Source organism: Brugia malayi (assembly GCF_000002995.4).
Source record: "Brugia malayi strain FR3 genome assembly, contig: Bm_v4_ChrX_scaffold_001, whole genome shotgun sequence".
In the NCBI taxonomy this organism is placed as follows: domain Eukaryota; kingdom Metazoa; phylum Nematoda; class Chromadorea; order Rhabditida; family Onchocercidae; genus Brugia; species Brugia malayi.
Genome location: NW_025062479.1, coordinates 13,248,518 through 13,392,696, shown reverse-complemented (window position 1 = coordinate 13,392,696; position 144,179 = coordinate 13,248,518). Strand labels below are relative to the sequence as shown.

Below are 144,179 nucleotides of genomic sequence, written 5' to 3'. Positions count from 1 at the left end.
ACTGATAGTGTTTCTGTACTATTTACATTATCTGATAATTGTTTTCAAGATTTGAGACAACTGTCGCGGATTTTAATATCGCGAAGCACTAAATAAGTGTTAATAATGTTTAGCATAGCAATACATTGATTTTTTTTACAATTCATCGTAATGGTTTAACTGACTTTTGATTTTTTTTATCAATTTACATACTGTAAGCATCTATCATGTAATGTTTATTGCAACTCATTATAGTAGCCACCCATCATAATGTCTAGACACAATGTCTCGCATTGTACTTTCCTTTGTGATATCCATTGTAACTTACTTTAAAGTAACTCATTATCATGTCTAGACAATTTATCCAAATACAAAAATTTCTAATTATAAACCACTCCCACATGTTAATATGTAAGAGATAATTGCTATATAAGGGTCACCCTTGTTAAAAGATTGGAGTGTGTATGTAATTTGTTATCAAGAACCAGACGAGTTCACTTTCAATTGTTCTCTATCAACGTATTGTCCTATTCTGCTCATAAAGGAATTGTTGTATTTCTTTGTTACCGCACGTATTCACACCTACATACAACAAATCTGCCTGCGATCAAAACTTCTCCCAAAATTAATAATTAAACTATCAAATCTTCCACGACAACAGCCTTTATTATAAATATAATGCAGTTTGTTTAATTATTTAATTGTCAACTAATAAATGAATCATTGCTGCACGGTAACTTTTTTTATGTCTCGCACACTTAACAAAGTTAACAAAATTTAACAAAGAAGAAATAAGTCTGATTTATCTTATCTTTAAATGGTACTATGAATGAAAGTATGCTATAACTTTTCGGATTCAAAAATCAGATGACTGAAATAATAGAAAACGCATCTTTTAAGACCGAAATAATAGCTAAGCTTTGTATTATTTTATTTACCTGACTTTGTATGTGTATTTTTAATTAACCTTTTTTCGTGAACAATTTTGTGAAGTTCAAACTATTAAAAACACTTTATTAAAATGGTACATATTTGAAATAAACAATTATTTATTACACTTCCTATATTTTAACATAAATTATCTTTTATTATTAATGTGATACACTTTTAACGCATTTTTAATTTATAGTTTCATTGCAATGATTGAAAAATTTGCTGCATATTTAAATATTAATTTTTATTATAAATATATTATAATGCGGTTTATTTATTTGATTGTCAACTGCGCCTACCATCATTAACAGGTGTTATTTTCAGCGCTAATGAAATCCCTTTCTTTAAATAAATGAATTAGCGTTGCACTCATTCTGCGCACTTGTCAAAGTTACAAAATTTAGGAAAATAGTACTGTAAGTGGAGGCATACTGTAGCTTTTCGGATTGAAATAATCAAATGAATAAAAGTAAACTGTGTGACCCAGTGCTAACATTTTGTCGGTATATTGGGCGGTGGCATTAGTTACAAATAAACCGTTCCAAAGCTGAAATATTATTTTACAATTCAATTTTACTAACATTCTCAATTTTTCAGAATTTTAGCGATAAAATTGATGAATTACTATTGTTAGTTCTGAAATGAAAAGAACATATTACAGCTTACTAAGTAATTTGCTTTAAAAATAAAATTCACTCTTAAAAATTTCCTGTAAAAGAAAACGAACATAAATATAAGAAAAATTAATTATTTTACTTAATTTAACTGGCTAAATGATTAGTTTTATCATTAAGTATTTAGTACGAACTATTATCTTAATGGAAGTCAGATAAAAAAAAAAAAAACTTTAAAAAGTTGAAAAAAGACTTTGTGCATATTTTCGGAAAAAAGAGAAAAAAATTAGTGAAAATTCTCCAAATATTTTTTATGTAATATTTCTTGTGGATAACCAAAATTTCCTTAATTACGGAAAAAGTTTTAAACCAAAAAACATAATGTACTGTAAAATTATGCTACCATTACCAAAATGCTATTGGATCAGGCAGCTTCTTTCCCGAGAGGGTTAAGCAAATACGCCACTGATATGATTTGAAAAAAAAAAACGATAAATCTCGGGAAATTTCATATCAACAAGTGGACATTGCCCATAATAAGCAGATTGTTAATAATGCAAGGAGGGGAAGATCATACATTAATCAATTATTATTAATTTGCGAGGAAGATCAGAATAAAGGGAAAGAGCGAAAAGTGTTGAAAGAAAAACGCTCATTCACCTTTTTTCACCTTCTTTCCTACTTTTTTTGGCTTTTTTCTTTTGTAAAAAAATTTATAGAATGGAATAATACTTTGGGATTTAATCATTTTAGTACAAATACATTTGTCCTCCTTTTCAAAAATGATAATTTATTAACAAATTAATACAAAAATGACCATTAGTGATATCATGCTTATCAGATTGATTTTTTATCTCAAAAATGATATTTTTTTAACAATTATAAGTGTGTACTGAAATGATATGCAAAAGAGGAAGCGATAAACTGGCAATATTTCGCCATTTTGAGTTAATATCAACTCTAAATAAGATTTTTGTATCAAAATGCATTCATCAGGAATGACTTTGATCTTTTGGCTAGGCTCACCTTGATAAATTAACACTAAGTTTCATGAAAATTTGATCTCGAAATGCCGATAAAATTAGAAAATATGACTTATTACTACTTTGAATTATTTACCCAAAAAATGACCTTTGATTAAACGAAATATCCATCCATCCGTGTTGATCTCACATTTAGTAAGCAGCACCATCTCATAATTTAAATTATAAAACATAAATGTTAAAGTGCTAATAAAGTTTCGAATAAAATATTATTAACAGTCAAATTTCTTATAGTGCAATATTCGTTGGCATGCCGTACCACCATGGCGTATGGTATGTATGAGATTAATTGGTGATAAACTGGGTACTACTGCTGTTGATAAAAGGTCAAATGCACTCAGTTTCTCACCAGTTGCATTGCTATTGTATTCTTGGCTGAAATTTTGCTCCGTAATATATTTATATGACATCCGGAAAAAGTTGCAAATAATATAGACGATATTGAATTCTGCTTAAAACTGACATCAAAAAATGGAGATGTAAGTTCAAATAAACAATTTCACTGTATTTCAAGTCAATTTTGATTTGAAGAAAATTTAAGGTATTAGCGATAATTAAATAAAACAAACACAAATCTTCGATAATGCTTCTCAACAATCATTGCAATGCACATTCGTTTCACTTGAAAATATGATTGTTGCCGATGTGTTAATGATAATATTTTGATTATTTCATCCAAATTATCCAAATTCTGCACATTACAAGTATTGAGCTGCTTATGTATGAAATAATCATTTCATTTACAACACAAATAAGCCCAAAGAAATTAGCAAAGATTCTTGATGCCTTATTATAATTTACATTGGAAAGTTGAAATACTAGTACACGTCCAATATCATCGTCAAATTGTGTTATTTTCAGTTGAAATTGTCTGGCACATTTTAGCATTTGTTGTATTAACTGTGGATCCACTATTTCGGATGATTCAAATGCACCAAAGATCATGTAAGATAAAGTCTTGAAAAATATCAATGAATTATTTAACAATGAAATTAAAAGGCTAACTCAGTGGCTTAAACAAAATGATATGATTACGGTAATTTTAGCATTTGCATATACAAAATATCATAAACAATTATAATAAACCACTTAATTGCACTAATTATTTACTTTGTTCTAATTAATTAGCAATTTATCCCGTATTTTTTTTTAATTGGGAGTAAAAGCATGAAATTTTTTTCTGTTTTGAAATTTCTTTAATCAAATTATTTTTTTGCTATATTTAATGGCCGTAAAATGAGAAACCTGTAAAACGGCTTTACGATTATAATTCAGAGAGATTTGATTCAATGTAATATTATCAGAGCTTAATAAATCACGAAAATATGGCGAAGATATGTACAACAAACTTTTATATGACAGAATATCGCCATCCAACGTTTTGAATGTGAAATCACTAATATGAAATCATTAGAAATTACGAAAAGTGCCCCTTATTTTTATTTGAAAATTAAAATGATTAGTTATTATTTCTAAAATGAAGTTGAGAAAAGTTGAAGTTTTCGAAAACAGTTGTTACATCAATCAAATGAATATTCAATTTTAGATTACTGAAGCTTAATTTGATGTTGTTCATGTTTTTAAAATACTAAAGCAAACATTTTAGTAACAGAATTCTGAATTTCGGGTTCTTCCATAATTCTACATTTCATTTCCAAAGCATCATTTATTATTAAAATTTGAATATTTCCATGACTTTACGTGATATCACTGATAAACTTATCTATTATCAGTTTACTTAAAACAATTTTATTTGAAATTATTATGCTTTTCTCTTACTCCTAACTTACGGTACAATGTGCTAATCATTTTCTTTTCTTTTTCAAATTAAGGAAGGTCTATTATTTCAATTACGAAATAATTATAATTAATTTATCTTTGTCCACTGATTGCAGAAGAAAAGCAAATTAAAAGTTATTACCCATAACTGCAAAATAATTTACAATAATTCCTGGAAGTTTTCGCTTATATATGAAATAAGTTTACGCAATATTTTCAATTTATCGGTGAACAAATTTTAATTTCATTCATATTGCAGTTTATCGATTTAATTTCTTACTTTACTGCTTTTTATTCATACGACCATTCATTTATTGAAAAAAAAGTTCTAAATCCATTTGTTATTAAACTTACGGCTCAATGTTTTGATGAATATCTTTAAGCTTTTTGCGAAAATCGCCGTCTCTGAGGAACGATTGTATTGGTAAAGCTTTATTCATTTGTATTTGAAAATCGCTAGCCGCAAAATTCATTTCAACCGTAAGCATTGCCCGGCCACCTTGCCATCGTGAATGAATACCGAAGGCTGGAACTATATCTACCGAATACTGGTTGGAAATATATTTTTTCCAAAAGAATTTAAATTTTGTAGTTTTAAAAAAAGTGTAAATTGATTCTCAACTTCAAATAACCTTCTGTCAGTGAAGCGAGTAATGGATTTCCCTCAAAAAGACGATAATTTCTGTTGGAAGAAAATGTTGAATGATGTGCATCCGGTAGTGATGTAATTTGTGGTGCTGTAACCTCTCTTAATTTCAATGTTAAATTTAAATCGTAAATCGTAAGTTAATTCAAAATTCATCTTTTTACTTGTTGGAATTTTCCGTCATTTTAAAGTTTCTTTTGATTTTTTTTCGAAATAATGAAATTAACTTACAGCATTCTTCACCTCTCATCAATTGTAACTTAAATACTATTGCGAATGGAGTCGGTTGAGTAAATACTTTGCAGTGATCAAGAAATAAGCGCCAGACTGTTTTCCTTTCAGGCCAGTGTGGTGACCCTATGAAGTTAATTGTCCTGAAAATGAAGAATGTACGATGAATTTAATTTCTACATTAACGTTAATTTCATTAATTAATATTTCCAATACGACTGAATGTACAGTGTGAATTAAAAATTGAAGCAGAATATTTTTCTGTGTGATCAAGTATTTGCATCAACTGTAATATTATTTTATTGATATTTGTAATATTTTAAAATTTATTTGAAACGAATTCAAATGAATGATAAAGTAATGCTAAACACAACCAACCATTCATAAGCAAATGCTTCATATGTCGTGTAAAAATGTGCTTGTTGAAAAAATGAGGCACCTGAAAAAGTATTCTTCATCAGATCTTCAAATAACCATATTTTTGTCAAAAAACAGTGTAACATATTTTTACCGAAGGAAATTTTTTTTAAACTCTGCAGTTATAGCTCAGAAAAGCAACCTGTAAATGTTGCATTGGTAATGATAAATCTTACCAGAATGTAGAAATGGCAAATGAAACTAAGTAATTTATTCTGCAGTGACAAACAGATTAAATAATTTGAAATAATTAAACAAATTAATTAACTAAAATGATTAATTAGCTAAAATAAACCAGCAGGTCGAACAATTGGTATAATCCAACGAAAAATATAGGTAATGTTTGAGAGTACATGCTGAGATATCGTTTTCCAACCATTATTCGGGACATCATTTAGAATCTCATGCAAAGATTTTATGCATCCGCTCATCTTCAAATCAAATAAACAAATAACCGAAATTATTTACATTCCGGAATTAAAGATCATCGATGCAATCGCAAATTCCTATTCCATGCAAGTTCTTCGACGGAAAAAATGCAAAATTCTTGCTCACAGACAGTTTGACTGATCTGTTTAAATGTTTCTAGCAATACTTTTCTGATTGAATGTTAATAGAAAAAACGAAGTATTGGAGAATTTCAACATTTAAATTCAACTGATATTTTTCAATGCTTATTCGATATGCTCTCTTATCATTTGCAGTGTTTAACTGATATTATGCAATACGAACGTTTGATTTTAACACTTAAATCTTGTTAATATCTGCCTTGAAAAACTCTATAAGCACTTTTTATCTATGCTTCAAATTAAAAGCTATCTGGCGAAATATCACTTTTTTTCGTGGTACTTTAGATGACCAACAAAGATACTATAACAATTACATAGCATAGTTATTTCAAAATGAACAGAAAAAGCAATACCATTAAATACAAAAATCATCGAAGCAGGTGTGATTAATTCATACTATTTAACAAACAATTCCAAATTAACATCATTTAATAGTAAGACTAAGTAAAATTCAGAAATTTGACTATCTGTTGAAAATAACCGGCAAAAATAATAAGTTTAGAAACTAAAAAAAAAAGTTGGGAGTCTTGAAATTTTAGGAATTATATAGGAGCAATAACATCTATCTTTTTTACACACAAGTAAGATTATAATGCTTAAGCATATAATATATTTCCTCCTTCCCAAGGAAAAGAAATAAAGTCATCGATGAAGCAAATCTGTGTGTGCTTCTAAAACGCACAAATTTCACACTGCATATTAGCCCACAACTAGTACGAAACATCCAACTGCTTAATTTCATTCTTTTTTTTTTCTTTTTTGGTAGCTAAGACAATATAGGTCTAATAATATTAACCAATCATAGTGATCTTCGAAAAATACTATTCCTTAAATTCTCTATTCTCACTCGAAATTTAAGCTCTGAAAATTTCATCTTCATTGCACCGTTTATAAAGTAACAAATTATTTTGATTAAAAAGCAGTGAAATCTGATTTCAATAACACAACATAAATTGAGGCTTCAATTCAAACTAAACCATATACGTCCCTAACTGATTTCAAAATTATCAGTTTCTATATCATTCAAAAGAATCCCTAATTTCTGCTCGGCTGTTGTGTAACTGATGTTGGCATTTTATGTAACTGATGTTGACTTTGATTTATTTTCCTTCGCAACTTTTTGTTATTTATGAATAAGGGCTTTACAAGTTTTGAATAACGAAATAAAAAGAAAGCTCACTTATTAAACACAAGTTGATAAAATTATATTTTTGCACAAGTTAAAAAAAGTCCGAAATAACGCACATTGCCGGTATTACAATGTTGAAATGAAATTTTTTCATTACTGAATAATCGAAGTAAAATAATAAATCCATTAATCAATGTCATCAAATAGTTGAATATCTAGGCTATTTCATCCGTTTTCTAACCGAACGAACAAAAAATCGATAAGATAATAAGTAAGAAATGAAGAAACGTCAAAATTATACCTTGAAGGACAGTAAGAATTCAAAGAAAAAAGATCTAGCAAGGACGGTGATGTGATTCATTGGCACGTTTCGTCTCTCTGATGTAATTCATCAGTAAAGTTCTTTCTTGAAGTATTTATTTCAAATCTAATACAATCCAATTCTCCATTTATGTCTTTCGAATTCAAAAAAAAGTGACAAGCGAAAGTAACGCTAACATATCGAACACATAAATATTCTGCATTCATACTAAATGATACTAACTATTCAATTTAATTAAATTAGAGTAATTGTCGATTTACTGTAGAGTAAAACATACAGGGAGTTTTTTTTGTTTTAGGAAGAAAACTGTATTACTGTTCCATAATTTTTTCAACCTGTTGAAATTTTTGACAACCCTAATTTTGATTTTTTCGAGGAATTTAGAAATTTCGATCTATAAATTTTTGTTTGGATTTAGAAATTTAAATGTGTAAATTTTTGTTGAATTCCGATGTATCTTTTTTTTTTTTTTTTTTTTTCTCTTGTATTTTGCGCTATTAATAATTATTAATAGTTTTTTTGCTGTAAAATATTTATCCATAAAGTAGTAATTATTTATAAGAACCACTAAGACATTGTCTTTTATGCAGTGATTATTTTTTTGTACGAATACCGTTTTTCATTGGAATTTCTTTTATTATTATTTTATTACTAGTATTTTGTTAAGAATTGTGTTGTTTATTAATTTTTCGACTTTACTGTCATCTGCGTTTCCTTTTGTCAGTGTCCTTTAATCTTCCTTAATTCTTAAGATTCCTCAATCCTATTTTATAATTATTGATTGCTTCCACTAATTGTATCAAGAATTTTTACAACTTTTTTTTTTGGCTTTTTTTTTAATTTTTTTTTTTTTTTTATTGTCAATATTTTTGTTAGCATTTATTGTTAACTGTTATTATTATTTATGATCAATATTATTGTTATTATTTTTAATTAATACTGTTATTTTTTATTCGTGATAAATATTACTTTTTTTATTTTCGATTATTATTTTTTTGACCACTATTATTTACTATTATTATTGTGTTTTGTCAATATTGTTCTTATTATTAATTGTCAATCATTGTTATCACTTCTGATCAATATTATTGTTATTTTTGATCAATCATATCGTTATTTTTATTTTTGATCAACATCTTTCCTTTTTTGATCAGCGTTGTTATTGTTTTTGGTCTTTATTTTTGATCAATATTATTATATTATTACTGATCAGCATTTTGTTATTTTTAATAATATTATAGTTTTCTCTTTTTGATAATATTGTTATTATTTTGATTAATCCTATTATTGACCAGCATTATTATTTTATAGTTTTGTTGTTATTCTTTTGGCGTCATTATTTTAATGAAATGACAATTTCTCTTGTTGTTTGTACAATTTATTATTTAACAGTAATTGTAATTAATTAATTTAATAGAAATTTAAAATCAGTTATTACTGTTGTTCTAGTCTCTATGTTTCGTTTTTTTGCAGATTTTATTTTAACGTTTTATGAATTAAAAACATTAATTTTCAACTTTATTGCCAGCTATGTTTAGCACTGTTTTATTTATCTCATAAATTGTTCCATTTTCTAGTGGATCATCTTTTAACAAACTTATAATTTTTTTTATTGGTTAAAATTTTATCTTATTGGAATAGGAAGGAATATTTTACATAATCAGTTTGTTTATTTTCTTTTCTTTCTAGTTACAGTAAATATGTAATATCATTTTTAATTTTTATGTGAATGCCTTAAATAGTTTAATTTCTCTTCCAAAATATGATTTATTTTCCATAAATATTTTTTGCAAGTTATATTAACCATCTTTTTATGAAAGAACATAGTCTACCTTTGTTAAGTAATCATATAAGTAATCATGTACCAGTAATCACTCTATACAGGTTATCATTTAAGTAATCGTTGATCTATTTTTGTGAATTTCTCCTCCCTTTATATGATGCTGTAAATTAATTTTGAAAGCATTGTTAATTGCGATATTTTTTTTTTTTTTTTTTTGTTATTTTCACTTTTTTTTACCTTTCAGCCTATTATTCTGCACGATCACCCGATAATTTAAGTTATTTGCCGCTTTTTTTAATTTACAGCATTTTTTTTTATGTTACTTATACAAATTGAACGCTTTTTCACGCTTGTTCCGCATTTGTGTTTCTTAAATTCATTTTAATTTTTACCTATTTATTTGTTTTTATTTAACGTTTGCTTATCATATTTTAATTAATTTTTGTATCCAAAATCTTTTACTCTTCTATCATTTCCTTGTTACTTTTTAATTATTCTTTTTTAAATCTTTTGATTTGCTCTTGCATGCTATTTCTCAACTAATTATTTATTTCTACTTGTTTTTCTGCTTAAATTTTGTCTGCTATTTCTTCATACGTTAAGTACTTATTTCCATCCGCATTATTTAGCATGCAATCCTTCATTAAATTATTTTCGTTTTTTTATTGTGTTTTTACCAATTAAAGGCCTGCATGCTATTTTTAATTATTTAATTTAGTGCTCTTACTTACCTAAGTTTTCATTAATTTTAATTAATTAACTGTTATTTCTATATGTTTTTATTCAGATGACTTTTGCAACTGACTTCAATCAACTTTGCATGCTATATTTCAATTAATAAGTTATTTATGTACGCTTCTATTGGTTAACTTTATTAACTAATTTCAATTTCTTTTCTATCCACTTAATTTCTGCATGCCGCATTTAATTATTTAACTTTTGTTTGTTTTTTTTTTTTATATATGGATGTAATTTTTAATTAATTGTTTCGTAATTTTTCTTTCTTTAATTAATTAATTTTCATTCTTGCATTTTTTATTTACCTGGACCTTGTATGCATGTTTTCTTTATTTAACTTTTGCATGCCATTTTTGACTAATAAATTAATATTCCGTATTTTTTAATCAGTTAAATTTCATCTTTGCTTTTTTTTTATTGACCGGAACCTTGCACGCTATTTTTCAACATGCTTTTGTTTATTTCTACATTTTTTTATTTGCCTGACTTTGCAAGCCACCTTTTTAACTAATGAATTTTTATTGTCGCATTTTTTATTCACCTGAACTTTTTTTAAATTAATTTCTATCTTTGCATGCTACTTTTTTAAATTAATTTTTATTTCTGCTTCATTTGTTTACTTAACTCCTTCACATTATTTGTTAGTTAATTGTTTATTTCTGCATGTTTTTGTTTACTTATTTTTGCATGCAATTTTTAATAAGCCTTATTTCTGCATTTTTTATTTACCTGCCATTTGCACGCTATTTTCCAATTAATTTTTATTCTTGTTTGCTTTGTTTACCTGATTTCTTCACGTTGTTTATTGGTTAATTATTTATTTTTGCTTACTTTTTTTTACTTAAATTTTGCATGCAATTTTTAACTAACAATTTTTATTTCCGAATTTTTTATTTATCTGAATTTTGCATACTAATTTTTAATTAATTAATTCCTTTTCTAATTTGTCTTGTTTTCTTAAGCATACGCATGCTATTTTCTAAATAATTATTTTAATTTATTTTTATTTACTTAACCTTCGTATCCTGTTTCAAATTAATTTTCTGTTTCTTATTTTTATTCACCTAACCCTAAATATATTACTTTTTGTTCACACTTGCTCTTAACTCAAACTCTGCATGCTATTTTTTAATTAATTTCACTGCATTAATCTTTGTTTCCTTATCTTTTTATTTACTTTACCTATGCATATTATTTTCTAATTAATTATTTTTACTATTATTTACTTAACTTTTTTGCGTGGCACTTTCCAACTGATCATTCATTTGTTTTTTATTTACTGACTTTGCATGCCAATTTGATTATTTTTATTTCTTATTTCTTTTCATCCATTTAATCTTCTCATGCTATTTTTTAATTCGTTTTATTTCTGTTTTTTAACTTGATCTTTGCATGCTTTTCTTTAAATTAATAAATTACTTCCGTGTGCTTCTCTTTAGTTGAAATTATTTTAGCCTGCCATTTTAATTAATTAATTTTTAATTTCTTTTTTTCTTTACTTGACCTTTGTATGCTACTTTCTAATCAATTTAATTTTTATATCCTTAGTTAATTTAATTTATATTTCCTTGATCTTTGCAAATGATTTCTCAGTTGATAAGTTTTTATTTTTATTTGTTTTTTTTTTCTTATATAGTTCTTGCATGATTTTTTTTTGCTGCTAGTCAAAATTTATTTTCCACAAAACAGTAATCGATTGATTTTATTTAATGATTTTGAATTCTCTTTTTTTTACACGACAATAATTTCTACTTAATAATACATTAATTACTAAATGTTTGATTTTTTTCATGTAACACTTTTTTGCTATTTTAGCTAATAAATTTCACGAAAATATGTACATCAAATACTAATGAAGCAATTAATAATAATTTAATCATTTTATGTTTGTTTTATTTTTTATTCCTAATCATCTTATGTTTAAAAACAATAATTTAATTTAGTCAATAATATTTTTTTACCCTAGAAGTAACGTTTACACAAAAAAATAAAGTAAAATGAAAATCAAGAAAATGCTGCTTGCGAGATTTAAAATATTTCTAATGGATATTTTCTTTAAAATTGAAGAATTTGAAAAAAAATCTTTTCGATGAGTCATACAAAATATAAATTTACATCAAATAATATAATTATTTATCAATATTAGAGAATGCTTAAGGGAATAAGCGAGAGAAAAATAAAGGAAAAAAAGAATATCTTTTTTTTAAAGCAATTTTTGAATTAAATTTTAAATTAAAAAAATCTTTAAGTAGAATAGCCTTCTCTCGCTCCCTCTCTCTCTCTCTTTCTTTTGTTATTATCTGAAATATTAGAAGTGTCACACTATCCATGCAGTTTATTATAACTATGATGCAGCAAAACAAACGATCAGTTGGTCATCATCCATAAAGTCTCTTCTGGAAAATGATTCTTTATTTACATTTACCAAACGGTCATTGCCAATATTATTATTTTTTTTTTTTTTTTACTTTAACTATTCCGCCGGTCATTTTATAAAAAGCTTCCGGCTTATTTAGCATCTTTTCTCCTTTGTAATCATTTCCTTTATCCCTTATAATGATTGCTATCAAATCTCTTAATGGCTCTTTTTTTTTCTTTCTTTCACCTTCTCTTTCCCATTCCGCTAATTGAAATTAGCAGTGTAATAAAGAGATTTAACAGAAATAAATTGAAACTAATATCACTCATATAGAAAAATACATACTTTGAATTTTAAATATTGTATGTTAAATATTAGTTTATATTAGGAATAGAATTCAAGTTAAATTTTTTTAAGAAAATAAAACAATAAGGAAGTTGAGAGTTTTATTTTGAAGAAAGAACTGAGCGAGAAGACGTATTTGTCTAAAATGGTTCAAATAATTTGAATTACTGATTTAAATAAAAATGAAAAAGTTACTGAATTGATTTAATTAGCTGGAATCATAATTGTGCTTCTTCAGTTTTTAACTTTTTTTTTTTTTGATATGATTAAAATAGATAATTCTATACAATTTGTTCAAATAATAAAGCAGAAAACATATTAAATACTAAGAAAAAAATTCACACTAAAAAATATTTTCATTTCATAACATTTAAAAATGTTTCTTGTTTCTATTAGAAACGGAATCAAATGTTTCCTTATTTGAAATTTGAAGTTCAGAAATTTAGTATTTTTACTTGAAATTTGGAGGTCTTTTAAAATTAAATTACATGAAATATATATTGAAATTCAAAAGTTAATAAATTTGGAATTTTGCATCGAAAATTTCTCCAGCGCTATACGATATTTAATTTCAACAAATTATTAGTTTAATCTATTTGCAACTATTATAGAAATAAATCAATTTTTTTTTTCTTTTAAATGATTACTATTGATGAGAAATCTAAAGTATTTTTTAGCTAACCGTTAAATTTTACGTTGATTTTAATAAAATTCAATTTTTCCATTAAAAAATTTTATGCCGAATTTTCTTCTGGAAAAAATAGTAAATAATTTCCAAGTTTTTTGATAGCAACAAAAAAAAAAAAAATACATTACAAAATTCAAATATTTGAAAAAAAAAATTTCTATCGCTCTATTAGATAAGCGGTATAAATCCGTAAATATTCCTATTTTTACTAACTTTTGAGCAATTTTAAACAAACAATTTTTTAAACCGTTTAGATAATAATTTCTTGTCCATAATTATTGTAAAAGTTCATATTAGATCATATATCACACCGATACCTTTTTTTTGCTATATCTATTAATTAAGTGAAAATTTCCGATATGAAATTTTACGAATTTTAACAAAGCTAACGAATAATATGAATTTGTTAAATTCTTTTTCTCATATCTCTGCAAAGTTTTCCCACCTGCTTTATGGGAAAATTTCTTGTTCCCTTTTTTCCATGAGCAAAAATAACGATGAGCAAAAACAAAGATAACAGTAAAAAGAGGGAAAATGAAAAGAATGGATCATATATGAATGAAAAGAAATAAAGAAATTCCAGTAATTAAATCCTATGTGAAAAGGAATCCGTATAATTTATTTAATCATTTTCATTTATTATAAAATTTATTTGACATAAGCTGCGAGTCATGTTAATGGAATATTCAATAATAATAGTTAATCATTAAATTAAAAACTAAGAATTCAAACTTTTATTATTTTAGAAATATTTTTTGCTATAACATGTCTTTTTATTCATTATTAATCATATGAAATATATAATTAATTTCATAATTTATAATTCGAAAGAAAAGAGAAAAAAATATACAAATAAACATGAATGATTATTTTTATACAATGTTAAAAAAGAAAAAACAATAAATTCCACTTAATTAGCATTAACTGAAATTTATTCATAAATTATTGCATATTATAGGTATTACTTTCGATTACAATTATTAATCAGTTATCATTTTTCAAATAAATAACAAAACGAACCATAATATGTCACAGAAATATCGTAATATCATTAATTCTGTATTTATATTATTCATTTGATACCATCTTAGTTTGTTACTATCTTTCATTATGATTAACTTAAATAGCTTAATTTTTTGTTTAACATAACTACTTTTCAGCGATTAACCATCGATTTTTTCATTTTAATTGTATCATTTTTTTTTGCAATTTCATTTCCAATTGCACTTTTTACTAATTCTATCATTTTTATTTTTTTCAATTTACTTTTGTATTAATGAGTACATTAGTAATTTCAAACTTATTAATTATACCATAACTTTTGTTGCCAATATTATATGTTACCAGTTGTGTAATTTAAATTTGTTTTAAATGAGTAATTTAATTTGAGAGAAAAGTTAAATTTATAGACACAGTAAAAATTCTTTTATTTTGTTAAGATAAAGAAAATAAAATGAAATTTATTAGAGCTAAAGAGAAAACAAATGTGACATATCATTAATTTTTCAAAAATTTTGACATGATTTTATCAAATTTAGTAATTTAATGCAATACGATTTTTCATTGATTGTTGAATAACTAATAATAAATAACATTTGTAGAAGTAAAAAGATTATCATTTTTTAAAGTATTAGCTTAATCTATTGCATTTTATAAGATCAATTAATAATCCTTTTTTTCTATTTATATTTCTTTTTTAAATTATTCGTTAGGTTTAACCGTAATATTAAGTGTTTCATTATTATTATTATTAGATGATACTAATATATTATTATTAGTAGTAGAATGATACGTTATATTGTCAAGTTCATTTTTATTACACGTTGTTTCCATGTTTTCTTCACTTTCTTCCGTTAATACCTCCAAAAATCCATTGGAACAATTTGTACGAGCTGTGACAATACATTGATTCAAATGATTTTGAAGCATTTCACAAACCTGGAAAAAAAAAAAAGAACAGTTCTTTTTTTAAATTAAATAGCAATATTTTCTCTTTTTTGTGTGTTTATATTAGAATCAAATTTTGGAACTAAATTTAACAAAATCATACATATCTCTTAGATGATTTATAATTTTATAATATAATTGCAAAGTAATAATTTGAATTATCAAATTTTGACAATTTGTTGATAATATTTAAAGTTAATAATGTTACAAGAAATTAAACTACTCCAATAAATTTAATAATTTCAAAACTTTATTATCCTTTCGTATAGAAATTTCAGTTCTTCAAAGATACACATACATATTTTGCCTATTCAAAAAAAAAAAAAAGAAAACTAAAAAAATTCTCTTATAAAGACTTAAGTTTTCAAAAAAACAAAGAAAATGATTTCTTATCTCTTCAATCTTTTTTCCTGTTCCTTTAATAAATTCTCAAACATTAAATAAAATGAGCTTACAAAGATTATTTCAAAAAAAAGGAAAATTAATTTTCAAAAAATCAAGAAGTAAAAGCAAGAAATGAAAGTATCTCTTAATGCTTCACTGAAAAAAAAAGAAACACTTCCATTATCTTTTCAAACTAATTTATTGATTGTTGTGGTCTTTAGATTTTATAAGTACAAATTCTGGATCTACCTAAATCTTTTTACATTTGTTAAAAAATTAAATTAACTTGAATTATGTTAAGCCATAACAGATTTAAGTGAATTCTGAAATTAAAAAAAAAGCATTATCTTCTAAATGTTCCAAAGATTAAAATTTAGTAATTTAATAGTGAAATTTGATTCATTATATTATATCTTCTTTAATTACCATGTGAGAAATTTAAAAGCTACTAAAATATTCTTCAAATTTGAAATGTTTGTGATTAAATGATTTTATCATTTCATTGTAGGGGGAATTTAAAAATTAAATGAAATATTGGTTGAATTTGAAATATGTCTAATTAAATGATTACATTATTTCGTTTTTAATTAATTAACAGATGCGTCACCATGTGCAGTATTTTTCTCATTCCAAATTTGTATCAAAATTGAATTATCAAGTCTATAAACTTTAAACTTTAATTTGAGATAAATTTTCAGCAAAATTATTAACAAATAGAAAACAATAAGAAGTTCAATTCTAAATCTTTTACTACGAATAAAAACAAAAGGAAAAAAATTTGATAAATAATGTAAAAAATAAAGTTATCGTAACTAATATCATGTAATCAATTAATTAATTTAAACATATTTAAATCAATTAATTTAAATATATCTCACTTTTAAATGTTCTCCTTCTTTCTTATCATTAAATAATTTATTGGAAAGAAATTACATTTAGTTTAATTAACACATTTATAATTTAACATTGATTGTTTGCTCATTTCTTATTATTTTTTTTTTTCATCAAGAAGTCTGCATAGTTTCCTTTCCTTTTATGTTAGGAACAAATGTAAAAAAGATCGGATCAGGTATTTTTTATTTTTTTTTTCAAATTAGATGAAAAAAAGACACGAACAGACGATAAATTTTGAAGTAATACAATTTGGAGAATAGTAGTTTATCATTCCTAAATTCATCAATTTATTCTTGAAAAAATGAAAAAATATGAATGGTAGAAAATTGTTTTTTATAATTTTTTTCTTGAAAGGTATGAAATAAAATTTCATGCATAACTAAAGTTTAAAATTTCTCATGAAATCTTTTTAATTTGTATTTTTTTTTTTTTTTGGGAGGGGGAAAAGAAAGCACGAAGTAATTTTTGCTGATTCAGCACTTCATTTATTAATTTTCCTTTTTAGACTTTTTTTTTTTTTTTGTTCTTGTTTACAATTTCGATAGTTGTTTATTAATTACAATATTAAAGAATGAAAGAGGGAGAAGTGAGAAAGACGCAAAGCGCGACGAAAAAAGGGGAAAAAATGATATTTGAAATGAATTTACAAAATTGAAAAGAATTATCGATGAAATGTGATTGATAAAAAAAGCAACTATCGTAATTTTAATTGAAGTGCATTCAGATGGAATGGCACTCTAAAATAATTTTCCAATAAAAATTATTACAATTTATTAAGTGAATTTGATGATTTTAATTGGAAAAGAATTGCCTAATGGAAAAACAGAAAATATTTGCTGATATAAATTTAATGTCAAATTAGAATTTTGAAAATTTAAATGTTATTTTAATGCTAGCAAAAAGTAAGCTCATTTTGCCAAAGTAGAATAATATAAAATGAAAATTTTTATCATATCACATTTTAGATCATTAAATGATTTAGATGGTAAATAATATTTGGACTAGTGAAATTTTTTTAAAATAAATAGGACTGGTAAATTTTTAAAATTTTAATTTAACAATTGAAAAAGGAGAGAACCGGCTTGTTGATTTTAATTAAATTTGTTTAAAGTCCTTTTAAACATATAAGAGTTTTAAAGGTATAGAAAAGGAGACTAAAAGTTTCTTGTTGCATATCTTTTTGACCGTTTAAGAAAATAATTTTTTTTTTTTTTTAAATTAATACTTTTCGTTGAATTTTTTTTGTCATCTGACATTTTGATGATTAAAGAAATTTTTGTATATTTTATGCATGCAAAAGAAAGATAAATTATGTTTTTCCAAATTGTTTATGTTTTTTCTTTTTTTTTCTCTATTAAATTTCATCGAAAATTAAAAAAAGTTTTCTTAGAAGACTTTTAAAAAAATTCTTTTTTTTGCTTCTTCTACAACTTATGCATTTCAAGTTTTTGATAATAAATTGTCAGAGAAAAAAGAAAGGATGAATAAGATTAAGAAAATAAGAGAAATGTTATTAATGAAATGAAATCAATCGTAGAAGAACGATTGGAATTAAATATTTATTAGTTTATGTGAAAATTTTAATTCTGTGAATTTAAATTGATTTAATATGTTACTTTTTTCAGCATTTATAAGTTTAAATTAAGCTAAAATTTTAAGAAAAAAAATTGTGCATATTTTTTTTAACTCTATGCATTGTTGCAAGCATAGATTTTGCAAATGCAATTTACGAATCTTTTTCGTGACAAATTATTTTAAAAGGAAAAAAACGTTTCTTCTAATCCGATAATAAAATAAAATAAATGTTAGCTTAAAAAAAAGTCATTTCGAAGGCTTTATTTATCTATTAAATTTCAAATTAAGTCTTGTAAACGACGAAAGAGCAAAATTACTCCGATTATATGGCTGAAGACTTTGAGCACCACTGAATGATATTAATTGCAACATTATTTGAATTTTTCGTTTTTTTTAATTGACCAAAAGGGAAGGAAAAAAAATTCTTCAAAAATACTATGTGATGTTTTCTAGTGAACAAAATCTGGTAAAATGGCTATGAAAAGCTATTTAAAATTATATTGATTTGCTTAGTTTGCTTTATGTATAAATCAGTAGTTGAAGGATAAATTTGAAAATTAGTTTATCAAAAAAAGATATATACAAAAATATCACTTATATATTCTTGCCACCAACAATTTTTATAATTTACATCCAAATTTTCAAAAAATTAAAACAGAATAAAATAAGTTTTGTTTTTTTTTTATTTAAAAATAAAATTCATTTCTGGTAAATAAACTTTTTTTTTGCAAAAAAAATGAAATTAACAAACATTCCACTTCATTAAGGCTTATGAAGAAAAATTTGTGATAGTATAATAAAATTCATTCATTTTAACTTTTTCGTAAGCAGTCATTAGCAATGATTATAACATTTAAATTTTTATGAGGCGACTCTTCTTCTACTTCTTTTCCTTTGCCTTTTTTCTTTCTTTTTTCGTTTTTCAAGCTATCAGTTAAAAAAAAAATTTCGAAAAATTTGAAATTTTTGTCAAATTAAATTTTATATGAAAAAGATTGATTTCTTTTTTTATATCCCTCGTAAAAGAAGGACACAAATTTTGGATGAAAGAAGGAAAAGGATAGCAATGAAATGAATGAGTGAATGCATTTAGCACAGTTTGCTTGTAGTTTTATTTTATAAGGTACGATAGAAAGGTGAAGAAAAGAAAGGTCAGATGGTATCCGATTAAAAAGCCCAATAAATCATTCATCAAAATGCTACAAGGACGAAAAGAAAAGAAAAAAAAAGATTAGTCGTTAGCGTATTTATAACATCAATCGATTGTTAAAATCTATCAACTGATCGATTAATTGATGATTTCTATTAAATAAATAATGATATGTGTATATTTTTTGGTATTAATATCATATATCAAAAATGATTAGTTTGATATTAATTACAAAATAGTAATAATTAATCTAACGTAACATTAATTTATAGTTAATGAAATAATTATTTAACTATGATTAATTACTGGTTAACTATGATAATTATAGTATCAGTGAAGAAAAATGAGAAAAAGAAACAAAGAGTTGTTTTATCGGTAAAAATTAGAAATCGAAAGAAAAAAAAAAACAAGAAAAAGCGAAATACATTATAATTAATTAATTTGAAGACATTATAAGATAAAAACTATTTTATTCACTGTTTTTTTCTCGAATTGAGAATTTAATGAATGCAATATATTCAAAATGATCTAATTAATAATATTTTTGTTTATTAATTTTCAAATTTCGATTTCATCTTTTAATATGCTTTAGAGTATTTGCTAGAGAAATCGATTTTGAGAGCAAATGAAATCATTATAGAATGGCATAAAATCGTTTTGGAATAAGGTGGAGTTATTTTTTTTTCTTCGTTTAACTATCCGTAAGTAATGAAATTATATTGATTTTATTTAAATGAAAAATGGTAAAATTTGAAAAGAAAATAATTATTCATTTGTTTTCTTTTTTTTTTGTTAATTAAAGCTTAGTTAATTATTTATAAGCTGTACTAACCAAAATTAATTTTAATTAAATTTTTATGAAACTTTCATTTTTCATTCTATCATTTTTGCAATATTAACTGCTAAACAACTGTTTATCTTATTGATTAAAAATTTTGCTATTTAAAAAAAAAGTTGTAACAATTTTTTGTTTGAAATTTATTTACACTAATATTTGTCATCCTCTAACAATTTAAAATTTTAATATTATAATCTGTCATAACTTCTAGCAATAATAAATGATCGGTCAGATGAAACATGTGGTTGATATTCTGAATGCAAACTTGATAAGTCAAATCGAAATTGATAGATTAGCTCTTATGCCATTAGAAAAGTGCTCCTGGACTTCATTTCGTAATCAAAACAACATTATTGATATATATATATATATATATATATATCAATAATGTTGTACTAATTCAAAGATTAGTAGTAAATGATAACTATGGATTATAAAGTGGACAATATATGACATTAATATTTGTAAAAAATTACAAAATTGAAAGAAAAAGCGTTTTCTTAATGGCACTAAAATGTTATTCATATATTGCAAAATTATTCATAGGAATATGATTAAAATTTAAAAAATCTTATGCTTAAAAATTCAAAAATCATACAAAACTAAATGATATGCAAATTTTGTCGGATTTATTGGGGAATAAAAAAATAGCTAAACTAATTTCATTTCACATGATGGAGTTTAGAATGAAAAGATTTAAGAGAAATTTGAATTACTATTCGATGTATCATGTCAGATAGAAATTTTCATTTTTTGTTTAATTAGTTAATTGATATTATAAGTAAATGAAATACAATGAAAATTTTGAAAAGCAAAAATGGAGAGGTAAATGGGAATTTTTATTGATTTTCAATAAGTCAAATAAAAAGTAAGGTGTGAATTAAACATCAATAAAATTTTCATATCTTAAATGGAATTAAAACGAAATAATCTTCTTAGCCTAAATGAGCTTAGCATTTGGCTTATATGCATAAATTGCCTGTTAAATGTAATTTAGTTGAAAATGACAGATAATAAGAATGATATATTGCAAAATTATCAATGAATCATATCTGGTACTAATTATTTAGTCAATTAGTTAGTTATGTGTGTATTTTCAAACAAAATCTATTTTATAACTAAATCATTCATTTATAGATTTGTTAAATTTTTAATGAAAAAAAAAAAAAAAAATATTAAACTAGAAAAAGAGAACAAGTCGCATTTTTATCAATTCATTTATTCTCAAACAAATGAATAGAAATGGGCAATACAGTCAATTTTGTAATTAATTTAAACTTATTAATAATTTAATTTTTATTTCTTTTTTTTTCTATTTCCATCAGTTTTTTTTACTTAATTAAATGCTTTATTTTTGATCATATGCAAGAAATTTTTAAAGATTTTTTAAAATAATTAATTTAAAAAAGGAGGGAGAGAGGGATGGAAAAACGAAAAGAAAAAAACCTTAAGAGAATCATGAAGCATTGCATCGTATACTGTCGCATCAAAAAGACAATTATCAAGCGAACGTGCAACAAAATTACTGGTATCAATGATGGCATGTTTTGGAATTGAACGTGCAACACGTGGTTGTGTATCAGCTAACGTTTCCAGTGCTTCCATAAGATATTCCGGATCGGAATGATTCATTGCACCAACTGAATATGCCTTTTTTGGCATTGATAATACCGGAAATACAGGACTTTTTTCAAGTATACTTCGACTTTCACTTCGTGATCGAACATTTGATAAAATATCCGATTGTGATGACAATAAATCATCAATTTTTATATGATGATCTTCATGAAAATTTTTAGAATATCGTTTATGATCTGTAAATGTAAAATCGGTTTTTGTTGGTTCATATTGCGGTTGTTGTTGTTGCTTTTGTTGTTGTTGAAATGATAATTTCGGTAGCTGAAATTCACTGATCAAACTTGTGCTTGCTGATTCAAATGAAGGTACCATTGACATTTCCGAATTTTCCAAATTATTATGACCATTGGTATGTTTGACATTTGTATTGTTATTAGTTTTTCCGTTTGCTAAAAATCGTACGGTTGAAGTGACCTTCTTATTATCATCCAGTGATTCCATAACACTTCTATTTATTCGTTTTTTTCTCGAGAATAATGACAAAAATATGGAAGAATTTTTCGTAGAAGGAATGTCATCCGGTGACATAATTTTTTTTCATCAAAAAAATTGAGGGATGTTTCGATGTTAAACAGCGATATCTCGTCCCGTATAATTAATATAATACTGGTACGAAATAAAAATTCAGAAATCTGAAAATAAAAATTCAGAGAAAATGTATGAACATGATTAAATAATAGTAAAATTGATCATTTCACTGAAATTCACCAGGAATAGATAATAATTTCTCATATGGAAAAGATAATGGAGCAATCCGGAAAATAATGAAATACTCAAACATATTCATTTCATATGTTAAATTAAATACAACTTAGTGGAAACAAGAAATGAACAGTAATTGGTAACAAAAAAAGAATATAATGAAAAAATATTTAATGAAGAATTTTTCAAAAATTAAGCAAATGAATATTATTTATTGCCAATATTTTTAGCAGTCAAAAAGAATCGTTGCAAAATTAATGAAAATTTTTCTTCCAAAATTTGTTAATAGTTCGTAAATTCATTTCAAATAAATACATTTTAAATAAAGGAATTTTTCCCAAGTTGAAATCAATTAAAATTATTGGAATGTAATTCAAAACTGTAAGTTCACATATCACAGCTGGAACTAACGCGAAATATTCAAATAGGAAATATCTATCTAAGAAAGGTTCACAAATATGAACCATTAAAATATTTCATTGGAAATATAATAAGCAAATAAATATCAAAACAAAAAATATCAAAGTTAAAAAAAAGGAATCAAAATGCACGATCAAATAATATTTGAACTAAAATCAAAAGAAAAGAATTGAAATAAATTATTTTAGTCTTATTAGGTGCTATGGACTAGTTGAGAAAAGCCAAATGATCCGTCTAAATTTCATTTATGATATGGCAGGTATAACGTAAGCCATTTCCTTCTATCAATGATATTAAGAGCATATAATCGTAATAAAAAAGACGAAAGAGAGAATTCATATTGTGAATAAATTCGGCATCAATCAGGCTTGAGCGGATTAATCGGATATTTGATTGAAATATCAATAATAATTGGGTGTTTGTGTAATAGTATTGAAAGGGTTATAAATAATAGACTTTCCAAAAAAAAAAAAAAAATTGTAAACTTAAATATTGGAAATGAATTGGGATTGGAAGTGCAAAAATTGGCATTGAATTTTTTGAAATTGAAGTTGAATTAAAACTATAAAATATCAATTGATTTCATTACTACTTAGCTTAAATTTGAATGTTAGATATGTCATAATGCCACTTATTTCAGTTCATTTTTTCCTCAGATTTAAATATTCGCTTCGCTGCAACTGTTGCATTTAAGAAATAAAATGGCATCTAAGAATTCTACTCTGGACAGATCTTATCGACAGATTTGATGAGGAGGCCGAAAATGAGGCGAAGGAGGACGAAGGAACCATTTACAATCATCATTACCATTATTATTATTTCTTCAATCATCATCACCATCACTGCTACCACCATTATTATTATTTATTACTTATTATTATTACTAATTATTATTTATTAAATATTATTACCATCATTACCGCTAACAACACCGTTGCTGTCATAATTTTATCACAGTCAGACACTATTATCATCACTAGGATTGTCATTAAAATTGTCATTATCATCGTTATCATTATCCATCATCATCATTATTAATATCACTATCATCATCGCCACTTATTTATCTATCGCATTGCAGTTAAGGGAAATGGAAATTGAGGAAAAGGGATAAGTGCCAAAAGCTAACTGCAGTATTCCCTCCCTATTCTGAAAATTTGAAGTATACGTACGTGTGTGTGTATGTATGTATGTGTGTATGTATGTATGTGTGTATGTATGTATGTGTGTATGTATGTATGTGTGTATGTATGTATGTATGTGTGTATGTCTGCATGTGTATGTGTATGTGAGAGAAATGTATGTGTGGACATATGTATTTAGGGTGTGAATGTAATTAATCATTGGTAAGTAAAGATGGGTAAAAGAGAGGGACAGCGAAATCAACTTTACCCTATCAGATTACTTTTCTGTGAACTTTGCTCTGTCATACCTTTTGTCTATGTTTGTCCATCATTTCTGATCGTTTTTTCTTTTTCTTTGTAGCAAAAAAATAAAATAAAATAAAATAAAATTTCAAAAGATTTATATTTTTCTATTAAAATAAAAAAGATTAGGGAAATATTTATCAAAATTATTATCATCTAAATAAAAAAAAAAAAAAAAAAAAAGAAAGAGAAGAGAAATAAATGAAATATTGTTTGTTGTATGCAAATATTTGTATTTGAAATGAACGATGGTCAAATTTTACGAACAATCAAAAAGACAAGCATGAAAAGGGGATTAGCCTGGGAGAGATTATTTCATTTCATAATTTTTTGGAACATTTGAGATTAATCAATTCGAATATATCACAATGTTGTAAAATATGTTCTTTTTTTTTTTTTGTATTTCCTTCCCAAATAAATGAATGATGAATGTATGAAATATGTGAATGATAAGGATCTGAAAATTTCACAAAAAAGAAAAAAACTATCTTGGAAAAAGAAGAAAGAAAGGAAGAAAATAATTTCTTCTTTTCTCTTTCTCATCTTTTTTTTCTTCTGTTCTTTATCAAATTTTGTCGTTTCATAATTTTTTGTAAAAAATCTATTTCGGTTTTAATTTGCAATAATTATTGTACTTCTCAGCTAAATAATTTCTCTCATTCATTCATCATTTCAATTTAATATAATAACTACCGTAAAAATTATAGATATTCAGTATTTCGACTACAAATATTTTAATTCGAGTGCTTTTATCTCATACTATAATAAATATAAATGCAGTAGAAATTAAAGAGAATGGTTTCATTTAGGTTAGGATAATTTGCTAATAAAGTAAATAACAGATTAGGATAGTTTATCAGTGAAGTAAGTAAAGTCAGATTATAATGAATCATCAGTAAAGTAATAAGACAAAGTAAGTATAATTATTGGCTGATTTTTTCTTTTTATCCTAATTTTATAATAAATAATGATCCTTTAATAATAATAACTTATTCTATTCTACAACATAAAATGATTCTTCGATAAAGTAAGCAATAAAATGTAAATCAACAGAAATAAGTGAAATTACTTAGTTAAAATGTTTACTAATACATGAGTAAATCATAAGATGAACAAATATAGTGACAAAATTAGGAATTATTTACAAATTGTCATCAAATTAGAAAATTCATAGCTGATGAAATGTTTGTCCTTTTGTCGCTGTTATTCGATTTCACTAATCTTTTCGATTAGTACTTCGTTACCTTATTTTCTCTTCTATCACTTTTTCTTCAATGAAACATATTAAATTTAACATTGATTTTATATCATATTTATATTGAAAATTTTTTATAAAACATTTTGAAAAAAAAAACATTTTGATAAATGACAGTGATAAGCATTCGCTTATGATTTATAAAAAAAATACAAAAATAAAAAATGAGGAAATTTTCAAAAGTACAAATTAACTTAAGGATACCAATGTATCAATAAATTCATAGAAAAAAAAAACAAGATGAGAAAAAAGAAGAAAGAAAAAAAATTGAATTAATTTTGAAACTAAAAGAAAAAGTTTCAAAGGAGAAACATTAGAAGAAAACGAAAACAAAAAAAAAAAGAAAAAAAGGAAGATGAAGAAGAATAATAAAGAAAAAAAATGAATTCGTAGCAATATGAACCGGTTTTTCATGGCACGGAAAAGGCATGTTTATTCTGGAATTGGGAAGAAATCAGGAAAATATGGAAATGTTGAAACGATGTTTGGAATTGATAAAAGAAATGAATCAATTAGTTCTGAATATTTTCTTGATCGTAAAAGAAAGGTGGAAATTCTTAATTGTATCATTATGCATCATATATATATAATGATCTTAAAGATATAAATATTTCTATGCAGATTAAATTATAAATACGAATTAATTTTCGTTATTAAGAATTAGTATGGTTTTTCTTTTAAAGAAAAAAAAAAAACAATCATGTCAAGTGTCTGTTAATTTCTATTTTTTTTATTTGAAAATATTTTTAATCTATGTTTTTCATTAACTTAAATTAGATGTATTATTATGAATAACAAAAAAAGGAAAAAAGAAAAGGAAGAAAAGAAAAAATATTCCATTTATTTTAACAAATTTATTGATATATAGATTAATTTAAATAACTTTAAAAAAACTATGTTTTCATTCTTTTCTTTTAAATTAGTATCATTTTTTAAACATTATTTTATTCATCATTCATTACTATTTTTTATTTTTATATTGTTTAAAAAGATTTTTTATCAACTCAAATTTTTTAATAAAATTTAAAAATCAGTTTAATTATTAGAAATATATATTTGGCGATGACTGAAAATTTCATATACATCTTTCAGAATGTATGAAAAATCGGAAATTATAAAGAAAGAAGAGGGAAAGGTACACCGGTTGAATTGAACTATGAAATGATCTAAACCGTAAAGGACAGAGCAATGAGCATTTCTTCTTTCTCTCTCCCCTTCTCTCTCTCTTTCCATCATTATCCCTTCTTTTTCTCCATCTCTCTCCTTCGTTGTCTCCCTCCCTTTCCCCCTCTATGCCTGACAAACATTTTACACTTCAATAAATAATTTCATGAATTAAATGAATATTCCTAGCAATTGAAACGAATTTTCCAAGTGAATATCCTTTATAAATTCTGTTAAATGTTGAAAATAAATCCATTAAATTAAGAAATTTTGAAAGTATTTGTATCAAATAATATTTTGAAGAAATAAATATGCTAAAAATTTCTAATTTGTAAGTTTTTAGAAAGTTCAAATAATTCTTCTGTAAGATTTGTAATATTGTAAAATTTCATATATTATTCCTGAAAAGCAATGAAATATTTAAAAAATTGAAACGAAAATGATGAAATAAATATTTTAAATAATAAGTAATTTCTGCAAATATATTAAAAAGAAATGCATTAAAAAATTTTCAAAAATGGCAAACATAATAACTGACAAAACTGATGAAAATTGATTAATAATTACTGAATGAGAAATAAGGCGAAATAAACACTGATAAAGTAATGAATGATGTTTGAAAAAAGAATGAAAAAATATGAAAACCGATAAAATTAGTGATAACTAAATAGTGATCAAACGAGAAACCAATGAAACATGAAACCTGATACAGCTGATAATCGATAAATGATGATCAAATGAGAATTAGAAAAGCATTGATAATTGATAGAGTTAGTTTCATTCAATGAATAAATAACGAGTAGAATATGAGTTAAATATTTGTAAAAAGTGACAGAGAAAAAAGAAGAAACAATGAAATGAAATACGAGCCAAAAGATATGATAAATAAAATTAATAACTGATAAATATACAAGATTTTATACATTTTTTTTTATACAAGATTTTATACATTTTTTCTCTTTTAAATTTTTTATGATTTTTCAAATTTTTTTATGAATTAAAATGAAACAACTAACAGTTGTTGAAGGGAATAAAAAGATCGAAGAAAAAAGGAAAAATAGTGATTCAATTTAAGATTTGTTTTTTTTAAAGTCTTTTTTCAAAATTTTCCTAAATAAGTAAACTAAGATTTTATACATTTTTTCTCTTTTAAATTTTTTATGATTTTTCAAATTTTTTTATGAATTAAAATGAAACAACTAACAGTTGTTGAAGGGAATAAAAAGATCGAAGAAAAAAGGAAAAAAACGACAACTGTTTACAAATTAATTTTATTAAATTTAATGCTATTAACATTTTTTCTTCTAGAAAATTTGATAGTACTTTTTTTATTTGAGTCATAATTAATTTATATTTTATCAAATTTACAAATTTAGTCTTGGTTTAATTGTACTTTTATTTAAATCATACTTAATTTATACTGTAGCTTATCAAATTAATTTACACAAATAGACTTAGTTCAAAAAAAAGGATGAAATTTCGCTAAATTAAAAATATTAAATTTTTAAAACTTCTAATATAAATGGTGGATAATTTAAATTTAGTCAACAAAAAAAAATATATATATTCTCCTCGTTTTTTTTTTTTTTTCCTTAAATTTTTTTTTTTATTGTTTTCAATAGTGAACAAAAGAAAAGAGGAAAAAGACAAATTGTTTGAAAATGAATAAATAAGTAAATTGATTGTTTTCTTTCTAAACAATTTTTAAAAAGAATTGAACAACTGTCACATTCTCTTATTTTATTTCTTTTTCTGTAAAGTTACATCTGTCCCAATAATTTTTGATTCATTGAAAAATGAGCATTTTTGCATATTCAAAAAATTTTTTATTTCATTTTCTGATAATGAATAAAAGAACTAGAAGAAAAAAAAAATTTTTTTTCCAATTTTTTTTTTTCATTTAAATACAAACAATATAAAGCATTTAAAATTTTGAAAAGAAATAAATGTTGGGAAAAGGCATTTTGCTGAAGGTATCTCTTATCAGATCAATAATATATTTATGTATGTATGAATAGGCCTTAAATTTTTTTTCTTTTTTAAATATTTGTAAAGGAAGTGAGAGAAGGAGAGAGAGAGAAAAAAAAAAGAAAACAAAGAAGGGATAAAATGAAAAGAGAGAAAAAGTAAAAACATTTTAATGTAACAAATATTGAAATAATAGTGCATATATGTGTTTCTGTTTGAATTAAATAATATTTAAGGGATTAAAAAAAAATTGATTAATTAATATAAATGAATGGAATAAAAGAATAAAAAAAAAGTTGAAAGAAATTTGCTTAGCAATGACTGTAAATTATAAGCATTGAATAATTTTTATAAATTATGAATTAATTTGTTATTGTAAGTTTAAAGTTATTAAAATTAATTTTTTTTTTCTAAAGAAGGAAATATTAATAATATTTGTAAATATGTACATCATAAAAAGACACGAATAAATTTTGTTGATAAAAAAACTTCCTTTAAAAAATTTTTTTCAAACAACCGACAAATTTTTTAATAAATTTTTTAAATTTAATACAGGATTTATTTTTTAAATTTAATACAAGTTATACTCTGCAACCAATCCAATTTTGATTGATGTATTGATGAAATTTTTCTTTATTTTTATTTTAAAAGAATTGCAAAAATTAAAGTTTCTACTTCAATTAATTAATTATTTTTCTTATGGCTAACTTTTTTCGTCTTTGCTATTAATATTATTATCACATCAAATATTGTTATCATATCTAATACTGTTATCATATTTAAAATGATAACCATTTGTTTATAGTTTAATCAGATTAACAATTCTTCGAATTATTTTATTGTTGTTTTAAGGAAGTCTTTTCAATTAAAATTGTGTCAGCAAATCGATGATTTTTTAAGAAAATTTTGACTCGATCAAAATGGATCAATCATGCTAAACAAATAGTAATAAACAAAGAGCGCTTTATTTATTCCTACTTTTTTTATACTAAAAACATAAAAATTATTTTCGTTAGTACTTAATATTTTTCAGACTTAATTTATTCAAAATTATCAACAAATGAAAATAGAATATCTTTTATAATGTAATCATTAAAACATTTGTACTTGGCTTTTGATAAAATTTAATTGTTTCAAAATTCAAATGTAAAATTTAAGAAAAAAAGAAAAGAAAAAAAACACATCAGAAAATCATTAATTATAGAACAATTAATTATTTGACTTTTAATTGAAATTGTTAAACCTTTTAATGATGATGTAATAACGCATTACAACAAGTTTAGAAAAAGAAAGAACATTGAAAGTATGGTTGCAAAAAGATGCAATTTTTTATGCAATTTAAAATTTTAAAGAGAAAGAAAAACTATCACAAAATGAAATTCTTAAAAGTGAATTTTTGATGACTTTTGAAAAAAGAGTTATCTGAAAAGTTCATTCAGTTTTTCTATAAATTCCAAAAATATGAAGGAATAAAAAAAGTAATTTCAATGATAAGTGAATCTAAACTACGCATTTTTAAATCATATATTATTGATCGATTTCGTAAGCTTTCAATTTGATTTGAATAATTTCGGTGAATAATTCTGGACTAAATGATTTGTTCCGGTTATAAAATCATTGCTATAAAACATTCTTACATTGAAATTTTTAATCGAAATATTTAAATTGTGCAATTGAGAGCTTTAAATTACACACATTAGTAATGGAAATATGTAATATTGCAAGTTTACATTTATGTTTTTTTGACAAAAAAAAAAAAGATATTTTATAATTCCAGCTAAATTTTTTTTAATTTAAATGGTATTTAAAGCTTTAAAACATCAATTATATATACTTTTTTTCCGCTTTCAAAATGAAAAATTTTTTGGAAAATGTGAAATTTAAAATTTTGAATGATGTTGAAATAAATGAAAAAATATGTCACAGATGTGTCAGTCGACTGTCTTTTTTCTTTTCCTTGCTTATATGAAAGAATGACTCATAATGAAAATAGCAGTGAAAAAGATAAAAAAAAATTAAAGGGAGGAAAACTTTTTTGTTTTCTGTTTTCTTTTTTCTTTTTTGTTTATAACAATATTCTAAACATTGAAGGCATAAAAGCGTAAATATGAGCGAAAAAAGAGAAATTGAGAAAAAAATTAATTTGAAACATTTAAAAAGAAGAAAAGGAAATAAAAGGAAATGGGAGAGAAAGAGAGAGGAAGAGAGGGAAGAATAAAAAAGAAAATTAATATGTGAAATATTTCAAATTATTCATTGTTATAGAAAATTTTCATTCGTTTTCCTTTTTTTTGTTTTTTAAATTTTATTTCAATTGAAAAAAAATAAGAAAGAATGTTAGAATTTAGATGATTTTTCCTTATTTTTATTAATAAAATTGATATGAATAAAAAATAAATTGATGAATTAGTAAATATTAAAAATTATATTTAAAAAATAAAAAATAGCGATTGGCGATTTTTCGATTTAAACCTAATTAATTAATTTAATTGTTAATGAAAGACCAAATTTACAAAGCTATCCACTTTGTTCTTTTATTCAATTTTGTTGAATTAGATAATTTTCAAATGGTTGGTGGATTCAAACGATATGAAAAGATCTTTCTTTTTCTATTTTCATATCTGAATATGATTTTATCAATAGAGTATCATCCAAATAATTTTAATTTAATAATTAGGCTAGGCGAAAAATCGCCAGTCACTTCCTTTTTTTAATCCAATCACAATTATTATTATTTACAATCTTATAAATTCATCTAATTTTGATAAAAAACAAAAAGTTACAAAATTTTGTACGAATTTCCTTCCAAATAGATTTCGAATGTATTTTCACATCAAGCGTATTTCACTAATTATACGTTCTAAGTGTTATTTGAGAAATTATTTCCATCTAATAAGTATTTATTGTGATTATTATAAAACTATTTACAGTTTTATTGATTTTTCTTTATATTTATAATCTTATAAAATTTCTATCAAACTTTCATTTTTGCAAAACTGATTTAATTTGATTTAATTATTTAATTTATCATCATCTGTAATTTTATTCAATTCCTTAAAATTGAGCTTTACAATTGATTAGATTATAGCCTTTTTTACAGCTAATGTGACATGATGATTTATTTTATTAAAAACAAACGAAATAGGAATTGTTAGGAAGGAAACTTAAAAAAACATTTTTTTAGATAATAAACAATTCTTTTTTAAGTGAAAAGTAAAAATTTGGAAAAGTAAATTTGATTTTTTTAGACAACAAAAAAAAAACAATAAAACAAAGAAAGAAAATATCATTTGTTAGAATTTTTAGAGTTTTATCTGTAAGTAATAATCAGATTATTTGTGAAATGAAAATGAATCGTCGGGTATTATTCACGATAAAAGTATGCGAAAAACACGTTTATCTTAAATTGGTACGATACTTAGAATGGAAATTTTAGACAGGAAAAAAAAGAAAACAAAAAATATAAAAGTTGCAAAAAAACTAGTAAAAATAAATCCAGATAAACAAAAAGTTAGTGTTTATTAAAACAAATTAAAACATTACTCACCCAATTTCAATTAATTAATCAAATATTTAATTATTCATAGGAAAAAAGTTTCAACCAAATGATAACATTTATTTTGGATGAAGGTTAAGTTTATATGATTTATAAAAAAATAATATGTTAATTTAATAATAATTGTTAAAAAATAATTTAACTTGTTTGATTGATTTTTTTGCTGTAAAATAAATCTCTCAAATGTACTGAAATTAACAGAAAATGTGATTATATTACTAATAAAATAAGAAAAAATGAGGAAGAAATGATTCGATGGATTAAACCATTTGGACATATTTCTAATAAAATATTTTTTTTGTTGATTTATCGTTCTAATTCAACAGAAAGGGATAATTTCTGGCAGATGACAAATATATTATTATTGTTGTCACCATCATTATCAATGATATCAATTCTAATTAATAACAGATGATCCATTTGGTTTTTTTTTATTTTTCGATCACCCATTTTGTTCAAAAACAACCATTCATTTCTTTTTTTTTTGAGAAAAAAAATGTTTTGAATCTTTAAATTTTATAATAAATTTATTTGTTTGAAATTTTTGAAAGAAAAAAAAAAAACTCGGTTTCATGAAGTTGATAAAAAGTGATAAAAATGATAGTGGTGAGAAAGTAAGACAACAAAATGATAAGAATAAAAAAATGGCAAATATATTATTGCTTTTATCAGTGATGTTATTAACTGATATCACTTTTGGGCATTATTTTTGAGTCGTTTTGTCATATTCTTTTTTCCTTTTTTTTTCTCTTTTTTGCTTCTTTCTAATAACATTTAAAAATAAATGACAAATAATAGTGATAATAATAATTTATATTAGTTAATAGTCCTATTAATTAATAGAAACTGTTCGACAATCTATTTATTTATCAAAAAATCATTGAGGTTAAAAACTTTTAAAAATTCCAAAATTTCAAATGATAATAATGACAAAAATAAATTGTTTCGAAAATTTCGAATAAATTCAAATTTCAAAAGAAAGAAAAGAAAAAGAACAAGTAAATGAATGAATATGCAAATACAGATTATAGATAATAGTTTCAAATGAAGAATGAATGGACAAACAAATGTCGCATATTCCTGTTTAATGTCACCCATTTTTACTTCTATTTTTTCCATCTGTCTCATCAGTGGTTGACAAAAGAAGGAAATCGTTTAAAGATTTTGATTTGAAATGATAGCAATAAAATAAATGAGCCTTCAACAATCAAATGATATATTATTCTTCTCATTTCTTTTCTTTACTTATTTTATTTTAATCTTCGATTAATTCCTTACAATAAAATAAAGAACAAGAATTTTTCTTTTTTCTTTCTATTTATAAAACATAAATGGAAAATTAAAATAATTTCTTTATTTATTTAAATTACAACGATCGTAATTGATAAGTTTTATATTCAGTTTATTTGAACATGTCTTATTATTTGAATAATTTTATTTGTATGATTAAATTTCCGTTATTGGAGTTTTTTTTTCTCTGTGTTATTTATTATTTGTTTTGATTGTTTATTTATTTATTCATATTTTTTAAACATTTGCTTAGTGGGGCATATTGAGCATATTTAAGATCATTGTTTAAATTCCTTAAATAATGTTCAATTTTTTAAAAAAATTTAATCTCAATTTAATTAAATCTTAATAAAGATGAAAAGCAGGATGATATATGCGTAGTGAAATTCTTTTTTCTTCCATTTCTGAATTATATTTAATTTGACTGTATCGCTGATTAAATTACTGCTCAAAATACATTAAACAATACTTCAACATAAATTATTTATAATTTATTTATTTATTCATATTATTTACAGCAAATTTTTATAACAATAATAATAATAATAAAAATAATAAACATATTCACTATAAAATTACTATAACTATTACAGTTAGATTGATTACAACACAGGCTATTCTGCTTGCCGGATTTAATTACATTTGAGAATGTAAGAAGCTATACGTATTAAACGTTCCTTGGTGGATATCCATGAACCAAATATATTTTCTAATTTTTTTATTAAAATATCAACTGGCTCGTTATCGTTTATTTCGGACACATCTGATGTTATGGTCTTATCGGATACACTAATCCGTTTGCTATATGTTACCATTAAATCCAACAATGCACCATTTGTCCACCCATAACCTTCCTAACAAAAAAAAATTTTTTTTTGATTGTTTAAAATTTATTTTGAAATGAAAAAAAATGTCTTTTTAAAATTCATCATTTCATTTTTGTCGTTTAAAAACTGCTACCAAACAATGAAATAGCGCAATAATAGAATGCTTTTTTTTTTTTCCTTTTTTTTGCTAATATTAAAAGTAATAAAATAAATTTAATTATTTTTAGAAAAATTTAATCCTATTTTATGATACTTAATTGACACAACGATAAATATAAATTAAATGGAAGATTAAAAAATAATACTAATAGAGTCGAGTGGAGAAAACAATTATTTGTTTCGTTTGTTTTATACAAATTTTTTTAATTTTTTACTTGTGTTTATGTGAGTTTATTAAATGCATTTAAGAAATATTAAAAGAAACTCATTTCCGTTTTTTATTTCTCGTCTAGGATTTTTCCATTTATTGTATACAGCAATTTAATTAAGCAAATTTATTTTTTCCAACTTATTATTTTTAAAATATTTATATCTTATCATATTTTCATTTCAAATCTTTCAAAAAATGTGAAAACAACAATGGTTTTTTTAATATGCGTGGAAAGATATGATTTAATTATAATTAAGGAATGAAAAATTGTTTACCTCATTATCATCGTCATTTGCTGATCGTACATGATCGTTGGCTACATCATATCGCTGCCATAATTTACGATCAGTTTGATAAACTTCATAATTTCGATTGATCCATCTACTTGCTAATTCAAATGCTTTTTGCTGCATACTAAAATTTATCATTCAAATTTCTATAACAATTAATTTGATCTTTTATATTATCATTAATATTTATTTCTAATTATTGAATTATTTCCAATTCAATTGTTTATTGATAATTTAACTTCCAAGTAGTTATCAGTAGCATTTAATTATGATTATTAAGTTTTTGATAAAATAAAAATGCATCAATTTTTTTTTTACAAATAAATGTTATCTCAATGCTTTTTTCCCCTTTCTTCCATTATTTTTAATTTCACGACCAGAATTATTAAAGTATAAAGTAAAATATTAATTTATTAAGTCTTATTTCGATTTTGAGTAACAGCCGTTTCCATTTTACATCAAACCTTTAGTTGTATTAATATTAAACTATTCTACTGTTTGAATTAATTTTTTTTTTTTTGGTTTAACTAATTTTTTTTCTTCAGAATAAATTTTCATTTTAGAATTTATGTCTTATAAAAGGTGAACAATTCATAATACTAATTTACATTGGATGATTTGATTTCCGTAAACCATCGATAACCATATGATTGATTGGAGCAAAACCATTAGGATAATCCCATTGTTGTTTTGAACTACGAATTAAACAATAATAATCAAAATGATAAATTACCAGCAGCTATCGCATTTCTTACTATCACTAATTAATCGTTCAATTAAATGCTCATCTTACTTATTATATAATTACTTGCCAAATTATTTTATAATCAACATCTTTTTAATGAATCAAATTACATAAATAATAATAAATTATACTTATTTAATCGTTATTTATTGCAAAGATTGAGTGACTTAAATATTAATTATTTGGTACTGAAATTATTGGACAGGTAATAGATATAAATCTACTCTAATTATATATAATTAAAATAGGTAAATAATAATAACCTTGCCGGTATACCACCAGGAAATTGTAATAATCCTTTACGTTGTAAAGTCCCTAATACTTCAACCAACATTGGACTATTTAAACTACTATAACATTCGGTAAATAATGGAACGGCTATAGATGGATAGGTATCATCAACACGTTCACCGGTATTTAAATTAAAATCAAACCATGAACCTTCACGATCATCAAAAAATACCGCTTCAAATGTATCAACAAATTTTGCTCTTTCAATGTTTATTTCTGCCCGACGATTTGTATCACCTAAATATAGGAATTGGTAAAATAAAAATATTTGAAATTTTTAAAATGAAAGATTTAAATAAAAAAAAATGAATTAATTTCAATTTAGAATTTTTTCCTCCATTTCATTAATTTTTCATATATGAAACTGTGCAAAAAGAAATTATGAAGAATATTTTGATTTTTCTTACTAAATACATTCATAATGAATCATTATAATTAATTGTAAATGTATTATTAATGAATTAACTAAGACTATTCGATTCTCTTATCCTATTGCTCTCTAATGTAAACAAATGAGAAAAAAAGATAATTACAAATTTTTTTTGCAAAATTTTTCTTGCATATTTAAAGTTAAAACAAAAAATGTTATAATAGAAATAATTTCTTTTTTTAATTTCAAGCAATATAAATATATAAGTAAATTTAACAAAAATCCGATGAAATTTCAAATTATCTAATTATTATTTACCAATTTCTCCGTGTAAATGTGCCAAAATTTCCATATTCCAACACATTAATGCATTTAAATCAACCGGTACATTATTTGATGTTTCAATTGTATCCATCGTTTTACTATTGCTAAGCCATCGACTGCTAAAATCCCAACCGGATTCGGCAGCACTGTTAATATCATTCCATATTTGCCGACGTCTAATTTCTGGAACATTATCAGCCGCAAAAAAGTCGCTACGATATGCTTCTGGACTACAAAAATGACAGAATTTTACTGTTGTAAATTGTAAAATTACCTAGAATTAAAAAAGGAAAAAAGAAGTACCGAGAAAATAAAAATTACTATATCGATCTGTTATGATTTTGAATTTTCATGATCACTAACCGTGGTGTATTGACAGGAGAAATATATTGAAATATTGTATAATTTTTACCATTTTTTGAAATTGTTTTTGTCCTATATTTTTTTCCAAAATGCATATTCCTAAAATTCTATGTAGCTAATTTTTTAATTTTCATGTGCTTATATTTAATTCTAAATATGTACACACAATCATCATTTCGTCATATAATTATTTTTGATATTTAAATAAAAGTCTAAAATTTCATCAATAATCATTCATTTAATAAATTATCAAATAATTTCTTACCATCTTATTTACTATATTTATTGTTATTACACTTTCTTTTAGTTCGTTTTTTTTTTTTTTTTTTTTTTTTTTTTTTTACAATCTTAATTAATTAAAATCTTAATTAATTAAAATTTACAGATAACAATTATCACATATGATTGCATAACGACTTATAGAAATTAGCTACATATTTTGTTAAATCTATTTATAACAATAATTGATCATATTATTATTAACTTAAATTATCTAATTCTATTTTATTTAATTAATTATTTTAACAACATTCTTAATTCATTAAAAAATTTAAGCAATATATTACTATAATCAAATGCAATATTATTATTAAGTGATAATTTAAATATTCCTTGAAATTTACCGCTTCCATAGTACTCATAACACTCAGTAAAAATTCATCATCTGCTGTAACAGTATGATACTCATAAACCATCGGAATAAAAAATGGTGGTTGAGTGCGTTGTAACATATAAGTACGACCGCCATTTGGTATATATCCATATTTTTCAATTAAATATTTAAAATTTTGTAACATATGTTTTGCCGTATCATGCATACCTTACAAAAAAAAAAAAGTAAATATTGCAAAACTATAATATTTACTGTTTAATAATTACAGAAATCATAGCCTGAAATAATATTTTTTAAATTAAATACAAAATGATGTAAAATTATTATTCTTTATTATAATTAACTTATATTATACAATGAGACGTTACAGTATAAGAAAAGATTAAATTTTTTGAATGACATATTGTTGGAATATATTATTCAAATCCTTTTATCTTTTTTAATTCATAACAAATAAACTAATTTTAATAATGGAAATTGATTATAGAGTAAGATGGGAAAAATAAGAAAAATGTAAGAAGTTAAATTTACCAAATTTAATTAATGATCCAAAAAATATCCGCTTTTATGACTCAATAAGTATCCCAGGCTGATCTTCAATTCACCAAAAAATATTTAATCAAAATTTAATGAAATCATACCTGAAGCAAGCAAACCTTTTATGATCCAATAAGTATCCCAGTAATGAAATTCACGATAACGACCACCTGCTATCATAAATTCATGTGGTAAATATAATATCGAATAACGTTTTGGATTATTCTTTACCTAAATTATTTAATTTTAAAATGAATGCTTATTAGATAAAACTTCTGATAATAAACAATGATGCGAAATAGAAGTAATCAACTTATATTCATCGCTTCTCTTCTCTTTCAAGCAATAACTTCTTAAGTAGTTATTTTAAGTAGTTATTTTTTTTTTTATTTAATTTAAAATAATCCAGAACATTTATCACAGCGCATTAAACAATGAATCTTGTCAAAACTTTAAAACTTTTTTTATCAAACATTACCATTCGCCATTTAATATGTTACTGAAAGTTAAAATTTCAGCTTGAAGTGTTATATTATTCATTAAAGATAACCTCAGGCTTAACGATATGACATAATTTTTTCCATAATGCATGAATTTCCAAAGCAAATTGACGTAATTCTCTATCTTCGATTGCTATCAAATATTCCGGTTCATCATTCCAATCTTCCATCGTATCTTCCGGACATCTGTAAATTCAATTACAGCAAAGAAGTTTTTGAGTGAAAAGAAAAAACTAAAAAAGAATTTAAAAAAAAAAAAGAAAAAAAAAACTGAAAGCTAAAAAATGAAGTAAAAGATTGACTAGAAAATGAAATCTTTAAAAATGATTATGTATCGTTAGGAAGAAAAATTTCCCAGATACATACATATCTATATAAAGCAATTAACATTGATAAATACTAAAATTTGTTAATTTAATTTTAAATCTAATCAATACAATCATTTTTTTTACAGTTACTAAAGCTTTGAGGAGAAATTAACATCAAAAAAAAAAAAAAAGAAGAAAAACAGACTCCTGAATATCACTTCCTTCGGTATCAAAATATTCATCCACAAATGATATCAGTGCTTCTCGATCATTGATGGTAATTTGATTAGGAAATTTTTGATTAAATGCACTAATTATTTCATCTGGTTCTTTTTTAATTGGTTTATCCACAAATGTTTTTGAATCTTTGAAAATATTACTTAATAATACAGTATGTAACAATTCACCCTGACAATAAATCATATAATTTGGTGCATTTTTTTCATCACATGGATAAATTGGTGAAGCAACAACAGTGCTTGTAATAATATCACGGCTGGGTAGAAAATTTCGACGTCTCAAATCGGTGCTTTCAATATTAGCAATCTTTGATGCCATTTCTTTAGCTTTTTTCTTGCTTTTTACTCCTTTTACCATTATTTTGCTAATAATTTGCTTATCAAAATTATTCATCAATATAAATGGACTCAATGATTGAAATTCATTGAAATTATAATCGATCATAAATGCAACTATAATCAATAACCATGATATCTCGCTCATCTTCAGCTAAATCTATAATTATTAGAATTTTAATTATTTGTTATATTAGCATTAAAAAAAAAAATTCCAATTTACAAGCAATATTAAATGGAGTAAATTAATACTATTAAATCAATACTATTAATATAGCTTTTTATTTGTTATTTTCTTAATTTATTTCTTAATTCATGCATTTTTTTTCAATTTCATTAAATGCTAGTATGTTTTTTTTTTTTTTTTTTTTTTTTTTTTTAATTGAAAAATTATGACTTATTTGTTAAGTGTAAATATAAAAGTAAATATATTTGTAATTATCTAATTTATTCAAATAACTATTTATGCTTTATTAGTGACAAAATATGAGAGAGAAAAACTTTTTAACACATGCAAAAAGAGAAAAACGTATCTAATAAACAAATATCTAATTATCTTTTCTTTCTCAAATCAAATAGTTTAAATTTTTCAAAGAATAATTTAGGACAAAAGAGAATAGTAAAAGCAACTGGATACAATCAATGTTAAATTAAAGACTGATTTAAATCTTTAATATGCATCCATTTAAATTTTTATATTAATATGCAAATTTCATCACATTCTTTGCTTGTTTCTTCGTTCTAAAAATCGGAAAGTAGAAGGTGTTTTTTTCGTATTAATTTTTTTAATCGTTTTAATTAAATTCAATCAAAAAGATGATATTAAAAAAACATTGTAGATGATTAATATCGATATCATCGTAATATATTGATTATGCGAAATATTAACACACCATTTTCCGATCAATTTTCTTTTTTTCCTTTTTTTTTTTGTACATTCTAAGAATCAAAATAACTTTTGTATTTTTATTCATTAGTTCACAATTCATTTTGTAGAAATAATTTGAAAAAATGATAAATGTGAAAATTTTCGATATTACTGATTGAAATATTATTATAAATTTATAAGTAAATTTGCAAATTATCCTGTTTTTTTAAAACTAATTTCTTTTTCAGGAAACCGAATGGTGCATCTATTTTGCTTATCCCAATTAAATTAATTTTTTTTTCTATAATAAGGATTCCATAATAAAATTAATTTCTTTTATTTTTTTTTTTAGAACCATATATTTTTAGTTAGAAGATAATTGATTATTGTAAATACATATAAAGTAGACATATATAATTCATTATTGTCAAGAATTCTCAAAAATGCAAATTTTGTAGATGTTTTTTTCTTGAAATTATATATAATGAAGTATTGATAATGAAAAAATCACTTATTGCACAATCTTTTAAATTGTTATACGGTTGAATTAAGTAATAGGTTTGTTCATTTCAATATAATATTCAATGAAATCTTATAGCAATCACTTCTGATAATGTGTGATTAGATGAATCGATAATTATGATCACGAATTCTGCGAAAATTACTCAATTTAAATTGCAACCAGAAGCAAAAAAGTAGTGAAAGCTTATGAACAAAAAAAAAAAAAAAGTGCAAACTATAATTCTTTTGTTTTTCAACGACAATAAAGTTAATTTACTGTTACAATTTGCTTAAATACAAAACGAAATAGAGAAAGGGAGGAAAGAGTGTTTAAATTTATTTACATTAAAATTTATTTTTTATTCAAAATATAAAATGCTAAAATTTCTTTTCTGATATGACTAAATTGCTACAGTAATAGATGAATTAATCATATTTGTTGCTTTACAACTTATTTTAGCGTAGCGTTATCAAATTTATTTAACTTCAGCATCGTTCATGTTTATTGTATGAAAAAAAGAGAAAACGAAGTAATTAGAATTTTTTTTTAAAGTATGAAACTTTAGTTTATAATTGAAACTAAAGCATGATGATATAAAAAAAATATTATTATTATTATTATTATTATTATTATTATTATTATTATTATTATATTATTATTATTATTATTATTATTATTATTATTATTATTATTATTATTATTATATTATTATTATTATTATATTATTATTATTATTATTATTATTATTTTATTATTATTATTATTATTTATTATTATTATTATTATTATTATTATTATTATTATTTATTATTATTATTATTATTATTATTATTATTATTATTTTTTATTATTATTATTATTATTATTATTATTATTATTATTATTATTATTATTATTATTATTATTATTATTATTATTATTATTATTATTATTATTATTATTATTATTATTATTTATTATTATTATTATTATATTATTATTATTTTTTTTTTTTTTTTTTTTTTTTTTTTTTATTTATTATTATTATTATTATTATTATTATTATTTATTATTATTATTATTATTATTATTATTATTATTATTATTATTATTATTATTATTATTATTATTATTATTATTATTATTATTATTATTATTATTATTATTATTATTATTATTATTATTATTATTATTATTATTATTATTATTATTATTATTATTATTATTATTATTATTATTATATTATTATTATTATTATTATTATTATTATTATTATTATTTTATTATTATTATTATTATTATTATTATTATTATTATTATTATTATTATTATTATTATTATTATTATTATTATTATTATTATTATTATATTATTATTATTATTATTATTATTATTATTATTATTATTATTATTATTATTATTATTATTATTATTATTATTATTATTATTATTATTATTATTATTATTATTATTATTATTATTATTATTATTATTATTATTATTATTATTATATTATTATTATTATTATTATTATTATTATTATTATTATTATTATTATTATTATTATTATTATTATTATTATTATTATTATTATTATTATTATTATTATTATTATTATTATTATTATTATTATTATTATTATTATTATTATTATTATTATTATTATTATTATTATTATTATTATTATTATTATTATTATATTATTATTATTATTATTATTATTATTATTATTATTATTATTATTATTATTATTATTATTATTATTTTATTATTATTATTATTATTATTATTATTATTATTATTATTATTATTATTATTATTATTATTATTATTATTATTATTATTATTATTATTATTATTATTATTATTATATTATTATTATTATTATTATTATATTATTATTATTATTATTATTATTATTATTATTATTATTATTATTATTATTATTATTATTATTATTATTATTTTATTATTATTATTATTATTATTATTATTATTATTATTATTATTATTATTATTATTATTATTATTATTATTATTATTATTATTATTATTATTATTATTATTATTATTATTATTATTATTATTATTATTATTATATTATTATTATTATTATTATTATTATTATTATTATTATTATTATTATTTTATTATTATTATTATTATTATTATTATTATTATTATTATTATTATTATTATTATTATTATTATTATTATTATTATTATTATTATTATTATTATTATTATTATTATTATTATTATTATTATTATTATTATTATTATTATTATTATTATTATTATTATTATTATTATTATTATTATTATTATTATTATTATTATTATTATTTATTATTATTATTATTATTATTATTATTATTATTATTATTATTATTATTATTATTATTATTATTATTATTATTATTATTATTATTATTATTATTATTATTATTATTATTATTATTATTATTATTATTATTATTATTATTATTATTATTTTATTATTATTATTATTATTATTATTATTATTATTATTATTATTATTATTATTATTATTATTTATTATTATTATTATTATTATTATTATTATTATTATTATTATTTATTATTATTATTATTATTATTATTATTATTATTATTATTATTATTATTATTATTATTATTATATTATTATTATTATTATTATTATTATTATTATTATTTTATTATTATTATTATTATTATTATTATTATTATTATTATTATATTATTATATTATTATTATTATTATTATTTTATTATTATTATTATTATTATTATTATTATTATTATTATTATTATTATTATTATTATTAGGTAGTAAGTTATATTATTATTAGGTAATCTCACTCGGCGCGATGAGTTAAATCGAGAACGATCAAATTTTGTGGATACATTTGAAGCAGTCTTTTTTGATACACGTGAAGGTGCATGGTTTGACTTAAACCTAAAAACCGGTGAGCATTACGATGAAGCATATCCATCGTTAGCTGTACCACTTTTTACCGAATGCTATCATATGCTAAACAGTGCTATGGTGGCTGATGTCTTAGAAACATTACAACGAAAAGGATTATTACAATTTCCCGGTGGCACACCAGCAAGGTTACAATAATTATAATTTAAAATAAAGAACAAGAAAAAAAGAATTAACGCTACTGTTTCATTTATTAAATGTTAAATTCATACTTAATTTTGAAAATTTTTTCAATTGAGTTTAAAATAAAGGTCAAATTCAAATTAATTAGTTAATGATTGGAAGTAGGATGTAATAATTAAGTAAAATTTTAGATTTTAGCAATAAGAAAAATTTTTTTTCTCTTTTTTTGCTCTTCTTTTCTCATTTCTATCTCTTTTTATTAGATTAGATTAAATTTCTATTACCAACTCCTTTTCGAGCAGATTTTTTTTTTCTAGTATCAGACATAATTCTTCATTCGTCTTGTTGTTATTTATAATTTTAATCCACTATAGCTTAATGAAAAGTACCAATCAACAATGGGATTATCCAAATGGTTGGGCACCAATAAATCATATGATCATTGAAGGATTACGTAAATCAAATAATCCAACGTTTGTCACTTTCTTTTCATGGTATAAAAAAAAATTTCATAAAAGAAAAAGGAAAAAGAAGAGTTAATCATTAACAATTATCAATATCATACGACAGTATAAATTTGTATAAATTTATGTCTTAACTATAAAATAACAATATTATAATTGAAACATGACCCATATATAAAAGTTTAAAAATTGTCGTTATCATGAGATAAATCCTTTCCACGACAGCAATATAATATTTAATTAGTTTAAATGAATTAGATGTTGTCAACGATATTATTAAAATAATAAATAAGATTAGGTGTTTTCGAGCTATTAACATGAGGAATTATTATGTATAGTAATGAAGATAAAATTTTATTTTTTTTTTTTTTTTTTTTTTTAACTGGCTTTTTGATACAATCAAGATTAAAGTTAAATTATGATAGTTACTGAATGATATTATAGAATGCAACAGCGCGCATTTGAAATTGCCAATAAATGGATTAATCGAAATTATGCTCTATATCAAAAAGATCATAAAATGTGGGAAAAATACGATGTCGCAAAAGAATATGTACGAGCTGCTAAAGGTGGCGAATATGAAAATCAGGTATGATGATTTTGTTATTAGTATTTCAACTTTGTTATTCTGTTATTAGTATTTCAGTATGGCTTTGGATGGACTAATGGTGTCGTACTTGATTTACTTGTAACATTCAATAAGAGAGCTATAGTTAAGCCAACAGGTGGTGTAACAGATGTTCATGGAACTGGACGAGCTAATATATCTGGTACTAACCGAACTCTTCTTACTCGATATCTAGGAACAAGCAAACCGTTCGATTTTTTATGGTGGTTTACAAAACGAATCCTTATCCGAACATTGATCAACTTCTTGAAATGCAAAAGTTCCGGTAGCAGCGGGTAGTTAAGAGTTTATGAACAAATTTTTTTTTCTTAAAATATTCACAAATATTACATGTGTTACAAATTGAATCATCTGATTGCAAAATGTCAAGTTAGAAGCAAAATAAATGGGTGAAAATCTTTTAAATTAATTTTAGCAACAAGTTATTAATTTATAAACAAGAAATTTGAAATTCCAAAAATCTAATTCAAAGCTGTATGATAAAAAGGAGAATGGGAGTTAGGGAAAAGTTAGGATGATGCAATTAATTAATAATCAATAAGATATCAGAGATTGAAGATATGTAGCAGATTTTATCAAAATTATATATTGCAGGAAAACCACATGGACAGTTTAAGTAATCCTTGAAAAGTATAAATATTACAAAAGTTATCCAAATGTATGATAGAAAGGTCACTAAAACTATTACATTAGAGTGCCAAAAGTACTGAACAAAATACATAACTTTATAAATCATACAAAAGTGTAGCAAATAAAAGCAACTATATATACAGTGTTTCCAGTTTTTAAGGCTTACTAGTAGATGTCCAACAATTCGTTTCGGATTCATTCAATTCTGTTACACTTCTACTTCTTGGTTAAGTGAAAACAAACTTATAACTGCTCAAAAAATAATTTTAGATTTCTGTTCGTTTTCATTATTTTCAGACAAATGAAACGAATGAAAATTAAATTAATATATGTTATGCAAGACATATAGATTATTACATTTGTAAATCTATTGAAAGACATAAAATTAGGCATGGCAAGAAGTGAGATTTCAAAATCTGTACAATAGCATTCAAACCAAATTTTATTTTATAGCTGAAAATGAATTTCTTCAAATTTGAACTTCTAACTTCAGATTATTTCAAATCAAATTCGAGAATTACATGTTTAAAACAATATATGTAATTTGTACACACCTTTTTTTTTCCATACCACTCGAAATAGAAAAAAGTGATAGCAGAAACAAAAAGAAAAAAAGAAAAAAGTATAGAGAAAAAAAGTTATATGATAAAGCATAATAAAAGATACATTCTTTTTTACAAAGATATTACAATAATCTAATAAAGATGTTAGGATTATTATAGAAGTAATCAGTATTTAATCAACCTGGCCTTAGTAGAACCAATGTAACGAGACCTAAAATATAGGCGAAAACTAATTTAAGATGAACGGAAATATGTAACCAATCCGGTATCATTGTTGATACATCCAGTCCTTCAGTTGGAAGCATCAATGCAACTGCGCATACGATAACCGCACCAACACATATCATTACCAAAGGTGAAGTTACATCGAAATGTGCTCGCAAAATTGGCGAAGACTGCAAAAAGAAAGAAAAATAGAATTAGAAAAAAAGTGAAGTAAAAAGAGAATAAGGAAATGCAAAAAATGAAATAACAACGGGAAAAAAAATCACGTGGCCAATTTTCTTTCTTTTTTTTCTTTTCTAACATATCATATCTAATCTTATTAAAATAACCAATTATTCTGCAAATCCAATCTAAATACTACTCACCACTTGGAAAAAATTATTTGAAAAAAAAAGTGTAAACTATTTCACTTAATTTAATCATGAAATAGTTTCTTGATAAGGATAAAATTTTCAAAGTCATCTATATTAAAAGAAGAAAAATAGTATAAAATTCAAATGTTTTTCTTTAATTTAATTTCCAATGTTTTCAGTGCAATCTTAAGGCTAACAAACAAGCAAGACGTTCAGTGAAATCAACATTTTCTCTAAGTTACATTATGTACAAATGGATACCATATAAACATTGTTATGCATCAATTCAAGAAAAAAAAAAGATTCTCTAAGAACAATATTGAAATAATGAATACCTGAGCTGAATTTGTGCTACCACGAACAGACGGATGATTAGTACTGCTTGTTGGTAACAATTGATAACATCGTGACTGACTAAATTTTGGCGTAGTTTCCACAATGTGAACAGGAACATCAATCGATCCAGAAATCTTTAAATAAACTTAAAGAATAAATTTTGAATCAATTTGACATCATATAATAAAAACAAGAAATGATGTTAAGTCAGCATATACTGAAAATAAGAAGTGATATTAATGAGGCCTATTAATTCATCCGAAAATTCATCTGATTACCTTCATCGTAAATATTAAATGAGATCCATAAATATTAAATTACGCCATAAAATATTGTAGGATATAAAATTTTTTTTAAATGATTAAAGGAAATAACATTTCATGAATAATTCTAACATAAAACCAGAATTAGCATACTAAGATGTGCTGGAGTGTATGTTGATAGAAATGGAAGTAAAATTAAAATAAATGCAATGCATTAGTGGTGTAAACAATTGATTGTATCACAAATCAAATTACCTTTTGATTATGCAACGAACAAATTTCGATACGAAATGTTTCTAGACCAGGACTTGTTTGAAATTGTAAAGCAACATGCCGAATAATACTTGAAAAAGGAAAAATATAGTTCATTGCAAGAATTTGATACTTTTCATAAATCTAATTCTGTCCATAGTATCTGTTATATAATTTGTTATATAATTACAGCTATATAATTTAAGATTTCTGAAAACTAATTTATCAAATTGATAAAATTAGATATTACCAAAAAAGTTATCAAATGAAAAAACAAAACAAGGAGGATTTTGGAAATATACAAGAAATTTTAAATATAATACTTACATATCAGTAGAACATGATGCTCTCAATATGCCACATGGTTCGATCACCGAAAAATTGTGTGAATTTGTACATTTCACTGAAATAAATAATACAGTTCATTTTTTTTTTTTTTTTTTTTTGCTTAATATAATGACAAATTATATTTAGAAGCATATATTCAGAAGTTTGATTTCTTTTGTAAATGGAATTACAATACTGATTCTAATCATTCACAATGGTTACAACATGAAAACATTAAATAAAAATTTCACTCAACAATCTTTAGTATTTTGAATTATTAGAATTTTTTCTCAATTACTTGAAAGCAAATCGTTCGATAATTTACTTTACTCATGGATATAATCGTCTTTCTTTTAACATAGCCTAAATTGATAGACAGTAAGAATGGTAAAGGAAATGATGGAACTTTCAATTAAAAATTCTATGAAACTATGCTTTTGCAGAAGTTCAGCAGACATACTTTTTTAAAAAAGCTTAAACAATTTTTTTCTTCAAATCAGTTAAGAAAACAAAAGAAAGAAATAAAATAATAACCTTTAAATTTGATCGCAAAATGATATGGATTATAGAGTGTTATTATTTGTTTATGTGTTTGTGGTTCAGATGCAATAATTTCCAACTGATTGGGAAAAACAAACGCAAAAATGCTACCCTTCTCATCAGCCATTTTTTTTTTCCTTTTTTATTCTTTTTTTATAAACTGGATAATAAATGGCTAACAAATAGCTTATTAATCCACGATGAAACCCGTTATTGTTAAAATCATCTCTTCAAATAGTTGAATCACCGAGTAAAATTTTCCTTCTGAAAATTATTATTATATTTGTAAATAAACAAATAAATAAATGGCTTATGAGAGAGAGAGAGAAAGCAAAGGAGAAAGTAAAATGGATGATGATGTCAATGGGAGTAATTTCAATAAGTAATCAATAACATTACGTAAATACGGCAAATAAAATGCGTCAAATTAAGATATTACATTTGGATATATTAAGCAAGGTTACTTGGATTCATTATGAATAAAGGTTAAGTATATGTGAAATAATTCTTCATTTGTCCATTGCACTGAATCACTGTCATTCGTCATCGGGGTCATTTCGATCATAACTAAGGATATACTCTGCAAGTAATATATCCGTTTACCATACACTTTTCTCTTTCTTCTGTTTTTTGTTTTTCTTGTGACCATTGTTGTATAGTGAAATAAAGAAATAGTAGGAAATGTTAAAGTGCACAACCTTACCTCTCTTAATTAGTCCTTTCCTCTCTTCTCTTTCTCTGATTCATTAAAACCCATCATCCAAACTGATCGATTTTAATGCTTTTCTTTTACCTCCTTTCTTTTCCACACACTTTTTCCTTCCCTTCCTTATTCACTCTCTCTACCTTCCCCTCGTAATATCGTAAAATCTCTCTAAACAACTGCAGTAAAATCAATACCCGAAATTTACCATTAATTATGGAAACTACCGATGCATAGATATAACACATACACAGATACTGAACTGTCGTTACTGATTGCTATTATCCATTGTCCGGAAGAATTGTGGAACAAACTTCCTATTAATTATGATTCGAATTGCTTAATTTAATCATACACTAACAAAATAATCCAATAACAAAATAAAAATTAAATACGACGTAAATACGTCAAATGTTATACGAAATCTACTCAGATTCCTTTCATCAAAATTACTATAATAAACTAACTTGTGGTTTCAGAGGAGTACGACAATCGGATCAAAAAGATTAAAATATTTCTTTATATGTTTAGGAAATATAATTATAACGTGTTTAGAAAGAAAAAAATAATAGTAATAACTGTATGCTTCCATTACCCGTCGGAGTTTTTTCTTTTTTTTTTTGATAAATTAGCTTATTTATTCTATGTTTCATTCAATTTCATCAAAACTTTTAAATGAAGTCAAATCAAATTTATTTACAAGGAACTATCTCGAGGAATACGTATAATGTAAACAATAAAGGCGTCATTAGCAATCATTGCTCGTACGTTAAAAATTTATTTTATTCATAAACGAAATGAATAATTCAAGAAAACAAAAACAAAAAACAAACAAAACTGAAGATCAATGACTGAACAATTATTTGCCTCCTCCGCAATAAAAAAAAGTGAAAAAAATATTAATACATTCATATGACCAAATAATAAACTGATACTTAACAAATGACTAACCAATATTTAAACAACCAACTGATAATTCATCAATAATTTCAAGTAAAACTTCAAAATCCTTCATACTTCAAATAATAATAATAATAATAATAATAATAATAAACAACCATAATATTGTGTAGCAAACATGAATAATATATAATGATCTGGAGCACATTTTTATTTTTAATTTTTGACTTTTTATTTCAGTAAAAAAATTATACCCAACCACGTTGTGTGTTACACATAAATATGTAACATAAGTATGAATGATGATAAGTGATAATATAAATATTGCAAACATTCATGTATTCATACTAAATCATCATTTAACTAATCATTTAATTCATTACAAATATCAAATAAATTTTTGAGAAATTAAAAAAAAAATCTTCATTATTTAGTATGAATATTTAGTAACACCTGAATATTTAGTAATACCTCCCAATCATTTTTATAATAGGGAATATGACAAACATGCAAGGCTGCCATTTAGAAAAAACATTTTTTAAATATGAACTCACCAAACAGAACTTAGACAGACGTGCATTTAATTAGTAAATAATTATATCTACGTATTACTACGAAAAATTAATCATTAATATTCAAATCTCTCTTTTCATTTCATTCTAACCAATAAATTCAAATTGAACTGTATTGCTTAATAGATAAACAAATATTTCTTACGTTGTCTTACCGCAACAACAACAAAAACAACAACAACGCAACAGGTGTGGCAAGTGAGATGATCCAGAGATGGGACGGAAGAAAAAAGGAAAACTTCTTAATTTTTGATAGGCATATGGGCAAAAGCATTCAAAATGTCAGTAAATATAAAAATATGATGGAAGCCAACACTGATGAAAATTTACATATTGTTCTTATAATAATTTTGATAACGCTTTTTGTAGATTTGAAAGATTTTCATCAGATGTTTTATCTTTATAACTGTCAAATTTAAAATGATATAAAGAAATTGTGATTTTCGTGATTAACCAAAATGAAATACCTCACCATCATAAGTAAAAACAAAATGGCATAAAGCGTGAATTAGATGAACAACTATTTGAACTTCAATTTTTAACAATAACATGGGGATTACAAAAATGTGTGTTAAATCATAAATGAGTATGCGGAACTCGCAAAATTATTTGCTATAAATCATCATTAAATTTGCAACAAAGTAATTGATTTAGCTTTTGTATGATGATTATTAAAACCAATGAATAATATCAATTTTGTTGCAATATCAGCAAAAACTTTCATTCCAAATTTTTATAATTAAATCATCGTATACATATATGAAAGTCTTCCTATATCTTTAGTACCTAACACAATTTATTATAATTTTTGAATTATTAATTCTATATCAAAAGAAAAACATCAGGAAAATACGTAGAGAATATTTCTGATTCTATCGCAGAGAATGTATTATATAATGAAATTAAATGACACTAAAACAAATGAACTGAACAGAAAATGAATGTGCCGCTTTTTTTTTTTTTTTTACAACGATTAATTTTCATCTACAAAATTAATTTCGAGAAAGAAAAAGTAACTTTGTAATAACAATAAAAATAAATCCCCATGAAATCATTAACGATTTGAGAAATATTATCATAAACATATCCTATCACATACTATTTTGCCATATAGGCACAATAATTAAAAAAGATGATGAGGTAGGATAAGATAGCTTCCGTGAATTGATAACAAACAACGCACACATTATGAATCAGGAAAGGACTATGTATGATTCATGAGATAAAAATGTTGAGAAACGGAACAAAATATAAGATGGAAAAAAAACAATGCAAATGGAAAGACATAAATATTTTAAAAAAAGAAGAAAAGAAAAAACGCTCCAAAACCTGTATGAGATGCACTTTTTTTTTTTTTTTTTTGTGACATAATACGATAGGAGGATGTCGAATAAAAGGCTATAACAGAAAAAAAAAAAAGAATATAATACAACTCGAAGCGCATAAAAAATTGTGTTAACCCGTAATTATTGACGCTAAAGAGAAATATAATCCTTGAAATTAAAACCTTTTGCCGCATGTCAGAACATACACATAGTGAATGGCTCAACAAAGTGATTGTATATATTACTTCGTTGAAAATGCCAAATTTCACCAGTCATATCTATAATTATCGCAATAAAACAAAAATAAAAGATAAAGAAAATGAAAAAAAGAAAAAAAAAAACGAAGGCAGTAAATAAACTGTTGCACAAATATTTATATAATGTAAAGTGAAGATAAGACATAGTTGAAATATTGCAGAAATGGACATGAAAATATCCGTATGCGTAATAATTATAGCATACGATAACATATTAAAAAAAGAAACATAGCGGCAAAGTTAGATTTTCAGTGAAATTCTCATTAGCATAAAACAATTCGGATCAAATTAACATCGTCTTTTTCCATCACATATGTTCTCGATTTCAATGTAACATACGCCCTTCTGGAAGCTTAAAAGGTAAACATAACATTACATCATTATCCATATTGCAGCAAAACAATCAAGTACGGAATAAAACGAGTTATGATAACAAAAATGGGAGAGAAAGAAAAAAATGCAAAATTGCGATATATATTAAATTGTGAAAATAATTAGATTATAGTGAAAATTGTATTGGATTCAGAACGTTAGTTCACTTTGTTCATAGCGAAAAAAAAAAAAAAAAAAAAAAAAGAATCCGCCTCATCCACAAATATATAACGAAACAAAAGAAAGGATCACCCAAAATTGCTTCGTTAAGTCCTAACCCTTTGATGTTACGGTAGAAATTTTAATTTGGCTTTATAACAAAGATCAGTCGAGATTGTTGTTTATTCCCTGTAAAAAAAATTCTAACATCAAAAAAATTTTTTATTCTTACTTAATAGTTTAATATTCATCTTTCATGCAAAACACTTGTTTTTTCATCTGTTTCCTTTTTTCCAACTTATATTTCCGGAAATCAATGAAAAAAAAAAAAAAAATCCTAAAAACCATTTTTGTGAAAGAACCACAACAATTATATGTTTTAAAACACGATAAAATAACTGAATAACCCATACATACAAACACACATACACATTACATACATCACACACACATACACTCACACACACATATACTGAGAAATACAATATAGTAACACAATAGTGCTGCACAGTAACATTATGTTATATCATCCATGTTTGTGTTATGAATAAAAAGACATAAGGTCTTAACTATGCAAGAAAAAAAGAAAAACAAAAAACGGTCCAAAAGAAAAAAAAAAATGAAACCAAGATTTGGTAACTACGGTGTCATTTTTTTTTTTATTAATTTCGTAACATTTTATAGATGAAAAACAAAAAGGACGCAGATAAATGAAAAACGAACCTTAAAGAAAAAAAAAAAAAAAAAAAGTGCTACAGTAAAGGAGGCAATATAATGATATTCAGCATTTTGTTCTTGTTGAATTACCACAATTAATTGTTCCACCAATCCTGAAGACCAAAAAAGTCGACATAAATAATTATTCTACTCATTACGAAAAAAAAAAAAAAAATCAAATAACAAACAGACATATAGAGAATCAACCTTGCTTCCTGATAAAGGTAAATAAAAATAGGTACACAAACAAATAATTGTGAATTTAAGAAAAATATATATTCAGTCCTATTAATTCGACAACAACAGTTTACATTCTATTAGTCTTACGAAGACATAGAATCCTATACCTTTTCATTAGTTCATTACTTCCCTTGATAAGTGGAACCACCATTTGCTATTATGGTTAGTTAAAAAAAACTACCCCAACTCAGACTCTATTTTCTTAAACGTAAAAGTAAATTAAATTAGCATTTTCCGTTGAAAAAACAATCAACATATTTATTTGTTTGAATTCACTACTAATCTTTGTTTTTTTTTTTTTTCTAATTCATTATCTTCATTAAACTTGCCATTTATAAACGTAAAGAAAAGGAAATATGTGAAATACAAATGTAACAAACTTGTTGTGGAGGAGCACGAGCAGTACGTTGCGGTTGATTCCATTGATTATTGCTTGGTGAATAATTAATACCATTTTGACGATGTGAACCACCACCTCCACTACCTCCGGTATATTGAACACGATGATCACGACCTCCAAAACGGCTAAAAATACAGTGATGCAAATGTGGAACAAATGTGCTAAAACTTTGTTCTTTTCTGTTTCTCTGAAAAACATATGCAAAATTTTCCTTACGCACAAAATGTGAGGAAAATCGAGAGAGAAAAAAAAAAGATAATATTAGATCTTGCTAAGCGTTCCAGAAAACAGATAGAAAACACAAAAGCAACAACAACAGGCCATAACATTATCATCACCAATAAATGTTAGATAAATTCCAACTGTATGCTTACCTGCCACCTTTTGCACGACCCGGTCGTGTTCCATAGCGCTGTGCATCAGCTGATATTTTTTCAAGCCATTCCGGAAGTTCCTGATTTGCTTCAACAACCAATTCTGCCAAATCGCGAGCGATATTTCTATTCTTATCATTAAAAAATGATGTGGCAAGTCCTGGAAATGACAATTCCGAAAATGAATATTTTTGTTTAATACAATAAAAATTAGCATAAATTGAATTTGTAACTACAAAATGATTAATTTTACATCAACTTACCAACATTACCGACACGTCCAGTACGACCAATGCGATGCACATATTCATCAATATCAGATGGTAAATCATAATTTATGACATGTTTGACGTTTGGTATGTCCAAACCACGAGCAGCAACCTAAATTAAATTCAGCAAAATCTTGAAGACAACATCAAACTCATTCCAATCGCAAAAAAGAAAAATTGTATTATTTATCATAAAAATGTGAATTTCGAGATCTTTCGATTCCTCTTATTCTAAAGCATCGTTTTAATACCTTTCGAATTCATGTACGAATCTTCATCAAATAAAAACGCTACTATATGTGGTCATTATCACTAAATATCACTGAATATCTCAACTATTACAATCATTCAATGCAGCGTGTCATCTTATGACACAATTATGACTAATACTGGACTCATGTTTGCCTTTATTTTATTGAGCAGCAATCCTTCAAGAAATAAATAAAACAAACAGCTGTAGCAACGAGTATCGTAGCAACGCCGGAACGGAAAGTTTCAAGATGCTTCTCACGATCAAATTGTTTCAGATCACCATGAATTGCAACGACATTATAGCCATCCTTTTGCAAATAATATGCCAAATCACTCGCTCCACGTTTGGTTTCCACGAAAACTAGCGTTAATGCAGATGGCTCTAGAAAAAAGAAGTTATCATAAAATTAAATCAAAAAAAAAAGATGATACCAAATTGTACTCTTGGTTCCCTTTACTTGTTGATAAAAGAAAAAACCAAAAATACCGAATATTCAGCAATGTAGTGATTGAACATTTTACTTTAGGAAGGTGAGTTAAATGTTGACTCATCTAATTGATTACAAGATTTAATCTGATGAATTATCATCATTGACACAAAGATCATTTAAAGAAAAACTAAAATATTACGCACAAATAGTGAATCACTATCAATAGATATTTAACAAAAATAGGCTGAATTGACACCTATGAAGATGGAACATGTGATCTTAAGATCTAAAACGGAGGAAAAATGCAAACAAACGCATTCGGTGTAGGTCATGCATTAAGTAGATCCATTAAAAAGTTTTTTTTTCTCCTAAAGACATGTAAAAATCATACCTCCAGCATCAAGTAGATCCATTAAAAAGCTTTTTTTCTCATGCTCTTCCACCCAAACAATTTTTTGCATTATATTCTCCGATGTTGAACCAACACGACCAACAGCCAAAAACACATAATTTGGCATTAAAAAATCTTGTGCAAGGACTTGAATTTCTTTCGGAAATGTTGCCGAAAACATTGCCGTTACTCGCTGGCCTTTCGGAGGCATTTTTGATAAATCAACAATCTGAAAACACTCAAAACTATTTGTTAAATATTGCGGGAAAAGAAGAAAATATATTAAAGCGATAGGTAAGACAAATAAATGATAAAAATTGCCGATTAATAACGATTCTTTTTCATCCTTCTTATTAATTACTTACCTTACATTTGTTTCCATGAAGGATAAAAGAACCAAAGGAAACAAGGTAAGACTACACTGGAGCTCGAAATATCTCGCTCGCTGTACAAGGATTAAATGTTATCGTTTCAAGATTCCTTTTTTTTTTTTTGTTTTAAATATATATTATTATCATCAATACTAAGAATTTAACCAGGTTACAAACCACAAAATATCAAGAAGTGAAAATTCGATGTCTGACTGCCCTTTTGATTTTCAACCACAAAAAATATTCGATACAGTTCGTAAGGTAGAACAATCAGATAGTTTTAGCTGTAATCATAGTAACTTGCAAAAAAAAAAAAAAAAAAACATAACATACCTGCCGTATCTGTGGTTCAAAGCCCATATCAAGCATTCGATCTGCTTCGTCTAACACTAAGAAACGGCAACCATCAAGACCAATGAGTCCTTGTTCCATTACGTCAATCAGACGACCAGGTGTCGCAATGAGAATATGCACTCCTAACTGCAATATTGCATAAACATAAAATAACAAACAATCAAAATATATTAATTATAGCGGAAGTGCAAAAGACATAAATGAACAAATAATCCTTTTAAAAGCTCGATTAAAAAAGAAATTGATAAAATGCTTAATAAATGTAAACGAAATGTCGTGAAAATTTTGTATGTAAAGTATCTGACATGCGTATTATTTTCACATATCCATGCCTTATGCATTACATCGATTATTTAGCCTGCTATCAGCAACGATTCAGAAAATGATTCCAATCATCAATCAGTACAGGCAAAATTCATCTTCTCTATTCCTCATTTAACTACTTTTCTCCTTCTGATTTCATACAGAACGACCTGATCTGATCTATCTATAACAAACAGTGCAAGTTATTTATGAAGGTTCAAACTGCACATTAATACACGGTTTAAGAAACTAAACTACATACACGTAATTTATTGATTTGTTCACGGTAATTTTCACGACCGCCATACAGGAGAGCCGAAGTAATTGGAGTACGATAAGCAAATTTACGCGATTCGTTGTAAATCTGAAGCGAAAGTTCACGTGTTGGTGATAAGATCAATGCAGCTGGATATTGACGCCGACGTCCGTTTTGCTGGGTGGTTGACTAAAATGATTCAAAATGTGTGGGAAATTGAATCGAATAAGTAATAAACTTACTCTGATTTCCATTTACGTAGTGGTCATAAAACTAATGAGATATTTTATAATCTTTGTTGGAATGAATTAAGCAAAAATAAGAAACCTTATAAAGAGCTTCCGGACCAGCTTGTAAGACATTATTGATCAGTGGCACCAAAAAAGCAGCTGTTTTGCCAGAACCAGTTTGAGCGCATGACATTAGATCACGATTGTTCATCAGTGTTGGAATAGAATATTTCTGAACAGGTGTGGGACGGCCATAACCAGAAAGTCGAATGTTCCCTTCGATCCATGGATGAAGCTTCAGATCAGCAAACAGCGCTATTGGTGGAGGACAATCTTGACCGGTTGCTTCAACAGGAATTTCTTCGTATTTATCAAAATTAATACCAGAATTCATTCCAGCAAACAGTTCCGATTCCAAAAGTTCATCACGTGGTAATTGCTCAGTCCATTGAACCGGACGCTCCGGTAGTGGATCTCGCAATCCCGCCCAGCGAGGGTTACTGCAACAAAAATTCAAAATCCATATAAACAATGAAATCAAATACTGAGTTTTAATTTTGATATTTTTTGAATTACTGCAAATTATTTCTTCCGCTACTCAAGTTCATGAGTGGAAAGTGGAACAAGTGAGCAGTTACTGGCAGAAGTATTACAATATTCAATGTGAATAATAACGTAATATTTGACTGTGATATATTATGAATGATAATTGTGCACTAGCTTAATTTACAATTAGCTTAACTTATTTTACTTAACTTACAATTCATATAAATCATATGAAAATCGAAACAAATTATTATTCCACTTACTCAGGTAGTGTATCGTCCTGGCGCCGAAAGCCACTCTGATGTTGTGATCCCCACTGTTGTTCATCATGAACAGCTCTGAAAAATAATCCAATGAAAAATGACTGAAAAAACAATGATAACCATTTCCCTTCAGTATAAATGTGTTCTTGTCATGAATATTTTTTTTCTGATGTGTAACATTACAAATTTTTGGGAATGTAAGACACACAAATGTAATGATAACTGCGCGATTGATATGATAAGGGAAGTCGGTAGTCTCTTACCGTTCAAAAACGTATGTCGATCGTCTGATACTGTTTGATGTTTAATTACTAATATACATAGCTGACTCATTTAAATAATATTCTCATCATCCTCTTAAATATTATCTGCAAACGAAAAGTTCATCATACATGGATTTTTGCAGTAAAATCCAATTTCTCCTGTATAGATTGTTGATAGAGTCGTTTTTAGGATTTTTGCTAGTTTTGCTAAATGGTGAATGTAAAACACTGGTGGAGGATTTTCTCCAACTCCTTGTAGATGAGCTGCTCAAAGAATTGTTATATAGCAATTGATATTTTTAGGTGCTATACAGATGCTGCGATATATCACGCCGCTTATAATAATTACCACTTAATGTTACGTCGAAACGATAACTCTCCATTAAAATTAGCGATGAATAGCGATTACAGTATATAAATAATGCATAACATTTTGTTATATTTTCACACATATTACAAGTATGTGTTAAAGTGACAAAAAAATTCCATAAAATGAAGCCTAAATTAGGAAGAGGTAACCAAAATAGATACAATCAGATAAAAATACGAAAAAAGAAACCAAAAACCAAAAAAAAAAAGGTAATAATCAATATTGCTGTCAAAAATACGTTCAGAATCGATAAATTATTGTCTGACATATAAAACTGTAAAAAATCGACCCTAAAAAGGAAAAAGTTATCCAAAAATCTAAATATATAAGAAATGCTACCAGTAAACATGACATTAAAACCAGGTTTCCGACATAAAATTCGAGTCTAGCTTTTTGATTGTGCTTAAAATGTGCTTATATTCCATCCTAATGTCACAATATGTCAAAATGCTTACGATCAGATTCACTTGACACTGTTAAAGTCTATGATCAATAACTTGTAATATAATGAACCGAAAATATCTCGTAAGCCCTCTTCACAAAGTAGGTTTCGATGATTAATGATATTTGACACAATAGTAATCCAAGCAAATGCACAATCCAAAAAATACAGAAGTGAGAACAATAATTTAAAAATCGGAAGAGAGAAATATTTTTAAATGGACACAAAACTAAGTCATAAATTTTATATTTATTGATCGACAAAAAAGAAGGGACTGTTCGCTAACTAAAATTCTAGCACAACTGAGAGTGATGATGCTACATACCATTTACATACTATATCGCATAAGCAATCTTTGTATATGTTTACTCTACCAATACGTATTACATATATACATATATATATATATATATATATATATATATATATATTACTCAAAATAGGATAGCCTCTTGACCTTTGACTTTTGATCTCAACGATCTGCATTCAGAATCTTTAGTTGTTTTTAGTTGGAAGAATGTCATCAGCGCTGATGGACATCATTGGATACATCCTCAGTAGAATTTTAATCTAATTTTTAGACAATGATAACACAGTGGTAAATCAATCGTTAACGTTTCCCTTCTTATATAAAATATCGCCACTCTTCAATTCACGCGTTGCATGACTTAACTTTCAGATAGTTGCACAAGCGGTAGAAAACATTACGCCAGCAGAAAAATATAGTACGGAATAACTAACTCCAAACTAATTTCGGTTAGTACGTTATTTTCACAAAAACTTTTTACGATATCTTAAGATTATTTGAATGATTACTCTTGTACAACGACACGATTCTAACCTTCGGTCATAAGAATAACGTCCGGAATAGTTTGGACGTCCACGCGTACTTCCATGACTATCGCCATAGTTACCTCGCCCACGCACATGTCCATCACTCCGATTGAAACCACTTACAGGTTGTCCAAAACCAGCTCGCCCACGTCCTGGTCTACCACCCACGCATGGTTGATAATCATAACCATGCACAGATGCATTATTACTCCATTGTACCGTGTAATCATTTTGCTGGAACAATTTAAACTTTGAATAAACAGCATGTAAATATATGATTAGGTTAATTTTTAACAGGGTACCATATTATTTATCATTTCCAGATAAAAATGACAAAATATCTGGATTTTAAACTTTTACATTCCTTCAAATTCGAAAAAGCATGTAGCATGGAAAGGATAAAATGAACAAATAAAATACACCACCGGTTGCATGCCAGCATAACTTTGACTTTTTCGCATTGACGCACTGCGGTCACCAAATGTACCACCGCTTCCACGTCCACTACGTACATATTGCTGCGGCCCACGTGACCAATTCTCATATACCGGTGCACCTTCCGGAATTGTTTCTGGTGATGTTGCAGCAGCATGGCGCATATGTGGAGGTACATAACGGCTTTCTGTAAATAAACAATGATTTGCACTAAAACTCTAGACAAAATAGCCGATATGAATGAATGAGAAAATTTTGCAATTCTTAAAATCAAGAAAAAGAAGCTTACAAACTAATGATATATTGTAATAAATTAAAATTAAATGTATAAAAAACCGAAGAAGACAAGAAAAAAATATAACGATATAGCTGGAAAAATTCATCTCATTTTTCATTTCGTTTTCAGTTCCGTGTAACATTATCATTTCCAAGGAAAATTTTACAAAATAAAACAGCACATCATGTTATTTTTTGCATTATCTATTTTTCAAATGATTAAAAATCCTTTCTTTCGTTTTCGACTTTTTTCATGTAATTTTGCATCACAACAACATTACATTTGAAAAAAATTTCGTTATTTGATTTTATATTTTATTCTTATTTATTTATTCGTACCATCTCCTGTCACTTATTTAATTCTTTTTTAGTTGTACTTTGAAGAGTGTTATTATTTCTAGTGTTTTGATAGCATTCATTCATCAATCACCTAATATCATTTATTGAATTACTGATACTAGTTACTGAATAAGAATATTACCCCATTAGTAAGCTAACGAAATGTTCTGCTAAGTATAAAAATTTCCTTTTTTCTTTTCAAATCACAGTATTATTTTGTCTTCACTAAGACTTATACATTCTTCAAATTGACTGTTCACATGCTCTGCAACAAAGTAATGCTTTTTTTTTCTCTTTTTGATAATAATATCACTTATTGAAAAATATACCATGTTGGGGTAGGGCGTCATTTGATCGTGGGGTTGGTGCAGTAGCGTTAGGCGGGAGGGGGAGTTGCGCCCCTGGCGCTTCCCCCCCAGTCCAACCTTCGGAGCCTGGAGCGCCTTTTACATACTGATAGCCATTATCGAAATTCTGGCTACCATATCCGAAATTTCCACTATTCATAATAGTTATACCTGTAATAATATTCAATAAAAAAAGTATTATATCAATGATTACTTCCATTATATAGTACGAATTAGCATTTCTCGTTTTACAAATACAATTCATCATTCATCATAAAAATCTAATCATCAATCATCATCCTCAATGATGACAACAAATTAATTTAAAATACAAATTATTATTTCATTTCCAAGCATCAACTGGCATTGCAATATTTTTTCTATTATTATGATTATAACATCCCCTATAATAACTATCTTATGATATTGATTATTTCATTTACATATGCCATTATTATTATTTAAATAATTAAATATTAAAAAAAATTTTTAGCCAGTAATGGATTTTAATTTTTTAACAGTTATGTCAATGCAGTAAGATTGACATGGAAGCACGTATCTAACCTTTTTTCATGAAACATATAGTATTGGCACTTCCCGCCGCTTTTTTTCACTTATATAGCAAAAAAAAAGAATGATAGCGACAAGTTCTTACTAGCATATAGAAGAAACCAAAAAAAAAAAAAGAACCAATTACACTGAAAAACAAAACTCACTGTAACAAACTTCAAATACATTACCCTTAGTTATGATAGATAAAAATCTGAAATTTTGATATTTTAAGTAAGAAATAAATATATATACCACATCTAAATATATATGAAATCATTTTATTATTCTAAACGTAGTATACAATGCATAACTGTTATGATACACGTCACTTGGGCCAATTACTTATTTACAAATGATTATCATTTATAAAAAGAACTATAATTTTAGTTATCACTTCTCCTTTTCTCGTCCAAAAAAAATAAATTAAAAAAAAAGTGCAACTAAATTGAGATAATCATTTACTTCAATTATTAAAAAAAAGAACTTAAAAATTATCTTAATTAAATTCTAAGTTTTCATTAACATTTTTGTAATTTGAAATTAACATGACAGTAATTTAATCCATCACTTACGTATATGCTTCATTCTAGTATGTTTATCATTTATCCGAATCGAACATATCTTTAATGGTGTTCTACTCGGATCACTTACATTCGTATATCAATGAATCATAGAGAAATGACTGACAAATAAACCGAGAATACACAAATATAAAAAAATATAGATAATTATTATCTAATCAAAATCAATCCTATTTCATTCATATCATTATCATTTCACCGTGCTCTTATAATAATCTGTGATAATTTAGTTATATACTAACTACATTTTCTCGATCATTTATTCATTGCTAACATATAATAATAAACAAATGTTTGCTGATAACAAAATTCATTATCATTTCACTATTCGTTTATCACTGTTCATTCTCTTATATTTATTATTTATACAAAATGCTACAAATTTTAATAATTCCAAAAGAAAAGAGAAAAAAAAAGTTCTCATATTGTTTCATATTTTTTATTGTTCTCTATATCATTTTCACTAACTTATCTATTCGTTTTCTTCACATCATCATTATCACTCACCCATATACTATTATCATTAAAAAATATGACATAAATTTCTATCATATCAATTTAATTCCATTATTTCAATACAGCAATTAGATAAAAAATTTTTTGGGAATGGAAAATGAAATGACCTAAAGATGTGTTATAATTTCAAAGAAATGAAATCAATAAAATGCTCTTCTAATGATGAAATATCGAGAAACGAATCAATCAGTTAGTTGAAACGGGGTGAGTAATAATCTCCATCTCTGCTCCTACACTTGCGCTTGCGTTTGCGCTTTTATTCATATGTCTCTCTGCGCATTCATCTATTTATGTATGTGTGTGTGTGCGCGTGCGTGCGTGCGTGCGTGTGTATATGTATGTATGTGTATGTTTGCATATGTATGTGTGTCCGTCTGCGTGTATATATACGCGCGTGTCTACCGAATATCATACCAAGCACACACATATCATCATCATTCGTCCATTTTGCGTTAAATACTAAAAGTCTTTTTGCAATAATATATATCTGTTTGTGTGTCTGTATTCCATGTCTCTGTCTATGTCTAATGTCTGTGAGAGTTAGTATGTTGTTACCATAGATAAGAGATGATAATGATAAGGAAAAAAGGGGTAAAGGAGTAAAAGAAAGTATTGAGAAGAAAAGGAGAAAGTAGGTAAATTATGATTTAAAGAAATGAATTAGTAATGCTAAGGGATTATTAGAGAATAATAGTAGTGATAAGGTAGTAGTATGTTGTGTATGTTGTTGATTACTGATATCCTGCATTTATAATCTCTATATCGCTATTCCTTATTAATGATATGATTGAAATAGATATAAGATTATTAGATGATTACTGGTATGCTTATATTTATAATGCTAATTAATTAACAGAATCACATGCACTGTAACTTACATGATATTACGCCTTTATGTAGGAGAATAGAGCAAGAGAAGTTATAAGGGTCATCATTATATTTGTGGTTCAGTGATTGGTCCCTCAATTAGTAGTAGTAGTAGAGTGATTGTTACTGTTGTTTTATTACTGTTATTGTTATTTGTTTTTTTTTTTGTTGTAGAGAAAGAGATGAATCGAAAGGTTTGAAGCCAGTAATCTTTTCTCTATAGTCAAGTAGGTTTGTTGATAAAGTAGTAAACTGGGCCGACCCAACTTCAGAGCATTCATTCATTTTTCTTTTCCTCCTAATTGTCGGGAAAGGAATACGTCAGCACAGACAGACGTACATACACACACAGTGATATTGTCATCGTCTCGTCTGGTCGGAATTCGACGAGACACATTAATTGTCAACTGCTTATTTTATGAGAGGAAGGGGTGGAGAAGGAAAGAGAAGAAAGGAAGGAAAGGTTAAGGGGAGGTTATTCTTGTGAAAGCAGAGAAATAATGAGAAATATTTATTCGGGATAAATCAAAAAAAGAATTCAGGATCAAGAAATAAAATTTAACATAGCAAAATTTAAAAATGAAGAGAGAGGAGGAAATAGATTCAATGTAAAGAGATTGGTAAGTTGAAATAATATATATATATATATGTATATATATATATGCATTTAGGGCTTTGTGCTGAAAGCAGTATTTTTATGTTTGAAGGGATATAAATGAGAGAAGCATTTCTCCTGTAACACCAGTTTTATTTTCTATCAACAACAATCTTTTCATATTTATTTTCCGAATTCATTACTTTCTTCCTCCTGTATGTGTAAGTGTGTGTGTTTTCCCGTAAATAAAAATTATTGTGATTTGTAGATTTGAAGAGACATTATAGGACATGATGTGTTTATATATACTTTTCATTCCTGTATGAAACTTTTTTTTATAATTGTAGAAAGGGGATAGCTTTTATTTTTTGGCTTTTTCATTTTTCTTTCCCTTTTCCTTTTTTTAAACATATATTGATTTGTTCTATTCGTTTGCTAAATTTATTTTTCATTTCTAACTTACTTTTGAAATAAATAATTAGGATGAGATTAATTTATTTCACTATGTTATTTATTACACTTATGTATGTTACTTCGTGTATATATAATGGATCCGGTTAGTTATGAATAAATCTGTCCGGTTATCCGATTTCTATAGCTAGGAGAGGTACATGAAAATAAAGGAATCGCAGTCCTTCTTTTGTGCATTAAAATGAGAGATAAGAGAAGTGTATAGCAGAGTTAGAGAGAAGGATGATAGTAATGATGTTTTATTTTTACTCATTTTACATATCATACTTTTTAGTATCAGTTATTTGATAACCTAATTTAGATGTATGTACATAGACAACATATATGTGCAAACATGTAGACATACATGCAATAAGACAGTTGGGTATTATGTACAGAGACGCATATATGCCTGCCAGGAAGAAAAAATTGATGATAAGTGTTATTATAGGAAGAAAAAGGGTCTGTAAAATTTATGAAGCCAACTTAATAAAAATGTTTTGTAATCTTATCCAATCTAAACTTGTCCTAACGCTGTCAAGGCCTTGACCTGAAAGATTAGAGGAGTGTATTTTTCTAAGGGACAAATAGAAGCTGACAATAGATGAAAGATATTTCACGATGAGGAGACGTAAGAGAAGGCAAAAAGGGCGTAAATGAAAGAGAAGGTTGAATGACGATTAAATGATACACTGATGTCCTTTACTCTTCACCTGGCATAGTGCTCTTCCGTTACACATGTTTCATTTCATATATACAGGTTTTAGCTATATAAAAAGCTTAAGTATGCTAATTACTAATGTTTATACATATATATATTATAATGAATTTTTTTTTTATTTCATTGTAATATCATCGATTCATCATCGATTTATTCGTATCAGTATTGTGGTGTATTCAACGGTAACAATAAGAGCAACAATCACAACAACAGCAACAACAAGAGCAGAAATAGTAAAAAGAGAGAAGAGAAGAAGGAGAAACAGAAGTGAATTGGAAAATTGAAAATATCAATTTGATTTTGTCTGCGTATATACGTAAAAGCTTCACGTCAAGTGTACAGATAGTTCTTCAGCACGGGGCTCTCTCAGGTATGCTTCTGTTTATTTGTGATGTTTTGCACTCTTTGTTTTCGCTTGTGTTATTGCTAAATGTTATATTATTGATCTGAAATACCAAATTAAAATTTGATTGGTGACATGAAAGTGATGTAAAATTGGGATTTTATGATTAACAAGAGAGACATATGTGATTTTACTCGTATGATGAGGAATAGTTCGTGCATATGTTGGATTTAAATTTTAGCCTTATGATTCAAGTTTGAATGTGATATGAAGGAAGACCTGCGTGGATAAAGACATGGGATAGGCCTCCAAATTTTGGGTCTAAAGACACATTGATGAAGGAGGGGTTGCATGTTTATAAGTAGAACAAAATAAGCTTGTTTGTAGGTTTGGCTTATATTGCTGGGCAGAGAAAGGCGTGTGGATAAATGGGAACATGGGAATGGATCTATGATTTCAGATCCTGAAAATATTGAGTAAAAGAAGGATGAGTAGCCTATAGTTTTGAGCCTGAAAATATTGAATAGAAGAAAGGAGGGAGTAATGTTTTATCTCGCAGGCATTTCTGTATCCACCGCTCTTTAGCAATTTTACCTTCCAGTTTTTTTCTTTTTTGTACTGCTTTTTTTTTCTCTTTTTTTATGGATGAATGAAGAACGAGAAAGATAATCCAGAGGAAAAAATATCCTCCTTATTAGCATTTTATTGTTGGTTGATATGGGAATGATGTAAATTTTATGCAGCATTCACAGGTTTTTTGTTGTTATCGTTGTCATTTTTTGTTTCTGTTATTGTTCTTGTTACTACTACTATTTTTGTTTTACTGAAAATGATGGTGATAATTTTCTCGTTTCTATTCCTTGTGGTAGATCTTTTGAGAGGAAGAGAAACGAATGATAGTTAGATGGATCGTATGGTCTGTTGGATGAAAAATTATCGGTTTTTTTTTTTAAATCTCTTCTTCAATTCCTGAAGTGCACATATATAAATGTGTGTTTGCTTGGCAGAATTTTCTTCTGCAAGACTTAGTTTATTCTATCCATGCATTCAACTCCTCTGGTGATAGCATTGACTATGCTAGTGTTGCTAATGATACTATTTTATGCCATATAAAACCATATAAGTATATAAAACCATATAATTTATAAGTTTATAAAACCATATAATTTTATACCATATAAGCTGAGGATTTTATGCACCATTCACAGGTTCGAGGTGATTATTCTAAGCATTTGTAATTCTCGAAGATCAATTACGTTCTTGCACTGGTTCAGGACGAATTGTCTGAATTAGTTATACATTGGAATTGTGTGGTTGGGAAGAAGTAAGTTTCAGTGAATTACCAGGGTTTGTCATTTTTCTCTTTTTTTTTTTTTTGGAATTTTCATCATTTATTCTGCTATTTTCTTCGGATTGCTATTGAAGTTGGTATCATCTGTGTTCCTCCATTCATGCACTTACATATTGTATTTTATCTAATATATGATCACTAGAAATACGGATTTGGATGTTTCTCTTTGGAACTATTTTTGTATCTTCACTTATTATTCGAGATCATTGCTACAGTCGTACCATAACTCACTCATCTGTGACGTACTGTTGTTTGTTGTCAAAATAAGAATGAATTAGAGAGGGGAATCTTGCTACTTATTTGAGTGAGTTCATTCTCGTTGCTTTTTAGGTGATTATGGTAACAGAGATACTGTTATATTGATACTTTTAAAAATACTGCCATCTTAAGTTCAGTGGTGGATTTCATTAGCACATATTAAATTCCAATGTGATTTTATACTTATCATTTAATGAATCTCTGATTGCTCTGTGTAATCTGATTACGATAATAATTGTCTCCTCATTCTAATGCAGAATTTTCCTACATATGATTAAAGTTAGTATAATTGCAATCATTATTTTGAAGTATTTCCATTTCACATCATTTATATTTAGCGTTATTTCTTATCGTAGTTAAATAATACGTAAAAATGATATGCAATGATGAAGTATTTGTTTTTCTCCCGGTACATTTACGAGTTTTAACGATTTTCGCAGTAAAAAAAAATGTGAAAATTATTTCTAAAGCTTATTACTTCACTTTTGCAATCAATACAGTTATAATATATGTACAGCGTTGTTTGCTGTCATTTATCATTGTCTTTTCTTTTTTTCATCTCAGTAATCGATCTTTAGTCTTCATGATTGTGATAAATAGTAGTGATGGATTTTGAACCGTTCATATAATGCCATTATCGAGACGAATTGTGTATTTTGTTTGAAAGACAATCTTCTCTCGTAGGTCATCGAGTCGAGTTTGGATGGAAACGATTGTAGGAATGTATCACCATCACAAGATGTATTTACAGAGAGTATCTTATCAGAATAGAAGTCGGAAAGGAAATTATACATATTCAGATTTTTTCATACCATTCCGATTAGTGTTTGTGCATTTTCTCATCTATGCTGAATAATATTGAAATATGGATTTTTTTACAATTTGAATATTTAATAACCGAGATTTACTATTGCGGATGATATGATTGTGTTGATATCACTGTTCTAAATGATACTTAAGAGTGATGTTTTGAGTTTTTTGTTTTCGAAATTAAAATTAAAAGTGAAAAGATGTATTATTACCTCTCGGTGTGTTTTATTAAGTTCACTAAGTTTTAAAGGATTTCAAATCTTACATCCCCATAATTGTTATTTTTGCAGTTTTGGTAGAGTAGTGGATGAAATAAGAATATCTTATGGATGTAGTGCCTATGTGGTTTCTGAGGAAGGAAGGTGGACTGTAGAATGAAAAGGCACATGGGAAGAACAGTTTTAAAAAAAAGTAAACTGTTGCCAATCGTCGATTGTCAGTCATTATATCGATTAGCCAACATATTATTTCAACCTTTTAAATTTTCAGCTCTTCCATGTCGAATATAGGATCGACATCTGGACAACACGGTGACAACGCTGCGCTGCCTCAATTTAGTCGGAAACGTAGTTCACCAAATTCAGGTTTGTTTTATCCTTACATGATGAAATTTGTTAGGAAGTGAAACTAAAAAAATTGGTCATTACAGTGATTAGTCATTACATGTATTTCCTTATTAGTGTCAGAGGTTTAACATTGTCTCCAGTAATCATTTCAGTAATTCAGTCAGACATTGTAGTTCATTAAGAAGATGCAGCTACTCATTAGCTTCATGAATCGTGATGTTAAATACAATTGTTGGACAGCATTCATATTAATCTCTTCACTATGCTCCATTTGATTATGTTTCATTGTTAATCTCATGAATCACCTCGTCCACACAACAGTTTCCCTTTGGCTTACTTGAAGAATTTTAGGAATGTACTCTTCGTACCGTACTTCACCATTTTCTTAATTACTAATACCATTGCTGGATTTTAGTGAGATTTGAAGATTAAAGACTAAAATTTTCAAATAATATTTTTTCTTAGGATAAGATTAAGAAGTCATAACAATTATTTGGTTGTCCTTTTTGTGAGAATTATTAAATGGTACAGAATTTAATCATTCCAAATGTTATCAAAATATTGAATTATGCGCGTCTCTTCTATTCTTATTAACTACTAGTTATTGGTCATTCATTCCAGGTTCATTGAAATCAGAAACTTCGTCAGCAACTTCAGTTGCAGCTGTGGGTTCTTCTTCATCCAAACTGCGTCGGATTACCCATTCATCAGTGGAACAGGTATTTTAATTTAAAAAAGAAAAAACCATCTTCACTGTTTTGCAAACAAAATCAGACTTATTGTAGTCCTTCTGTGCGAGGTAAATTGCTGATTCCGAAACCTAAGTATAATTCCAGTCTCCCATTTACATTGAAGAATGCAATTAAAACGTTACAAGTAAAAAATTTAAGTAAAGATTTGAGTGTTGTAGAATCCAGAAGGCAACGACTTGTCTCGACAGCAAACTTCTCATTTATTGGGTGCACTTGAAACGGGATCAGTGAGTGGAGGGAGTGGACGTTCAGGTCCTAGTCGTTCCGGACACGATAGTGTTAGAAGTGAACTGAAGTATTTGACAGATTTCTTTCCTGATCAAAATCCGAGTGATCGCCGTTTAACTCGTTCTCAACGCCAGTATTCAATTCCAGTATCAACTGTTAGTGTTTTTTTTTTTTTTTTTTTTTTTTTGATTTCTTCTAGATTTCAATCATTTGTTGCTTCATATTCCAAAAAAATTAGTTCATTAATTACAGAAACGTTGGTTTCTCGGAATGAGAAAATTTATTGTTATCGTTTCTTCTGCTGAAGTTGCTCAGCGCTCTGTTTAGAGCATCATTTATGTTTAAATTAGGGTACGATATTATGATTTTGTACTCTTTAAATTCTCATTTTTTTCTCTATTTTGGTCTTACTGCAGAGTCAGACAGCAGATAGCATTGACAATTCTGCACATACAAACAGTGGTTCAGTGGTGGTTGAGCAGTCAAGGTACTATAATTTCTTGCTGTTTTATTCTTAGTATTACTTCATTACATTCTCTTACTCCTTCTCTCTTTCATCAAGCCATCCTCTATGTTCTTTTATTGCTGAGAAATTTCATCTACAAAAATTGTCTTTCGGGTTTAAAAAACAACTTATGTGACCTTTCTCTTATTTTTGTCACTTTATACCCACCACAGCAACTTCGAGAGACCGACAGAAATGTTTTTTTTTTTTTTTTTTTTTATGGGGTTTTTTTTGCATAGTGGTAATATGTGCGCTAAATTCTAGAGAGAACTATGCTATTCCAGAAGCGTAAAAGATAGGCCACGAGCTCGTAAAAGTCGTACCACTGTGGCGGGTCGAGTAAATATCGGGGCGGAGAGCTCACGTACGGCAAATAACAGTGAGCAGCAACCGAGCACTTCGTCATCAGCACGCACTCGTGCGCATAATTCAGCAACGGGTCTCTGCCATAGTATCGCGTACGTCAGTTAAACATTTGGCTAGTAGGAAAGTTATGTTTTTTAGTTATGTCATTTATGCATTGCTGCATTCACTAGGTCACGTGCATTTGTCAATATATATGGTGTGATTGTGAGCAAAGCGGAAAGATGTACAGCTGTTTTGCTAATTCTTATTTTAGTTATTGGTGATATTGTGAAATTGATGTAATGAGATTTAAATGTCGTCGTGGCATAAATATCATAAAATTTAGATAATAAATCGTTCCTTCTCGAATTTAAAATCATATCATTATTTGATTCCAATGAAACAGTTTTGCTAGATTACAGGAGTTGTGAAAGCACATCGAATCGTGTTTCACCAACTTTCATACATCAGAACGAACCAAATGTTTGCCGTTCGGCTGCGCAGCTTGGTGTAGTTGTGCAGGTTTGAATATATTTTATTTATGTTTCAATCTAGAAAAAAAAAATTTTTTTTTTCTTATTTTTCCTTCGGAATGATTTGAATGAATGGAATTGATCTTATGCATGTATGACTCATATTGATATTTGCATACTAATACCATTATTTATGCTTTGCAATATTGATCCAGAATACAACAGATGATGCAACTCCAAGTATTGTAACTGCTAGTAACAACAATTCAGCACTGACTACACCAGTAAACAGCAATGCTGTAATAACAACTACAACTGCAGAACTCTCAAGAACTGTTAACGGTGGTGTATCTGCTGAAAGTCATTCTTCACAGTTTAAGAATTTGCAACGGTAACTTTGCATAGTGATTTCTTGAGTAATTGCAACAGTGGAATATGAGCATATTACGTTAAGTGTGGCATTTTAAGGGAATATTTATTTATACTTTTTTTTTTCCTTTTTAAATAACATTTTGTAAGGCACTGTTTTAAAGTTATGCTTATAACGGTTAGAAGCGAATTTGCTAGTAATTAGGTTTCTGCAACATTTTATCCCTTAATCACTGAAATAGTAGTCACTTAAGTGGTCACTGATTTCCATGCATTTAGCATTTCAGTACAGGTGTAACATCTTCGTGTTAGTACATGTAATATGCCAGTGCATATGCCTGACAGTTTGTTGTTAATGGCGTAAAAAATATTAATTCCAAATAATGGTTTTGATTTATTCAAGTTGTGTTTTGGATTTTTGAAAAAGCTGTAAATTCCATATTGCAATTTTTTTTTTTTTTTTTTTTTGAAACATTATTTTATTTAGGTCGCAAGCTGTTCATACAGCATCTTCATTTCTGGGCGCACTTGTACCTCGCGTTCAGCATTTACTTGGTTCAGCACACGCTCACCCTAGTAAGTATTCTTGTCATAACATTCTATTTTCAGAATCCGTATTCTTTTAAGTGCCATCCACCACGCTGCGCCCTTTTTCTGTTTTTGTGCTTATCGCATAAAATACCTTAGTTGGGAGGATAGAGAAAAATAATGATAGCTGTAACATGTCAAAATGTATTAACCAGGCTCAACAGTGGCTATTTAAAGCTTTTTTCCCTTGATTGTTCTCTATTGTCGTCTTGAAAGATTAGGTTTGGTTAAAAGGATCAAAAGAAACCTGTATTAGTATCTGATGAATTAAAAAATGGAAGAATTTTATAGTAATTATATATTCTGTGTTGTGTGCAACCATTAATTCGGGGATTTTTTCTTTTTTAATTGATGGATATTCTGGATAAAGGACATTACGCGGTGTATAATTATTTCAATTAATAAATTTAAGTTGTGCAAAATTGATCAATTTATACGTGCGTAAACGTTCACTTTATTGCTCTAACGACTAAATAGTGTTCGTAAAAGGCATATAGTTAATTTGCGTTGCTATATTTGTCTCACATGGGATCAGTTTGATTGAACGTACGTGATCATCCAATATCTCATTTGTGTATTTTCTTCATACTTTTATCATATAGGAGAAATCAACTTTTTTTTTTTTTTGTTTTTGTTCTGGCAGCAAAAGTTGTAATGATGAACTACTATAAGAACAGTATTGTATATGCATTTATACTTTGTTTGTTTTCAATTTGGTCTCATAGGTAATACATACGAACTGTTTAGATGCGGAGAGTTCACAAGATGCCATTTTACATACATTTTCAGGTCAGGTTCATTCTTTTTTTTAAGTGTTTACATGGTATGATAATCAGTATTGTAATTTGAAATAGGAAGTTTTCAAAGTTTTGGGAAAAGATTAGACTAAAAGGAGATTGCAATGTGAACAGGGAAGATTGATAAGAGAGGAAAATGGAATGATTTCATTGACCAAATTGAAAAAATTTGATAATGTAAGAATTGAATCAAAAAGAATAATTTGATGACATTTGAAGCGTGTACTGTTTAGAACAGCGGATTCAATATTTGATAGATTCTGTAGTATCTTCGCTGCAAACAATGGATCTAACTATTGGTAAGATAACTTTTGTAGAAACAAGCTATACATTATAGAAATTTTCTCTTGAGATGGTAAGTTGCATAATAAGAAAACTGCAATACTTTCACACTTGAAAAGTTTGATGCAGTTTCATTTCTTATTAATCGCAGGTTGTTTAGATGTAGCGATTCGAAAACAGTTGAGTGATTTCTTACGTTCGAGAAATTTATTGCTCGAAAATGCACATGATTTTTCTGGATTTGTCATTACGGGTAGAGTAAATTTGCGAAAGTTTAATACACTGTTTCTTTATAAAGAAATTTGGTTTGTATAATAAGCATCTGACTATCAAAATGTCAAAGATTTAGAACATATATCCTGTGTTATTATATATGGATTTGGTAATGAGTTGGTTGTATTTTGCTTTAAATTCGTTTACTCCAATCATAACCATTCAACATTTCCATTTCTTTTTTCTTGTTCATGATCGTATCATACTTTAAATTTTTGGGCTTTGTAAGTTTAATTTACCCGAACTTGAAAATACCGATGGTGTTGGATGGAGATTTCGTAAAATTATAATTACAGAAGCTACTCATTAGTTATAAGTATTCAATTTCAGTTTATTGTAGTGTAACGTTCGAGCATTTAGATTTGGATATTCTCATCCAGAATATGCGGACCAAAGGTCTGAGGCAAGATTTTATTCAACCAGTTAGTGCGGGTAAGATAGCTTTCGAAATAGCCTTTAATATTTTACTTTATGAGTCAAATATTGTTCTGTTAGTCTTAACTAATTTAAATTCTAGAACGCTTGACTGGGTTATAAGTTATAAATAACGTTTTCTTTTGATGGAATATTCGAATTAATATTTTAACTATGTGGACCCTGGTTTTTCCATGTTTTGATCAATTTTGAAATGGGTAAAGTTCCGAAGATCCATTTCGAAAATAGTGATGGAAGACAGCACATACGGTTGTTTACCTAAGGGCACTTCCGTCTATGAATTTTATAAGAATAGACTATATAGCATTTTGGTTTTAGATATTCAGGAATTTGTTTCTTCTTTTGTATGTATTCGAATTAACTTTAAATATTTATTCAAATGGATTTAAAATTGCTTAGGATTCAGGGTTACTTGTTCGTAGGATTCATCATAACAATACGAAAGTACTGTACAACATCAGATATATATATATATATATATATATAAAGTGAATTTTTCACGTACAATCCATAATAGCTATAATAACTGTTGAGTTTTATAGATTCTTAAAATACTCAACTTATTCGTATTCTGTGCTTAAACTTACATTCAAGTATGATGTATTGTGCATTTCATGGTATTTAGAAATTTCTGAGATTTACAGAATTTCGAAAAGATTTCAAGCATTGGAAAGTTCAGAAATGTTTCACTTTTTCTTTTTTTTTTTTTTTTTTTGACAATTGAATGAAGTAAAATGAAATTCGTATTTGTTTAATGATTGTTTCTGATGATCATTCATATTACAATTTATTACACATTGAATTATTTCTGTTTGGGATTGCATTTATTGAATTAAGATTAAAGGAGGAAAAAAAAGGAAAGTTGATGAAATTTCAAAGAGCGACAACATTTTTCATAAACTTGCTGCGTAATATGGCAAAATTCATATATATTGATTGAGCACACAAACGGCAAGATATGATGCTGTTAATGCTGTTACTGCTACTGCTATTACTATTGCTACTATTACTAATTGCTACTGCAACTGCTGCTGAGAATTGCTACTTGTACTGCAGAAGCAAGTACTACTGCTACTATTTACTACTGTTTATTGCTAATTAATGTTTGATAGTAATGGTAGCACTGATAGTATTAATGATACATAAAATGTTTCATGTGAATAATTAAAGAAATGAATTACAGCATAATGAGCTATTGAGAGGGAATATTTCGACAATTAAATATCTTTCTATCGAAATGTTTCAAAAATTTTAAAATAAGTTAGAAGAGTCAGTTATAATATTTCATTCATCTCATGGAATCATTTTTATTTCATCTCGAAATAAGATTAGATAGTGATAAAATTTACAGGACATGAATGAATGGATTTAGAATTGGTTCTGTGTTATTGAGCTTAGTAGAAGATTAGCAGTGAGCTTTTTCTCCTTTTCAACTACTATAAAGATTTTGGTCGATGTATCTATACGTACCTTTTTTTAAAGTTGTACTACTCGCTGCTAGGCTGTATGCATAGTTTTCGCTCGTCCATCATTATACTGGAATCGTCTTTTGATACGAAAAAAGTTTTAATCAGTTTAGTTGAAATTTAATTTGGTTTAACTGTCGTAATTGGTAATTTTGGCATATTGCATTTGTTCATATGGTGATAATATGAAACATAAATGAGACAGCCGAGATTTTTCAAAAATATATTTGAATGGATTATTAGGCTATATATGTTGAGGTATTTACATCAATTTGTTGTCTTTGAAATATGCATTTACTGCATCAGAAATATTCTTGAAAAATATTTTTTTTAGCATTATAGGTTTTTTTATGCTACATATATCTTAAAAAGAAATAGGTTTTAAGTTAAAATTTGAGTGATTGATGATTTATTGTTAATTAAACAAAATGTTTATTAGAAACTATAATGCAACTATGGGAAGGATAAAAGGAAAAAAAGTATTGTAAAGGAATTAGAAAGAATGAAACGTATTGGGAAGATGCTTGTCAGCTGTTTTAGCATATAATGGTTAATTAAGATGATAAATTGGGGTAGTGTTTTACGTTGCAATTCCTGTAGCACTAATTTTTTTTTTTTTGTTTTTATACTTTCCCCATTATTTCATTTTTTTTTTCTTTTTTGCAGAGAGAAACAAAAAGATAGATAATGATGCGACGCTTCCTTTTTTTTTGTTCTGAAAATATTAAATTTGCTAATTTCTGGAAATCATTTTTAAATAAAAAATGGAAAAGTTTGATTAGTTGCATAAAATCTTTGTGAGAATAAGGTATGTTTAACAATGAAATCGGGTGATTAATTTTCAGGTAGTGGTAGTGCATATAAATAGCATAATGTAGTATGTAGTATAGTAATTATATGTATATATAATTCCTTTTACGATGTATATATGCGTTAATGTATGAAATTTAATAATACAAAATATACGATGCATATATGTTAATTCTTTATGTATATGGCTGCTTTCATTGAAGTCTTTTAATTTTTTTTATTTTTTTTTTTTTTGAAATATTTTACGCAAGATATTTTGACCTATTTATGAAAATTTTCGGAAGTTCGTAGGCTTTGTTTTGTGTAAAAATTATTTCCAGTTTGTAAACTAGGAAAAGTTAATCTGTAGGAGAATAGGAAAATGAGTACTGTCTAAAGAAAGGTCAAACGACCCAATCCGGATAAAAAGAAGATGGAGCGATAGAAGCTTGGGAAATATATTGTGATGATAGTGTAACATGAGGGATCTCTTTGATTCATATCGATCCATTATCTTACTATATCACCTGTTTTAGTTATTGTTATCTGATTGCTCTAATCATATAGTTACCGTAACGATAAGATGATAAAGGGAGGGAAGGGAAAGAGAGAAAATGCAGAAGTTGTCATTCTTTTTCTATTAGACAAAAAGATAACGTCTGATAAGGATAGTATTAGTATTTATGTGGATAATGATGGATGTTGTAAAAGCTATTTCATTCTATATAATTTCTCTTTACTTTATAATTTCTGTCTACCAAAAACGATGAAGCATTTAATCTATTTCCCAATTTCTTTTTCATTTTTTTATTTTCCAAAAACTTGGTTATCCATCTTGTAGGGTAATAGTTATATTTATTTCAAAGCTTATTGTTTCAAAAACTAGTAAAGCGAGTGATAATGTTTGTTTTTGCTACTGTTGTTGTTTCGGCGAAAATTTTGTTATTCCGTCTACTCAATAAGTATGCCAAATTTGTCTTTTTTTTTTTTTTTTGGTTTTTTTTTTTTTTTTTTTTTTTTTTTTGAGCCCACCAAATGTTTCAGGCTGGAAGTTCTCACCGGTTGGATTCCTGTCTAAGATCTGAGAGCTCAAAAGAGCTCTTTGAAACTAGAGAGGAAGAGCATGAAAGAAGGAACGAAGGGCAAAAAAGAAGACAAAAGGAAGAAAAGTAATGAGATAACCTATTCATGCTGTTAATGCGTTGATAGCCAGATTTATCAACTATTTGAGAATCTGTGAGGGAAGGGTAGCATACAGAAGGAACGAAGGACTAAGAACTGATCTTAATTGTCTTGTGGTCCCTTGCTAATATTTATGCACTATTGCAGCCACTAGAATTATTTATTAGTCGTTATCAATGATAATTATTCAGCTAAGTAAACAAGCAACTTTTAAGGAGCCCATTTTCATTTCTATATTAAAAATCCTGCTAAGATAACATACTTATTTGTGTATGTGTGTATGTATACGTTAGGTAGCCTGTAAGAAAACATACTTTTATTATTATAAGAAATTTAATTTTTTATGTCCCACTTTCTAGTCTGCAACTGCAGTAATAATTGCAGGTTAGTGCCTTCTTTTTATGTACTTTACGTAATGAACCGAAAGATTAAATGGTATGAATTGTTCTTTTATATGAAACATAGACTGTAATCTAGAAGTGTAAAAGTGGATAATAGATGATTTCATTTTTCATTCACTGATTTGTGAGGGAGTTTTTGTTGTGAAATTCCCAAAGTTGTCAGTATATTATGTATATATCTAATCGTATATTTCTAAATATACTTGCGAAACTATTTTAGCATGATTTACAAGCAAAAGAGAAACTGGTACTGGTAGTGATATTTACATTCTTTTGTAAGGATGATTCTTATGAGCTATGTTATAAAATGCTATGAATGGAAATTTTATAGCAAATATGCTTATGTCCATATCATATATCGGATTAACCCAGAAGCAAACAATTAATTTCATTTCTTTCTTGTAAATGAAAGCACTTTATTTGTTCGTTATCAAAGATTGATTTCATTTTTATAAAACCACTTAGTGGTGACTTTACTTTAGTTATTTTAAGTTATACTGGTTTACTGATTAGATATTTCAGATGCACGAGTTGTGTCGATAATGGAACGTTTGCGTTCTACAAGTGAACTTAGTCAACTGGATGCAGCTACCGAATTAGCTGATATGCTACTTCTGGGCAACGAAGAGAGCCTTCCAAATTTACCAATCAAAGATATTGTTCATGCTCTTATCATGTTGCTTCAGAAGGAGCATAATTTCATGTTGGTAAGTTGAAGTTTCGATTAATCAAAATGTTTTAAGTGGACGATATAAACGAATGATATCGGAAGCCCTGTCTCATATGATGTTTCATCCGTCTTTGTGTTGATCATACCAGCATCGGTTGAAGTTTTTTCATTTCCCCTGAATGATCAAAACCATATGCATTGCTGGAGTTTTTCCAGTATCATTGAGATTAGTCCAGAGATTAAAAGCATTACAGCTTTTTAATTTTTATTTTTAATCCCAATTTTGAATGTTTTATTTTAGATGCTTACGGCTGCAAGATGCATATCAAATATGCTGGAAGCTTTACCACGTGCACTACCAGTTGTTATCGATACAGTGCCACATCTTCTTGAAAAGGTTTCCTTTACCTTGTTTCTTCATTTCAAGCAGATGGTAGTTATACAGCTCTGAAATTTACTTTAGTAGCAGAAAAAACGCCAAAATTTAGTCTGAGTTGTAAAGTAATAAAAAGCCTAATGATATAACCTCTTATTATCGATTATTATTTCATTGTATTTGATGAGTTGAAGTAAAATGTTGTGTAATTTGAGTAGAATTTGAATGTATGATATATTAAGCGTGTTAACATCTATTGATAGCATACTGAAGAAAGATGTTTAGCTTGGAAAAGTTTTCTTTTGAAGCGAAAGTTTTAACAAGTGCTTTTTTTTATGAGCAGCTATTTTTTCTTGTCGAGTCATATAACTGTAAGAGTAAACCTATGAACTTTTTCGCTTTGTTAAAAGATCATGACGAAAAACTTCAAAATTTTGAGTTATTAATAAAGCAGTAGGGAACATCAAAACTCTCAGTCACTTTTTTTAAAAAAAAAAAAAATTTGAAAACTAAAAAGTATTAATCGTAAATAAGCTTTTTAATGTGAAATTTCTTTCAGTTGAAACGTATCGAATGTATTGATGTAGCAGAGCAGTCGTTAATGGCGTTGGAAGTGATGTCAAAAAGGAATGGCAAAAATATAATGTCAGCTGTAAGTTTTTTAAATGCTTTATACTTTTATATTATAGTCATTAATATCATTTTTTGTTAATGTAGGATAATAGAATATGTATTTGTGGACTTCTTATTTTATATCATACTATTTTCTGTACACATTGAGAAGATCAGAAAGAAAAAATATTAATTTCTCTTAAATTGAAAGAGATTTCTTTTGTTTCCACAATGATGGATGGGATAAACGAAATGCAAGCATCACAAAAAGTGAACTGATCATTTAAAACCAACAAGAAAATTGATGTGCAAATGATTTAGTTAAATATAGTGAATGGTTTAACCCATTTATACATAAAAATCATATTTGAATAATTTTTTAACTTCGAATTTTTTTTTTTTTTTTTTAATCAGGGTGGCATCGCAGCAACGATATCACATGTTGATTTTTTCTCAGTACCATCACAACGTTTGGCATTTCAAATAGCTGCTAATTGTGCAACATATGTGTCAGCTAATGATTTTCCTCAAGTGCGTGAATCACTAGCTGATCTTACTCAGCGACTCCTAATTGAGGTGAGAATGGAAAATTTTTTAGGAATTGATGGCAAAAAAAGTCAGAAAAAATAAAAAAATTTTGTAGTAATTCAGGTTTATAGCGAAATGGGAAATTCAGAAGATAAAAAATTCAAGAAACGATTCCATATTTGAAATTCGAAATATATATGGATCATATAAGTTATCCTCTTTTTTCAGGATAAACGATGTTTGGAATCAGTTTGTGTACTATTTTGCCGTCTTGTGGACAATATGCGTAATCATGCTGATAAATTGCGAGAAATAGCAGGACAAAATCATGCATTATTGAAAAATGTGCAGCAATTACTTTTAGTACAACCTTGTGCGGTGGGACCGAATACATTTCAATCGTTAATACGGATGTTACGTTCAATGGCTTCCAGATGTAGCGATCTGGCAGTTGCATTAGTTTATATGGGTTAGCCCACCTACTTATTTTCGTTTTGAAGAAGAGATGAATGGTATGCAAATGCATTTGCATTTGCATGTAATGCAAGTGGCTATGATTGACCGATGTACTATTTATGCAATCTGTTAACCGAATAAATGAATTGATAATTTTAATTAATTGTTACACAGCAACCAGAATGAATATTAAGGTTTTTTTTACAGATTTTGCAAGAACTATCAAATTTTTGATTGTTGGATCAAAGGAAGGTGATCATACGACATTCGAAATTGTTGATCGCCCGCCGCAACATTTGCAAGAATTGGTTTACCTAGCTGGGTTAGTTTTTATTCTACTTTCTTAAAGCTTTTGTTAATGCTAAATATTTCATCTGCAGTGAAGATTAATATCCTATAATCAGAGACTACACAAATAAGACTATAGCAGGGAATTCAATTGTAACGGAATCATTTCAAATATTCGACTGCATACTCTATTTTAGGCTAAAGTTATCCTTCCAATCTAACGATACATATGGTACTGTGTACAGCTATCAGAAAAAAAATGTTCTTATTTAGGTAGTTTGAAGAATATAGCATGTGAGGTGTAATTAAATGTTTTTTCTTTTTCTTTTGCAGAGAACTAATGCCACGTTTACCGGTTGATGGAATTTTTGAAATAGATAGTGTAATGCTACGTTCCCATGCTACCTATTATGATTTTCAACCGACACTATGGTACTGGAGAGATGATTCTAATCAGTGGTTGCCATTTACTCATTTTGATTCACGGCTTATTGAGGTATTGTAAATACTGTTCTTCCAACGAAATTTTATAAAAAATGTCACGAACAAAAGTTTGGTTGAATAAGAATGCTCACATGTTTTGTTGCTAAGTTTGCTGAGTTCTCTCACCCTTCCATGAATGCAGCGTGCAGGTTTTTCTTGTTTTTTGCTAACAGAATGGAAGACCATTGTTATGCAGCCATATTTAAATTTAATGAAATCGAAGGTAAGCTTATTTAGGCAAAAAAAAAAAAAAAAATGCAAGAGATTTTTATTTTTAGTTACATTCTTCTTGTGCTTTATTCTAATTACTTTAGTCAAAAACAAAATTTGGATAGAAATTTTTTCGTCTAGTATTGTTGAAATTCTATATTTTATAGATGGCATATGCAACAAGTGAAACTGAAATAAATCTTCAAATTAACGGAAATGTGTATAAAATTGATTTGCAACGAATGGTACAACGAAATCATTCAACGGGTAAAGAGAGAGCTATACAACGACGAACATCCGTTTTCAGTAAGTTTCATTGTTTTGATGTTTGCGAACTGTCAATTTCTGAAATTGGTCGTAGCAGATTTTGTTGAGCATGCTTTGATGATACTCTGACTTTAGTTGAAATGTAATAATCTGGTAAGTAATTTGATGAAAGCGATAATTATTTTGTTTCTTTGTGATTTCGACTATGAAGTCTTCAGGAGCTACATTAACATTAGTTAACTTTATTACTTAACTGTGTGGCATAATGGCTGTATAAATAATCGAAATTATATTCGAATGTAGCTAGAAGGTGTATATCTAGTACTAGAATATGTTCCAGTGAGTTTAAAGAAAAAGTGAGTTTAGAAGTTATTTTACAGAAAGTAAAACAGCATCTCCAGAAGATGATCGTCGTTTAGAATTGATGAAAACAGAACCAGTTCTTCTAGAACAAGTTGTGCAGTTACTTCTTCCAATATTAGTGGAAATTGACGGTAGTTCAGTAAGTTGTTTTCTTTCCCTTTTAATTTTTTTTTATTATATAGATGTTTCATTCAGTTAAAGCACTTTTTTTTTTTTTTTTTTTTTTTGCATTCCGGATTCTCATTTCTTTTTAGAGTGGTCCAGCTCTTCGTTATGAAAGCTTGCGTGTAACTTTAAGAATGATTTATCCATCAGATGTACGAGTACTGAAAGATATTCTGGCAAATCTTCCCCTTGCTGGGCATATAGCCAGTGCTTTGACTAGTGCACGAAGCAAAGATCTTTGTGTTGTGGCATCAGCGTTACAATTAGCTCATCTGCTTCTGGATAAATTTCCGGATATGTATGAGCTATTATTCAAACGTGAAGGTTGATTTAAAGTTCTTTTTCTTAGAGCAAGTAGACTGCATGTTGTGTGGCTTTTTCTTTTTGTTGTTTTTTTGTTTAAAGTAGCGTTTGCATTCATTATTTTTCTAGTAGTAACAGTAACCTTTATATTATTGTGTCGATAGTCTACAAAACAGAGTTAGAGAAAATGAAAAAAAGAAGCACTCAGTCCTTTTTTTAACCAAATACTGTAATGACATAGCAATTTGCATTTTTCATGACTACTTGAAGTTTGAAGGTGTTGCACATGAAATTGAAAAATTGTCAAAAATGAAGCTTGAATCACCAGTGTTAGCTCCATCAATACAGATAGCTACATTAGCTTGTGAACATGATAATGCAACTACCACTGCAACCGGAATTCGAACACGAAGTGGCCCAAAAACACGTGCGTCATCCGAATTAACGGAAGGAACATCATCAACTAGTAAATTTTTTTAGATGATTTTTGCAGCTTGATATACAAAAAAAAGAAATTACAAATGACAACCATTTACTTTCATTTGACGTAATTGTAATTTACATGATTGATCAAAATTGGGTAGGAACATTGGAGAAGTGTGTGATATGTGTGCATTACTTAGCAAATATTAATACTGATCACCGGACTACATGTAGAGCAGAGCATTAGGGTTGTTTTTATTATTCAGTCAGGTATGATTTCAGTCGGTGATAAAATAATCAGCTTGTGCGATAAATTCATGATCTGGATGATTTTAGCTAAACAAAGTACAAATACAAGAACTCGTAACATCGCACAGTTGACAGTATCTACTGCAGAAGCAGGTCCAAGTTCAAGTAATGCTACTCGTGTTATCGTTTCACCCAATGGTGGCCGTCATCGTCGTAAAACTTCACCAGAGAGGTTTGGATCTTCTCTCTCTCCCTCCTTCTTTGGTTTTTGTAGTTACAAATCTGATGATACGGAATATTTGAACACTTATCATCATAATCGATTGCTTTTCACTGATTTCTCACATTATATTCATTTTTCAATGAATTTATAACAGCTTATCAAGAATCACTGAATCATTAAAATCATTGCTGGTCCTAATTTTATCAGCAATCTTAGCACATTCTATTGTCATCATAAATTACATATATAAAACTTCCGAGATATCTCATTTAATCATACGTGTATTTTTAAACTTAATTTTAACTTTTCTTCCAAAAAAAAAATCAGTAGTTTAATTTTTATTCTCTTACTCTGCAGAATATTTGGAAAATCTTATACTTATCAAAACAGTGCGACGTGATAGCACATCACCAATTGTGGAGTAACCGTGGTGATTACTGATGGACATTTAATAATAAAATTTATATGCATGGAGATATGATAACATTGTCTAGTTATAGTCCTATATCCCGCAAAGAATCACGTCGTAAAACAACACCTTCGAATTTCCTTCATACGTTACGTTTACCATCATTTCGCATGCCGGGCACATCGTCGTCAAGCGGACATTCGCCACATGATAACACACCACCAAGTAACATGCTTTCATCATTTTTCACCTCTATCAGTCAATCTCAGACAACATCGGCACATCATTATCCTTCAGGTATTTATTATTATTATTATCATTATTTATCATTATTATTGTTATTATTATTACTAATTATTATAATAATAATTATTATTATCCCGCTCTATGCATTGCTTTGATGCTGTGGCTTGGTATGAGTTACGTGTGTTCATTTATTGATCTGATCAGCTTTTTTACAGTTTCAAATTATCTTGTCGTTTTGGTCGTATATTTTCATGGAATAGATTTTGTAGTATGCTATCACTTATATTTGCTAATTTAACTGATAGTTTAGGATCTGGTGGCTCAACAAATGCTCCATCTTCTGCTCATACGTCTACATCTCGTGCACGTATTTCAACGTTTACACCATCAGCTGCTGTGGGAAGTTCATGCTCGGCTATTTTGATGCAATCTTCATCTACTGGTCATAGTTCATTTACGGTACCATTATCGTCTACTAGCGGATCTGCCTTAAGTCATCAGCAACGTGAAATAATTCGTCAATGGATACGTAAAGAAGGTTCGTCGTTTTTGCGTGTGATAACCATGCATTTTCGGTTTGTTTGCTTTTTTCCATGCAATATGTTAAAATGAACATTTTTTCTTTTTGAAAACTTTATTCATTTATTTGTGCACCTGGACTGTTAAAGAAGGCTATGCTTATCTGAGCTTTCTACATTTCTAACCTTGGTTCGCTTTTTTCAGTTACTTAAAGAGTGGTGTTCCTTCGTTTTTATATTTTTTATATGAGTAATTTTCGTGACATCAAGATGGTTGAAAGTTTTATTGTTAGCAAAACGTTGAAATATTCGGATAGTGTTCCCATTTTAGCTGAATACCTGATACACATGTATTTTTCGACACCATCGACTGGTATCGATGGTTCAGCTCCGTCACTTTTAAGTCGTTTAACATCTATTGCTGCATCTCTTATTAGTGAAAAAGATGTTGGAAGCACTGCACTTGTTGGATTTAAGGTAAGCTTATTTTTTATAAGATTCACTTTTCTACTTTAACAGGAAGTAGGAGAATGATGATACTGAAGAGATTTGAAAGAAAAAATTGAGAAAATCGATTTAGGAAATGAACCACTTAATCTTAATTTATAAATTTTATTTGCAGGCAATTTTACTGGAAAACGATGTAAGCGCCTTTGAACTGAATCATAGCGGTGTACTTAGTTCCCTCTGTAAATATATTACAAATTCCTCCTCATCATATCACCCGCCTCGTAAACTTCGTCTCAAACGTTTCGCTGCTGTTTTTATGTCCCTTACAGTATGTTTCACTATCTGTTAATGCTATAAACTTACTTCGATAGAGAGCGTCTTACATTTTGTGAAATGTTAAAATTTATTTCACGTTTTAAGTATGCTGTAACTTTTTTATTGTCGCTTTTACTGAGTGAACCATTCAGTAAAAATGAGGGGTTTAAGAATAAAATATAAACATTATGTTGATTAGTTTGACTATTTAAGATAAGAATACATGTGTATTTGGAGTAAGTTTACATTTGATATGTTAGATCGTGGAGTGTTCTAGTGAATTTATATCTGTTAATGCTTTAAAGAAATTAAAGATGTTTTTTGTCATATATTTATATTTCGTTTTTAGTCAGATAATTTGAGACCAGCAGACGAATCAGATTGTTGGGCAGCTTTCGAAATACTTGTATCAAAGTTGCTCGCATCAGTAGCACAACATGAACAATTCCAGGTTTTTCCTTTATATATGTATACTTTGAACTGTGATTAGAATATTAGCTTTTATGTGGAGTGGTAGTTCGGTAGTTAAAATTTCAGTTGGTAGAATTATTGTATTTAAAGTGTGGAAGAGAAATTGCTGTTCTAGCATAACATTTCGAACATTCTGCTGACTGAGTGTTCGAAATTATTAATTAATTTAATCGAATTTCTGGTCTTATGATATCATTTGTCTAGCAAGATTGATAAATTTTTTTTTTTTTTTTAAGGTTAAAGTTACTGATATGGGTGGAATCGTAACGGGTAGTTCTGGGGGAGCTTTACGCGGTTCGCAAGCGTTACGCTTTTTCCAAACTCATCAGATTCGCGTATGTTTTTACTATGAAACTAGTGTTTTTTATGATTTCTTTTTTTCACTTTTTGAAAACCTTTCGAGTTTCACAGGAATTCGGGAATTTTTTTTATTTTGTTTCAGTGTAACTTGAAGCGACATCCAACTTGCAGGGATTTGAAAGAATGGAGGCATGGACATGGCTCCATAAAGGTGCATTTTTATTAGAGTGAAAATAGCAAATAATAAGATGAGGGCGGTTGATTAGAAGGTATTCACATCTCGTCCAGTCAACCTCTATAATTAATCATTGGGAAGTTTATAGTCCGTACAGTTTTTGGGTAATTGTATTTATGAGAATGAATATAACATTTTCCTGCAGGTAGATCCGTTCACTTCAATTTCGGCTATTGAAAGATATTTGTTGGACCGTGGGATCGGTTATGTACGTGCGGAAGATTCATCTGGTGATGAAGATGGCAGTGATGATGACGAAATGCCTTCTGTAAGTTAATCATCAGATGATAAATGATTTTAGGTTGTTTTAAAATTTTAATTTGAAGTCGAATTATAGGAAGGATCGATATCAGGTGGAAATTCTCAGCCCGGCCGTATAGAAATCTTAATAAATGATGAAAAAATTCCAGGGCATATGTCCATTTTACAGGTACGCTTTATACATTTTTTTGAAAACATTGTTGCAGGACTTCAGCAAAATTTTCGTCTTCTTTTGCTTCTAAACTTTTTTTTTTTTACCTGTCAACTATCAGTGTCTAGATGGAATTATCAACAGTGAAGTTTTCCTGGGAAATTGGGGAAATTCGTTTACTTATCTTTTTACAGGCACTAAGACAATTTGGGCAAGTAAGTTTGGGTGATAATGTGGATCATTTCGCGGTTGCAACGGGTATATGGGTGAATACGCACACCCTCTATTACCGTGCTGCTGCACCGACTTCGACTGAAACATCCGAAGAACCAGTAGTAGTAGTATCCACAACCAAGTCACTTTCTGGGAAATCCGAAAAACGGGAAAAACGGCCAAAGATTGACGAAAAGCTATGGATTGGTTAGGGTTTTTATTTTTATTGGATATTGGATTTTTTATTTTATTAATTTCAAACCAAATTTTGGTTGTTTAACTGGAGGACAGATCTTCGGCCTCTGACAATGTTTGTGTGCAAATAGGTTTTTTTTATTGGATATTGGATTTTTTATTTTATTAATTTCAAACCAAATTTTGGTTGTTTAACTGGAGGACAGATCTTCGGCCTCTGACAATGTTTGTGTGCAAATAGGTTTTTTAGTAAAAAATTTACGGTTAGATTTTGATTCCACAGATGGTTATGGCATGTTAAGTAGCTTTTTTTAGTATGGCTCAAATTTTCTTGCTGCATCGGACTCTTTCGTATCTTTTATACAGTCATTATTTTTTTTTTCATTCTAATGATTAAATTTCATCGTTTTTGTTCTATTAGTAAGGCAAATTCTGTGGTTTATAATTTAAAAGTTTAAACTGTAGATTTGTCAATTATTATGATACATTATTATAAATCATTCAGATGGAGAAGTTCCGGTTAGTCAGTGCCCTTTGGATTCATATTTGACGAATAAATTACCGGTCGATGTAGATGATCCTTGTGTGCCTTCTCTTGTTCTTCTTCGATGCCTTTATGCACTTAATCGTTTTTGGTGGAAATTATTTGAGGACGAAGATTTACCGCCTACCAGTCATGCACCACTCCTACCGAACACGTAGTGTTTTGTTATTTGTAGATAAATATTAAACATGCCAATTAGAGAGGAAGGAGAGGGAGGAAATGTCAACCTATGCAAGAGTTGAGAGAAGTGCGGGAATGAAAATTGCTGATATAGCATTGAGAGCTAATCTTTTATCATTTGTCTTCAAGATAGAATATTTTGCTCAGATCTCTAATGATGACAATTGAATGTTACCCTCAAATTAAATTTTTTTTTAGAGCCTTTCATTCATCGAAGCTTAATGCAAAAATTGGACGTCAGTTATCTGATTTCCTGTCCGTTGCAACTCAGCAAATACCCCAATGGACTGGTGATCTAATCAAAGCAGTGTAAATTATCAACTTTTTTTCTTCTTGTTTAATATTGTGATTGGCTTTTGCCAACCGCACATATTCTTGGACAAACTTCGCTATTTCGTTAATATTATGTGGGAACTAGATAAAAGCGCGTAAAGCTTACTAGTAGTTAAATTAGTAGAGCAGAATTGTTGGATACAATTAATGTTGCAGGAATTTTTTGAGAATATCAGGATGAACAGAGTAAATAATTAAATTTCTTTGCTTTTAGTAAATCTACGACTCTGAAAACCACCAACTTTTAAGCAGAAAACTCAAATCACTTTATTGTGTTTTATGAAATCTATTTTTTGTAGGCCTTTTATCTTCACATTTTCATCTCGACGCAACTACCTGTACTGTACAGCTTTTGGACGAGATAGAGCTTTGATGCATCTTGTCAATCAAACAGATGGTGGACAGGGTGATGGCGAAAGTGGACGTTTGACGCCACGTCTGGAAAGACGCAAGGTGTCGGTACGTCGGGATGATTTGCTTCGCCAGGCAGAACAAACCCTTCATCATCTTGGATGCAGTCGGTTAGTGACATATAAATGACTTTATGTTGTTTATGTGTGCTATATATTTTATCTTTTGACATTAGTTCAGCGAAGAAAGTATTTCCTTCTTTCAGAGCAATGCTTGAAGTTGGTTTTGAAGGAGAAGCGGGTACTGGTTTCGGTCCAACGTTGGAGTTCTATTCCACTGTGTCACGCGAGATACAAAAATCATCACTACGTCTTTGGCATGGTCATACCTTGGCTGCTACATTTGACGGCAATGGTAATTCTGCGATGATTATAAAATACACTTTTTTAATCAATGTTTGAACGGAAATTTGGTAATGAATTACTTCTTATACATGTAATTTCTAAAGTTTAAGTTTCCTTCCAATCCATACTTGTTTTTGAGATGGACCGGTAACAAATTATACCACAGCATCTGCTGGTCTTTATCCCGCGGTCTTTTCCTCACAAAGTGCTAAACAGCGTGATGCTCGTTCGAAAAAATTCGAATTTATTGGACGTTTGTTAGCGCAAGCTTTGATTGATTCACGTATGGTGAGCATTTTTATTGTGAAATGTTTTGCTAAATAAGGAGTAGTTTTCTCATGCTGATTAACGCTGACCTAAGCAAACTGGATTAAATTTGATAGAAGATAGCTGGTGGACAGTTTAATCTTTCAAGTCGTGGGGTTTTGGAATAATAGATAAATGAGCTATATCACTATCAAGCTAAGTGTTTTGACTTATTAGACGAATGTTTGTCTTTCCTATATGTAGGATTCATTTCAGCTGGATATACCGCTTAATCCCGTATTTTTTAAATGGCTTTGCGGCGAAGATAAGATGTTTGGTCTAAGTGATTTGGAGGTTTTCGACAAAAATTTGTACCAGTCTTTACGTGCACTGATTCTTACGGATCCAAATGATTTCGATTCACTCGAGCAGGTAAAATTGCAAAGAATATGTTTGATGTTATGTAATAAAATATTGCTAATAAACGTTACAACCGTGGTATTTTTTTAAATCTTTTCAAGTTATTTGATTTTGTGGTGGCATCATTTATTTCAGTTTATTGTTTTTCAATAACAGAAATGATACGCTTGATAAATTGCAACTAATATTTTTCGTCTATTAATTTTCCTTCTATAGGACGATTTGGAGTACTCTGGTAGAAATTTAGGAAAGTAGTAAGAATTAAATGTGTAGCTTTTGTGTGTACTTTTTATTTTGTTAGTTTTTAATGTTTTACTCGTAGTACTTCACTCTGCCGGGTGACGAAAATTTCGAGCTTGTTAAAGGAGGGAAAAATCGCTTGGTGACCAGTTCGAATGTAGTTCAGTTTGTCAAGGTTTTTTTTTTTTTCTTTTTAATTTCAACTTCAGTTTAGATTATCATAATTTTTGTTTCTCTTTTGGCAAATCAATGATCATAGTTTCATCTATTTATTCCAAATTTTGTCGAACTTTTTATGGTACACCGTGCCTAAATCCTATTTTGGAGAGATATAAGATAATCATTCATTTCCTGTGCTTGAAATCAGAGTAAATGGAACGGTTTACTTGTACAATTTTGTTCTTTCATTGTGTTAAAGCAATGGATCCTTCCTATGATATTTATATGTTTATGTGCATTTAGATTATGAAAAAATTGAAAAATACTATAAGAAATGTTTGTTTAAGTTGGTAACTCATTGGCTATTGGTCGAAGGTGTGCGACGCGAGATGGAAGCTGTACGTAGAGGCTTTGAAACAATTATCAAAATAGATGATTTAACGTCTTTCACCCCGGATGAGGTTGCTTTGTAGCTTAATATAAATCAGATTTTAGTATTAGTGAGAAGAGAATTTTTTACATTACTTTCGCATCTCATCAGATTATTGAATAGTTACGGAACCTTAGGATGTTATATCTTGACATCTTGCTACATAAGTAAGATTATTTGTTTTAACCAGTCAACTGAAATTCTAGTCAACAGGTAATGTAAGATTTTTAAAAAGAATGATATAGGTTTGCTTAAAAATAGTAAGCGATAAAAGTTCACATAAAATGTTCTGTGGTCGTTATGAATGAATTGATTCATTTAACTTTTTTCTGATGAATATCAACTTATTGCTGTGCAGATGGAAGAGCTATTTTGTGGTTGTTCGGAAGAAACTTGGAAACGTACATGGAATGAATCAGCATTACAGTCAGCTATAAAACCAGATCACGGGTATACGCATGATAGCGAGCAGATACGATGGCTTATACAGATGCTTGCTTCTTATGACAATCAGCAGGTTTTATTGTTTCATTTATATCTAAAGTAATGTCAAATGAATTAATAGTAATTTATAAAAGAAGTTAATTTTCCTTACATTTATATTTTTTGTTCAGTGCATATCCTGAATAGTAAGTATAGGAGTATGATTTGTCATATATTAGCATTTGAAAAATGTCGGTGTCAATCACTGCTAGTATTGCCTTTCTAAAGAAAGAAAAAAATGGGAAAAGTTTGTTGGTTTTTTTGATTTATCAGGCAATTAGTTTTGGTCATTCTGACTCATAAATTGCGTATTTTCATACTAGAAGATTGGATGTTCCTTTCTTAAAACTTGTTTTGGAAGGTTTTTATTTTTGCAGCAAAGAAAATTTCTGCAGTTTGTGACGGGCTCACCAAAACTTCCAGTTGGCGGTTTTCGTTCATTGAATCCCCCGTTAACAGTTGTGAAAAAATCTGGTTCTTACGGAAATGGCGACGATGAACTTCCATCGGCTATGACCTGTTACAATTATTTAAAAATTCCAGCATATAGTACCTATGAAATATTCCACCAACGATTTGATGTTGCATTGCGTTTCATTTACAGTTTCCATTTAACGTAGTTAAGTCTTTGAAAATTTCAGCAAAAATTCCTTATCACTTTGAACATCTCATTCTTATTCTTCCATGATATGCATTATCGTTCCTAGCATAAGTTAGTGCTTTTTTAGTTTACTGAAATAAATAATGTCTTCTTTTTCAATCTACAGTTCCTCTGGAATAATTGGTTACTGTTATGTTTACCCTAATTTTTCTTATTATCTGTATATTTTTGAGTATTTTTGGTAGCGAACAGTCTCTTCTTACACTTTACCTTTTATCAGTTAAGTTAAATTTGAATAAAAGTAGCAATGCGTATAATAGTAGCAATAAGAGTTGTGTAAAAATGATGAAAACAACGTTATATTTTATTTTTATAGCATGTATTTGTCGTATCATTATCCTATTTCATTATATTTTATTTTTATGCCATTTCACTAGTTGTACGTGTATCGTGTTTTTTTTCTTCATGTTTTATCGAATTTTTGAGCTTTCTGTTAGCGGTGCTTCCAATTGTGAATTATTGATTGGTTAATCAAACGATATGGAATAATTGGACGTAATCTCACTATATTTTGTCATCTTTTATCTCCATTCCTTATTTGCTCTTGGGATTTTGAGATTCTACTAGTGTCTAGGCAGATTTGATTCTGAGTTTTATCGAAATTTAACAGTTGAGTTTGAATTATTGTTGAATTCTGATTATTGAATTTAAAGTTTAATATTGCCATCATGTTACGGGTTAGTTTTTTTTTTTTTTTTTTTTTTTTTTTTTTTTTTTTTTTAGGTTAAAGGAGAGATTTTAGGCTTCTTTTATTCATGTTATTGAAGTAGCATATTTCTTTGCACAATAAGCGTAAACTATGAATTTTAGGAACTGTTGAGAGTGGATCTTAAATTTCTTCTAGAAAATTAGGTAAACTACAAAGCCTTGCATATTTTTCTTTGAATGTATGTTGCAGGCCCAAATTTTCATTTTATCACTTTAAAGTTTCTATGATATTTTATTATCTTCAAATAAGTATGGTGACTTTTCTCTCCCTATAAATAAATATTGACATTATTTTTAGATCGTTCAAAAATCATGCACTAAGATTTGAATCTTAATAATAATACTTAACATTAATTTGAGTTAGTGTAGGAGTTTTTCTAGTTTTTCTTTTTTTTTTCTCAATATTCTATGCTGTATTTCTTTTTACATTTTTTACTTTCATTATATCGTTATTAACTGTGTACGATATAAAAGATTTTTGAGATTTCATTTCTTTTTTATAATTGAAAATAGAAGAAAAAATATTACATTTGATTTTAATCGATTATATGCAAAGTTTATTTATTGTATATGATAATCATTATTGTTGTTGTATGAGTGAAATTTGATAGCAAAAGTTATTATTATACTATTTGTATATGCCATCAATCTTTTTTTTTTCAGCTTTAATCGGTTAAATGATTTTATTCAAGAAATATTTCTTTATGATTGTTTGCTGAACGGAATTAAACGTTTTTTTTTTCTCTCTCTCTCTCCCTCTCTGTACGTGTTTGGTCTTGCTTTTTCTTTTACCACATCTATATTATTGATATGAGCAACATGAGTTCCATCCCATTCAACAAACTAAAATAAAATGTTATGGATGCATAATACTATTTAACTAAACGATTGGTTCATTGTTCATTTAGTGATTTGGAGGCTATAGTTAGATGATAAAGAGAAGGTATCAGTACGTATTCCACGTTAGCACGGGATTCACATATGTAACACGTTATTTGATAAATCAGACGATTGTGTTTATACTACTTTTTTATCTAACATTTACAATAATAAGGAAAGAAAAAACAATTTCACACCATATCTTTATCAAATCAGTTGAAGTTCGAAATTAGACAATCAATAGTCAATAAATATTAAAAACAGAAGTTGGCGAATTGTTGGAAACAGTGTAACGTATGGGGGATGTGGTTGGTTAATTGGTCGGGGAAATTTAAAGCTGTTAGGCTTCAGTCCAGTTTTACACATAAAATTAAAGGTTGCTAAGTTGATAAGTACTAAAAAATACTCATTAATCAATAATATCAGAAATAAAAATTGCTAAGAAGTATAATGATATTGCATAGTACATACATACATATATGTTAGATCATAAAGAATTTTAAGAGAAGTAAAAAAATGTTTCTTAAAACAAATTAAGTAAGAAAAAGCATTTTGTAATTATACCACAAGTGGACAGTTTGTTGGAAAGAAATTGTAATAATTTTTTGGGAGGAGCAAACATTGCTATTAAGTATTAAGCTGTAATGATAAGTGAATTGTGTGAATAACATAATTTGATAACTTGTATGATAACTTGAAAAAGAAAAATAAGAGAGAAGGAAAGAGAGAGAGAGGGGTAGGGGAGAATAGCGTTTGTTTTGTGGGTGAGAAAATGTAGCATGTAATTTATAATTTATTGGACGTTGCTGTCATTTTATTGTAATTATTATTAATCATTATTTATTATTTCTGTTATTATTATTGTTATTTTTATTAATATTATTATTAATATTTTCATTTATTGTTATTTATTATTATTATTACTATTTATTATTATTACTGTTGCTACCATTGTTTTATCATAATTATCATTGTTTTCCGATCTTTTTCAGTTGTAAATCCATGCATAAGTATATGCATGTAATGAGTTGACGTTATTGGCTCTCAAATAATTTTCGCCTCAAACTCTTTCCATTTGTTGTATGATTGTACGATAATTGACTTTTAGCGCCTATGAGCCATTAGCTTATTTCCATTAACGCCTAAATGATTCTATTTTTGCTTATTATACACTATGATGCATTTTGTTATAATTACAACAAATGAGAAATAGAGAATAAAAAAATGAAATAATATAAAATTCAAATAAAATTAGGAAATTCAAAATTATTTGCAATGGAATTTCACTATAATTGATTGTACGATAATTGAATTAAAAAAATGGATGAAAGAAGAAATATTAATTAACTTCAATAGGTATAATCTATCTGATCGACTGTAATTTGATGATAAATGTTAGAAAACGGTTAATCTTTGACAAAAGAAATGTTTCATTTGTTGAATTAAATAATCTTTAGTAACTTTTCTTCTTTATTTTAGGTAGGAAAGAATATATTTTATAGGTAATTGCAGTTAACATAATTATTTAGTTTTACTTTTAGTCTAACAAATTTTTTTTTTTTTTTTTTGTTTTCTGGAATCACTCATATTTTGTAAATATATCTAAAATATATTTTGATATATGATTAAAAAAACTGATTATACCAATGAAATCTGACAATATTAGAATTGCTTTGATACTGTCCGAAGAGTTTATCATTTACTATAGATTTGGATTTTATTGGAAAATGTAAAAACGAATTACCAAAAAGATATGTGGCAATTACAAAAATGTTGTGGATATATTAAAAGCAAATTAAAAATTCCTGATAATACAAAAACTTCAATTAAATCTTTCTAACAATACAAAAATTTCATCCATCATTTTATTCACTTCTCCCACACCTCTCCTTCGACTAATATTAAACCTCGGAAAAGATAAGTATCACTTGAATAGTTTTCAAAAATTTAGATTTTCGTTTGTCCTCCTGCATTTTGCTTCGCAAGAATTTTACTAATGTGAACTAATTTTTGGAACGAATATTTTCTTCGGTTAGTTTTTGGGTTTAATTTTTCTATTCGATTATTGAATTTATTATTTTGTTTTTGAATTAATAAGATACTCATTGATAAATTGCTATTTTTGAGTTTATTTATACATTCATTCATCTTTTATTATTTTCCATTCCTATCTTCCTTACTATTTTCCTCTTCTATAATTCTTTTTAGAATAAACTGTTTTCATCTGTAGATTTGTGTATAAATTTTTTTCTTTTCAGATCACAAATGTTAATTTATTTTTAAAAAGTTTGTTTCAACTTCAATTTCTTTTATGTACTTACAGTGTAAAATTTCTAGCATTCAAATTTTAAACAAAAATAAGCATTTCTTGCACAAATTTATTTCGATTTCAACTTGTTCAATACAATAAACAATTATATAATTTTTCAATGGAAAGGTTTATTTTTTATTTAATTATATTATCAAATTTAATATTTTATAGTATGTGATGTTAATTATTTCTGTTATGTTTTCATTCCTTTTACTTATATTAACAAATTGAATTTATTTACTGAAAAAATTGCTTTTTTATAAAATAATTTTATACAGCTGCTTATTTCGTTTATTTAAAGTAAAACTTTTTAATGCAATATATATTAATTATTGAAATAAAATCGGAAAAAAAAAACAATATATAATAGTTTTATTCTGCATACACCAATATTGTTCCATTACTTTTTCTTCAAATTTTTTCAAACAAAAACATTTCAACTAATGATTGCTTATTACATTTATTTCAGTTATTATATAATAATCGATTATTTCAATTTAATTTTACCTTTCATCAGCTTTGGCATAAAATATTAAATAGAAAGTGTAAATTTATATTAAATGATAAGAGATGAACAGAAGAAAAAAAGTTCACATATAATTCATTTGACGTAGAAATTTAATTTGAGATAAAAATAAATAGTCTGATTTTCAAATTTTCATTTACTTATTCAATTCCCTTTTTTTCAAAGTCAGTGTAATTGATAATCAAATTAAAAAGTATATTCATTGAATTTTGTCTTCCTTTTTATGGTGTCATCTCAACTGCATTTCACAATTTTACAATTTTCCAACAAACCGTTTTTGCCTTCGCTTCTTGATTCTTTTTAATTTAGTACTGCACAATCAATCAGTTGCATACAACCATCCCACCCGTATTGATTAGAAACATTTATACTGTTTCGAAAGTCTTAACTTTCTTAGGAATATTTCATATTCCTACTGACGACAATTTTTTTATAATATTTATGTTGAAATTTTGAAGATTTTAAAAGTTTAAATCACATAAAACAATATTTTAGATGGAATTATTAATATATTTTATTGAATTCATTAATATTTTGTATGAATTGTTACATAATCTTACATTTTTTGATTGCTTAATTTTTGATATACTAATCTAATTTTGTTTGATTGATAGCTGCTATGAAATCACAATTGGTATTTTTCATTTCTTTTCTTTTTTAATATTTCTGTTTCCTCTAAAACAAAAAAAAAAAAAAAAAACGTTTATAATCATTTGTAAATTTCACATAAAATTTACTTTAATTATGCCGAAAAAATAAATCAGATATACGAATATTTAGTTAATTATACGATTATCGAAATATAATATGTATATTTAATGAAATTAATTACACAAAAATTTGATTAATTAATGAATGTTTCCTAAAATATAGAGGAATATTTAACTGACTCAATTAAACATACGAATTAATTATGCGAATATAGAAAAACAGTGATACGAGTATGCAATTATAATTGTAACTCTTTATTTTTTATCATTATTTAATTCTATTTCTTTTTTTAAATAAACATTTTAGTTTCAAATAATTATACGAATATACGAATTAATTGCGCGAATATAGAGAAATAATGATGTGTTTAATTATAATGATAACTCTTTATTTTTTATTATTTGTTTATTAATTATATGAACATTTAATAAAATGCATAGGAACAGCTAATAAAAATAATTCAATATACAAATTAATAATGCAAATGTAGAGAAATAATGATATGATTATGTAATTATAATGATAACTTTTTAATTTCTATCATTATTTATTTATGTAAACATTTGTGCATGTAAAAAATCCACAGTAAAATGCAACAATTATTCAGTGATAAATCAAATAAATTATTTCCGTCTATGAACTATTCTGTTATGCAAATTTTGTTGTATATTTGTAATGAAAACCCATTTCCTCTAATATACGCATCATTTCATTCAAATAATCACTACTCATTGCCATCAGCAACAAATGCATATCAGTTGGTTCATCGAATACTTCGTCTTCCTGAATAACCCCAGCTTGTCACCTACCGATGACAAAATTGGCGCAAACATGTTTGTTTGTGTGTCTTTTACATATATGTATGTCTGTGTGTGTATGTGTATGTGTATAGACTGTTATGAGTGTACACTATTTGTTGTACATATCTGTTTACATATGAAAAAAAAAAAAAAGATCAATTTATAGTGGTTTGTGAATATGCGAAGAAATATAGGTTAACTCTAATAATAAGTTACTATATTCATATAATGTTTATTAAAAAGAAGATTGTTGTTGTTTACTGTTGTTGCTGTTTGTTTTGTTGGTGGTGATGGTGGTGGTTGTAGCTGTTGACGTTTGTTCTTGCTGTTGTTGTTGATTGCGTTCTTTATTAATGATGCTGTTGATAATTGTGTCTTTGTTGCTGTTGGTGTTGTTGTTGTTGTTGTTGTTTGCTACTGCTGTTGATGTTTAGATAAATATTTAACGGTTAAGGTTAAAGATGTATAAGAACAAGGATGAGATTTAATGCTAGTCAAATAGGTAAACAGTAAAGTATTTGTTGAAATTGAAAATCCACTACTGTTCTGTACACCTTTTCATTTAAAGTACCGTTGAAGTATCATTAATTGTTTACTGAATGAAATATGCAAATTTTAATTTGACATTTATAAAAAAATTTTGAAATTCTATTTGTTTTCTGTTTTGAACATTTATTTCAATACAATCTTATCATTTATTTTGTTTAGTGCTTTTCAATTCAATTACTTATGACAAACTTTGTAGAGAAAAAGCAAACTTATTCGAGTGATAAGTAAGAAATTATTTCATCATTTTATTCGATATTAAATGTTTTACAAACTCTATAAAATATTTTTTGAAATTTTTTGAATGATATTTGAAAGATGATCATTATTTTGTCAAGTATATTTTGTAGAAATTAAAATATTTCACTAGTTAATTTAGTTTTCATAATTAAATGTTTCATATTTGTTTGTTTGTTTTTTTTTTTTTAAATGTGTATTTATTTATCATTATTATCAGTTTTTCTTTTTGTTTAAGTGATTTAATTAAACTAAACTATAGACATATAGTATCTTAATATAAAATTAATAATTATTTTAACAAAAATACTTCATTGCAAATTGTCCTTTTTTATTAAAAAAAATAAATGATTCATACCAATATGCGCTATTTTTATGGAATGTCATGTTACCTACCAAATACATTTTTTATCACATTTATTTGCACACAAATAATTTGCTCATTTTCCCTTCAATATACATATTTACTCTGCTTATTACACTCCATCAACTTACATTTCCATATTTTTCGCTCAAATCATTTTTTTTAAACAACAATTTACATTTGAATTTTTATATGTTTGCTATTAGGGTCTGAATAAATCTCTATATATACATCTGATAATTTGATATATTTCCAATTAGCTTAATGTATATCAATAAACCAATAAATAATTATATATTTTTATTAGTAATTTAATCAAATTAAAACAGCTATTGTATATTTTTTTAATAGAAAACAAAAATTATCTTTATCATTTAAAACTTTCCTCCTATTTTAATACTCTCATATTAATTTTCCTATTGAAATGCAATTTATGAATAAATGCATTCTTAGTCTAATTATTTATTATAAATTATCCATTTTAATATAGCAGTTCTAATACAACAATAAAACTAATGAACTAACCAACAACTAAATCATTCATTTAATCAGACAATTAAATATTCAATGATATAAATTCGATTCATATCGATACTATCCGATGAGTCATATCAAAAATTTTTTCTTCAAATATTTCTTTCCCATGTGTGTAGTTTTACGATTAATATCTTTTCACTTTAATTCTTTCCCTTCACATTGTTATTTGCTTATCAAAAAATTGCCGTATTATTTGTAAAAAAAAAAAAAAAAAATTGCATATATCATATTTTTTGCTGTTGTCAATTATTTACATCCTTTTTATCTATCATAAAACAACCTTTCAAATTTAATTTAAAGTTATTTTATAATAGGTTCACATTTTTTGCATTGTTTTTAAATTATAATAAATGCCATTCATCATTGACCATCGTAACTAATTACTACTATGAGCACTAATTAATCATAATGATTGTTTATACATTTACAATGGAAATATTATTAAAAATTTTGAAAAAATTTTTATTGTAAATCAAGGCCAATCAGTAGCAATCGTTTAATCTAAATTATTGACAATTTAATTATGTTCGATATATTTGATATCAAATATATTCATGAAAAAGCGAACATTTAAAATATAATAACTACATTAATGAAGAAAAAGGGAAGCAAACTGAAATTTAACAATTCAAAAAATCTTTTTCCTTAATATTTCTACTTCATATTTTCACATAATTTAGAAATGTTCTATAAAAAAAGAAAAAAGAAAACATTTAATTATCTTATTTAATATTATTATTTTTTTCTATGTTTTTTAATGAAAAGAACATTTTTATTTTATTTAAAGGAAAAAAAAAGTTTATACGTAATAACCGTGTTATATGTAAAATGACAAAGTTCGAAATATATTTAAGAAATATATATTAAATTTTGATATATAATATATCAAAATTGCATTATTGATGTTAGTATTAATATATATGATCTGTCGTCATCACAAGGAAGAGAGAGAGAGAGGGAGGGAGAAATAGTTGATCTGATTGTTGCATTATATAATCAGTGACCTTGATAATGAGAAGCAGTGATGGGTGATCATTCTATGACAAATTTTGTCAACCAAATACTTCGTCTTTATTCATTGTTCATTTAGTTTCTATTATTAAATATCAGCTTCATATATATATGAAATTTCATTATACTTAATATTTAATCTGATACTTCGTAAAAATTCATTAAATTCTTTAATCTGATACTGACTGTAATTTAATTGAATTTAATCTGATATTGGCTGTATTTGTTTTAATTATTGATATGTTATTAATCGGTTTTATTTTTCTTTTTTATAATAATAGCATTAATTATGCTTAATTTATTATTAATTAAATTTTGAAATAATTAGCAATAATATTACCAGTGCTACCATTATTGAATGTTTATTATTATTATCTATATTATCATTACTAGTATTATTGCTATGTTATTACTATCATTATACAGAATGATCAAAAAATTGTTAATATACAATTTGTTCGAAATTTGATTTAATCAATTGCCTTCAGATAATCAATATAATATGCAACAATTTGAAAATTGAGAAAGAAAATAGTAATATTAGCTACAAATTATTTTAAATTAATTTATCAAATATTTTGATGGAAAATTTTTTGGTATTTTGATTACATCCTGCATTCATTAGATGATTTTAATCAATTTGACATTTTTATATTTTAAATTTTATACCATAATTATACTCGTTACTATTTTTTTTCAGCAAAAATTCATTCTTTTTTAATTATTTTCAATTATTATTACGTTGCTTATATGTTTGCCATTTAGTTCTAATTAATATATCTGATAATTATTCCAGCAACACGCTTCTTTGTTATTCATAACCTCAAATCTGATCTGAAACCTAAATTCAAATTTGATTAAATCCAAATCTGAAACCTAAAATTATCAGCTTATTAATTCAGTAGCAACACTCTTACTTTACGCATAATATTGATATTGTATGGATGCTAAGCAACGATTAGCAGTGAAAAATTGGATTTTAATCAGTTAAATTTTTCTGTTTAAGAATTAATAATTTTAGTACGAGTGTATGTGTTTCTTTAATTATTTCTTTAATTAATTAATTTAATTAACAAAAAGAGATTTCTCTATTCTGATACCATTAGTGATAAACTATTTTATAGCTACGTGAGAAGATGTAATGGAATATTAATGGATTTAAATGGAATGCATTCAACAGTTAACACATAAATTCAAATTTAGCAGTAGCAAATAAAAATTGGAATATGAATGCAATGGATAGCAATGATAATTGTGGTGTAATTATGAGACCTAAAAAGGTTTTAAAAGTTTATTTAATTTTTTCATTACATTCTGTAATGGAATTTTAAAATTAAACAGTTTTTTTTTCTTTAGAAACAATAAAATTTTGTTATTTATTTAAACAATTTTTTTTTTTGTTAACTTTAAATATTAAAAATTTTTTCTTTCTGGTAATTGAATTATTCAAAATTTTCTCTTCCTTTAAATTTCTAAAACTTATTAAAAAATTTTAATATTAAATTTTGTATGACTTTATTTCATTGATAAATGGTTTTACTCTTACATTGTTAGTTTAGCATAATCCATTATTATTATTATTCCTTTCTTTTTTGATAATATTTATAATTTGATTGAAGGAATATTTTAGAACACAAAAAAAAGCAAAATTAGTTTTCCTTTTTTTAGTTAAAAGATATTCAAGAAAAGCAACAACAAAAGTTTATACGATATCGACCGTTGAGTACAGCTAATTTATATGCCTCCTCACTTAGTAAGATATTTCTCTTTTTTCTCTTGATTTATTAAATTTAATTGGAAAGTATTTTTTAAAAAGGTAACGTAATGTCTTGTGAAACAAAAAGTAAACTAATTGGTTTATTCAGTTTTGCGCCGAAGTAATAAATAATAATTGCATTTTTCCTAAAACAAAAGACTAAAAAAAAAAATAAAAAATAAAAAATAAAATAAGCAACAAATGAAATTAAAGTCAGAAAAAGCGGAATATATTTCTTCTAAATATTATTAACCATTACCATTACTAATGAAATTATTCCCACTTACCAAACAATAATGAAGTATTAAGAATTTGCAAAAAAAAAAAAAAAAAAAGAAAAAATACTGTTTAGATTTGATCTAAATTTTGAAATCGAATCATTGACATAATAATTTAAAACAAGTAACTTTTAAATAATTTAAAATAAGCAACTCCTGAAACAACAATATATAAAAAAATTAAAATGCAAATTTGATTTTATAATCAACCAACATTTACTTACATTTTTTTTATGTCTCATTTTTTAAATAGCTTATATATAGCTCCAGTACTAATTGTATATAGTTCAAAATTTCTAAAATGCGATCATAAATTTAGCCTCATCTGGGATGACTGACATCAGATGGCGTGATTCACATATTTCACCATGTTCGTCACTGTCAACTAGTTGTCAACTTATTCATGAATCACCTAATATGGTTTGCTATACTCCTATTTTTCTAGAAATATTTTAAAGGAAAAAAATTTTCTATAATTGAAATTATAACTTAATTGAGCGCAATGATCAATTAGCAATGAGTATGGAATTTTACTAAAAGTACAAAAACTGCCAAATACAAAATCACTTATTCATTTATAAGAACAATTTTTGTTAAAGGAAACAATTATTATCTTTGGTTATATATTCTTCCACACAGTGAATATTTTACTACTCCGGTTTAAATAATTAGTATGAAATTTGAAAATCTCTATAATTCATATACAGTATGTTTTTATATTTGTATACTAAGATCAATTTCAAAAATTTATTATTATGTATAATTAGAGCATCCATTATTATTAATTATTTTATTAATTATTTATTATTATTATTGGTGATATTAGGATTATTATTATTATTATTATTACGATTACTACTAATATTGTACGATAATGGAAATTTTCAGTGGAAATATGAGGGTTATTTAGAAGAAGAAAAAGCAATAATTAATCGTGGCTTAGAAAATGCAAAACGTTTAACTGCTTGGTACTGTGAACGTTTGAAAAGTGTGGAAAAGCGAAGCAATTTATTAGATCGTGGATTATCACCTGTGGTTAGCAATTCATCATTATTTCTATTCAGTAATTAGTTTTCATTTTATAACAAATCTTTCCATTTTTCATTTCTTAAGTCTTTTTTTGTTTGAAATATTTCTTTATTAAAAACTGTCAGAAAAAACAGAACTTATTTATTCGCAGCTAAAATGAAAGCAAAAATTGAACTTTGTCATTTTTTTTTTTTTTTTTTTGCTTATTTTCCATTCTACAATTAAATATAATTTTTCTTTTTTTAAATTAATTTGTTAAAAATAGCATGCATTCTTCAATATTGTAAAACGAATTTGAAGTAGTTTTGAAACTGACAATTTTTCCGGTAGTATTTATTTCCGTTCCTTTGTTAATCTTTTTAACTTTTCAAGGACCTTTGGAAATATCAAATTTTTTGACATGCATACTTCTTATTTGTTCATTCATCATTAGTTCATTTGTACATTGTTTACTCCTCATTACCTTGTTTGCTAATTAACTAAATACATTAATTACAGGATGGAGCTGTGCACGAAGAAAAACTGAATTATCTTCGTGCTCATATTGCCGAACTGAATAGACGAATAATATCACTGATGGAAAGCAGTGAACATTCATTCCCAACGCATTCTAATTTACAGGTTCCGGTATATTGCTCACATTTTCCGGATTAGTAATACAGTCTGAAATTGATTTTAACTAAATCGGATTTATATAAATTACCGTTAGCAATGAGATGTTGACATTAACAGTTAGTGAATTAATATTTAATTTATTATATATATCAAAAAAAATTATATAAAAAATTTATAATTAAAGGAAAAAAACTGAATTTAATCCTGAAAAAGTTACGGGTTAGCATTTTTCCTTACATGAGTATATCATTTACGCCAACAACGCTTAAATTAGGCGCCAAGCAAATATTCAATTCTTAAAATCTCAACTACAGATTTAAAATTTTATCATTCATTCTTTGAAATTGATTCATTCTTCTCCAAACTAATTAAATTGTATTTTTATTTAAATTGAGAAAAATTCTTGATGAAATTTTATTAAACTTTCAATAGTAAACAGTACATTATTTTCATGTTTATATATTATACGCTATTCAAATAAAATAATACGATTAATTAATTGAATTAAATTATTGTGTTATTTAAGATAAAGACACAAATGCCACAACCGAGTGATGATCATAGCCAATACTATCGAAGACAAAATATTAAATTATGTCAGGTTCGTTCTACGTAATACTTCTCTAAATTAATATAATTTTTATCACTCTTCTCTGTCTTTCTTTGTTTAATGGGTAAGTAAACTAATTAATTAATTGTTATAGGAACTGGCTGATAAAAATCTTTTAATTGAACGACTTCTCTATGAAAAGAATGAAAAACATAGTAGCGCATTTCAAAAAGTTGAACCAAAAAGGTTATTTAAGTTAATTATAAAAATTTTAAACATATATGTAATAATTATATTATTCGTTCTTAAGAATAACAATTACTTCTTTATAAAACTAAATTTTTAAAATATGAAAAAAAAAAGATAATTAGCTGTGCTTAATTAAAAAAGAAAAAGAATGATTTTATAACTTCGGAGTTAATATTTTCATTTTTATCTACTAATAATTCTATTTTCCACCAATTAATTAATAAATTTCTATCTATTAATAACCAGATCTTTTTATTTCATGATAATTCTAGCTAATCAATTCAAATCATTCTTAATTCATTTTAGGTTGATAACAACAACAACGACAAATGCTGAAAGGAATCATTACGCTCAATCACATTCACGGAAATCATCAGAAGGAACATTAATGTGAACATTTGTAATGAATTAAATGTTTATTAAAATGGTGTAAAATACGATAATTTAAAAGTTTACAAGTTTTCATATTTTACCGAAGTATGTAGATGAACTGATAATTTTTCTAGGAATTATTAGGTAATATATGATCTATTAATATATGCAAATATATCAATCATAAAGATAACAATGATAGAGCAATATGATAGAGAATAACAATGATAGAATTTTTAGATAAATATGTTGCGAATTTATCATCTATGGACAAAAAATGCAGTTTAAATTAAAAAAAAAGTTTCAGAAGAAGGATTTCCTTTCCCTCCAAAATTTTTTAGTTTAAAAAATTGGAAGACAGGAGAAAGAGATCAAAATGAAGCTATTAATTTAATGAATACTAGTGGTCAGAAAATAGGTTCAGAAAAAAAACTTAGGATAAATAAGAAAGTATGACACTGGTTAACACAGAGGTCAAGTTGTTGTTAAAACAGAAATTAGATTAAATCATATTTTTACGGATTTGGTGTCATTAAAGGTTTCCATTTCAAAATTAACTCTTTTGCTCTCCTTATTAGCATTACACACAATTTTGAAGAAAACATCAGCTTTAATAGATTAATCAATCCTATCTGTAGTAAAAATAAATTTAACGTTTCAAAAAAAGTTGTTATTGAGATATAAGCAGTTTGTTAAGAAATTCCGAGATTACTCATTCTCAAAGTTTAAGTGGACCTGAAATAATATCCGAAAATAATGTAGTTCTCTCGGACACTCATATATATATACGGTACAACAAATCGAATTATAGGTTTTTATTTCTAGATCAATATCTGCATTTCCAAGAAAAATTTCCTTGCCGTACCTAAGTAAAATCACTGTTGTTGAATACACTTCTGTTAATTATTACTTTAAGCATCATAGTAAAGTATAAATCAGTGGATATTTTTGAAATACACAAAGAGAACCTAAAAATGAAGTATATAATATTGGAAATAAAAATTAGGAAGCATAGAAACCAACGAAGGATTTTGAAAATTGATAAATAAATCAAAAAGCAAAATGAATAAAATCTCAATCCCATGATATTCATTAATTTCATTAGTAAATAGTATTTCAAAGCATTTTTACAGAAATTATTGACATATGGTCTAAATTCTATGCTTTATCTCTAGGAATTACACATATCGAATCAATAGGGTATGTCTGTGGATGGTAAATGACATCGACTCAATTCGTAAAGAGATCGATAATCATTTCTTAGAATGTTCTGCTGTTAATATCGGCATAAATTATCACAGACAAGTTATCATAATAAACTTTAGCAAAAACAAGAGGAAATCAACTCTCAATATGTTTAAAATACGTTGCAATATGCAATGAAATTTAAAAATCCTCGTTTATGAAACTTGAAAACGAATAGGAATAACAGAATAAATTAAACAATTTTGCGTAAAGACTATTTATTCTGTTTCATGTCCGTCGGCAATTTATTAAGTGTTTGGTTTTTTAGCGTTTCATTACTGGTCTTTGTCGGATCTACCGAAAACTTCTGTTTGATAATCATTGTCGGATCTGCCGAAAAATCAGAGTCAGAAGCAGCAACTGCTGAAGAGGAAGAAGAAGAGGGAGGATAGGGTGCAGTTCCTGCAAGGAATGCTTTCATCGCTTCTATATGTTCCTCTTTCTTTAGCATCTCTACAATCGTTTTGATCTGCTCTGCTGTTAAACGAAGCTCTTTATGGCTTCCGAACAAAGCCAATGCCTACAATATATTCTCATTGTTAACAAAGACATATTTATTTAATATTTTCAGCTCAGCACCAATCAAATATTTAAGCTGATTTATAAATTAATTCCGTCACTATTTCCAGCAGTAACCAAGTGAAAAGTATAAAAAGTGTCGGTTTTACGATAGATTATCCTCATAACGATGAATAAAATAAAATCAAATGTAAAGACATACATGTAAAACAAGATTAACATTTATTACACCATCACTATCTTCATCAAGAGCTTGTAATATCTGGAAAATAATGGCTTTGATCAAAAAGGTCAATTATCGTTCTTAATACATATTCAAATAACAAGCAAATCCGAGTCAAGATTTTCGCCTGTTTTAATTTAAAGATGAAAGAAACATACTTTCCGAAATTCTTCTTTGTCCTCATCGTTCATTTTCTGTAGAGTTTGCATTTTACCTATGAGATCTTCCACTCTCATCAACCTTTCTCTGCAAGCAGTGAATTTTATGAGATTCAAAATGATTAAATCGAAGTGTTCCATGGAATATAATCACAAAATTCAGTGATTTTTCATTGTTTAATGTACATCTTAACTATAAATATGCAAAAAACTTACTCTTTCATCTTTTTCTCCTCATCGGCAGCACTTTCAGATATTTCACCAATAGCTTTTTTGTCTTCATCAAGCTTTTCTAACAATTTATCCGCCTTTTTCATCATTTTGTTCACACGTGCACGAAGTATTTTAGCCCCCCTAGGCTCTTTTAGATCTTTCATAAATGAATCCAATTCTTCTAGATCCTGAAATGAAATTCCCTCAATCGTTGTTACATAAACATTGTGTTTATAGAATTATTTGTCAAATAGCAAATAAATAAATGGACAATAATAACCTCATTGTGTTCGCTAATTTGTTCTTTTAATTCTCTGATATCATACTTTGCTTCTGAAATCGCATTACCATGGATAACATTTTCTATTGACTGCACATGTTCCTAAAAAATATTTGAAGATTAAAACCATATATAAAATATATATGTATATAAAGAATCATTCAAAAATACTGGGAAAAATCAAGGAATGATAAAATAATTTTACACGCAAATTATGTCTCTTAATATATATCAACTCCAGTTAAAAAGATTTCTGCTACACTTCAATTAAAAAGATTGCTGCCTCTTTTTATTTCTTAAACTTCGCTTTCAAGATCGCAATTCATCAATCTTTACTTCATCAATTTGCAATTTACTGCCTGCATCCGTAATGGTCTTCTCTTGGGGTGTTGCTGCTTGCGTAAGTTCCAAAACTGAAGCTTTGTCTGGGCTAGGTGATTTCACAGGAAACTTGGCTACGGTTTCAACTTCTGGACTAACTGCTGCTTTTGCTGCTTCGGTCGCTATTTTTTCCTCTTCAGCTTTCTGAATAATCAAACCTTATTAGGATTATTCGACAATCCATAACTAATATGAGACACAGAAACCGCATATCAAGCTCGATTTACCAATTTGAGCTTAAAGCGCCTGTTATCAAATAGTCCAAACAAGGAGAAAAATCGATTTCGATTTGTTCAAGCATTAGAAATGAGGAATAATTAGCCACCTTTCCAACACTTAAAATCTTCATTTCATAATGTGAATTTAAATAGAATATATAAGAAATAAAAAAAAAAAAAAAGGAAATAAACTTTTAACCTTGGCTGCTTCCTTCTTTTTAGCTTCTTCCATCGCTTTTCTTTCAGAGTCGATGGCTTTCTCAATATTTTGTATAAGGCGAAGCCTTGCTCCATAACTTACTTTATCACCTTCAATCTCTGCCAAATTTTGACGAGTTTCCTCAGCGATATCTGAAAATTTTAACCACGGTTAAACTGAGAACATCTAAAACCAGCAGTTCATCACAAATTCTACTGAAAGAAAATAATATTCTAAAAGAAAATGAATCTCGATTTAGAATAAAACTTACTATCTGGCAAACTTGTTATCAGCGCTTTCAAACGATCCATAAATGTGATATCCTCTGGCAGATATATAGTGCGTGATAGGAGCAATAATGATTGCGGCACTTTATCATTAAGAGATAGCTCCAACCATTGTTTTAACTTAAATGAATCAAAGATCTCAATACCATCATTAAATGCAAAAGAAAAAAAAAAAATCCTAAACACATTTTTTTTTTTTTTTTTGGTTTGTTTTTAAATAAATGAGGCGAGATACTCTTTTAAATTTCAAAATTTAACTGAAGAAAATAATCGTTACCTGCTCTTTAAGACGCTCTTCACTCATTCCCAGTGAACGCATCCCACGTGCTCTGCATGCCTGCTGGAGCTCAGGTACCGTTAAAGTATCCACTCCACCTTCTAAAGCTATTTCCTAAAAGAAAATAAAAAAAACCCAAAATTTTCATAAGAAATTCTCTTCTCTTCCAGAAATTACATTCATAAAAAAATGTCTGTAAATCAAATTTCCGAAAAGCAAGCATATTCATGTAAAATTAAAGTAACACTAAAAGTAAATTTTCCAATTACACATCTAGAAATAGTTGAACAAACATAGTAGCAACAAACAAAAACAGCTGAGGCAGTATCATGGATCTTATGAGAGTTGATATCAGACTGTGCTGTTAATCGGGAAGGTAAACATCGACAGATAGAGAATTACCCTGATATCAAACAGAAATAGCATTACAAGTTGATGAAAACTGTTGCACCAATACCTGGTCGTCTGCTCTTAGAGCCCGCAATTTCAACGATAACTGAAATCGGATAATTTCAAGTGAACCGAACGGTTGAATATTCAAAAGACGACATAATGCTCGAAGTGTGTTAGCTGGCAAATTGTCCAACGTAAGTTCATCTTCAAACAACTTAATATACTTGAGAAGATCCTTGTTGGTAACATAACTGCCTTCTGAACGCACCTGAAAATTGTAACAGTTTTGTACATAGCCATATCTCCTCTATGAAAATCAATTAAATCAATTAAACTCTGATAATCAACGAAAATTCTCAACTACAATATATCTTGTAAAATTTTATCTAAAATAATTTTAAAATAAGGCTAAAGAATTCCTTGTGTTCTAATTTGAGTATATATAACATTTATTTTATGGATGCAAACCTTCTTTATGAATTCTGCAAATTCAACAGCAATGCTGGCTGTCTTATCATCATCCTTAGCATTTTTCTTTTTATATAAAGCCATTTCTTCCATAGCAGCTTGGAGTAGTTTCGCTGTTTCCAGTTTTGCCGTCAGTTTTCTTCGCAATTTTTCCTCCTGCAATACATCAGAGTGAATAATTTTTCATAAGAAAGTTGCATAAAGTAACGACAACGCTGCCAGTAAATTGCTATGACATAACAAGAAGAGCCTCACCAAAGCTACTGCATCCTAAATCAAATATAACTATTTCGGCTTTTTAATCTGCCATATATTAAGTTCACATTTTACTAAAAAATGGGAGCAGGAAAGGATATGGAAACTTGTCACCTCCATTACTGTACACATGAATTACTTTTTTGAAGTTCATTGAAACATTCAGTAATACCTTTGCATTTATATAATCAAAAAAGATTGACAGCAGGTCATAATTGATAAAATTAATTCTATCCCCTAAATGTGAAAATACAAATCGATTTTTCAGGAAAAATATAAAATAAAGTAATAATAAAAAAGCAATCACTTCTTTAGTAGCGTCCTTGAATGTGCTTGGCAACATATTTGGGAATAATTTTAGGAAGAAAGGTAATGTAAATTCCATAAAAGGTACGATAACGAAAGCAGAAAATGGAATCAGTCGTAGTACATCGGACAGAGTTCTCACCAGCTGTTGTTTTTCACGACGTAACAGCGGTTTTCTACGCAAGAATCTCCATAAATATTTGGCACTTAGTCGCATTTCCAGAAATAACAATCGGAAACCATGATAGTAATGTTTGCAACCTTTTTTGAAGGCTTTCGGCCATCGTATGTATACAGGTTCCAGAGCCACTTGCTGCTTTGCTTTTTCTACCATCTGCAATACTGAATTTCTTGAAGAAGAAAAAATGATTAACAAACCTGAGATTCTAGTGATTACGGAAGCTTTTTTCAGATCTCTGCTAAAATCATTAGTAGCTCTTCATATTCCGTATTAAATGATCCCCTGATTAAAAATTTATAAAAGTCGTCACTGTTCGAATACGTTATATTAGAGCTATTTTCACCGAAATCTGATGCTAATATTGAAAATAAGTTATTTCAGTGCATCCTAACCTGTTTACGTGCTTGCCCTTCTTTTTCCTCTAATGTCGCTTGCTCTTTCAGCCTTTTCAGTGTTTCCTCCAGTTTACTCTTGTCATACAAAAACTGTACACAAGATCTGTGAAAGGTTCGCGTCTCAGTTTCATAAACACTAAACCTTACTAAACAACTTCTCAGCCTAAAAAAAATTCCATTAAATTTAACTAGATCATTTTTTAAACTTGAAAAAATAAAATCATAGAAAATTGGAATGAATTATTCTGGGAGAACAGGAAAAAAGATAAGGCAGATATAACACCTGAGAGTGGATATTGGCCTTTTGGATGCATAAAATGCTAGACCACATGCTCGTCGAAATATCATATCATACAAGAATGTGGTACCGATCACCTGGTTACCAGATACTTCTTAATATCTGAAATAAACCATAAACAATATTTCGATGGATCGAGCAGTTAATCAGTTATCTTCTCTGATAGAATAAATTATCAAACAAAATCGTTTAGCATTATAAATGCAAAAAAATTATTCAAACATCATTCATTTAAATTCCATTTTATCAATGCAACTCAATAGTAGGCATACAACAGTACTCATATCTTGTCATTTCTTCATAATATGTAATCACTGTACCGTCGTATCACAAAGTTCACAAAAAAGAAAAGAGAAAAACAGGAAAAAAAAAAAAAAAAAAACAATATTAAAAAATGAAACACAATTTTCAACACAAATCTTTAATTTTCAAAGTTTTACATTGAAAATTAATTCGATATTCATCGCAGCAATCATTTCTCAACTTAATAACATTGCTGTTATCAGTTAATATAATCATATAGCATAGCGATCAATCATCTCATTTCTTGAGAATTTCTTCCACAATTTGGTCATTCATAATTGATACAACTTGTAAGTATAATCACGCATAATATTATTTGTATGAATGTAGCAAACGCAATAAATTGATTTTTTCGGGATTAAATTCCGGAAAAATCAACCGCAGTTAGTCACAACAACAAGAATGTACGTATCTGATTTAATAAACTAACACCATGCTTGTTGTCAATTGTCATAAGCTAACAAAGTTACGATTACCATTTCTGATATATTTTTGTTTTACTCCATTTGATTTAAAATGAAACTTGATTCTATCATTTATTTTTCCATCTCCATAATACTCAAATTCAAAGAAACAATCTTTCTTTAATATTTCATAAAGCTATTTCGTGAAATCTTCTCAGTTGAAAATATCCCCTCACCTAAGTTTAATCTTATCATTTCCACTATTCCCGAATCATTCCTGTTGTTTAATTACTTCTATCTTTCTATGATTTTCTATAATTATTTCTATCATTTTGTGATTATTTTTAAAGTGCTCAATTCGAACAGATCCATTGTTTATATCTTCCACATTTATGCAAATGACAGTCGCGTTGAAATGCATTACTTAAGAAAGCGTACGAGTTAACATTAAACTTACCAGTAAATGAATGAATATTAAATAATAAATATTGATAATATGATAATTTGATAGTGATAATGTTGATAATGTGATGGCATTTTCGTCAGAAACCAACGGAAGAAATTTGCCAATAAATTTGAAATTAGAAAATAATAGTAAAACATGTAACCCAAATATTTCCCAGTAATGAGCACTTTATGATATGCAAAGCACAGTCAACATTCTGATGCATTAAAAGAAAAAAAAAAACAACGATGAGATTGAAATTTTCGTCAGAAACCAACGGAAGTTACACAGGATACATCAAAGATGTTGATTGAGAGTTGGTTTACACTTACGGTTTTATGTTGATTATGCGACACGGATAGAATTAATTTGCTACGATGGTATACATGGCGCTATCTGCTTCGGTAGTCGGTGGTAATATATGTGTATATACACATATATGATTACGAGAGAACTGTCAGTGGAACTAAATAATAATCTAAATAATAATGGTGCAGCACGATGCAAATTCCGGGGATTCCCGGGTAAGTTTTTCTCCACTTTAAACTTACCTTATTCAGTGTAGATATCTGCAAGTTTGCAGTAAATGTGCATAGGTAATTAAAATAGTTTAGTTTGCAAATAGTGTTACATGCATTTATGCATTACTTTTAGTGTACTATTTAATAAAAAGTTTTTATATCAAAAAAGGGAAAAAGTAGTAAAGTTTTTTAGCACCTTTTCTATTATCAGAGAAGATTGCTAAGTAGCAATGAAATTTCTGCGTTAATGTTGTTACCTAGGTTTGAACTAATTTACTAATCTCATTGTATTTTTGTTTCTTTTTTGTAGCGAAGGAATTATTACTAACTTAGGTTTGAACTAATTTATTAGTTTTATATTGTTTTTTTATCTTTTAATATATATTGTTTTACAGATTTCTGAATTGGTAGAAAGACTTGCAAAATTACCTGCTACTGATGTCCATCAGTATTTTCGTGGTTTCCGCGCTATTCAGGATGAGCTTGATGCGGAGCAGTGTAAAATTCAAATAAGTGTTTTCCTTTTGTTATGATATTTCAGTACCTTAAATTATCTTGACGAATAGAAAAAGGGCAAGATTGCAGTAGTGAGGAGACGAAATGTCGATAGCTGGCTTTACATGTTCTTACTGCAACATTGATGTACCTCAAAGATTTTGATGTTAAACTTATGCTTATCTCATTCTTTAAGAAGAAATCAGTGTAAGATTTCTTTGAATGATTTGAAGGTATCCAAACTAGATGTAAATTGGTGTTGTCCTATTTCCAATTGTTACTAGCTTTCCTGTTATCATTATAGTGTTTTTGTTGCAAGTGTTGTTCACTGTCTGATGTTAGTTGTGTGTATTCTCTTATGATGAGTGGTGAACGAAATAGCATTTTGTAAGTCATATGCATCTATATTATTCTAGCGATGAACTTTTGCTTGATTATTTAGCTATAAACAGAAATATTATGCTTATAGGAAAGAATGTGCTATATGCAAGAGAATCTACCAGCTCAATTATCAAATTTGCGACGTTTTCGAAAGAAATTGGTTTACTTGAAGCAAAAGGTTCAGAGTGCTTTGAAGAACTATCATGATCAACAGGAGCGGTTGTGGTCGTCGCTTAAGCAGGTTATTTTGTACTATTAATTCTAGTGTATTGTTTCCGTTTTGGATTATCGCAGTTTTGTACTACCAAACTTCTAAATAGATTTGAGTTCTCTTTTACACCTACAGCGGAGTCCTTTTATTCCTCATTGGGAGTGGTAGTAGTTTGAAAAAAGCTTTTCTTTCAGAATGCACCAGATCTTCACAATCATTTGGAATGTGTTGCGCAGAAAATGAAAGAGTTGAATTACCTTATAGTCGCTCATAAGCTGACATTTGCAATATCAAAGATTAAGAAAGTAATAAATGGTTCTGACTTTTTTCTGCTATATGACAATATTCAATTCCTGAAACAGAACGCTAATTCGGATTTGAAATTGGTATGTGGAAAACTTCCTAATTCTTAGGTAGTATCAAAAATAGGTCGGGAAGAAAGTTGAAGAGATTTTTATATATATACTCAAAAGGACAATGGTTGGAAAAAAAAACGGAGATGCTAAAATATTCGAAATTTTTTATTTAGGATGAAAATGAAGCTAAAAACATTGATAACATGAGGAAGCAGCTGATCAATGAAACAGAACATCTTGTTTCGGGTTCTCTTAGAGATTTATTGAAGAAAATTCGTTACCCACTTGAAGAACCTGTTGATTTGAAAACTCATGAGAAGCTAATTCAGCAAATCGCTACTTTGCTGAAATGTATCAGTATTCTGGATAATGGTATTGTTACTTTACACTGTGACAGGTACAATTTTGGGAAGCTTCACTTTTTCCTGCATGCATTTACTGTGTAATGGTACTTTTAAGTAAATTTATCAAAATAATATTGCTTTGTTTATAAATCACATTCAAACTGCAGTGCTTTGATTGACTTTATTCAAGATCAAAACTTTTGACTGAACTAGTTGGTCCAGTGGAGAGGCGATTCCAGTTCCACTTTTTCACGGAGCAGAAAACAAATGATTCATCTAAACCAGAATGGTTTTTTACGCAAATACTCACTTGGATAACAGCAAATGTTGATCTGATTAGCTCCATTTTGCTACTAATTGTTAAGAATGATGTAAACTTCATTTTTTTTTTCTTTTTTTTTGAATTTTAAAAGATGTAAACAGCATTTTTGTATCTTTTGAAAGCAATTAACTGAAATAGTATTTCCGAGCGGATTTAACGCACTGCTTTTTTTACTTAACCTAAAAGTTATTGTTTTTCAAGGCTGAACGAAATGAAATGGTGACTGAATATGTGAATAAGCTAATGAATTTGGCACAGAAAAAAGTGCAAAATATTGTTAAGGAAGTACAAGACGATCCTGAATTGTTCTCTCATCTTATTGATGAGTGTGTTGCCTTCGAAAACGAGTTGCAAGGTAGACATCTCTCTTTTCTTCATGTACAATCATTGTTTGTTATCTGTTGTTATTATGATCTGTGAGAACGACAACTTTGTCATACTTAACTAAACATACTATTGTGATTTAGCTTTTAAATGATCTTTTTTCTTAGATTTTCTCTTCAGATTCCATCCATTATGTATTATTTCTAGCTACCTCATGATTTACAGATATTGCTATTCCGATACGTCCGGGTAATGTGCTGGTTGTTTTGTGCGAAGATATTTATTTACTGAAATGGCTACAGCTCGAACGTGAGAGCTGTATTGCAGGAGTAGAAAATGTGCTTTGTGGAGAGGATTGCTGGAACAACCGATATCACACCTTTTCAGATGTCGATATGGTATACACAGTCATGTATTTTTTGAAGCCCTGGTTAATAATTTACATATTCTAAATTTGAATATCAAAAGCATAGAGAAAAGACAGAAAATTTTTCCAGCAACAAGCACCAGAATGTACCGATCAATTCCTATTGATGATTGAATCAATTACAGAACGTTATCGTTGGATAGAGAGTTTGGATGTGCAGTCACAGTTCTTGAACGTGCAGGTAAACGTATTCGGCCACGCTCTGATGGGTATTGAGGGGTAAAAAAAACTTAATTTAATATTGGAAGTCACCAGTACTTTAACTTTTTTTTTTAGTGGCATTGTTTTCACAAGTTTTTATTATATATGGAAGGTGTATAGAGTGTTGCCATACCAGGTAGTTTTAGGATGCAGTACAAAAAGTTAGATATATATCAGATGCAAAAAAAATATATATATGTATAAAAAGTTAGATGTATATGAATATGAGATGTATCAGATGCTGATTTACTTGTAGATCTTCATGTTGGATGATTTCCGGCTACGTCTCGTACATATCTCTCAACAGCTTGGCTCTCCATGGGAAAAGCCCTTTATTCAGATCTTAAACTCTGCTTGGTATGCTTAAAATTCAATGGTTCAGTTTTTTGGCATTAAAGGATTGAAATTTAATGCTATAGGTGGTAGAATGTAAGCTTATAAACTATTATTTTAGAAGAGATGTGAGCAGTATCCATAGAATTGCATTAACTACTTTAGAACAACCTAAGATTGCTCTTTATTATTATCTCTTCTAAAAAAAAAAAAAAAAAAAAAAAAAAGAAAAAAAGATTTATAATGCCTTCATTATATCTGTATTAAATAAAAACGTTAAATAATAAAATTTTAACGGATTTATTTGTTATCATTCATTATTCAGGGCAGTTGCATTTGTGCAGGTACTTAGCTTATGTGTTGGATGAATGGAATGAAGTGGACATATTCATACGCATTCAAGCGCTTGGAAAGAGAACTCATTTTCGAGGTGTTTTCGAAGATGTAGCCAATATGTATAGGCATTTATGGCGACAAAAGGCTGAAGATCTCACAGCTGCATTCTACCAACATATCCGTGCCTCACTGAGTCGTTATCAACGTGAGCAATGGTATTTTTCTTTCTTAACTTTCAACTTATCGACTGCAGTTAGGAATTATTCTGAAGAAGTTTGTTGTTATGGTTTGTTTGTTTGGAGAACTACATATTGTTACGTGATTGCAGCTTCCTTTTGCTGGGTAATAATACGTAAGAATAGTCTGTTATTATATAGATATGAAAAAACACGTAATTCTAGTATAAAGCTAAAAAAATAATTCTATTATATGAATTTACAGATGAAAATGTAATTATTGGAAGAATACCCAACTGAGAAGTCATCTTTTTTACTTTTAAGAGAAAATACCTATTTTAGGTATTCGTGGGAAGCAAGTAAACCATTCGATCTGACTCCTTCATTTTGTCCGTTTCTGCTAGAAGTACGCCGACTACTTGGACATGTTAATAAGGCTATATCGCCTCACTCAGCTACTAAACTTTATGAAATGCTGAATGAAAAAGTAGCGGAAGTGTTGCTTCAAATGCTTACAACTATATCACTCAAGTGAATGTTGTTTGTTTATTTGTTTTTTGTGCTTCAATCACTTAAATTGTAGATCTTAGCATTAGCGAAAAAATCCAAGTGACAGATCCTTTTAAACTCCAAAATATATATTTCAGTGGATACGGAGCTGCACAGATACTTTATGATGTAACGAATAGTCTCATCCCTGTGCTTAATTCTCTCTACAATCATCATACTAACGCTATTAACCTAGAAACACTCGATGAACCGGTATGTGATTTCTATAAAAATAATGAAAATTGAACTATAGTAATCATTCTTGAAAATAAAGAGTTCAAATGAGGAATGGTACTGAATTGTATTTCCAGAAATTCGTCGAAGTCATATCATGCTTGAAAATATTATCTCAATCTACGGGTACAGCAATTCTTTTGTACGAAGAGCTGAAACGAACAACGGATAATTTGACGCCATCTTTACTTGAACCGTTTGATGCAGCAACAATAGAACGTGAACGAGCATTAGAACTGTTAAAACGTCGTTCGGATTTGCAGTTGACAAGTGATGAAACCGTGAAGTTGTAATTGTACTTGATATATCGAATTTGCATTTTAGGAGATGAAGAATTATTCTGTTTGGTTTAATTATATTGTAATAAAATTACTTCCTACCAATTTCCCTGATGATTGAAGCCTCAAAACAACGAATTTTACATTTTCGATATTACAGTGAGCAGGATTTGAGAAATTTCATGTACTTCTCCCTGCTTTATGCTTCATTAAGATATTTAATCGCCTTTAAACAAGAATGTTAGATATAAGGAAGCATGGAACTATTATTTGCTTATATTCTAGCGTAAGGACTAATTTTGAGCAAACCAACAATTCAGAGGACTATCACTTACCTTCATATTTTGGATAATTTAACTAGTAAAGATCGAAAATATGCTGTGAGAAATATGAGGTAACAACAGTCGAAGAAAGGTACCAAAGAGAAAGTATTGTCTTAAGGACATGTCCTCAAATTTCTTGCATTGAAAGTGTTCAGTTGACAAGTTCTTTAATACTTGAACATTTGCAGTTCTCTTCGTCAGCTTCCACTATAATTTTGAGATTAGTGGTGAAATGGATATTGATTCTTTGAAATCTTATGGAATAGAGGTATTGTAGAAGAATGTTTAGATTATTGTTGGGCATGTTTGATGTGAATGCTTCAAATTCAAGAGGTGGCCTACTTTTCCTATCTTCTAAATTACCTTGAAAGCAGGTCATCCTATGGCAACAGACTGCTTTCTAATAACGCCATCTCAACTAATGCATGATATGAATGATCACAAAAATGAGCTGTGAGAATTCCTGGTGCTTTCAGTTGTTTCTTAAAATATCAGCACCAGCGTATAAAAAGAGATATGTTAGAAATATCAGTGGTTCATAAGGTAAAGTAATCGAAAAGAAGTTCTGCGAAACAAGTAACATGACATTTTCAAGCTTGTCATGATAGATCAATATAAAGTTTTTGCGAGAACTTTATTATTGGAAAATTGAATAATTATTTTGGGAAGTGGCTGGTTCTTTTATTCTGGCTTCATCAGAGCTATTCAGGAATAATTTTATAAAATTTTCCATACATATCCACTTAGTCTACACATTTTTGTTTCCCATGACACCACGAGAAAGATGCACCGTCCATATGAGAGAATTGAAAATTATTATTCCCAGCTGTAACCCACTGATTTTGCAGTAAGGTAAATTATGTCCATAAAGAGTTAGTGGTTATTCAAGGGCAACTCGATGTTAATTAGTTGACCATTCAGAAGGTATATATGAAATGTGCGAAATAAAAAACTAAAAATAACAAGACCGATTCTCTTTGCCAGTTCATCACGCTGATTGCTATAATTTTGTCAGATTTCAAATATGTCTCATAACAAAAGTCACAAATATGAAATTTATGAAATATTCAGATAAATATTCAAAAAGTTCATATAAAACAGTAATCGAAATGTGAAAAATTGGTCGAATTGAAAATATCATTTAGGCAGTGATAGTACTTTTATTAATATAATTAAAGAAATGAACAATATGATTTTCATCTCATGGAAAAGATTTCTAATTCTTAAATTTGGCAAACCACCACTTTTTTCTTCTTCGAATGGCTAAGTATATGATGTTTGGAACGCAGAAAACAATACATTACCGAGGAAAAATGGAAAGAATGAAATTCTTTTTTCAGGAAGAAATTCCGTTCTACACTTGAATTGCATCCCTTTGATATATATTTTTACTATATATTTTAAAGACATGAACAAGAAATATGCACAAAGCTTTTTGAGTGCGAATTAATATTTCATTTAGTGTTTAAGTGGAGAGCGCATGAGACTCTGAAAATTGTTGATGATGACGTTCATTTTTGAGTAGTTTTAATGCTAAACCTTTTCCTTTTTTCATATATTCACTTTCACAGCCAAAATCCATCTCAATATTTCCAGTATTTGCAAGCATTAATGATGCTAAATAGTAACGGCTGATATCATACCGCGTGCTTACATGCTCCATAAGCTGAAATGAGAAACTTCATTAGAAAAACAGAAAGCATTCCCAATCAACAAAGATTCAAATAACTGATACAGGATACAATGTTATAAACTCCATTGAGAAATTCATCATAGACAAATAATTTACTCATCGCAACGAGAATTTTCAGATATCACATTTCAATTCATTGAAAAACCAATGAAATGAGATGCAATGTCTGAAATACACGAGGATTTCTATTTCTTCCTCTCTAAATTATCGTCACTACCAAATTCTCCATTTGATCTAGGAAAAAAACACGAAATGTGAAAATACAAGTTTCCTCTTCCAAGAACGGTTGGATTTTTTTGTCAATAAAGTCTATATTAGATCTCTTGATAGCCTTCTATTTAAAATATGTTCACATCAAACATGTTATGCTCGACTGAACAATCCAAAAAAGTTTTAATGAACTAATAATAACCTCAGTGAAAGTTTTTGTCTGTCCAATGTCTTCATATTGCTCCAAGAGTTCGGTACCATACTGGTGTATATTAAATTCTCGACGTGTTTCTTCTTTTTCCAATAAAAGTTGAATTTTTTCTTCCCACTGTTGCACACGCTTGCATAATTTCGATGTAGTTTCTTCCGCTGATGACCAATACCTACACCATATATTGTTTTACTGCGTTATCCCATTTAAGAAAAACATACAAAAACGTAGAATCAGGAACGAAAACACACTAATATGAGCACCCCTTAACAATAATACGAAAGAAATCTTCTAATGAACAAAACTAAAATCAAAAATGACGGGAAAAAAAAATGAAGTGGATTAAAGAAGGAATTAGAGAGGTAAGAGATAACAAACTGTAACATCTTCAACCCTCTAACGGAAGTTTACAGCAGTCTTATTGACAGAAAAACAATAAATGAAAACACATTTCAATTTGAATGTTAAATGAATCCTTCCTACTCGTTACACGGCAATGATCGCATTGAGAAAAAAAAAAATGCAGTCAGAACGATCACCTACAAGTCTGTTGTTAACAAAAACTTTATTAATTTGTTTCAAAAAAAAAAAGAATAATCTCCTCACTTTTGTAAGTGAACCTTCAGCAAATCCTGATAGGTCATTTGTTCTGCAGGTTTTAAAAGAAGATCCGGGTCGTCAAAATTCATATACATCGAAGAAACGTGAACTCTATCTTCCAAATCATCGTTGGGTATATCAGCAAAAGTCAGATTACCGTCACCTAAGTTAAAAAGTTAAAGATCAAAAAATTACTTGCAGCACTATTTATGAGAGAAATGAAGAGTACTTACCGGTAACACCAGAAGCACCCTCGATTTCATCATCGGAATAACCACTGTTAATGGCTTCATATTCATCTACCTCCAATTCATCCTCATCTGATTGGATATCACCTACAAAAATAAATTCAAGAAATCTATATCAAAGTTTATCAATATAAGGTATACCAAAGTAAACAAACTATTTCACTCAACAAATGAAAATAAGTTATATAAATTGGTCAATTCGCATAGTTATAGCATAGTTCCTAACCTGACTGCTGCTGCAATCCAGAATGTTGCAAAGCGCGCTCCTTAATTGCATTCATTCGATGTCTTTCTAGATTTCGGATAAGTCTAAAAATAAAGAAAATCAGCTCAACTGGAATGCTAAATGTTTTTTTGCTAAATGTTTAGCGTAAAAACTCACTTCCCAAAAATAATTGAGAAATCATCATCTAGGGTATGCGTAATTCCTTTCGGTAACGAATGATAGACGTGCCGTTGAAGAAATTCATTGAGAGTAGAAAAGGTTTTCAACTTTTCTCTTTTTTTTAACCGGCGTTTTTCGACTTGTTCCGGTACAAAAGTAGGCTTGCAAGCCTAAAATAATGTCTTTATAAAACAAGGGAAAATATGAATTTGAATAATGCCATTATGATCAATTATACAACTTCCAGAAAAAAAAATCAAATATGTGAACAGCAGTTGAGTGAAATATTTTTAGAACATCGAACTCTATAAACTTGCCTTTGGAAGATCCTCTTTCCTTTAAACTTCTTTGAAAAATAAGAAATTAGCAAGGAGCATATAAAAAAGTGAAGTTGCAAATCGACAGCAGTTAGAAAATAGGAAAGAAAAAATACCCGATAAGGTCCATGTTTACATTTCTGTAATCGAAAAAGATCCATAACAGGTTCATCTTCATCTGCCCCATCAAATGCTTCTTCATCAGCCTATGCTTTGAATCAGATTTTGAATTTTTAAATGAAATTATCACACTATAATCCAAAATTTCACTATGGTTTCTTTTTTAAGAAAAGGAAGGAAAAATGACTATTTTCAATCATAATCGTCAAGTTTATATATTAAATGTATTTATAATTCAAACCGGATGACGATCACCATCCTCATCGTTTTCAATATCCCCAAATGCTGGTCCATCAAATCCTAAACCATCAGTTTCATTGTTTTGTATACAGTTCTTGCCAGCATCATCCCTCATCATGTTTACATCAACAACACTATCATTAACAAGTTCCACGTGACTCGTATTAGGACATGTTATCGTATTCAGATTGGTAGCAGATGTCATACGACGAACTTTCTCCACTTCACTAGTACAGTTACCAATGTGTTCGTTATCAGCTAAATCTGTAACAGTTATTCATTAGTGCATTGCTCTGCACTCTTTCATTCTTTATGTGTATTTACCAAAAAAACACTGAAGTAAAAAAAAAAAAAAATTGTCATGAATGTTGGCATGGAATTACTGCTAATCTTATAGTTTATTCATTATACATTATTGAAAAAAGCTGAAATTATCAGGAGTTTTGAAATAGATAGAAAACTTACATATAATCAAAAAATAAAGAGAGCTAATAATATCCTCCTCTTGAATTTGACGATTATGAGATGAAAATATTGAATTCAAAATGAGTTCAGGAATAGAATTAAATAATTCTAACTATCGTATTCTTGTATTACCATTACTATATCGTAATTCAAATACAAATACGTCAAAGTAAAAGTAGATACTTCAATCTCATTAGTATTATTGTGAAAAATTATCTAACTGATCATCACCCTGTTGCATCAATGTATCAGCGCAGCTAGAATTGCCATAATCTTGTTCTTGCACCACAAAATCATCCAAGAACTTTGCATTGGCCAAATCGAGTAAAAGAGCACCCTGCATTAGTCAAGATTAAACACAAACATGACATAATTAAATAAAGTTAACCATTACAAAAAAAAAATCTTTAATTGAATGGTTTCAAATTATCCGAAACAAGGGATGATAATGCCAAAAAGAGAATGGTTCACAAAAACAGACAGATAGGACATCGATCAAATCAACAAAAATATTTTATTGATAGTAGAAAACGCCAAATTAGAATTGCAGTAATTTAAAGCAATGAAAAATTATTTATAAATAAATATTGGAGCTTTATTCCTCACTCAGACATAATATTCCGGAAAAATAATGTTTATATTATTTAAGTAAGGGAAACTGACACTTTTATGGATGAAACCAGTGTTAATAATGAAGTCATCTCTTTTTCCGATTAGTTCTTTAAGATTTCGGGATGAGTACAGCGACATGTTGGTTTTTTCAAAATCAGCAAGAGGCATTAATGAGATCGGTATCTGAAAATCAGCACAATTTTATATAAGATATTACATACTTTAATGATATCATTCAGCCAATTTGTTACTGCAAATTATTCTATAAAACATCGAATGACTGAAACGTAAACACAGCATAGTGTGACATGTAATCAGTGGATTTCCCATACAACACAGATGAGTACTGTTAACTATTGTATTAGTACCTCCCAACTTTTATGACAGCAAAAACAAACTTGTGCAAGTAACTGAGGAGGTTTCGCCTCACTTTTTAACATTATTGTCTTCCAATCGACTATTTGAAGATTTGTGAATTGAATAAGATCACAAGGATCATCCGGCTCTTGAGTAAATTCATCGATGTCATCGGTATGTTCTACATCATCTGCAACAAAATGATTATTCCATTACCAAAGTATTTTGAATAATATTTTGGTATGAGACCATTACCATATATATATATATATATATATATATATATATATATATATATATATATAGTTACCACTCAGTTATTTACTCCGTGGAATCAGCCGATTTTTATTTTCATAATTTGAATCGTTCATTTCTCAAAATTAATAATAAAACTGTCAATTCTATCCACATATTAACATGCAAACATTTTCGCACATTATACGCTGCCAAAAAGTTAATATAAACTGTGATAGGTTAATGACAAAAGTGATTAGAAACTAATCGATCTCATCACCTAAAATTCTTTTTTGGGATGCTTTCTTATCACGGAGTTGCTCGTAGAAACCCTGTGCAAGCCCGTGAACATATTCAACCTTTTTGCCATATATCATTGTTGAACCTTGAATAAGTATAGCTGCTTCCGCAAAATTAAATTTGTCCCCACTACCGATTTCCTCATCTTCCTGTTCTGAGTGATCACTTAACTCTCGTATCCTGAATATATATATATATATATATATATATATATATATATGTAAGAATTAAAGATTGATGAGAATTTGTAACGATAATATTTGGCTTATGAAATACCTCATGTTGTTAGCTTCATGAAATTTATTAAGTGATAATGAAAATAATCACAATATAATACAACCATACCTTCCACATAACAGGTAAGGCATATTTTTCATAGTTAAATCTTTGGATAACAGTGCATAAAAAACACCTAAGATATTTAACCTTTCAACAAATTCTTCCAGTAAATGGCTAATATCAATATCCCAATTTTTCTGCAAATCTCTTACAGGTTGCAAAAGGAAAGCATATCGCGTACTTAATTCATCCTCATCGGTCATTATTCACACTCTGAAAAAGATAGATTAACTTATTTAATTTACGCATTTCATCGACAATGAAATATTCTTAAAGAAATCTAAGAAAAAAAAACTTGCCCAAGCTCTATAAATGAAGAGTACAACTAAGTCCGTAAAGTTAAATGTGAAGATTGGAATATTTCAAATAACAGTCTTCCGCGTACGTGGGATCGCGTGGGCCGCGAAATACCAGCTGATGTTGGGATTACGTTTCAAAGTTTAATTTTTTTCTCTTCGTTTTTGTAAAAGTTTCGCTAGGGCTGGAATCTTCTATGAATTCCACTTATCAAATAACAATAAAACCAGAATTATATATAAGTAAATTTTTACGTAATTAAAAATTATAGTAATTATGGCAAGAACAGAAGTTATGGTATAAGAAGTGGCGTATTCTCGTTTTCTGCGACAATTTTCACGTGAACTTTAAATGATCAATTTGCTTAGGTTTAGTTAATTAAGTTTAGTCAATTTGCTCAAGTTTAGGTAATAATGCTTCAGTTAGTGTGTGAAAGATTGCATGCATTGAAAGGTGTGTATTGCACATTTTGCTAATTACCATTTTATCATTTCATAGTTCTTATCACACTTCTTATCACCTGCCACATTTGCAACATGACCATTACTTTCATCTCTTTTTTCGGTTTTCATGATGTTAACTTCTCAACCCCACTTTTATCTCTTCTCTTCTTCGTCCTTGTTATCTGTGTAGTTTTATATGACATTGAATAAATAGTTGAGTTAATGCAGATGGAAAGAGCCAATCACTTACATCTTTTATGTTTTTCGAAATATTTATATATTTCCATTTGCAGCATGCAACAGAAAGATAAAGCGATTAGTTAGATGATACGTTGATTATGTGATGCTGTGGTTTTTGCATTTATAGTGTAATACTCGAATGCATTGTGATATTTATGATATGATTGTGAACAAATGAATTAAAACATTTATAATTTCACTTTGCAGAGAAGTAACGATAATGTATTATGGAAATGAGGATAATTCGTTGAAAGATGTAATAAAGGATGTTCTCGATATGCTTTGTGGTGTGATAAGTAGCGAATCTTTGAGGGATAATGACATGATAGCAACGATTGATCATATAGATGGCAAGGTTAGGGGCAAATTTTACTATTATAGTAGTCATTAATATTTATTTGTGGTTTTATAAGGTACTGTACTCGTAATTTCATTTGTTCTGTTATCCCTTTATTTTTATATTTCTTTATTCGACATATATATATATAGCTTACACTTGGCTTATGATGTTTGTAAGTGGTTGCATTTTTCTGAGGAAGTAGAGGCTTTAGCACTGGGCTATGCGAATGGAAGAGTGGTAGTAACTAAGGTAGCTGCTGAACCAGATATTAGCTTTTTTAGAAACAATTCTTGAGGTGTAAACTGCTTAATATTTCCTTCCAGTACTTTTTGAGTTTTTGTGTATTAAGAGTTTGAAATTTAATTTTTAGAGAAGTAGCTTTTTTTGTTTCTTTTCTTTACAGCCCTAAAAAAACTATGTGATTAATTTTATGCATGCTTCATACGTATAGATATTTGTTATGATATTTTTAAATGTTTGCTGAACCTGTATTACTAGTATTTTAGATTTATTTGAAAATCAGGTATTAAAATTTCTTCAGATTAACAGTATGCAAAGATATAACTCAAACACATTTATTATATAGTATTATTGGAATGTTTCTTTCCAGGAACCCACTTGTTCTAGCAGCAAGGATTTTGCAGATTCATCATCTGTAAATGAGGGAAATGATGATGACTGGACAGCGCGACATTATCGCATGGGTATTGCTGCCTTCCTCAAACAAGTTTGTCTAATACTGTCATTGCTCCTTGTTTTTCGTCTTTTTCTACCTGATTTTAAAACAGTTCTTCTGAAGATTCTACATAGTTTCAGAATTCTCGACTAGAAGGTGTGTCTTTTAGAAAAAGGAATGTGAGCGTACTGTCAGAAAAAGAAAGTGGTAATATTTCTTCAAGTAATATTACGGTAAGAATTATGATGTCTGAAACAGCTGCTGTAATTGATGTTCAACTGGACGTCTAAATCTGTTTTTGTGCAAATAATTTTTCATTGTTCCATGTCATTTGCGGAATGCTAAACATCAATATCTGTCCGATAATTCAATGCATTTTCAACTAAATGAATGGATTCTGTGCTTGCATCTCCCTATGTCAGTTACCAACCTTAAATTATGGCTACTTTAGGATTTAAGAGGCAGACAGCAGATGAAATGAAATTTTACAGAATCGGAAGGCCGATGATAATCAGGAAATACGAAAAAAGATTGCACGACCACAATATTCAAATTTCAAAGAAGTATTTAGAGAGAGAGAGCTTTTCGTAACAAAGTCTGTTGATTATGGTTTCAATATATCGCATTCTTGCAACAACTACATAAAATGTTGCAAATGGAGCAGTTCGGGTAGTTACTTAGCTACGACTAGTCAAGATAGGGTGGCTCGGATATTCCAGCTTGATCCTGAAAATTTCAGTGTTGGTTTTCATTCATCATGTATATTATGTAAATTTTACACACTATCATAAGCAGTACTTTAGATATTTATGGTATCTTTAAGTTGATTTCTTTAAGAAAAATTTCTCATGGTGTATAAAAAATGTTTCTTGTGTATCCTAGATTTTCGAAAAAAATTTTTCAAGCTAAAGTTGAAATCTTCAATGAGTATGGGTGATTTGATCTATGACTCATGTTGGCATCCGATCAATGATTGGTTAGTAACAAGTAGCAAGGACCATCCGATCCATGTATGGAATTCAGACGGACGGTGGTTGGCAACATTTCGTGGCATTAATAACATGGTAAATTTTTAATCTCCGTAATATTACTGAATAACAATGTTCGAGGAAGCGTTGGATACAAGAAAATAGAACATATGACGTAACATTCAATGCTTAAGATTTTTGATTTACAATAAAAATTAATTATGTCCTTTTTCTTCATTGATCATCCAATCAGTTCTGTTTTAAGAGCATTTCACCCAACTGGACAATTAAATTTTGTTGGTACTGAAGAATTGCAGGATGAATTGGATAATGCTCATTCATTGTGCTGTACTTCTGATGGTTCCTGCTTATATGCTGGCTACAAAAGCAGCATTAGGAAATTTGATATGAATCGTCCTGGACATCAAGTTTCCGAACTGATTACATGGAGTAAATTGGTTGCTGTTATCTTAGATTTCATCTGCTAAATTATGAAGATTTTCAAACTGCTACTCTTATCTTTCGAATTATGCGTTTCTTATTCACTTTCACATTATTATAGATAAAGAATCGAAAGGACAGAAAGGTATTATCTCCTGTATTGCTATCAGCCCCATACTACCAACAAATTATGCTGCTGGATCATATGGTAAAACAGGTAAATTATTTATTTGTAAAGTAAACTTTCCTTTTTTTCCTCGTGAAATAAATATTGTAATATTTCCTGGAATTCATAAGTAAATTATGTGTGAACTAAATAAAATGTAGCATTTTGGAAATAACTGTCAACAATGTGGACATTTTTCAGTTGGTTTTTATTCGGACTATTCGCCGAGTGTAGAATGCATGTTCGAATGCCCGCTGGCAGTAACCTTACTTCGCTATAGTCCCGATGGTAACTTCTTACTGACAGCAGGAAGAAAGGTATTGTTTTCATTTGCAGTTTACTACTTATGAAAACAATTTCTTTTTTTCTCTACACACTGACAGAAGGAATGGGAGAGGAGTTGAAACTAAAGATATAAGCTGAATTTGTATTAAGTATATTGTTTCCTTCTAAATATTTTGTTGACTGTCGACTTATTTTAGGACGATGATATTATATGTTGGGACTTGCGGTATCCTGGAAAGATATACAGCTTATATAAACGGCCTTCGACAACTAGTCAGCGTATTTATTTCGACATAGACAGGTAATACAAGTTAGTTACTAATTTAACCTGAAAAGGAGACTTCGTAAAATGTTTATATTTTAGTTCAGGCACATATTTATTCAGTGGCAGTAGCAGTGGTGAATTATATATCTTCGATTTAAAATGCACTAATGGTGGTGAACCGCTGCCTCCATGCGTCCAACTGTCCGCACATAGCTCAGCACTATGTGGCTTGAGGTTTGTGTCATCGCTTGTAGAATATTTTCTTTTCCGTGTTAATGCATGTAAAAACTTCATGAAATAATGGTTTGGTAGACAGAGAAAAGAGACTAGTACTTTCGCTTTGTATTGGTTACTATAAACTGAGGATTCCGTTACGAAACAAACTGATAGGTATCATGTACTCTGATGGTGTTTCTCAAGAGAAAAACACTGGTGATCTCGTTTTTTTTAGCATCCACAAGGAACAACCACTCGTAGCCACTTGCAGTGGACAAAGAGTCTTTCCGTTCCCTCAACTTGATCAAATGGATATTGATTTGGGGAGCACATATGAAGATATAAATTCGCCGGAACTTCTAGATAATTCTTTAGTTTTATGGTCTTTTGACCAATAATCCACAATTTTTTTTAACGATGGAATAATAATGTTCTGAAATTTCACCGATTGCAGTAACTGTTTCTTGGTACTTTGTACTATGTTAAACAAATTTTTATGTACAAATCATCGATGCATAAACAGATACTCTCATATTCAATGTATATGTCATACGTTTTCTTAACTTTGCAAGAGCTGTTAATAGATTAGTGTAAGAGGACATATAGTAATAGGAAAACGAATTACTTTGAGTGATTAAGTATTAGAGTCCGTCGTAATTAGTTTGATGATTCAAATCATTCACATAAATTTGCGTAAATGTAGTCATACAATAAAAAGAGGATAAGCATCATTAGTGGTCAGAAGGTCTCTATGATAGCAATATAGTGAAACCATGTAGCGAAGAACTCTATAATGATAAAGTTCATAGGGCACTTCTACATTGAGCCGTTGGGAAATAAAGCTATCAGGCTCGCAATAAGGACAAATCCAACGATCAATGAGAAGAGTTTTGCGACACGAAATTGACGTTGATGGAACTCGCGCGGCAATATTTCGAAAGAAGTTATATACAAGAATGTTCCACACGCTGTTGCCTGTAAATATCAGTTAGTCAAACAGACTGAATGTCATGATTTAATGATTTTGTCTTATGTGGGTTTCCCACTTTCCCTACAATGACTTCTTCATTCATTATGATGTGAATATTTAAAATTTTTCCAATACTCACATATTTCAAGATACAGCGTGAAACATAAGAGATTTAAGCCTTTTAAAGTATTTTATTAAGTAAAACGGTAGTCAGTTAATGGAAAACAAAGATGAACTTTGTTTTTCAATTACTGATGTCAATAAATGTATCAAAATTACTTGTGCAATAAAAGAAACTGTTCCAGCAATAAGTGGTGATCCACGGCTAACGACATCTAGAATAGCAATGCCGCCAAAACCTCCGATAATAATTTGTGCAGCGAAGATAATCGAACATACTAATGCCATCGTAAGACTTAAAGCACTTTTCACAAGACGAACTCCAAGTGAAAATCCAATAACTGTTTTGTGCACGAGCAACACGAAGAAGATCTGCATATATGTGCTTTAATTAACACTAAATTCTACGAAAAGAATCAATGAATAATGCAACTGTCATGTTGGTTCGATGTTACATCTTATTTAGAAAGCAATATAGGCAAACATCATTGATAGTTTAGAGGGACAAAGTTCACTTTATAAACTATTCATGGTTTCAAAAAAAATTACAAAACAATAGAATATTTACTTGCATAATTTCCCTCATACCGCTAACAAGGCCTAATGATAGGCCTTCAAACACAGCATGTAACGATAGTGCCATCACTAGCAGAATAATTCGTAGTGTCGATTGAGTGTGCGTTAAAGACTGATGGTTAACTTCATCGTCTAAACATGAAATATGATTATCGCTTATTTTCTAATAAAAAAATTGATTTTAATAGAAATTTGTTACAAAATAAGCTAGAAACAGTCTATAATATAATAAACCGCATTCAGAGTAAGGAGTTGAAAGTTCAGGATTTGAGTCGTTATGATCGTGGTGTCCGCTGATTAAAACGTTCATATCTACGGTACCATAACACTGTTTTTCTCGGATAAACAGAATAATCTAAATATGAAAGAAATAATGTCTTCGGAGACCAAGTTTCACCCTTGCTACCAAGTCCTAAAGTTTTACCATCATATGCAGGAAGAATAATCATCGAAAAAAGCACAGATGCCACTTTTTAACTTAAGATCAAAAATTACCTGTTCAGTTGAAAGCACCAGCAGAAAACCAACACCTATAAAAATTTCTATAACTGGATAGGAATAAGTGATCTGCTGCATCTTTTCAATTCTTCTAAGGCTTTCTTTTGCATCTGGTAACAGATCTAGGAGACATGTCGCTAAAAATACACCACCACCAAATACGGAAATCAAAGAAAGTACTGGCCAAAATCCAGTAGTTGTATTTGCTATGCGTCGAAGCAGGAATGCAAACTGCAAATTACAATCAATATTATTTCACTATATTAGTCTAAAGGATACTAAACAGTAATATTTCATTATGATAATAATTTTCATGTTAATAATTTATATTAATAAAGCCCAGAAAGGATAGTAACATCTATAACATAACGGAATTTATTGCAATTTACATTTTTTTCACGGGAAACTATTCCTTATTTGGCCAAAATCATAATTTTTGCTTATCATATCAATTTTTTGGCAGTGAAAAAACAAAGAAGAAATAAGAAGGAAAAAATAATATACATACAGAACAAGCTAGAAGCGTTACGATAAACAGAGCAATGATAAGACCTGCTCTGAGAAGTTCATGTACCGGAACAATTGGTCCCGGTGGTGCAGGTGACACGAAAAGATTTTCGATGTCCATATACATCTCTTTTTGCTGGATTATATTTATAGCTGAAATCATTTTTTTAAATAGATGAGAACTACTAGAAAAACTATTAAATTTCCCTATCATTATTCTAATCAATATTCTTATAACCAATTCTGTATCTTCTAAAATTAGAGCAAAGCAAATATTTGCACATCAATAAACGATAGAAAATAACAGCCCAATCACGCATAAATTTCAAAACATCTTTCAAAATTTTACCTCTTCCCCGTTTCCCTGATAATAGGAAAAGAAAATAATTTCAAAGATTCATTGATCATTCTTTTTTTTTTTTTTTTTTTGTAAAAATAAGAATTAAACAGAAAAAAGTTGCATTTTATTGGTAAGATAAAAACATTTACCTTTTACTTTGCTGTATAAAAAAAAGGAAAATCACAACGCCACTTTACATAGTTCCTTCAAATCTAGGAACACTATAAGACCAAAAAGACATGACCATTTATTTATAATGAATCAAAAGTGTTTCACGCAAGTTACAATTTATCTAAAAAAAATGATAATATATAACGTTAATGAAAGATGAAAAAAAGTTCCATACGCAACGGATACGTGAGTGAAATACGTCAGTAAATGAAAAATGCAAAGGTGAGAAAACTGATCAAATGCTTACGATATGCCGATGAATGCAAAAGTATAAATTAGCAGTAATTCATTCTGCAACCTTTCGATAAGGTAAAAAAACACTCCAAATTATTTAGTGACCTTTCAGGCTAACTGAAAATGGTGGAAATATCTGAAACAAAGCATTTTGCACAGAAGTTGATCCTGAATTAGTTATCCTGAAATCCTGAAAGTACTAACAGTAACTCAAGTGTGGAGGAAACTATGCTATACGCTTACACGTAAAAGTATGTACACGCTTACGTCTACCGTTACTCCGATGGATTAAAAGGATGATAAAACTACAATCAGCGATAAATGATTTGCGATGGTCGCATATTGGGTTCTTTTTTTCATAGAGTGGCGCTACTTTCGTTTGCGTAAAATTTGTGTTTTTGTGGCTCAAACTGGTAAACATTACATCATATGAAATGTTTATGAAATTAGTGTTATATGTGGAAAACGTCGTAATTAAATATTATATTACATAGGTTTTACTTAACAACACGTTACTTTATATTATTATTGCATTACCTAAGTTAGATTCTCAATATTACGTGTGTTTAATTTATGCTACGTTACTTCAGATTACGCATTACATCATTTTGCGTGAAATTAATTTTTTAATATTATTAGTATTTTTCTAGAAGGACTACATTTGATGTTGAAAATGAAAGATTAATGGATAGAAGTGCAATAATTAATAATGATATATTGAAGAAGAGAAAAATATTGAGAAGTATTCAAATTAGGATGAATTCAGTATTCCATCAGAAAAAATCAAATGCTGATCCAGATGACAAGGATACAATCTATGAAAAGGTAAATGTACAATTATTTTTTTCTTTAATTTCCAAAAATTTTATCATAAATTAAAAGTTTGCATCAGATGTGAAAGTTTTGAATTAAGATCATTGTTAGTAAGTTATTAATAGCATTTAGTGAAAAAATCTTTCTAATCTTATCCCTATGTTTTATCCTTTCCTATGTTTTCAGTATTCAGTCCTAATCTGTTATATCCTACCATTCAATTTTATTTTATCGATATTCTATTTTATCATGTTTCATTGATATATTTCATAGATTGTTCAATTTATATCTATTTTTACGAGCATTTAGATAACAATATGAATATGATGAAAAGGTAGTAATGCTGATTCATGCTAAGTGAGTGAGTAAGTATATATGTTGGAATTGATAAGGTTTGTTATTTTTGATTTTAACGGTAGGAAAATAATTAGGAATTTTCATGGAAACAGGTAGCTATAATTTTTGACAGAAAATATATATCCTGATTCCTTGTTTACTAAGTGATTTTGTTTAATAAGAGAGCTTTAATACCAGATAAATTATTTATATTATGCTGATGACTTTTTATTCTTTACAATAATTATTGTATTTATTTTGAAATGAATTATTTCAGGCTAAAGCATACTGGGCATCCGTATCTTGTAATGTAGACGGTATGCTTGGAGGCTTCGCTCATCTGCATGTACCCGACATTCATGCTTCAAAACAATTTATTAATCTGTTGAAAGCTAAAGTTCGTCTTGACTTTTGTCTATCACTGAAACTTTATTAAATAATAAAAGAGTAAGAATCCAGTTCATTATGATGTGATAACCTCACTAAAAGATTCACCAATTCTTTATTGAAGAATGGTATAGCTGAAAGTGGTATAATAAACTACTAAAAGTAACTGAAGATACTTATTTTACATTATAATATATTTTGTGTTAGTAAAACTTTTAATGCAGGAAGTAAAAAGATATCTCTTTCATACGAAAGATTGAAACTCATGGAAGTACGCAAAGTCGTTCGCATCATTTGTCGAAGTGAATTATTTTTTTAATCGCTATTTTATTTAGGGAACGCTGACAAAATTTGAACGAGCTGTTGACTGTGGTTGTGGCATAGGACGTGTTACCAAGCATCTCTTATTACCATTATTTGAATCAGTGGATATGGTAGATGTTACCGAAAGTTTTATTCAAGGTAAGCTGATTTGTACTTATTACTTTCCTGCTGCTTTCAATACTCGCGAAAATATCTGCTATGAATGTTGTAAAAGAAGTAATTTTTTTGTACACCTTTCCTTATATGTATATTAGCTGTTTGCAGTTGATCACAATAACGACTAGTGAACAGTGAGATTATAATACTTTCTTATTGAATAATGTAAAGTAACGGTTGCTGATTGATAACAAAAGCATTATTTTGAGTGGTAACGACTAATGAGTAGTTGAGGTTATTAATTCGATAGTAGTAATAATTTAATAATTGCTTTTATTATAACAACGAAGAAAATATTAGCAAGGCTAAGTAATTCTCGAGCATTTAATTACTGTGCGAATATCTTGAAGTTCACAAATTATTCCAGAATCTGCCAACTACATTGGTAAAGAGAACAGTAGAATTGGTAATAAATTGGTATGCAGTTTGCAACAATTCGAACCATTATCTTGTCATTATGATCTTATATGGATACAATGGGTTACTGGTCATCTGACTGATGACGATTTTAGTAAATTCCTCCGAAGATGTAAGGTAAGCTTTGATTGCCAATTAACGAGGAATCATAGATATATCCTAAAAACTAATTCAAAATTATGAAAGGTATTTCGAGTAATTTATTTAGTTGTTCTTATTTCTACAAGAGCTTGATACGTCTCCTTCTATCTCTGCATATTTTTGTGGTTGATCTTTTCAAAGTTTAGTTATTTGCGATAACTTCATTACTTTATTATTTTTAGCTGTTTGGATGAAAGTATGTTACGAAGCTAATAACTTGTAATAAGGATGTTAGATCGTAGCATACATTCATTCAAACAGCATTTCCAGTTCATTTCCCACACAACGCTATGTCCATTCAGCAGCAGTGGACTTGGTTGTGAATAGAAAATTTACTTCAACTGATAGATAAAAGAAAAGATGTGGTGAGTTTCAGCTTATCGTTTGATTGCGAATTTTCTTTAACAATAGATCAAATTTATATTATCATAAATTCCAAACATAAGCAGTTTGCAGGAAGGTTTGAAAGAAAATGGTTCTATTATTCTAAAGGAGAACGTTTCATCCTCTGAAGATCGATATGATTTTGATGAAGAAGATAATAGTTGGACGCGTCCCAAGTATGCATTATTGCAGCTCTTTCAAAATGTCGGCCTTACATTAATGGCCGAGAAGAAGCAACAGAATTTTCCGAAAGGAATGCTTTCTGTATATATGTTTGCATTGCGATGATGTAAATATATATAAATTGTGTATTTGTCCATTGTGGGTTCAATTATATCTCATTCCTCTTTCCACATTCTTGTTTTCTGTTATGAATTTCCGAAATAAAAAAATTGTTTGATGTATTGTGTAAGTTGAACGTTTATTATAACAAGTGGTACTTTCTCTCATTGATCAATGGAGAAATATTTGGAACAAAGAAGGAATTTTTCTAGATATTATGTTTATTTTTCTTCAGGTCTATTAATCTAATATGCATTTGGATTATGTTTCGTTGCATATTATATAAATATGAGGCACATAGATTTTATTTAGCATCGATAACAGTTTTTTGATGAAATGAGTGCATGAATTTAATGCCTATTCCGTTAACTTTTCGTTGTGGATGCGCGTACGTATATCCAAATGTACTATAAACAAATAAATATGCTGGGACGAGAAAACAATTTCTAGCTTTGGCCAATCAATTGTTGTCTACAGTTTCGTCAATAGTAACACTTCAAAGATTCAAAAAAGTCTAGATTTGCATTTTATCAATCAGCAAATCGGTATCACGGAAACACTACAATGATACATTGAATTACATAACAATGATATCAGCTTTGAAGAAGAAATTCAGTGGGGTAGACAGTGGTGATCGTCATGGCGGTAATGAGCTTGAACGTATGCCGCATGGTATTGCTGCTCTTGACCTAGAACTACAAAGGAAATATGCGAAAGGAGTACAATATAACAGTAAGTATTTCGTCCGTAAAAGATGTAAAGGAATAGATATTTATAGTCTTTTTTTTAAAAAAAAAAAGGTAATTGTTTGAAACTTTTAATTTTCTAAATCATTTCTTAAAAATGACTATTAACATGCAAATTGAAGTGATACTTCTTTCGTAAAAGACTATTTTATTCCCTTTTTTACATTCTGCTCATATCAGTCATAACATTAATCTGTTCGATATAAGTAATATTGTAGTGAAAATTATAATACGTGGTGACCGAAATGTTGGAAAGACTTCTCTATGGCGGCGTCTACAAGGTTTGCCATTTCTGGATGATTATGCACCAACTAATGAAATACAGGTAAGTGAAATACAGTTTGCTTTTTTTTTTTTTTTTTTTTTTTTTTTGTTACAGTGATTTGAGAGAAAATTATAATGTTCCATGAATTATAAATAAGAAATATTTGGATTAACTATTCACTAATATCCACTGAATTTTCTTATCGATAATGTTTGTTAGGTTGCGTCTATACAATGGAACTATCGTACGACAGATGACGTTGTCAAAGTAGATGTATGGGATGTAGTTGATCAAAGCACAAAGAAGCGTGTGAAACCAGATGGTCTGAAACTGAAGAATATGGAGTCAAAAGTACTCACCTGATATTTACATCACTAAAATTATTCTTCCTGTTTATTATGCTTGTTTTCAGTTCATAGAAGTTGCTTGTGATGCGCAGTTTGTTGATGTCTACAAAGGCGCCAATGGAGTTATACTTATGTTTGATATTACTAAAAACTGGTGCGGATTTTTCTGTAAGAATCATTTAATGATAGTTACAAATCTTCTAATAGATGTACTTCAAACATAGCCCATATAAGGAAGGATCTTTTAAATTTGTGCCATGTTTTCAGCAGCTGTTCCATTTTGTTTTCTTTTTCATTCATTGATGTATATTTATTTGTAATTCAGGACATGGGATTATGTAACCAGAGAATTGGACAGCGTTCCTAGCAATATACCAGTACTGATTATAGGAAACAGGCGGGACATGGGTCATCATCGACAAGTTTCCGAGGATATTTGTCGACTATTTGTAGAAACCTATAAACGGTAAGTGTATCTCATTAGTAAAAAGCTTGATATGATTTCATCCTTTTTTTTGAGTGCTTTTTGTTTTTTGCAAAGATAAGGTCGAAATTAGTGTGGTCAAATAACCTACCATGCGTGAAAAATAAAGACGTACTATTGGTGTACTGATTGTAGCATTGTTGGTATTCAAAGTCTGTTATTTAAGAATGAGTCTGTGTATGTATGCATATAGTATCTGTATGTGTGGAATTTTGGAAGAGTTGAAGTATTTATGAAATGGTGCTGCAATGAATAAAAATGAGAGAAATTCCGAATTATATATGTAAAGCATATCGATTATTATGCTGATAATTGTTCAAACTGAGAAATTATACTAAGGTTTACGACTAAATTTGACTATCTGTGATGTGGTATTTACTATTATTGAAAGAAAAGTTAATGAACAAATAGGGTTACAAAAGAAAAAAAAGTATGATCAAAACAGTGATGTTTGGTTTCTTTTTTTTTTAGTTCTGACGTCAGTTCTTTGAGTTGAAACTCCGCGAATTCATTTAAAAAAAAAAAAAAAAAAAGCTGATATTTTGAATGGGTGAAGCCATGAACACTGTATTAAGTTAATCCGGAAATATTTGCGCTCATTCTTGGTCTTTGATCGAAGTATACAATCTTTGGTATAAAAAGGATCGATAGAAGTTGCATGACATATTGTTTTTCAAAATTTGAAGTTATTTATGATGACTACAGCTGAGTAAATGTAAACTTTCAAAAAAATCAATAGTCACTACTGACTGCTCTTCCATTTCCTTTTTCTTTTTGATCACAGTATAGGTTTTCATTCGGTGCATTTTTACTGACAATTCATTCATTCAAAACGTGTTGCTACTGATAAGCTTCCTTCGATACATATTTTGTCTTTATTCTTCCAGCTACCGAAATATTTTTGGAAATAGATTTTTCAAAAATAATCTTTTTGAAAGATACATCGATTTAATTACAATAAATCATTTACACAATGAGCTCTGCTATTTTACAATATTTTACTCTTTCGAACAATTTGGGCAGTTGTTTCACTATTCTTCATAAACTTTCATGGTCAACATTTATTCGTCATTTTACTGCATTTCTGTTTTATGTTTTCGTGCTAATTCAGTGGCCTAAAGGTAAGCTTAGCATGGCTAATATTATAGCTGCACGAACAGGATTAACCACTGTTTCATTCATATTATTTTTCTGGTGTGCTATCTTTTATCATTATATGGTATCAGCCGGACGTGTAGAGATCGACTGGATTAATGGACGATTTCAAGCAAGCGGCTGGTTAGTTCGAAGTTCTCGACATAGTCATCGAGTGTTACTAGTATTATCGTTGGCAGTATCTGCAGCAGCTGTAATTCATACAAGTACTTTGCATGTACTCTTTGATTTTGAGAGACGTACATCAGAGTTTTTCAGTTCTTCCTCATTTGCATGGTCATTTAGTATTTTAAAAGTTGACTTTTTTTTTGTTCTGTTATTTGCAATTTATAGTGGTGTACGATTAAGTTTAGAGCCAACTGGACTTTTGAAGAGATCAAGGAATACTAGGACAGTTACAATAAATTCTACTACTTCATCTATTTCAAATTTTGGTAACGACAACGAAACTGACACACTTAATTGTTCTGCAACAAGAATTACAGCAATAGAATCACCATTATTACAACTTCATAAATGTCCGGAATATATTGATGAATGCAAAATTTGCCTACAGTATGTGGCAGATCGACAACTTGGTTGTAGTCATATGCTTTGTTCAAATTGCTTGATGAAAATAGTGATGGAATATCATAAAAGAAATGACAGTGATATTTCCTGTCCATTTTGTCGACAACAGTTACATTATGTCCGGGAGGTTCAGTTCAGCTTGCCCGACCAGTTTATTCCAGTCTGTCAATACATCGATCTCTCCTAATTCTTTTTTATTTTTCTTTTTTTGCATTATATTGGTATTTAAACTTATCACAACACATGCACTGTATAGCAATTAGTAATCACAATTTCTTTAAAAAAAAAGATTTTCCATTTACTGGTAAGATGACATCATTACTCTGACATTATTAGCATATCATATATTATTGTGTAATGAAAACTTGAATCGAAATCTTAAACTTATGGAATGTTTTGAGAAAGCATTGGAATATTTTAAATTTTTATTTAAAGTTCATAAGTTTTAAAGTCTATCAGTATTTAAAAAAACAAAAGTTTATATGGATATTTACAAATTGCATGCTATTGATTGTCAACATTTTCACTGTTGACATTTGATAAGTTTCAGAGGCCTTATCACATTGATATAACTGTAAATAAATAATGAATGTATCACTCTATCTCATATAGTTTCTTTTATGCATATCCAGTATATAACTGCTGCCTATTGCATATTTTATTTTTTATTTTTTGCTTTTTTTGTGACATTTAGCTATGACTTTTCAAAATATGCATTGTATATTTGTTTGTAATAGTACTAACTGTAGATCCATTGAATTAATTTCTTCAGCAAATCACTGTTTTATTTTTTCTTAATTGAATGTAGATTATAAATGAATTTTTTCCTTGAAAATGTTTGAAATTAGCCACTATTGTTTAAATATGCGAATCTACAGAGTGTAGTATTAGATGATGCCAAACGTAAGCTGTCTTTTTTTTTTTCTTTTTTGCTTAACAAAATCAATGAAATGATTCTACATGAGAAACATTTAATAAATTTCATCCAATCGAAAATTATTGATAGCCTTTTTCTTTTTTTTTTTTATTTAAATATATAGTATCTCTATTTTTTCTTTCTTTCTTAAGTCAGTGTTTTTGAGAAAATGATAATGAAATAGCTGTTTTCAACTATTATAAAGCGAAGTTTCACCTTTATGCAGATTATTTATTGTTTTCGAAAAGCTAAATATTTGAAATACTGAAATATATTAGGCATATAACCATTACAAGATTTTGATTTTTTCTAATTTTAATAAAGGAAAATAAATAACTTCATAATGTTCATAATCTAATTATTCTTAACTTATTTATGTTACTTCATGTTTTATAAAGCTTGATTAGCATTCATAATAGCACCTTTATAATTGTACTTATTACTTATCGATTGATGAATACTCTTAGATATCATACGTATGTAGCAAATAGGTATTGCTATACATTGATATCATTAATATGATTAAAGTATTAATTATTGATAATATGTTAACCATATGTTATTTCACAAAGTAGTTTATGGCTTGTAAAAGAACTATTGGTGGTAAATAAAATTTTTTTATGACTAATTACTGAATACCCTAATTATGGAATTATCATTTTAATGCAGCATATCTATTGATAAGAAGGCTTATGTTTCCATTATCATTGGATAAATAGAATATTTTTGATAACTGTATTCATGTATGTTGTTCTTTTGCAAACTGTAATTTTTTTTTTTTTCATTTACAGAAAAGAATGTCCAAATGGAAGTCAAGCTTCGGAGATTCGTTTTATGCAATGTTCAATGCGCAATTCTTTTGGATTACGCTTCCTCTATCTTTTTTTCAATATACCTTTTTTATATCTACAGGTGATTTGTTTTACACTTAGAGTTCCACACAGTGCTTGTTCATTTTAATGTATTGTTAGCAAATGCAAAATTTCTGCGGTTTCTGCACAAAATTTAACTTTATTCTAGAAGGGTTCCAATTAAATTAAATGGACTATTTTGAGCTTACTTATCTGATTTATTTAATTTAACATAAAAATTACAAATAAAAAATAAAATTTGTCCATCTACGTAAAGAAAAAAAAATAGAGCATTCGTTGATACATTTTGTTCAAAATAATATTTATATCTTTTATTTACTATAGCGTGAAACGCTTATTGGTCAATTAGAGACTAATCGACGGGATATTGAGCTAAGTTTTGATGAATTGGACATGTATGAAGAAACACAGGATGCTAATTACGACAGGTGATCTTTCTTTTATCCTCTTATTTATCCCTTTTGATTTTCGTATTGTAAAATTTTCATTATGAAGGGAAAATTAAATCAGCTACATTCATTTATATCACAAAAAAATATCAAATTTTTTACACCTAAATTTTTTATTCATGACAGATTTATGGAAAATATGACAACTCGTCGACGTCTTGCCGCTGAAAAAGTTGCTCCCGTATCAATATCCGATAGAGTAAGAAGTGGATTACCATTTGGTGAAGGACATCCAATACCATTTGCTGAGCCATACTGTCAACCTTTTGTTCACTCATCGTCTAATATTGCTACGCATTCGCCAAATGTTGCATCTCCTTCCTTTATCAGACGTCATTCAGGTACATCTATTTGAGTTCTTTGAGAAAAAGTTATCAGAATTCCTACAGCATATTTTGTCTATATCAAAAATTTCTTTTAGCAAATTCAACAGATTATTCGATTACATCAATCACTACATCATCTTTACAAGTAGATAATAGTGAGCAATTAATAAACAAAAGCGCACCTATAATGGATGTCCTATCGAATCATCTGGTTAACAGCGATGAGTAAGTTTGTTTATTTCACTTAGAATTGTATTGACTATTCAGTTGATCACTTGTTTCTTGAGGGAAGTGAACAATATGGTGACTACGTACGAAGAAGACGTATCATCTGAAGATGAGCTGGAAGTTGAGAAAACAAATATTACACAAAAACAAAGGATGACATTGAATAGCTCTCGATTGCAATTATCCGATGAGTCGAAAAATGAACCACAGACACCTATGGGTACTTTTTGCTGCAATAACTTATTTATGTTTTGGCTGTTTATTTTTCAGTTTTCTCCGTTTTTCATTCTAAAGGTTATTTTTCTAGCATATAAAGTACCGATTGTCAATCTGACAGAGAGCGTAACTGACAACGATAAAATGGAAGCTTTTGGCAACAAAATGGATTCGGAATTTTGGAATAATGATTTAGATGCTTGGCTTAACGATATCGAAGATAATGAGAACAATACAGGTCTTTTTTTTCCCTTTTGTTATGGTGCAAAGAAGACATAAACATGACTAGTTTCATTATTATTTAAAATCGCAGATGTATTATTCATGGATTGTTAACTGTAGGAATTTATTTTTTCAGAACTAATATATAGAGAGCCAGATGATTCGGGTCCAAATCCTTTGGTTGCTTCTATACCCGCTGATTCAGAGAGCGAAGACGAGATTGGACATTATCCGTTCATCTGCACTAAAACTGATCATCTCGGTATAAGGAAAGATAATACAAACGAATCGGTGAGATTTAATTTTTCCGAAGATTATTCAGGGAGCTCCAATGTTTCGATCTAAGTTCTCATAATAACTTCATAACAGTTTACTCCCGAGAATTGATTATTGAAGCCATTTTTTACCTCTTTTTCGAGAATAAGTAGTTGGTAATTTATAGCTTCTTAATCCTTATACTGATATTGCAGAAAGCAAGAACTGTTAATGAGTTTGTGGATATGGAAGCAAAATCAAAAACGAAGTCCTCTTTAAGGAAAGAGCTGTCAAGCAAAAAAAGCAATAAATTTACCCATAATAAAGGTAAATTCGACAGGGGAAGTGACCGTAAAACTGCCGAGATGTTGAGTACCGGAGATTTTTTGGATAGAGAATCTACTGTGGATCCGAATGGTTATGATCCATTATAATTCTCATGTTAACAGCATAGACTGATATTGAACCTCAGTTCTTGCAAAACGATCTTTCATCACTATGTAATAAATGAATTTTTGAAAACTTTCACTTTTGTCAATTTTTTTTCAATTTTGATAAGAATTACCAGTATTATCTAATACTTTAATTAGTCGCGATTTATTGAAACGTAAGAGTGGGTCACGTGAAAGATTCACGGCCTGGCAATCCTAGTGTCAATTACTTAGTCTTAGTCGTGAGCTTGCAAAATTGTAATCCACTGTTTTTTTGACATCAATCAGTTGATATTGTTATCCTTTCTACGATGAAATGTTCATGGGAATGATTAGCGTTACATTCCCTTAATTATTTATAACTTTTCATATGCAAA

At 27.8% G+C, this 144,179-nt stretch overlaps 15 protein-coding genes across 20 annotated transcripts; 7 read left to right on the top strand and 8 right to left on the bottom strand.

Moving 5' to 3' along the window:
• Window positions 1-2,781: 2,781 nt before the first annotated feature.
• Window positions 2,782-6,073, bottom strand: Bm8271 (Uncharacterized protein; the record flags this gene model as incomplete). Its single annotated transcript, XM_043074726.1, has 9 exons — window positions 2,782-2,944; window positions 3,139-3,260; window positions 3,371-3,526; window positions 3,815-3,965; window positions 4,703-4,874; window positions 4,981-5,085; window positions 5,226-5,368; window positions 5,604-5,664; window positions 5,938-6,073. 9 exons carry the CDS (start codon window positions 6,071-6,073, stop codon window positions 2,782-2,784), a joined length of 1,209 nt encoding a protein of 402 aa, XP_042930660.1.
• Window positions 6,074-15,276: 9,203 nt separating this feature from the next.
• Window positions 15,277-22,442, bottom strand: Bm3087 (Uncharacterized protein; the record flags this gene model as incomplete). Its single annotated transcript, XM_043074725.1, has 2 exons — window positions 15,277-15,513; window positions 21,810-22,442. 2 exons carry the CDS (start codon window positions 22,440-22,442, stop codon window positions 15,277-15,279), a joined length of 870 nt encoding a protein of 289 aa, XP_042930659.1.
• Window positions 22,443-34,415: 11,973 nt separating this feature from the next.
• Bma-tre-5.3 (Uncharacterized protein) lies at window positions 34,416-40,044 on the bottom strand (the record flags this gene model as incomplete). Its single annotated transcript, XM_043074724.1, has 9 exons — window positions 34,416-34,637; window positions 35,256-35,394; window positions 35,879-35,965; window positions 36,279-36,543; window positions 36,995-37,274; window positions 37,987-38,183; window positions 38,618-38,744; window positions 39,064-39,199; window positions 39,527-40,044. 9 exons carry the CDS (start codon window positions 40,042-40,044, stop codon window positions 34,416-34,418), a joined length of 1,971 nt encoding a protein of 656 aa, XP_042930658.1.
• Window positions 40,045-44,294: 4,250 nt separating this feature from the next.
• On the top strand, window positions 44,295-45,731 carry Bma-tre-5.1 (Uncharacterized protein; the record flags this gene model as incomplete). The annotated part of the gene is made up of 4 exons (XM_043074723.1): window positions 44,295-44,365; window positions 44,735-44,833; window positions 45,269-45,413; window positions 45,471-45,731. The coding sequence occupies 4 exons, from the start codon at window positions 44,295-44,297 to the stop codon at window positions 45,729-45,731; spliced, it is 576 nt and encodes a 191-aa protein (XP_042930657.1).
• Window positions 45,732-46,821: 1,090 nt separating this feature from the next.
• Bm2575 (Uncharacterized protein) lies at window positions 46,822-49,068 on the bottom strand (the record flags this gene model as incomplete). Its single annotated transcript, XM_043074722.1, has 5 exons — window positions 46,822-47,040; window positions 47,559-47,693; window positions 48,078-48,165; window positions 48,402-48,477; window positions 48,936-49,068. 5 exons carry the CDS (start codon window positions 49,066-49,068, stop codon window positions 46,822-46,824), a joined length of 651 nt encoding a protein of 216 aa, XP_042930656.1.
• Window positions 49,069-54,041: 4,973 nt separating this feature from the next.
• Bma-laf-1.1 (ATP-dependent RNA helicase An3, putative) lies at window positions 54,042-62,092 on the bottom strand (the record flags this gene model as incomplete). Of its 2 annotated transcripts, XM_043074720.1 has the most annotated exons (13): window positions 54,042-54,059; window positions 54,567-54,711; window positions 54,961-55,120; window positions 55,224-55,341; window positions 55,682-55,863; window positions 56,304-56,532; window positions 57,008-57,154; window positions 57,594-57,776; window positions 57,915-58,317; window positions 58,627-58,701; window positions 60,543-60,769; window positions 60,961-61,157; window positions 61,915-62,092. In XM_043074720.1, 13 exons carry the CDS (start codon window positions 62,090-62,092, stop codon window positions 54,042-54,044), a joined length of 2,262 nt encoding a protein of 753 aa, XP_042930654.1. The 2 variants fall into 2 exon arrangements, with proteins under 2 accessions (XP_042930654.1, XP_042930655.1); XM_043074721.1 differs by lacking the exon at window positions 54,042-54,059 and having other exon boundaries at window positions 54,519-54,711.
• Window positions 62,093-69,472: 7,380 nt separating this feature from the next.
• On the top strand, window positions 69,473-92,217 carry Bm7901 (thyroid receptor interacting protein 12, putative; the record flags this gene model as incomplete). The annotated part of the gene is made up of 40 exons (XM_001894658.2): window positions 69,473-69,560; window positions 70,164-70,261; window positions 70,453-70,677; window positions 70,939-71,009; window positions 71,312-71,485; window positions 71,795-71,894; window positions 72,061-72,236; window positions 72,702-72,790; window positions 78,950-79,134; window positions 79,399-79,494; window positions 80,033-80,125; window positions 80,500-80,661; window positions 80,842-81,082; window positions 81,277-81,391; window positions 81,691-81,853; window positions 82,218-82,356; window positions 82,698-82,819; window positions 82,935-83,169; window positions 83,426-83,614; window positions 83,908-84,052; window positions 84,544-84,749; window positions 85,009-85,236; window positions 85,548-85,693; window positions 85,839-85,994; window positions 86,331-86,432; window positions 86,689-86,787; window positions 86,895-86,963; window positions 87,133-87,255; window positions 87,325-87,417; window positions 87,594-87,819; window positions 88,313-88,505; window positions 88,730-88,840; window positions 89,164-89,385; window positions 89,481-89,629; window positions 89,759-89,907; window positions 90,142-90,297; window positions 90,608-90,700; window positions 91,032-91,145; window positions 91,473-91,631; window positions 91,975-92,217. The coding sequence occupies 40 exons, from the start codon at window positions 69,473-69,475 to the stop codon at window positions 92,215-92,217; spliced, it is 5,943 nt and encodes a 1,980-aa protein (XP_001894693.2).
• A 9,897-nt stretch (window positions 92,218-102,114) lies between these two features.
• Bm5451 (Uncharacterized protein) lies at window positions 102,115-105,759 on the top strand (the record flags this gene model as incomplete). Its single annotated transcript, XM_043074719.1, has 8 exons — window positions 102,115-102,168; window positions 102,557-102,641; window positions 103,242-103,342; window positions 103,811-103,957; window positions 104,450-104,572; window positions 105,093-105,167; window positions 105,271-105,362; window positions 105,672-105,759. 8 exons carry the CDS (start codon window positions 102,115-102,117, stop codon window positions 105,757-105,759), a joined length of 765 nt encoding a protein of 254 aa, XP_042930653.1.
• A 1,437-nt stretch (window positions 105,760-107,196) lies between these two features.
• On the bottom strand, window positions 107,197-112,083 carry Bma-letm-1 (Calcium-binding mitochondrial protein Anon-60Da, putative; the record flags this gene model as incomplete). Its single annotated transcript, XM_001895450.1, has 14 exons — window positions 107,197-107,502; window positions 107,704-107,763; window positions 107,883-107,970; window positions 108,099-108,283; window positions 108,376-108,477; window positions 108,712-108,900; window positions 109,174-109,325; window positions 109,445-109,580; window positions 109,738-109,851; window positions 110,195-110,398; window positions 110,599-110,754; window positions 111,161-111,493; window positions 111,733-111,898; window positions 112,019-112,083. 14 exons carry the CDS (start codon window positions 112,081-112,083, stop codon window positions 107,197-107,199), a joined length of 2,256 nt encoding a protein of 751 aa, XP_001895485.1.
• A 1,590-nt stretch (window positions 112,084-113,673) lies between these two features.
• Bm8415 (Uncharacterized protein) lies at window positions 113,674-118,688 on the top strand (the record flags this gene model as incomplete). Its single annotated transcript, XM_043074718.1, has 14 exons — window positions 113,674-113,709; window positions 114,102-114,221; window positions 114,671-114,823; window positions 114,988-115,179; window positions 115,323-115,546; window positions 115,684-115,864; window positions 116,017-116,170; window positions 116,365-116,537; window positions 116,637-116,747; window positions 117,024-117,124; window positions 117,445-117,651; window positions 117,955-118,143; window positions 118,260-118,374; window positions 118,473-118,688. 14 exons carry the CDS (start codon window positions 113,674-113,676, stop codon window positions 118,686-118,688), a joined length of 2,172 nt encoding a protein of 723 aa, XP_042930652.1.
• A 1,773-nt stretch (window positions 118,689-120,461) lies between these two features.
• Bma-kle-2 (uncharacterized protein) lies at window positions 120,462-125,530 on the bottom strand (the record flags this gene model as incomplete). The annotated part of the gene is made up of 13 exons (XM_001895453.1): window positions 120,462-120,662; window positions 121,102-121,282; window positions 121,717-121,873; window positions 121,944-122,045; window positions 122,185-122,267; window positions 122,341-122,513; window positions 122,777-122,866; window positions 123,022-123,284; window positions 123,717-123,822; window positions 124,149-124,280; window positions 124,496-124,644; window positions 124,969-125,168; window positions 125,415-125,530. 13 exons carry the CDS (start codon window positions 125,528-125,530, stop codon window positions 120,462-120,464), a joined length of 1,953 nt encoding a protein of 650 aa, XP_001895488.1.
• A 997-nt stretch (window positions 125,531-126,527) lies between these two features.
• On the top strand, window positions 126,528-130,062 carry Bma-tcab-1 (Uncharacterized protein; the record flags this gene model as incomplete). Of its 2 annotated transcripts, XM_001895454.2 has the most annotated exons (11): window positions 126,528-126,662; window positions 127,258-127,374; window positions 127,464-127,556; window positions 127,815-128,063; window positions 128,229-128,387; window positions 128,609-128,741; window positions 128,854-128,949; window positions 129,100-129,215; window positions 129,381-129,484; window positions 129,548-129,682; window positions 129,900-130,062. In XM_001895454.2, the coding sequence occupies 11 exons, from the start codon at window positions 126,528-126,530 to the stop codon at window positions 130,060-130,062; spliced, it is 1,500 nt and encodes a 499-aa protein (XP_001895489.1). The 2 variants fall into 2 exon arrangements, with proteins under 2 accessions (XP_001895489.1, XP_042930651.1); XM_043074717.1 differs by lacking the exon at window positions 126,528-126,662 and having other exon boundaries at window positions 127,348-127,374.
• A 418-nt stretch (window positions 130,063-130,480) lies between these two features.
• Bma-zipt-1 (ZIP Zinc transporter family protein) lies at window positions 130,481-132,462 on the bottom strand (the record flags this gene model as incomplete). The annotated part of the gene is made up of 6 exons (XM_001895455.1): window positions 130,481-130,639; window positions 130,914-131,126; window positions 131,323-131,462; window positions 131,565-131,685; window positions 131,826-132,059; window positions 132,337-132,462. 6 exons carry the CDS (start codon window positions 132,460-132,462, stop codon window positions 130,481-130,483), a joined length of 993 nt encoding a protein of 330 aa, XP_001895490.1.
• Window positions 132,463-133,764: 1,302 nt separating this feature from the next.
• Bma-homt-1 (putative 26.1 kDa protein in POP4-SHM1 intergenic region, putative) lies at window positions 133,765-136,326 on the top strand (the record flags this gene model as incomplete). Of its 3 annotated transcripts, none has more annotated exons than XM_001895456.2 (5): window positions 133,765-133,905; window positions 134,507-134,626; window positions 134,952-135,078; window positions 135,464-135,630; window positions 136,111-136,326. In XM_001895456.2, the coding sequence occupies 5 exons, from the start codon at window positions 133,765-133,767 to the stop codon at window positions 136,324-136,326; spliced, it is 771 nt and encodes a 256-aa protein (XP_001895491.2). The 3 variants fall into 3 exon arrangements, with proteins under 3 accessions (XP_001895491.2, XP_042930649.1, XP_042930650.1); XM_043074715.1 differs by having other exon boundaries at window positions 133,837-133,905; XM_043074716.1 differs by lacking the exon at window positions 133,765-133,905 and having other exon boundaries at window positions 134,549-134,626.
• A 581-nt stretch (window positions 136,327-136,907) lies between these two features.
• Bm3207 lies at window positions 136,908-143,805 on the top strand (the record flags this gene model as incomplete). 2 transcript variants are annotated; one of them, XM_043074713.1, is made up of 13 exons in its annotated part: window positions 136,908-137,052; window positions 137,285-137,391; window positions 137,551-137,682; window positions 137,744-137,832; window positions 138,004-138,144; window positions 141,595-141,715; window positions 142,000-142,103; window positions 142,251-142,465; window positions 142,546-142,675; window positions 142,738-142,898; window positions 142,986-143,132; window positions 143,253-143,407; window positions 143,587-143,805. In XM_043074713.1, 13 exons carry the CDS (start codon window positions 136,908-136,910, stop codon window positions 143,803-143,805), a joined length of 1,866 nt encoding a protein of 621 aa, XP_042930647.1. The 2 variants fall into 2 exon arrangements, with proteins under 2 accessions (XP_042930647.1, XP_042930648.1); XM_043074714.1 differs by having other exon boundaries at window positions 136,983-137,052.
• Between the last annotated feature and the right edge of the window lie 374 nt (window positions 143,806-144,179).